Source organism: Scomber japonicus, chromosome 2, assembly GCF_027409825.1.
Source record: "Scomber japonicus isolate fScoJap1 chromosome 2, fScoJap1.pri, whole genome shotgun sequence".
Classification (NCBI taxonomy): Eukaryota; Metazoa; Chordata; class Actinopteri; order Scombriformes; family Scombridae; genus Scomber; species Scomber japonicus.
In genome coordinates, this window is record NC_070579.1 from 36,681,968 (window position 1) to 36,803,863 (window position 121,896).

General features: G+C 39.1%; 5 protein-coding genes, 1 long non-coding RNA gene, 5 other non-coding genes and 1 pseudogene across 12 annotated transcripts; 6 read left to right on the forward strand and 6 right to left on the reverse strand.

The window, feature by feature from the left end:
* Positions 1-3,653: 3,653 nt before the first annotated feature.
* Positions 3,654-5,193, reverse strand: LOC128371478 (uncharacterized). Its single transcript, XR_008322808.1, has 2 exons — positions 5,021-5,193; positions 3,654-4,983 (listed from the first exon to the last, which is right to left on the reverse strand). It is a non-coding gene; the product is annotated as an uncharacterized LOC128371478 (long non-coding RNA).
* A 1,310-nt stretch (positions 5,194-6,503) lies between these two features.
* LOC128371485 (ribosomal protein S6 kinase beta-2-like) lies at positions 6,504-19,580 on the reverse strand. The gene is made up of 16 exons (XM_053331818.1): positions 19,418-19,580; positions 18,160-18,213; positions 18,033-18,070; positions 17,797-17,911; positions 16,835-16,903; positions 16,541-16,688; positions 15,381-15,438; positions 15,065-15,165; positions 14,359-14,449; positions 14,092-14,182; positions 13,106-13,213; positions 11,973-12,035; positions 10,775-10,852; positions 9,388-9,495; positions 9,165-9,277; positions 6,504-8,123 (listed from the first exon to the last, which is right to left on the reverse strand). The coding sequence occupies exons 1-16, from the start codon at positions 19,499-19,501 to the stop codon at positions 7,946-7,948; spliced, it is 1,497 nt and encodes a 498-aa protein (XP_053187793.1). The 5' UTR covers positions 19,502-19,580; the 3' UTR covers positions 6,504-7,945.
* An 8,130-nt stretch (positions 19,581-27,710) lies between these two features.
* trnak-uuu (transfer RNA lysine (anticodon UUU)) lies at positions 27,711-27,783 on the reverse strand. Its single transcript has one exon. It is a non-coding gene; the product is annotated as a tRNA-Lys (tRNA).
* Positions 27,784-29,228: 1,445 nt separating this feature from the next.
* Positions 29,229-29,301, reverse strand: trnat-ugu (transfer RNA threonine (anticodon UGU)). Its single transcript has one exon. It is a non-coding gene; the product is annotated as a tRNA-Thr (tRNA).
* Positions 29,302-30,376: 1,075 nt separating this feature from the next.
* On the forward strand, positions 30,377-64,956 carry LOC128374053 (E3 ubiquitin-protein ligase DTX4-like). Of its 2 annotated transcripts, none has more exons than XM_053334297.1 (12): positions 30,377-30,425; positions 31,770-31,996; positions 47,264-47,478; positions 47,658-48,574; positions 59,805-59,866; positions 59,996-60,157; positions 60,281-60,342; positions 60,450-60,616; positions 60,713-60,866; positions 60,972-61,061; positions 61,148-61,246; positions 61,364-64,956. In XM_053334297.1, the coding sequence occupies exons 2-12, from the start codon at positions 31,786-31,788 to the stop codon at positions 61,493-61,495; spliced, it is 2,271 nt and encodes a 756-aa protein (XP_053190272.1). In that variant the 5' UTR covers positions 30,377-30,425; positions 31,770-31,785; the 3' UTR covers positions 61,496-64,956. The 2 variants fall into 2 exon arrangements, with proteins under 2 accessions (XP_053190272.1, XP_053190265.1); XM_053334290.1 differs by lacking the exon at positions 30,377-30,425 and adding an exon at positions 31,109-31,471.
* On the forward strand, positions 58,359-58,445 carry trnay-gua (transfer RNA tyrosine (anticodon GUA)). Its single transcript is given in 2 exon segments — positions 58,359-58,395; positions 58,410-58,445. It is a non-coding gene; the product is annotated as a tRNA-Tyr (tRNA).
* Positions 64,957-65,478: 522 nt separating the features above from the next.
* On the reverse strand, positions 65,479-65,550 carry trnae-cuc (transfer RNA glutamic acid (anticodon CUC)). The gene has a single exon. It is a non-coding gene; the product is annotated as a tRNA-Glu (tRNA).
* Positions 65,551-81,805: 16,255 nt separating this feature from the next.
* LOC128366770 (histone H3-like centromeric protein A) lies at positions 81,806-91,170 on the forward strand. The gene is made up of 5 exons (XM_053327538.1): positions 81,806-81,821; positions 88,440-88,616; positions 89,340-89,461; positions 89,722-89,796; positions 91,042-91,170. The coding sequence occupies exons 1-5, from the start codon at positions 81,806-81,808 to the stop codon at positions 91,168-91,170; spliced, it is 519 nt and encodes a 172-aa protein (XP_053183513.1).
* On the forward strand, positions 85,873-85,944 carry trnae-cuc (transfer RNA glutamic acid (anticodon CUC)). The gene has a single exon. It is a non-coding gene; the product is annotated as a tRNA-Glu (tRNA).
* Positions 91,171-91,757: 587 nt separating the features above from the next.
* Positions 91,758-98,118, reverse strand: LOC128366780 (von Willebrand factor A domain-containing protein 7-like; annotated as a pseudogene).
* Positions 98,119-103,099: 4,981 nt separating this feature from the next.
* Positions 103,100-110,400, forward strand: LOC128366791 (von Willebrand factor A domain-containing protein 7-like). Its single transcript, XM_053327557.1, has 17 exons — positions 103,100-103,297; positions 103,727-103,934; positions 104,326-104,411; positions 104,538-104,631; positions 105,005-105,133; positions 105,550-105,736; positions 105,840-106,009; positions 106,295-106,407; positions 106,703-106,819; positions 107,228-107,431; positions 107,532-107,667; positions 107,819-107,971; positions 108,097-108,189; positions 108,397-108,506; positions 108,970-109,134; positions 109,322-109,645; positions 109,951-110,400. Exons 1-17 carry the CDS (start codon positions 103,100-103,102, stop codon positions 110,398-110,400), a joined length of 2,937 nt encoding a protein of 978 aa, XP_053183532.1.
* Positions 110,401-110,405: 5 nt separating this feature from the next.
* Positions 110,406-118,512, forward strand: LOC128366801 (fibrinogen- and Ig-binding protein-like). The gene is made up of 14 exons (XM_053327569.1): positions 110,406-110,411; positions 112,703-112,904; positions 112,988-113,025; positions 113,192-113,237; positions 113,866-113,907; positions 114,635-114,697; positions 114,984-115,025; positions 115,753-115,815; positions 116,102-116,143; positions 116,228-116,290; positions 116,414-116,476; positions 116,662-116,790; positions 117,583-117,691; positions 118,503-118,512. The coding sequence occupies exons 1-14, from the start codon at positions 110,406-110,408 to the stop codon at positions 118,510-118,512; spliced, it is 918 nt and encodes a 305-aa protein (XP_053183544.1).
* The last annotated feature ends 3,384 nt before the right edge of the window (positions 118,513-121,896 follow it).

Sequence of the window (121,896 nt, forward strand, 5' to 3'; positions counted from 1 at the left end):
CTAGGCAGAATTCAGACCAGTGACTCAAGAGCTACACAGCTAACACTCTGAAAACACATCAGTGACACATGAATGGCTGAACATACTGTGGCAAAACCTGCTAGAAAACAACATTAGCATTTATTTGTAGTCATGTTTCTGTTTCATTTAAGTCCTATATTTGTTCTTGACTCGCTAGACGCTAACCTTTTCTTAGGTTCAGTGCGGTGAGTTTATCTGAGAATTTTCACTAGCAGCTCTCTGCTACTGGAAACAAGGTAAATGAGCAGAGTCCAAGGGCCCAAACAATAAACTAAAGATGTGTCCATAGAGATGAGAGATATACTGCACACCGGGTGATGAATCTGCGTGGGTTTATCTCTAAAAGAAACAACTTATTATCATATTACACATAAGTAATATCTGAGGTATTATGATAATGTGGTATGTACTACAATTTTCCATGGTAAAATGTCTTATGGGCGTTTTCTCCTTTGATAAGATTAAAAGATCTCCTTCAAATGTGCTTTCAATGTAAAGTGATGGAGGACTAAATCCACAGTGTGTCCACACAGCCATTTAAAAGTAGATGATCAGCTTCTATTGAGCTTCAGCAGTGTGAGTCGTATCTGATATCTGACACATTTACAGTGTTTTTACCATCAGATTCCCTCTTAGTGTTTCCTGTTGAGCTGTGGTGGAAGTATAGTAACAAAAAGACTTTGATACTAAAAACAGTGTAACGTTGAAACATAGAAGATGAAGATTTCACTCATTTGGACGCTGAAGCTTCATATTAGCTTCAGATCAACTTCTAAATACTTTTTTTTATTGCACAAGAGGGCTGTGAATTTAGTCTTCCATCACTTCCATTGTAATTGCATTATGAAGGAATCTTCCAATGATCAGTATGAACAGGAGGAATGATTACAGAAAGTTCATTTGGACTCTTGGCTGCTGTTTTAGGACAGATTTTGAAAAATTGTCAATTGTGAACCTGTTCTTTACAATAATTAATATTGATTGTAGTTTTAAAATTGCACTGAACTGTAATTGGAACTGAATGAGGAGCAGTGTATCTCTGCAGAGTAAAAGCACCGTAAATCTACTTTACCCATAATTGAATTTGCTTTATAGACAAACTGTGTCAAACAGAGCAGGTGAAATAAGTCCATGTCATACACTAATGCAGCTACATACCTGAAGCACTCCTAACAGACAGGACACCACCCAGGAGAACACAGAACACAAAGGATAACTTCATGGTGATGAATGACAAACGCCTGCCACTGAATAAAGAGTGCAGAATAAAGAGTTGAATTAGCACTTTAAAAGTCATTTTAATCCTTATTATTGCTCTGATGAGGTGAACAAGGTAGGAGAAAGGCTTACCTTGTTCCAGTGAATGACAGATGATCTTCTAAAAGGAGATCCTAAACTGTTGTAGGTTTTATAGTCCCACATCACATGCTATCACATTTCAATCTGCTTTGTACTTAACATGTTAGTGATAAACTAATCAGCATGTTCACACTTGGATATCAATTTATCAGTGTTTGTTCAAGCAGTTCCCATAAACTGTTTCAAAGAACATGCATTTGAGTGGCGTGTGACCTGAATACTGTATTTTTCCCGAGAGGTAAATCCAAACCAATACTCATACACTATGTCCCCTTATTTATGTTCAGTGTACAATATGTTAAATATGAGTAGAAATGGCAACAGTGAAAATGAGAGGTTTGAATGATTTTTTTTGGTTTTGAGGTAATAACGTGAATTGGTGACCTGAAGTGGTACCTGGTGCTGCTGGGAAATGAACTATATAAGCTGCTAATCAGTTAGTGAAGGTCAAAACTGAGGTAACGCTGCTTGTCCTTGAAGGAGCACTGGTAGGTAATTACTGTATTTGCTGCAGATGCATTAATCATTTATGTGGCATGGAAAAAATGTCAACAGATATTCCTTAACTTACATATACATGCCCATTTAAAGCCAACAGGTTTAATGATAAATTGAAAAATCAAGAATTTAATAGGTTAACAAAATAAAAACAATTTTCTTTGAAATAAAACAAATTGTATCGACTCCACTAGAGTAGCTTTGTATGATTCACAGTTCAAAAAAACTCCTTAATGATCTTATATTGGCCCTTTATGCAGCAGCCCCTCAGTTCAGCCTCTATCTTTTAATAGGCAGTTTTCCAGAAGCTGCTGAGGGTTAGCCAGATCAGAGCTGTGTTTAGTTACTGCTGATGAAAACCCAGCATTTCTTGTTTCACTGTGTCAAATTAAAAGCTTTTAAATAACTTAATAACAGGAGTCTTTTATTGTGAAGAATTAGAGGAGCTTCACCAGTTCGACTTGAATCATGGCTTGGTGTAAGTCGTCCTCCCCCCCGAGACAATTGAAAATGTCACAACATTGTGCGTAGATCAGATGACCATATAAAGAAATCCATCACCAGCTGACATCACCTTGAACTGAAAGTAGAAAAAACTGTTGGAAACTGAGCTTTCAGAGCTGTCTGAAACCTGTGCTTTTTCCTCATATACATTGCTTCTACATATATTTACCTCGTTATTTGACACTTTTGCCACATTAATTATGAACACCCTCCCGAGTAACATATGACCTTAAATGTGCTATCATTAATTATTATATAAACCTATGGGATTGGAGCAGTATGTTTTTATTCCTAGTAAACATGTTCTCTTTTGAAAAACACTTTGAAAAAATAATATTAAATGCTGTCAAGTTAAAGAGGCACCCAGCTAGGATGACTCATTTCCTCTACTTTCATCTACATCCTCCCTGCTCACCCTTTCAGCACTTCAATCTGTTTTTGTTATGTTTCCTGATTACATGCTGCTTTAATTAGCACTAACTTTCTTTTAAATTACTACCTGACTGGGTTAATGCTGATTCCTGATTACTGCCATGTCTGCCGACCGTTTCTCACACACACACACACACACACACACTACACTAAAGCTGCAGGTGCTCCAAACTATTCTTCCACATATGACACTCACAAGGCCTTGATAACAGAAGAACCCGACAGAACCAAGCCAGCCGTGCAACTCCCTCGCCATCTTCATATCAGTGTTGTGTCCTGAGAGCAAAAAAAAAAAGAAAACTGCAAGAACGACACCAAAAAGAGAATGAACGAAAGCAGATTAGAAGGAAACACTTGTGATTCCTACCATCCTGTAGAAAAGACCACAACCAAAATGTGATCTCTGTTTGATTATGATCAAAAGTGGAGGCAAAGAACTGATGAAGGCAGATGGTAATGCTAGAAAGGTTTTACATGTGGGTTTGAAGAATCCTTCTTGACAGCTTTGGAAACTAAGAAATATTGGACGTCTCTGATTTAAATTTTATAAATCAGAACATTTTGGAACCTATTGAAAAGTTATTTTATCTGGAGACTACATAATACTACATAACACTGCTTTTAATGAGCTTCTTGTAAAAAAATGTATATGTTCTACTGGTTGTTTTTCCATCCTTATTAAAAATGTAGGAAAGTGAGTTACATTATTTTTCTGCTTGACAAGAGAAAAAATATGACTATCATGATTTCTGATGAGTTGGGCTTTTTTTTGGACTTTACATCCAACCAGTTCCACCTTAAAACTTTCATGTTTTCAACACCAAAATCACAATACACAATTCAGCAATCAATGTTTTTATTCTCAACTATTCATCAGTTAAGCAGAAAGAAAATAAGACACAAAAGAAAAATGCAGCAATAATCACAAACATTAGCTGTAGTCCACTCAATCATTATCATTGAATACACATATGAAAAATGTCAATTATCCAAAGAGTTGTAGAATCCTTTCACAGCACTGAGTATACCACTCTTTAATTGTTTAAGTAAATAAATATACAAAACTAAACACAATCAACAGCTGTTCCTGCTGTCCAGCTGCATATTTTATTAGACCGCAGCGAATTTGATAGATTTGAGACAAAAACCCAGAGCTGTGTGCACTTATCTTACATTATACCGTGATTTCAAACAGTTTATACTTTGTCACTGTATAGTTACAGTGTCATTACAGACTGCTGTTTATCATGAGCCAGCATCAAACATGTACACACTCTACATCCAGTGCTAATGAAGGAAGGTAGGAAGACATTATGAGTCGGACCAGTTTTCCACTGCTGTGAGCAGGAGAGACCTGCAAACAAAAGCAGAAAAATGGAAGTCTTCCTTTTACAAAAAAAAGAAAAGAAAAAAAAAAGCAGCTCATACTGTGGAGACCCAAAGTGTTCAGTTTCTTCCAAAGTGTGCTTTGAAAACAGCCATTCCCTCAGTGATTGTTTCATTTCATTGTGCCACTTCTCATCACAAAGTATTCAACAGTCACTTAAGAAACTAGGTAAAGTCAGTCATGTGACTGCTGACTTGTTCTGAATGAGGCTGAGTGAGGTCGTTTTTATTCATCATTTGTTTAAACGTGGGAAAAAATGCAATATCCAAACTGTAATAACTTGTTTGAATTCAGAATTGATACTGTCTATACGTGCTTAAGACTTTCTGAAGTAGTTTGACTTGTGCTCCAGCAGAGGAGGCTCTAAAAACAAGGAACACAATTGAGGAGATGCAAGATTACATGAAGGAGATTCCTCTCTTTGCAGACAGTAATGAACTGCATTGGCGGAAGGATACAGGGTGTGATAGGTCACTTCATCTCTCAAAGCCAGTTTGTTACTGTATGTGTGTACTACAAGACCTCAAACACTCTGAACGGGTAAAAAGAGAGCAGCACTTCATCTGTATCACGCTGATAAACTTGTGTTAAGTAAATAAATCAGTGCTATGTTACCGCTTACCTTGCTTGCTGGAGTGATGCTAGGCTGCTAAAATGTAAAGTTAAAACAAACCAAAAAAAAGTACAGAAAAAACACTGTTAAAGGCGCAATATGTAAGAAATTGTCAAATTCATACTCAACACTCCAGGAGGTAGGATATCACCAGAAAATCGAGTGTCCTCTATATTACGCTACACTTCATTAGCGCCAACTCTAACTAGGTAAATAAGACATTAAATATCAATACAGTGTTAACGTTAAGCTAACATTAGCTTGAATAAATCTAACCTAGAGAAAGTGCTTTTAATGTTACTACAGTGACTCACTATCACTTCTTGAGGTACGTGTTAATTCCGAAACAGGACGGGCCAGGGTTAGCAGGTTAGCATGCTTACTGTTACTTCATAACAACAAAACTTCACATTCTGTTGATAACCTGAGTTAATTTGTGAATGCTATAAAGTACAATTTGTACAGGATTATTTCACAATGTATTATTATTTCGCATCAAGCTATTGCTTTGATAAAGCCACTGTACACTTCCTGTCCAGCACTAGACAGCAAACATTGAGTCCAACTTAGTGACTAGCTGGTCAACACAGTGGGCCATTTAGCAGATTAAGTACCAGATATTTCCCTCAGTGGTTAATGGAGACAAAAACAGGCCCAGCTTACATTTGTCAGGTGAACACAAACACAAATCCCAATAATTTCTAATGCTAATTCTAATTGCTCTGTGTCTGCTTGATGGCTAAATAGGCAACCGTGTGTTGTGTTTACAGCATGTTGCACTGTCTACATATCGCCAAAAAGTTACACTTTGAATAGTGAACACTTTGAGTCTCCATACAATGCAAAGGATAGTTTTCACCTGGTAAAATACATTCTTTATTCTCCAGTAAAGGTCCTGGTAGACATCACGAGGCATTGAAGAAAATTGACCATTTACCCAACAAATATAATGAGATGAGATGTTAAGGATCTTATTCATGAAACTTATGATTTTGTTAAATTGTCATTACATCACTAGATTGGAAAAAAATATTTATAGATTCGGCCAATACATTTTATTACCCTGAATTCATTTGTAACATTTGCACTGAAAATCACTGCACAAAATCATTTTGTCTTTGCTACCTTGAAGAGCTGCCTGTGTTTTAGTGCTTTAAGACACATGCAAGCGTCATTGTTTTACTAATTGCAGTAATACATGATATAGTGACATGTGCCCTTAAAATCCATTTACCTCTTAGCTTTATGACGCAAAAGAAAAATAAATAATTCAAAGAGCTTATAATAGTTTGGCATCAAAAGAATCTTAAATCATCTGAGATCCATCCAAGTGCTGAATTAAGTGTTTGACTGAGGTTGCTTGTGGTGGCTTAACCCAACATCACCCGTTATAGGTGTGTCAGACCATAACAGACACTTCAAAATATCTAGAATTTGATTTTTTTTATTTTTTTTATATACTATATGACCTAGGTTTCATATGTAAAAATAATTGTTTGGTAACCCAAAATACTCTTTTTATACAAGATTATACCTAAGATATGACGTTCTTAGAGCACCGCTTTTCACAGCCTTTTCTGACTAGACCTGTAACAATAACTACTGGTGTTGGACAATATATTGTCTCAGAAATAATCGCGATAAACATTATTATTGTCAATTGAAGATAATTTTATAACACCAATGTAATGATAATATAATAGTATAATAATGCAAGGAGGGTTGGGGGTGGGATTGGGGCCGGGACAGTTATTTACCTTTAATTCTATTACCTTTTATCCCATGTCACATTGCTTAGCCAATGAGAAGTGTGGCAAAACTGAGATCAAAGTCATGTCCACGATAAATCCATGTATAGATATGATGAAGTTGACAATTACGTTATTGTATGATAGGTTGATAATGTAATTATAGTGACAGGCCTAGTTCTGACTGTATATTGTACTGATTGTATAGATATCTACGTTTCTAAGAACACTGGGGTTTTCATTTCTATACAGGCGCTAATTTGAGGAAGGGTGATAAGAGGATGAAAAACTCCCTGTTACCCACATTAATACATGGCGTATACCCCTCCTGATAAGTGCACTCTACTCTAGTGTGATTGGTCCATTTGTACAATATGAGGATAGCGTTTGTGAGAAACTTTGGCAGTAGGCGTAATGATTCTGTAAAGAAAGCTCGGAGACATGAGAATCTGATGAAAGTCGGCATATTTTTCATAGAAACGTTCACTGCAGATCAAATCTGACATTCACGCATACATTATTAGATTTGTGCCGTTTGTAGCATTTCATTCAGTAGATTCCTATATGATACAGTTACAACCCGGCACACGACTTATCTCGCTACTTTTTAAGGTTGCGTAGCCAGAAGTTACTTGATAACCTGATGTCTTGAAGGTCAGTTTCAACACTTCACCCCATAATGGAAAAGACTTCCTTCAATCATGTGAACCTTTATCAGTTCTCTAATTAAAACGTCAGTCTGTGATAGCCGACCTCTTTTGCACAAACTCTGATGAACTCATTAAAAAGCTTCTGAACTAATTAAACCCTCCCAAAAAACTTTATATCACAGCTTCCCTTTTTCTGTAATTAGATTACCATGTACATGCAAAATTAAACACTGGTACCGATCAATCAGTCACTTACCTGACCTTGTACGCTCACAATAAATTTAGGGAATTTGGTGAAGAAAAAAATCAAGGGATTATCGCCCTTTTTTCTAGTGCTGTCTTTAGAATATATTTTCATTGTTTCCCATGCATTAGTGCCAAAGTGGGACAGATCTATAAGTGACATACTGAGCCTGTAAATTAAAGCTTTATACAGTCAGGTGACCATCTGTGATTCACAAGAAAACTGGAGTTCTTTGAAGTAGCTTGAAGAAAGTAAAAGCATGGAAGTTGCACACTGCTCCAGTGGATATTCTACCTGTAGATAGTTATTATTATAAACAGGAAGTAATAGAAGATTGCAATTTCAAAATAAAAAATATGTTGGTTTTTCAGTGAACGCCCATGTTAAACCACTTCAAATTAAATATGGTACCAGCAACAAACAAACAACACCAGCTCCCTGCCCTGACCCTTATAAAAATCTGACCGAGGTCTTACAAAGTCTTCCTCTTCATCTCCGGTGTGCCTTCTGCTTCTTGTTCCTGGCGGGGGTCCTGATTGGCTGACTGGCGGCTCCATTCTCCAGTGGCATGGAAACCGGAGCTGCCGGCGGAGAGATGGGGGAGAACAGGTCCGGCTCTCCGTCGATGCTGGACTTGAAGGGTCCGGCGGGGGAAAATTTCAGAGGACTAAAAAGGTAAAAAAAAAAAAAGAGAAAAACGAGGGAGAGAATAGAAGAAAACATTACAACAGTGTTTCCTCATTTGCTGGAAGCATAGACTGTATAAAAGAAATGGACGTAACATCTGTGACATCTGTGACATCTGTGATGTCACCCATTGGTTTGTGGAAGTTTCGGATCTGGGCAGCGCCATCTTGACAATTTCAGGTGCATGCCGGGAAAAATAAAAACACAGATTCTACTTATATGGGCATGAGGCGGAGCTGAATCTCAAGGACATTGGGCAATCTACCTGTCAATCAGGACGTAGCCACACCCTAATGCATACCCTGCTTTATCGTCAAATATAAAATCAGGGAGGCCAAAATTTCCCAAATGAACATCATACTGCATTGAAGAAGGCTTTAAACTAGCGATTGAGACCATAAACACATTTTGAAAACGTTTACTGAGGTTAGAAATCAAGTGAGAAGTTGGTGAATTCTCCATTGACTTGTATAGAGACGGAAGTCCTTTTGACACTAAAATGGTCGCCCCCCTGGTGGCCTTTTGATAGAATGCAGCTCTAAGTTACTTCCAAATTGGCCTCATTTCAGAGGACTGGAACTCCCCGCCTGGCTGGAAGCCCCGAAGTTAGCGACAACGGGTTAAGCTAACCTTGTGTGCATTAGCCTCAAATTTGTTGTTTTTTCTGTGCAATTTGTCCTTTGTTTATGTTGTTCTTGGTCTACACTTGTCTGTCAACTGTGAACTACATGAACCTGTATGAAAGCTGCCATATAAATACAGTTTGATTGATTGATTGATTGATTAATTGATAATGAGAGAACTGTCTGGCTGCTGAGTCTCCCCCAGAGTTTTGGTCAGCAGCACCTCAGCATGATTGTAAAACGGTGTCTGATGTTTCTGCTTTTTTTTTTTTTACTCTCAGAGCTGTCACTGTTCTCATTACTTCCTCTCAGCACACACAACCAGAAGCGAGACATAATTATGCTCACAGAATGTTGAGCTACACAAGTGTGTGTGTGTGTGTGTGTGTGTGTGTTACCTGATGGGCGTGCGCGGGCTGCTGTTGTGTCGGCGTACGGCTCGTGTTCGGGGTTCGAACGAGAAGCCTTCTTTCAGACTCTCTAGGACCGAAGGAGCCACGTAGGTGAAGCCCTGATGAGAATAATTCATCAGTATGCATGGAAACAGACAGGAAACTGGAAATGTAAACTGTGGTTTCTATAGCCTTTCAAAATAAACAGTGATAGGGAACAGAATCTCACAGCGAAGGCGAGCTCAGCGCTGTGACTGAGCCTGGTGTCATCTGGACTGTCCACCGGTGTCTGTCTGGTAAACCTGGTGTCAAACTGACTTACGTCCTCGTCTGAGTGCTACAGAGAGACACAGACGCAACCGCACAGTTAGAGAAAAAAGACAAGACAGAGAAAAGAATAACATTTATAAAAAGGTAATGAAGGTGGAAGCAAGGGTGGAGGTTTGATTTGGATTTCCTGCAATTCTATATAATAAACTATGACTATATAGTACTTACTTTACCACAATAAAATATAAAAAACAAACAAACCCAAAAACAGCATTTTAACTTTTAAACATCCTAATTCATAATATAACTGCAATATAATATAATATAACTTTTTCAATTGCATTAGCTTTATTGGCATGATGTTGTAGATCAAACATGTTGCCAAAGTAAAAAACAAAATTTAATAACAGAATATGAATAGTAAATAATAAAATGCAAAATAGAATAGAGAAAAGAGAAAAAGAAACAAAAGAAATTGAACTATGTCTTGTTTTGTGACACCATGCAGTAATAGTCTCATGCTTCTATCTCTCTCTGATGCCTCTATGGACAACTTCTATATAATAAACTGTTACTAACAGCCATATTTATCAAGGTTTGGTCTTGCACATTGTATAAATGACTTTTTAACTATTACATGAGAAGGATGGGCTCAGTGAGATAACATTAGAGCTCATAATTAGGCGATGGGAGAAATTGGTTTAAAATAAAATCTCATATCAGAAGTATGTTTTCTTTGAGGTCATATTACAGCTCATAGTGTAAATTCTTACCTGCCCACCCCTCTTTTTGTTCCCTGCCTGATCATCTGTTTCTCTCTCTCTCTCTCTGATGATTAACAACAGCACTAAATGAAAATGAACTGAATTCCTAATCAGTTATAAATATAAAGAGAGCTTCTAATTTGCAATGCAGAACCAAGCATGTGCTGACTGGCAGTATTATTTGCTTGCTTTGCTACTATTTAGATATGAAGCAAGTGAGCCAACTCAGCCTTATACTACATACATAAGCAGCTACTTATATTTACCAAGAAATAAAACCGTATGTAGCTCTGTTTCTGGACGTCTGTGATGATAATCCAGACTGCTGAATTAAGGGGACATATTACAGGAGGTTCAAAAATGATCAATCAATCAGTATCAATAAATGAGATTTTGGGACTATGATGTAATGATCACAAAGGGCAAAGACTTCTTGGATTGCCTTCTTTTATCCTTGACTAAGTGCACTGTTCTTAGTCTGATTCATCCAAAATTCACTCCACCAATAAGATCACTTTTTACACCAGAATACCAAACACATGATTTACTTAATGAGGTACTTAATGACAGCTGATGACTTACCAGCTGTGGTTTGTATGGTGGCTCCACTCTCTTGTTCAGCAGGTCATCCCAGCTGACGTGCCTGAAGAATGGATGTTTCTGCACAGGAACAAAACATTCATTCATACTAAATATTCTCTCTGGAGCTTTTCCAGCTGGTATGAACATGAGTGTTGGATATACAAAGACACTAATTAGATGGGTTACCTGCAAAGAAAATGAGATTTATAACACTCCTTACTGGATTATGTATAATGGCAAAGTTTTCTAACCATGTTTTGTTGAAAGAAAAAAGGGATATGTATTGGTGTAGCCGACTGTTCTATTGTTTGTTTACTTGTTTCAGGGTTGTGTAATAATAATACAAGGGAAAACTATGAAGACTGTTGGATTCACATTGCTCTATAACAAGAGTTCCTAACAATTTTCATTTCATTATTTTCTTTTTTTTAAACTATATTTTTAGTGCTATTGTTTTTATTGCTTTTGTACTTACTTATTACTAACTGTTCTTTATTCTTTCTATTGATACTCTTTCTATTTTTACTATCCACTTGCTGCTGCATTAATATAAATTTCCCCACCATGGGACTAGTAAAAGAATATGTAATCTACTCTTATTACAGGACCCCTCATTTACCATTCAATAGACTGACTACACCCTTTTTTTCCCCCACACATACTCAAAAAGGCTTCTTTATGACACGTTCAGTGTTTTTCCTCCCAGGCTATTTTATTATTTCTGTATTTTTTAAATCTACACACTCTTTAAAAAAATAATTCAATTGAGTTGTTTTCTTCATAGTAACATTTTAAAAAAAGAAAATAATTTGTTCTTTAACCAAAGCCTTGTGAATCCCACATCTTCACATGTGTTTAAACTTGTATTTAATGTATTTTGGTTCTGTCACTTATAATGCAGATAGCCAGGATGCCATATTAACACAAGGCGGAAAGAATATATTTAGTGTGAACAGTAAGTATAAAGTAAAGTGCTTTTATTTGGCCCAGTATAAACTTTAGTCTAGTGATGTATGCATACCAATTTTATACATTTTAATTCTAAGCTGACACCAGTAGTTATTGTTGTTGTGTGTGCTAACAACCAGCAGGTGGCAACTGTGAGCGATGAAGTGAATACCAAGCTTGAGGTGTGACATGCAACACAGGTCTGTGCTGAATGGGACCACCAACACTGCATCATGTGTGAGTGAGTTACCTGAATGTCAGCACAGTCTGTTTTACTAGAGCCAAGTCTCTGGGATGGATTCTTCTTCAACAGCTGGAAAATATAAAAAAAGAGAACAATGTATTAATTATTAAGTTTGATAATGGTGTATATAGTTTCCAGTAGTAAGGAAGGGGAAGGGTCTCATTTTATTTGCAAGGCTTAAACAATCAGCAGAATGTAATGTGCTCTATTATAACATCACAGATAATGCTTGGCTTTACTGTGCTTAATGAATGGGTGTTACATCTTAATTAGACAACAACATGCGCCCACTTTGCAGTATCAAAGGAGGATCGCATTCCTTGTAGTTCACATATTAAACACTGCCTGCATGGTATCATCGAGATCAGAAGCCTAACTGATCATTAGAAACAATACAGTTTGATTGTTCATTTTTAGAGCTGTCCCTTAATAGTCCACCAAATTGGTAGTAGATGAGAAGTTTTCATTGGTCGGTTAGACAGATACAGGAAGTGGCAACATGTGACAACCTTCAGCTGAGGCAAGAAATGAAGTTTTGACCATTGATAAGGCAAACTTCTTTACTCAGTCAGTCAGTGACAGTTATTTATGTAAATAGGGCTGCTCCCTGCACTGCTGCCAAAAAGCCATTAGACAATCATCCAAAGGTAAATGTTCAGTCTCCAGAATCACTACTGCTTTTATGCATGCACACAGTTTTATATTTCTCTGTAATGTAGCACACTGCTAACAATGTAACTTATAACAGTCTTTCACAATCCTGGAACTCAAACCATGAAATATATATATTTAAATAATTCAATGAATATGCTAAATGTGTGATGACTTGAACTAATGGCTACAAGTCAAATAGAAAGATCTTTGGTTGGGGGCAGCCCTATTCATTTTTAATGTGTGCACTGACTCAGGCTTTTTATTTGAGAAGAATTAAAAGGCCATATGAAAGGGTGTGTGCGTGTGTGTGTGGTCTGGCACAGGCTACTTTTGGGGACATCTTGTCAATTGGAACGGAAAAAGCTGATTTTTCGATCAGACCTGGTGTGTGTGTGTGTGTGTGTGTGCGTGTGTGTGTATGTGTGTGTGTGTGTGTGTGTGTTTGTGTGTTTGTGTGTTTGCGTGTTTGCGTGTGTGTGACAAACCTTCTTGATGAGGTCCCTGGCATCGATGGTCAGGTATGGCGGCAGGTTGAGTTTACATTTCAAGATCTTGTCGATGGTCTTCTTTCTGTTTTCAGCTGTGAATGGAGGCTGGTGGAGGATGACAGGAGGGAGCGAGCTGTTACTACAGGACCTCTCTATTCTGTACATCCAGATTAAAATCCACCACAGTAATGCATGTAGTAATACTCCCTACTTATAGTAAATTAAGTGTTAGAATGTATCCATAGACAGCATGACACTAATAACTGCTGTTGTTGTTATCTCAAAGAAGTCAGTAGTCAAAGAAATCTCTCTGAACTTTTAACTCTTTTCTTTCTGCTTTCTTACTGTTCGACTCTTCAACTTAATAATAGACTTGCTTTCTGAAGCATATGTTGTATCTTCAGTTCATTAGGTGTTGCATAATCCAGGCAGTAGCTGACATGAGACCACTTTGCACGGATGTGAGACATGTAAACAATGCGTTACCATGTGCAGTTGTTGAGGTGAAGTTGAAATGTGATGTTTCAGTAATTTTTTGGATAACTTCCAGGCACAGATACAAATACCTTGGCTTCAAACTGCCCATTCAGCAAATAAATCTGATCAAATATGTCTGGTTGGTCTATAAAAGCTGCTCCTCTGTACTGTTACATACTTTGGATACAGACCAGTCAAATAAGATCACTTATACAAGCTGCAGAGATGCTGTAACCAGGGGCAACACTCTGATTCTCACTGACAGGATGAGGAATGAAGACCTAATGCTCAGGCAGCTGCTCCTTCACTATAAGAGAATTGAACTGAGGTGAACCGAAGACCCGGTAAGACTGCTTTACTTTAGAGGTGCACTAAGCATGAGAGGAGTAACATCTGCCAGCTGGAGGAAGCAGTTAAGGGAACAACTGCTGCAGGGCATCGCCATCTTCCTACATGCTTTTCCTCATGCTGCAAAATTATTATTATTACAAAATTCTCTTGCATACCGATCCGGTCATCATGTCGTACATCAGGGCCCCCAGGCTCCACCAGTCTACTGCTCTATTGTGACCTGACCTGGTCAAGATCTCTGGAGCCCTGAAAGAGAGAAAGAGAGAGAGAGAAGAAACTGAAAAGTGAGGATGTGTGTAGGCAGGGACAACTGCTATTAATGTTTATGATGCTTCACAAAAATAGAATATACTGTCATTTGCACATTTATAAAGCTGACCAACAAGCAAACTCTAGATGTGTGTATGTGCAGCGTTACCCACATGTATTCTATGGTGCCACAGAAGGTGTGTGTGACACTCCCATCGTGAATTGACTCCTTGCAGAGGCCGAAGTCAGTCAGCTTGATGTGTCCTTTAAATAAAAACAAGCTTCTGCATTTACTGTATATTATAATAGAGATGAAATACTCAAGTTAAACACATTGATTGATTGAGCTCACAAAAGGTCTAATGTTGAACTTCTCATCATGTCATTTCAGTGAATCCTACAGAATATTTATAATTTAAAGCTTTACAATGTTAAATACAGGTTTATTCATTCATTCAAGAGCTACATTGAAATCAATAATCATAAAAACAGCCAAAGTGACATCTTTAAAGCAATATACACTAGAAAGTGGATTTTAAAAGGTCAAGCATGTCAACCTCTTAATCACACACACACACACACACACACACACACACACACACACACACACACACAATATTTTGATGCAAATTGTTGGAGCTATTTGCTGTTCTTGTAAGGGTAAATAATTAAATGTTTATTTGTTTTGAAGAACATAGCTGAATTAGTTTGATTATAATATTAGTATGATTTTTGTTCATTTGAGTACTGGTTAATGCTTTTATTTTGAAGGTACTGGGTAGTTTCTATAGGCCTGGACAATAGACTTTATTTCATTGTATTTCTAGTTAATGACACAAACATTTATACTCTACTATTATTTGCATATGTAGTGCTTACCTTGGTGACTGAGCATGATGTTTTCAGGTTTGAGGTCACGGTAGATGATACCGTTAGAGTGGAGGTGACCCAGAGCCAGTGTGATCTCTCCTAAATAGAAACTACACACACACACACACACACACACACACACACACACACACACACACACACACACACACACACACACACACACACACACACACACACACACACACACACACACACACACACACACACACACACAAGGCACACGACATCAGTTAAACATTTCTAATGAAACGATCTGTAACACTGCGTACGTGCAGAAGTTCAGCTGAGGAGGGGAAATGTTTACCAGGCAGTGTCCTCCATGAAGATACCCTCCTTCTCCAGCTGCATGAACAGCTCCCCACCTGGAGATAAACAGCACAGATTCTTCTTCATTTCTCCATTTTTGTTTTTCTACTTCAATGCATTCTGTCCCCTCGAACGCTAACAGTTAAAGGATGAATTCACTGATTTTCAGGTTCTTGTGGCTCTAATGTGTCTGGAATTACATACGAACAACATTCAACTTTCCTCTGTCTTCCCTTTCTGTAATAAAATGGCCTTCTTAATCTTAATCATTTATTTATTTTCAAACTCATACTTTTGTAATATTCTATTTTACTTATAGCACTCTAAGTTTCTAATATTGATATTAAAAGTGTTATGCAGTGAATTGTGTTTTTGTACGTTTAACTGAAAAAAAAAAACAATTAAAAAGCTTTAAAAAAAAAAGTCTTGAACTCTGAAGCTCTTCCTTGGCCTACAAAACTACTTTTCCTCATTTTTTGTAGTGGTGCCTTCAAGGGCTGCCAAACGGGGGCTCTCCCAAAACTCTCAATCTGCCCTATTCTCTGTTATTTTAAGACAAAACTAAAGCAGCAGCAGCATCAGAGAGAATAGAGACAGAGCTGAAAACTGTGCACTACAACTATGACAGAGTTTATTATAATAGTTTGAAACACTGATTACAGAACAGCAGTGTGTGTGTGTTACTTGTAGTTTATTCTTCTGCATTCAGCTTGAGCACACAATCAAGTCCACAGCAATGAAAAGAAACAGTCTTTCATCCCTTCATCTACAATTGTTTTCCAAACCCGAGCTGGAATGAAGACTGCAGACTCAGTGGTTTTTTGACTGCCCACCTGCCCTGGAGCAGAAAGGGGCCCTCAATGATGACAGAAAAAAATGCATGCCTTTTTCTTTTTCTTTTTTTTTTTGTCAGCCTCCACAGACTCCACCCATTCTCTTGATGTAGATAATATCAGTTGCTGTTGGAAATCCAGTAAATCCAAAACTAAATATGGAGTTACGAGGGTTTTTTTCTCTCTCTGTATTCTCTACCCATCAATTTAAAAAACAACTGCACATTTCTGCTGGATAGCTTTACAGTAAGGGAGTTCCTTTTTAAGGGATCTGATAAGGTGTGTATATATTCATCCACCCATCAGTCCACCCCTCATGTCTTACCGCTCAGACACTCCAGTATGAGGTAGAGTTTCCCCCCCGTCTGAAAGGCGTAGAGAAGGTCCACGATGAACGGGTGTCTCACCGTCTCCAGGATCTCACGCTCTGCTCTCGTATGGGCCGTGTCTTTAGCGTTACACACGATCTTAGCCTGGAGACAGAGAGAGGAGATGTGAGGAAGAAAATGAGATGAAGATAGAAGAATGAACAAAAGGAAGGGGTAATAACTTGAGAAAGATGAATAGAAAGAAAGAGACAACTTCAGTGTGTCTTAGAGGAAGCTGGAGACCAAAGTACCTTTTTTAGGACCTTCATGGCAAATATTTTCCCCAACTGGGCGCCTTGAACCTTCCTCACCTGGAAAACCTGGAAGGAAAAACCACAACATTTTGTTTTGATATCAATAACACAAAAAAGGAGTATGTTTTAGAATTGATTTTAAGATCTTGCTGATCTTTTAAGGCTCTTCGTGGCCTCTCTCCCAGCTACATCTCAGTGATCTCATTTGGGTCCCTTCTTATAACACACGTTTATTGGAGAGCCTTTCCTGATTTGATCTGAGTTTTGATTCTCCTTGAATTGCTTTTATCTCCTTTAAATATGGTTTGTCTCTACCTTCAAATGGTGTCTACTCATTAAATTGTCTTTATTTGTTCTCTTTTATATCACAATTATTTTATGATTGCTGTATTTTGCTGCCTACGTTGTAACTTGGATTTTGAGAACTGGTCTATGAATAAAGTTTATTATTATTATTTATTTATATTTATTATTATCATTATTATTATTATCATTATTGTTATCTGAATTTTGCATTAACATCCCTGGGAAATTGTTATGTCTTTTTGTTCATTATTTCCAGATATTTTACAGACTCATGAATAAAAAACAATCAACAGAATAAGTTATAGTTTTATTTTGTCCTGATTACCTGTCTGACTACTTATAATTAATAAAAAAAGATTCAAAAGTCTAAAACCAGGGGTTGAGCATAGCTCAGCGGGTAGAGCACCCGCCCCATGTGTTGAGGCTACAGTCCTCGCTGCAGGCGACCCCGGTTTGAATCCCACACTGAGCGGTCTTATCCTGCATGTCATTCCCCTTTCTCTGCCTCCTGTTTCCTGTCTATCTCTACTAACCTGTCCATTAAAGGCAAAAAGCCAAAAAAATATACTTAAAAAAAAAAAAAAAAAAGTCTAAAACCAGTGAGGAGACAGGTTTAAAGGGGCAGGTCATGGCGGTGGTTGTCATGTATTCACCTTGCCATACGCTCCTTTTCCCAGCACAGTGAGCAGCTCAAAGCAATCAGGTCCAACTCTCTCACTGTCTCTGTTGACACTCTCACTGGTCAGCTCCACTTCCTCTGTCTGTACACTTTTATAAAGAAGGAGAGGGACACAGAAAAGCAGCCGGTATTAGTATACATTTGCATTAAATTGCACTATATACATACATACATATATATATTTAAGATTTGCTGGTGAACTGGACTTACTTCTCTGGCTCTGTCACCGTGAAGTCACAGACATCATCCTACAGACGGGGGAACAACAAGCCGGAGAGGTTAAACTAAAATAATGATGATAATATGACTCTTAAAAATGACTGAGATATACACACACCTCTGTATCACTGATGTCCTCCGTCTCCAAGTCTATGTCAAATACTCCTGCCATCCTAAAAAAAAACACACAGTCAACACTTTCTGTTGCCTGTCATTTGACCAGAGGCTCATTAACACTTTCACCTCAGTGCAGAATGTAGTGTCGCTCTACAACTATGAAACACGCTCATCTCTTGAGCAATAGGAAGCACACAGAACTGTTTGAGACTCATAAATAACAGAAATGAGACATTACAATAACAGTATCAGTCATTTTAACTCCTATAACCAGATTTTTGGAGTAATAACTGATTTGTGTCATTGAATGCAGCGTGCAAAGACCGATATTACAGTAAAAGCAACTGCACAACAAGATAAAACACAATAAATAGATAACACAATAGAAGCACAATAAAAAAGTAAAGTATACAATAGAAAGATAAAAGCAATACAATAAAATAGATGCCTTAGAAGTTGATGTGAAGCTTATATGAGTCTCCAGCGGTCTAAGTTAGTCATATCAAGTGATATCTGACACATTTACAGTCTTTTTAGCATCAAATTCCCTCTTAGTGTTTCCTGTTGAGCTGTGGTGGAAGTATAGGAACAAAAACAGGGACTTTGCCACTAAAAACAGTGTAACGTTAAAACATAGAAGACTTGATTTCATTCATTTGGACGGCTGAAGCTTCATATTAGCTTCAGATCAACATAACACACCAAACCTAGCTACTACAGCTGACTGAGTGTTGATAAAAGCAGTGTTTAGTGAGAGACTCTCAATTCAATAATACTTTGGCCCACCAAAAATCCTAACGTTAGCCGAGCCTCCACCAAGCAGTTATCATGTTCAAACAAAGCAGTGCTACATATCTGATATCTGAGGTTAAAACAGACCGTGTCAACCGTGTCTGAGCTCTTATCCTAAATTATGCTGTTTCCCATTAGATATATTACTTACATGTCGTTTAGTGTTGTTACAAACGACTTGGAATCAAATACTAAGAAGGAGCTACAGCTACTAGCCCACGGCAACCAAAACAACACACGCACATGTGAACACGACAGTAAATATTGTGGTTTTACTGTGTTGAATTACGCTCACAGACTGGTTTTATTTAAAGCTTGTTGTTTTAAAGCGTTATATCTTTCTGGAGAATTTCCCAGTGGTGACAGCCGGCTAGCAGTGTTAGGTTATATGTTAGCTATCATTACGTTGACAGGCGGTTTGACAGGTAGCATGCTAACAAACAAGCTAACGCTAGATAGGGTTTCACCTGGTCACGCTCCTTCATTCGGTGCTTCCTCTTTTTCACAGTCGGCGATCTGATAGTTGAAAAAGCAAAGCGGGTTTTATACATATACAGCAGTGGTTGTCATATTGAATGACTGTTGTTAGACTTGAAGCAGCTAGCACACAGAACAGCGGAGCTTCATACTCTGAGCTGTTGTTGTCTCTGATTGGACCTTTAACCTTCTACGTCATCACTCAGGGGGTACACAGCTTCCTTTTACTCTGTTTACTTTTTTACTGTCCCCAATTCTCTTATTTCTATTAAGTTTTCATGGTGTTTTTTTTTTCATTTATGATATTATTTTTATCCTATACCCATTTATGTTGTTTGATGTCATTTAAACAGTTAGTATTATGTGATGGTTTTCCTGTAGTTCCCTGTGTACTTTGTTTTTATTATGGGGGGGTGGGGGTGGGGGTGGGGGGTTAATTGTATGTTTTAAGTTTCTCAAATTACATGTTTTTCTGTTTTATGTAAAGCACATTGAGTTGCCATTGTGTATGAAATGCGCTATACAAATAAAACTGCCTTGCCTTGCCTTGTAGGCCCATGCAGTGTATTTCAAAATTTGGCCAAACAAAGTATTTATAGCTTCATCCTTCATCCTTTCATCCTCTTACTGGCCCTATAAAGTTTGACAAATGTATTTATTTATTTAAATGGGGACATTTCACATGAATGGACACACAGGTATCAATAAATACACATGTAAATGCACCCGAGTTAGCACAACTGCTAATTTGCATCTGTTGTCCCCTGGCAGGTCACACACACACACACACACACACACACACACACACACACACACACACACATACAAAACAAGACAAAAATACATAACACAATAGTAAGACAAGTATAAAGTGCCAGATGATGTAAAGTGTATATCAGAAGTGACAAGTTCATATGAACCTAGAGATTTCATACATACATACATACCTATATTCATACAGTGCAATACATTAAAAAAAACCACTACACTCACTTACAAGATTCACAAGGAGCTATCGTAATAAATCTGTGCAGTGCATGCCCACATATACATATGTGCAAGTATGCAGTGCAGATCAACAGTGAATGCAGTATTCCTTGTTTTATTTTTGCTTAATTTTTTGTTGACTTGCTTCTTTTTAGTATTTCTGTGACGCTTCATTGGTTCATGTAATGTTGAACCCTTTGTCTACCTTCTCTGTTCCTCGTTTGTAAGATAAGATCACTGTACACGCACCAGGTTTCCTCTACTGTTCATGCTGAAAAGACAGAGAATGTAACCCCTTCCAATCCAGAGTTATAGGGTGCAGTCACTTTTCGACAGGAGAAGCCCTGCCAAAAAGTGACTGCACCCTATAACGGTGCATTACCTATAACGGTAATGGTTGTGTGGATCTCATTTCAAACTACTAACTGACGACTCTACTACACTCATCAATGATCATTTAGTCCACTGCATAAAAGCCACATCTGAAATATTTTTCAGCTGAGCACTGTGAGGACAGTCAACAGCAAATGAGACAGAAGAGATCATTGGAGACACCTGCAACTACAGATACTCATACTTTCCAATTAACCCTTTCAGACATTTGCATGAAACCAACATGTGGTTCCTGGTTATGCTCCTGATTCAACCGCATCACGTTTATATTAACATGAGCACTGTCAGATCACTGTGTGGGGGTTACATCTTGCCCCAAATGAAACCCCAGTCATTACCATAACACCACAGACCCCATATAACCCACTTCTACTTGAGATTGAGGAAGTCACAAAAACATTATTACAGTAGCTACAGCATGCTCTTTCTCTGTAAGACCTCTGTATCACCTACTGCTTAGTGGTTTTCATTTCCGTTGACATCTGCTCACACTGGCAGCACAGGAAGACATTAAACATTCAAGCTTCTATTGATCAGTCCAGTTGCACATTTCTTACATGTTAGCGGGAGATGCACAGGTGTCTGACAAACATAAGATGTAGTATAAGTATAAATAGAAGTACAAATATAAAACATTAAGGTAATGGCAGATTAATGCAATATGACAAGTGATTGCTATAAAATGTTTGAACCAAAAAATACGCATAAACATTGACTTTAGATATTAGTTTAATTACAGTTTTTTCAACTGCTAGAAAGGGGAATTTGAAGGATAGCAAAACTCCCATTAAGCCAAACGGAAAGAGGCTAGACTGTGTCTTGATATAGATTTAGACTTTTAATGGAAACGTCATAAAGGAAGTGGGCTGTTAGATCAGAACATCACAGATCTCAGAGACAAAGATTTGAGAAGATGAAGTCTTCCTGGTGCGCAACAATTCTTGTTGGTGAGTAATAATCATATACTTTACAATTTACAATAATTCTGGATAAACGAGTAAGCTTAATTCTCAGGTGATGAAATTTCACCTCTGCAGGCAGAGAGGCGTGAGATGAGTGATGATGCTTAAGTTGTTTGTACAGGCTGCAGGATGGTGAAGCTCTGTTTAGTTTTTTTCTGATAATTACCAAGGTTAGACAACAGAAAAATGACATTAATGTAATAATATGTGATAACACCTTACAAAGTGTTTTATAGCACAAAACAATGATTCAAACATAAGTACAGGAGAAAAACAAGCAATACAGAAAATACAAAATCTAGGCAAAGCATGAAGAAAAGTGTAAAGAAAAAAATGGAAAAATACAAAAAGAACTTCATATATGTCTGAGATACTTTCACATTTCATTCCAGAGCCTTGGGGAACAGAAACCTTGTTAGGGAAATGCGTTGATATGAACAACCAAGAAAATCCTATGTGAAAATCTCAGACTGCACTGTTGCTCAGAGTGTAAGGGAATAGCTGGTAACTCAGGACCATGACTCTATGAAGCTCAAAGGTAACCAGGGCAGAGTAGCAAGTACTATGTAATATGTTATCTTGCATTTTGACTGAAAGGACTTGAAATTCCTAAATTAAAAAAATAAATTGGCACAATCTTGTTCTCTTGGCTGTTTAAAGAGGAACGAATAAGGCAGTATTTATAATGTTTGCAAGAGAATTGGGTATCATTTGCATAATAGTGGTGTAAATGTGTAATTTGTCATTTTTATTGGATTTAAACAGGGACAGTGTGCAATATCACACAAAACAAGGAGAGATGCATTGCACATGGTTTTAACAAGTTGCTATTTCCTGCCTGTAGTCCCTGGGCAGGTAGATGGAACATGTAATAAATCAGTGGCAATTATAGACCCTTTTTAAGGGTGCTCAAGAACCCCCTTAAATTTGATTTCAGCACCCCTAAAAAAATATATATATATATATATATATATATATATATATATATATTTTTTTTTTTTTTTTTCCTAAAAATTGTTTTACACAACTTGAATCATTTTGCAAGCCTGTCTGTTAGAGATGGGACAAACACTTATGCTACAAGTTCAAATGGTTTTATTTTAACAGCTTTAATGTACTTTGGATAGTTCTGTGATTGATATCGTCTTTCTCTCAGGGTTCATTAACTATCTTAGGGTCCTCTCTGTAGAAATCTGTGATTGTTTATTCTGAACCATTATTATCATACATTATAGTAGACCACTCCACGATGTAGTAATATTTATTATTGTAATTCACGTTATCCACTGAAATGAGTAGTTTAGCAGGGGGTTTGAACACTTGCAGGGCATTGTATGTCAAATTGTCATTATGAGCTGAGCCTAGTCTGATCCTAGAATCGCCCTTGTAATAAATAAAATTAATAACATAATTCATTATTCATTCTTTCCATCTCAACAATGACATTTAAATTGGCATTGACATTTTTGGGGGAATTAAACCTACTGTAGCATGAATTGGTAAAGTTGGTGTGTTTTTGGTCTGTTCTAGGTTTCAGCACTACAGCTGGGTTTTGGATGCTGTTTGTGCCTGCTGCAGAGATTAAACATGTCCAGTTTGGTTCAACAGTCCTTTTGAGCTGTAACATCTCGTACATTTATCCTACAACGTGGTTTAAGCAGAACCCAGATCTCCCCCCAACTGTGGTCCTCCGTGACTCCCTCAGAGGGGGGGAACAGCACCACGGTAGTACATGATTTCAATCCTAGACTCAGCTGAAATGAGGCAGTGAATAAAAAAAATAACTTCAGAAGTAATCTTCACACTATGTTACACTTTTTCACTTCTAGTTGTAAATGTGTTATGAAACTGTGTAGGTTCTACTCACATACCACACAATATTACATGATATGCTTCAACTGATTACGACTGTATTTCAGAGTTCCAGCTCAACTCTCGTTTCTCAGTGGAGTTGATAAACCGAACTCTGGCACTTAAGATCAGTGATGTTCACAAGAAGGACCTGGGACTATACTACTGCATTGCAGTTGTAAACAAACATTTAACGATTGGGAGAGGAACCATGCTTCAAGGTAAGCGTATATTGAGTTGTTTTCTCACTGTCTTATTTTTGTGATATGCTATATCTCATGGTATACAGTGAACCCTTGTTTATCGCGGGGGTTACGTTCCAAAAAGAACCCGCGATAGGAGAAATCCGTGAAGTAGTCAGCTTTATTTTTTACAATTATTATACAATACAATACTGTACTATAGAATGAAACCAAAGATCAAAACCTGTTTTCAGGCCCAAGCATTTGTTTAAGAAATAAAAATATAAACGTTTTCTTACAAATAACTATGATCGTTTTTAGAAATACTGTAAAATAATAATTTTAATAATCAATACGAGGTTGGACACATTGTGACTGACGCGTATTTCACAGTTCCTCTGACTGTGCCTCTTCGTCCTGACTCCGCTCCGCTGTAGCGTCTTTTTCTACTGGAGGCTGTGGTGCAGGTGTCTTTTTTAGTTATGGGTAGTTGTCAGCGCTCTTTTTTTCTTCTGGGCAAGAAGATTCTTATAAACAGACATGCCACCCTCGTCGACATTGTGGGTTTTGTCATGGAGAAAATTTGCAAACGTATATTTGGCGAGCTGTACAGAGACGAGGCACGGAGACTGTTGACATTGGTCTACAGTCCCTTAGCCAATCAGGATGCAGAACACAATGCACTGTAAAAAAAAAAAAAAAAAAAAAAAAGCATAAAAAACTGCACAAAAAAAATCTGTGAAACAGCGAAGCCGCGAAAGGTGAACCGCGTTATAGCGAGGGTTCACTGTAATGGTAAAGTTGGTGTCCTTTTGGTCCATTGTAGGATTCCACACTACAGCTGGTTTTCCGATGCTATCTGTGCCTGCTAAAGAGTCCAAAAATGTCGAGTTCAGTTCAACAGTCACTTTGAGCTGTAACATCAAGTACATTTATGGTACAACGTGGTTTAAGCAGAACCCAGATCTCCCCCCAACTGAGGTCCTCCGTGTCACCTTTACAGGGGGAAAACCCCACCAAGGTAATACATCACTTCAAAGGCAGTGAAGTCTAAAGTACCTTAGAAGTAATCTTCACACTATGTAACTCTATTTTAGTTGTGAATGTGTTATAAAACTTTACACGTTCTACTCGCATACCACACAATATTACATGATATGGTTAAGCTGATTATCACTGTGTTTTAGAGTTCCAGCTGAGCTCTCGTTTCTCAACGGAGTTGATAAACCGTTCTCTGGCACTTAAGATCATTGATGTTGAGGAGAGCGACACAGGACTGTACTACTGCATTGCAAATACAAACCATAGACTGTAAATAAGAAATGGACGTAACATCCGTGACGTCACCCATTGGTTTGTGGACTGCTGCTCGGAAGCCAATAGTATCGAATCTAGGCAGCGCCATCTTGAAAATTTCAGGTGCATGCTGGGAAAAAAAGAACACGGATTCTACTTATATGGGCATGAGGCGGAGTCATGGACGGAAGTATGGCGGGACCAACGGCGGAGCGAGGAGGCTGCGATTGGTTGCGAGGGCTGGATCTCGTGGATATTGGTCAATCAACCTGTCAATCACAACGTAGCCACGTAGCCTGCTTTATAGTCAAATATAAAATCAGGGAGGCTAACATTTCACAAATGAACATCAGACTGCATTGAAGAAGGCTTTAAACTAGCGATTGAGACCATAAACACATTTTGAAAACGTTAACTGAGGTTAGAAATCAAGTGAGAAGTTGGTGAATTCTCCATTGACTTGTATAGAGCCGGAAGTCTTTTTGAACACAAAACGATCGCCCCCTGGTGGCCTTTTGATAGAATGCAGCTCTAAGTTACTTTCGCATTGGCTTCTTTTCAGAGGAGAGGAACTCCCCGCCTGATACAAACCAACGTTTAACGGCTGGGAGAGGAACCATGCTTCAAGGTAAGCGTATGGATTGTTTTCCCAGAGTCTTATTTCTGTGATATAATGTATCTCAACTTTGTCACTTCAAATATTGGTTAAGGATCAGACTTATTTAATCACTTAAATCCATTTTGCATAATGTTCATATACCCATTTTTACTAAATGTAAGCTGCTATATAAGTTATTCAACCAACTTTACCCAACAAAATCCTCACAGAAAAATACAGGATTTTCAGTCTTTTCTTACAACCCAAAAATAAAAAGCTTTTTAAGATCTGCAATAGAGAGTGAGCTGAGAGAGCTGAAGGAACAAACATGATATCAAAGGGCTGAGCTTCTGGTTACATAACTTTATATTCTTGGGGAAAGCAACAAGCTATAAAAAAACATGCATCATGGAAATTGTAATAAAGGACCAATGTGTAAGACTTAGTGACATCTAGTGGTTAGGGTGCAGATTCCACCCTACTGTCCACTGCCAAGTGTGTACGAGAACCTACAGTGGCCACAAAACTCACGAAAATTGCCAGTGTTTGGTTTGTCTATTCTGGGCTACTGTAGAAACATGTAGATATAAAGGGCTCATTCTAAGCTAGTAATGCAACAATAAACAGTTTAACAGGGAAACTAGAGGCAGAAAAGAGACAGAGGTATAAAGCAAGTGAAAAAAGTGACACTATGTTGAAGATAATTTGACTGATATTGTTTAATGCCTAATACACACTGACAACTTTTCCGATACACACAGCATGAAAATATGACGCGTAAAGAGCAGAATAAGAAGTTCAAATATGACAACTCAATTTCAAAAGTAGTTTTAGCCTCAACTTAATTCTCTCTACCTCCTCCATTTCATCTCCAGGTTTCTCTGGGTTTATCTTCAAGGGCTGGTACTGTGTGGTTATTGGTTTTGTGGTGCTGATTCTGTTGCTGGCTGTTTTCATCACCCATTGGAGAACCAAACAGAACAAAAGGACCATCAAGATACCACCACTGTTTATTGCATCTGAAAAGATGAATCCACTCCCAACCAGTGGCGATTTCAAACCCTTTTAATGGGGGCTCAAGCACCTCTAAATTTGATCTCAGCACCCCTAAAAATAAATTGCAAATATAATATTGCATTTTCATTCTTTTTTCTTTTGTTTCCACTTTCATGTATTTTATTTATTACATTCTTCTGCATGTTACTTTTGCTTAATGCATTTTAATATTAAGTGCCTGTTCTGTAACCTATAGCTTTCTCCTGAATATGTCACTGTATTTGATGGAGAGAATGTATTGTATTATGCTAAAGTGCTAAAGGTAAACTTGTGTACAAACTTAACAGTGTTGTCGAGTTTGGAATGTGTTTTGGATATATCAATGACCATATATCAATGTGCTGAAAAGGACAATAATATAAGCTTTGCATGACCATAGCATACCATAAATAGGCATTAAGCTCTCATTAAATTTGTATCACATCATACCAGAACATTCACAGTAGTTTCACTTGCCTTTATCCAAGAGCAGCAATTCAGTGCAAATTTTTGGCTTATTTTTATCATAATGCTAAAACAATTTTAAGAGGCATTTTGGTATTTCACACATTATTTGCCATTAACAGGTTTAGTTTCATGATGCCTAATTTTGATGTACACCACATTTGTGGAAATGTATTCAAACTAAATGTTTTCACACATTTAGATGGTGAGCATAGTACGCAAATACAATACTTGAACCTATTTTATTTCCATATACATTCTGCATTGCAGTATGAAGATGAATGTAGTTTAATTCAATTACAGAGATAAATAGGAAAATGAAAAAAAGAAATACAAAAGGTGTCAAAAAAAGTAAAGCAGGAATGCATACATGTACAAAATTTAAACGCATTTAGCTTTAAATGATTGTCTACATTAAGTCATTGGATTTTTCCCCGTGTAGCCTTCTTTGGTCCTCCATATACATTCCCCGTTTACCGGCTTCAGCTATGCTAGGAAAACGCAAAAACACTACCGCCCGAACAGGGACTTGAACCCTGGACCCTCAGATTAAAAGTCTGATGCTCTACCGACTGAGCTATCCGGGCTCTGACGGAAAACAAATTGCAACATTATATAAAGCAAACACAATAGCAGTATCGTATTAAACTACGATGTTAGTCGTGTCTTTAGACAGCTCTGGACAGTCCGTGCGTCCGTTTATGGTTGCACGGATGAATGTACTCGGAACCTGGGCTGGACCCAATCTAAACTGACAGACCATTCGGAAGGGTAACGTGTCAAACTCCATTTCTAGCATTTACATTTACTCAAAGAGATTGTCACCATAGCAGTTAGCCTAATGATAGGACTGATACGGAAATAATAAGCAGAGTGACATAGTTCAACTAAATGTTTTGGAGTGACGTTAACTAGGCAACGTTTTCACTGTTAGTTGTATGTCATTATTTTAAAAAGCACCATTTCAATTGAAACATATGACAAAAGTCAACTTTAAGACTAGTGTTAGCATTATCTGCGTGTCAAACTCCCGCTTCTTTATTTTGTTAGTATAAATAGTTTACAATAGATGGTCAGGAAGTGGGCAGAAAACAAATTCACTAAAGAGCCGGACTGGTTGTGTATAACTTGATAAGTAAAAATGTGTTTTACTTATCATTACTTTCTACATTTGGATCGTGACTAAAAAAGATGATTTTTTTCAGTATTAGGACAAAGAATTAACTGGTATATTAATAGATTCCTCATGTCACAAGACTAATTAGTCATGATCATCCACAAGGTTCAAAAGGTTAGGCTACATGTCAAATACTTTAAGTAATTATTCATAAAAACGTCACTGAAGAAATTATTAAGACTCTTTAGATAAACCAAACCAGCATAATATTTTAGTACTATTCATTCAAAAACTCAATTCATATAACTTAATTTACTAAAATAAACATGACTTTGTTAGGAGAGGAAGTAGAGGAAATGTAATCAGTACATAACATCAGCAACCACAAAAAAAATGTTTCCTCTTTCTGTTGAAGAAGAACTGTAATGACTACACAACTTACTAGGAAAGGTGGGGGCTGTGATGAAGTGTTCATGATGAATTCTTGAGAATTTTGAATGATAATAGTCAGTCTCAAGGACAAATTTTGAATATCTAATACAATATGCACCCAAGCTTTTAGTCCTTCAAACGTGTCTTCATGTAGCCTAAAACATATAAGGGAATTGAAATAAGATGAGATGGAAAAGATGAGATGAGGTGTAGCTTTATTGATCCCCTGTGTAGAGGAAATTCAATTTGTCACAGTAGCACAAAAACAAAGAAAGACATCCTATGAATAATGATACATGAATAAAGTATAATGTTATCATTTGGTTTTGCTAATAGATGGTTATAATTTTGAACTTCTTTACTAACTGCTGCCCTACATATTTGATGATTGTAAATTGTTAATAGATTTTTGTTTAAAAGCAGAAGTCTGAAACCGCAGTGTGTGTAGCATGAGCGGTAATAGAGAGGACGAAAAAGGTGATGAGGCCCCAGCGAGATTTGAACTCGCGACCCCTGGTTTACAAGACCAGTGCTCTAACCCCTGAGCTATGGAGCCCGTGATGATACAACGTGACGTCATATTAACCTAAATAGTTGCGTCGCTGCCGCTACACCGCAGTATTCGTGTGTTTTTCGATGTAATATAGGTAAAGACAAAATTGCGTGTCACTCAGTGCTGACTAGTATATGGTACAGCCCCAGCGTGTCGCTACTGGCTGAAACATGATTAATATACAAGACGCAGGCGCTAAATGACAGCAGATACGGTAATAAGCTACATTTACAGACACATTTGCAGTCAATTAGCGTCACTACAGACATAATATTGTATAATACTGTATAGAGGCACCCTCAACAAATACCTGGGTCGCACTAAACTTTAATGATTTCAGCTCACGGATCCATGTTCATCGGTCCTTAATGATCGTTGTGCGATTTCCAGTTTATCCACCAGGTGGCAACATGTGACCATCTTCCATTATAACTAACTGCATGGCTGTGGCTTCACCTCAGTAAACGAAGCTGCTTGTCACTACCTTAGTAAGGGGAACATAAGTTTAATTTCATTACAATGTAAGTAATTCGACTGTTATGATGGCAGCTTTTACCATGCAAAAATAGCCTATTCGACTAAAGTTGAACGAGAAGTATATAAAAAAGTACAAGTGGGTGTTTGGATCAACAGGGGGGCCCAGCATAATAGATGCTTGAGAGACACTCTCTCTATTGGTTGTGGACCCTCGGTCACCATGAGGGGCTTCTGGGAGTGGTGAGGGGCAGGAGCAGGGGGGGGGGGGGCTGTCTTTCCTTCCTCCCAATCCCCACCAGCTTCATACAAAGTTTGACCACAGCGAGGTAAAGATGGACCCCAAAGGATAGCACTCGGATAAACATGGAGGAGTTCATTTCATCGCAACATGAACATCCTATCATCCTATCTATAACCCATTAGAGGGTCTTTTTTTCTGCTCGTGGTTTGAATTTTATTTCATTAGACAAAGGAGGAGGATTCTGCTTTGTGCGACCACCTGGGGTTGAAGGGAGAGACAAGAAAGAGCCATGGTGGTGCAGAGAGAACGAAAAACTAGATCCACTTCATGTAGAGGTCTGTGACGGTCCTGGATTTTGTTTCCAACAGTCCTGGACTAGGGGAGTGGATCCAGAAGATCATATCAACAGGTGAAGATTTGATTAATGTCTCATTTTCTCTGTGCAAACTGTGAAAACGACACAATATGATAGAGTGAATAAACACTGATGCATATGTTGAAAGTCGGTATTTAAACAGTAGCATCTCTGATAACAAAATATGTTAATTCAACGTTGAATTACTGTATGATCAGTAAGGTTGACTTTTGGTTAAGATCAATACATTAATGGTGGCTCAACCGTTTGATTGTTTTACTGTTGGAAAAACTACTAATTGAATCAACATTGAATTAAGGTGGAATTTTATGTTTGAAACGCAAACATGAAATCAATGTAGATTCAATGTGCTGGTTATAAAGTAGAGAAGTTTGAAACTATGAGAATGCTGCAGTAAATCTTAGAATAAGCAACATTGTAATTACACCCATTTAAAGTTGAAGATTTGAAACTCCGGGGCCACAAAATCTTACTATACCGACTCATAAAGTTGTTGCCTTGAGGGGCCAACAACAAATAAGATACACTTGCCTGTAGTATAAACCACCAGTGTTTAATGTGAAGTGATCCACACCAGTTACTACTGAGGTTGCGCTGTTGGAAGCCACTTTCTCAACATTTCAGTATGCTACGCCCCAAACTACTGGAGAAAAACACACACACTAGCTGTTGCTATCTACACACTCCTCCCTACGCTGGGTTTGCTGGGTGTATATGAGGATATATGTAGCTGAAGCTCAGTTGGGTGTTTTCGCCTCACCGAAGAGATTCCTTTCACCGAGGCAAGGACTTCCATAAACACGCACACACACAGAGGCCGTCGACTGGTCGGAGAAGCTATCCGTGTGTCTGGACTCTGGAGCGATGACGAGCAGCAAATAGAAAGCACAACATTTAGGCCCCTTCCGTTGTGCGTGTACTCGTGCGGCTGTTTTTTTAAAAGCTCGTATTACGGTGTTATAAGAACGACTACCGAGCGAGGACCGTGATTTTCTTCCCCGGTCGGCTATGCGAGGGACTCGGATGTTCGTAGGAGAATGTGTCGCCTTCTCCCGGCGTTAGCTCAGCCGCGGCTTCATGTAAGCAACCTGGCTTTATTGTGCTAGCTTATTGGGGTGCGAGTCATTTATTACGACGGAGACAAGACACTCATACAACCAGAGAAAGCTAGAATAAGATGGATAAGGAACTAAGAAGAGTGTTGTGTTAAAATGCCACCTTGGTTGGCCTCTTGTTTCCAACAGACAGGCTTTATTTTGGCAAACAACCCCCCCCCCCCTCCTCCTCCCCTCCACTCACCTCCGAGGGGCTTTGCGGTACTTCTAGCTAACTAAATGAGTGTTTTCTTGGTATTTCATCATTCATTTTCCTCTCCAGGGCCAACAGTAACAACATGCTCCTGGCCTCCGCCGTGGTGGTTTGGGAATGGCTCAACGAACACGGCCGGTGGCGGCCCTACAGCCCCGCCGTCTCCCACCAGATAGAGGCGGCCATTCGGAGCGGCGACCCCCGCGGAGGGAGCGTGGTTCTCGGCCAGGTGGACAACCGCCTCTCGCCGTACATCATAGACCTCCAATCTATGCACCAGTTCAGACAGGACACAGGTAAGAAGAGGACAGGGAGAGAGTGCTGGAGGTGGCTTTGTAATGAGGGTTAAGGGGGAATGATTTAACTGGCTTTAAATGTATTATGGCAGCTTAAGGTGGACATTGCTTTACAATGTGCATCTTTGGCTGCCAATCATGGTTCAGATTTTTTATGTATACCATATACCTAAATGTCTTAAATGATTTCTGACCCAACATCACACCACTGTGGATCTATGCTGTGTGGTTCTATAATCTCTTCTGTCTATGCCTCATCATAATAAGCAATGCTGAATATTATCTGAGAATCAGTATCTACCATGTGATCCTGCTATTGTCTAACAAAAGTCCAGATGGTGGCACAAGATTTATTTGGCTCTCTGGCAATATGGTTGAAAACATGTAATCTGCTAATCTGTGTTTTTTATAGCATTGAGTGAGGGTGTATTTTAAATATACAGACATATACACTGAGTGATTCAGTGTAGCTGAACTGAAATTGATTCGTCTCACAAGCTCATAGATGATGCCCTGAGGTCCATCTGTGGACAACTGTGGTGAATGAAACAGTTTTCTAAGCTGATCCAATGATTTGTGACAGTGGTGCTTTCAGGTAAAGCAGTGGTAACGATTAGAAGAGAAATGCTTTTAACTAGAGAATCAGTAAAGTGGGTGGTTAGGATGGATTGATGTGTTAAAGACTTTCCATAATTGTTTGAACAGTTCAAATTGAGTTGGCGGCGTACCTGAAAAGCTTTTAAGTAATAATACATTGTTGTACTAGTTGTCATAATTGTAATAGTGACCAATTGTCCTGTAGTGCAAACAAACTCATAACCTCACCAGAAGAGATGAAAGACTTTTTTCAGTTTCAGTCTGTCAGTTTGTAAGTGATAGTGTTTCAGTTTATGGATCTGATTTACCGTAATTGTTAGTAAAGATGCTACTTTTTGACTAAGGACTGTTAGGATAAATAAGATGGAAACCTAACATGTACCAGCATCTGATGCATTTAGGATCAGGCTGACACAGTAAGATGAGTAAAACAGCATCCTAATATTCTGTGCTATTGTGGTTTTTGCTCACATGCACAGACGCTGCTTTTAAAATTTAAATATACCTCTGATGCAGTGAAAATGTTACCATGCGGTCACAGAGTGTGTTAATCTATTGATGTGCACCATTAACTCTTCTACTGATTCAGCCCTTTTTTTTCAAAGTTCAGAGTAATGTGGAAATTCTGTCAGTGAGAGCAAGAGAAAGGGAGAAAGTGTGTGTGTGTGTGTGTGTGTGTGTGTGTGTGTGTGTGTGTGTGTTGGGTTGTGATCCAACAGCATGATGGTTTGGAGCAGCTGTAAATGACCATCGCACCACTGAGTAAGCTGCATTCTATAGCCCTTACCCACACACACGCACACACACACACACACACACACACACACACAGAGGCACTCAGCAGCTGCACACTCCTGACATGAAGAGGAGAAACAGAGAGACCTTGATTCCGTGGAAAGAATGGGAATATTTCAAGGCCTAATGAGCAGAAAGTTCACTTTAGTTGTCCTCCCTCTCCCCCTCCTCCCTCTCTCTCTCTCTCTCTCTCTCTCTCTCTCTCTCTCTTCTCTCTCTCTCTCACCCTGAGGTCTTTCACCCTCTCCCCCCTTCCCCCTCTCTCTCTCTCTCTCTCTCTCTCTCTCTCTCTCTCTCTCTCTCTCTCTCTCTCTCTCTCACCCTGAGGTCTTTCACCCTCTCCCCCTTCCCCTCTCTCTCTCTCTCTCTCTCTCTCTCTCTCTCTCTCTCTCATAGTGTTTAGTTTCGTCAATAGGCAAATGTCCCAAGGGTCTTTCGGTTTTGGCATTAACATGGGAGCGATAGAAAGATATGTATGTGTGTGTGGTGTGCAATTATGTGTGTGTGTGTGGGGGGGGGCTGTAGAAGAAGTGGGAGTGGGTTTTTTTTTTGGAAAAGGAGTGAGATAATTGGGGGAGTCTGTATTCTCCTCTCTCTCACTCTCTCCGTCTTTCGCTCCCTCCACCATTGTTGGATTTGGTCGAACAGATGTGAGTTACTCCATTGTGGCCGCCACACACACACACACACACACACACACACACACACACGTACACTCATAGTGAAAGTCTGAGGTTTTTGAGAAGCAGAACAGACCTCAGAGGTATAGGGGAGGGAGTGTTGAGGTTTTGGAGGGTCACAGGTTCAGTAAGATGAAGGAGAATAATATGTTTAATATGGAAAATAATGAATTTCTTATTGTATGCTGCTCATCTTGTCAGATTGTAGCTACAGGCTGTAAACATTAATAATCAGGCGATGCCTAAAAGCAAATATCCATGTCTTCTCAGCCAAAGATCTCAACTTAATCTTTGAGTTTTAGTGATTTATTTATAATTTTAGTCACTATATGTTGTCCAAAATATGTCTGATAGGAACGAGGAAATGATACAGGTACAAGAAGTGGATTTAATATTGCAATTGACAGTTTATTTTCCAAAAAGTAGTAGCAACATAGCACCAGGCTGGATGTGAGCACACTGCATTGGAGTCTTATAAGAATGACACCTGACACATGACCCTGTGTTCCCTGCAAGCAGCGAGGCAGACGAGCCTGCCTTATAAGTCTCTGTTAGTCTCGAACAGTATGAAAGCAAGCTCTAGTGCCTTGCCATCAATCCCCATCCCAAAATCTGGTGTCCAACATTTAGGAAATTCACCCAATAAAGGGTTGAAAAAAGGGTCAAATATACATGAACCGCTCCCTGTATAACTTATCGGCACATTACGGACAACATATTCGCAGATACCGATATATCTGTGATAGGCCGATATTGGCAGATAATATCAGCTGACTGATATATCAGTCGAGCTCTACCTAAAATGATAAGAAAAACCCTTATAATAAGCCTAAAGTAATATCATTGTGTTGTTAAACATTGTAGGTTGCAGGTTTTCTTTACAAATGTTGAACTGATTGAACTCAAAGTGAACCAACAGGTGCAACTCATCACTGCAGTTGGATAAAAGCCTCTATTCTATTATATCACAAAGATGCCTATGAAGGACAAATCCCATTGAATTGGCTCTGAGGTTGGAAGGGAAGTTAGGAGAGGCCAACACTAACATAAATGTGTCAGTCAGGAAATGTCACACCCTCTTCAAAATGACTAGCGATTCTTAAAATGATGTTGGTAAAAGTGGGAAGACCTGTGTGTGACTTCTACACGCTGACTTGTCATCACTTTGTTTGAGGGCATCTCCTTTTTTTTTTTTTTTTTTATTCCTGCTCCTGCTGTTCTAAATATCATAGAGTTCCTCTGCACTCCAGCTGGTCCTGCTGAAGGAGACACATTCCCAGACCCCCACAATGCCCAGGGGCATTAGGGTCATGGTAGGAGGGTATGTGTGTGTGTGTGTGTGTAGAGATGGGGGGTGGGCTCCCTAGAGATGAAGAGGAGGGGTTACATTGTGGTGACATGGGAAGGAGAGAGAAGGACGGGGGGGGTCGAACCAAACATTTAACAGCGACTTTGTTTACGTGTACACAACAACCAACTGTAGAAGTTGAGATTGCGCAATGTGACACGCAGCTTCCTCTGCTGTCTTTGTTTAAACATGTGGACTGGAGAGCTTACTGTGTATATGTGTAGAGAAAAGGTTTTAGTCAGACTTTGGATTGATTTGCTTTGGATACAAGAAATTAGACCTGTCACGATAACTACTTTAGTTGGACGATATATTGTCTCAGAAATGATCGTGATAAACTATATTATTGTCATTTTGAAGATGATTTAATACCACCAATGTAATGATAATATAATGGCATAATTATGAAAGGGGGTGGGATTGGAGTTATTTACCTTTAATTCCATGTAGTTGTGCACTCCTGTAAAAACTAGAAAACAACAGAAATCTATCCTGTTTAATGGGTGTGTCTTCTGTCATACCTTAATTACAAAAAAACACGTTTACTACATGATGTTTTAGAATTATTGGACGACTACAAAAAGCTGACGACAACCTAATCATGTTGACTTACTGACTGTAGTAATGGACTGATGTTCCTAGGCCTGTCACAGTAAGTATCGACTAAAGGCCCATTTATGCTGAACGTACATATGAAAATGTATCCGTCATTTTCAAACGATGTTACCGTCACTTCTCACATACTTCCATGCGTCTTTTATGTTGGCATGGATGTTAACCAATACATCCACCAGGGGGCAGCCCATAGTCAAAAGTTTATGACAACAACAAACTCAAAAACAAACATGGTGACTGTGGAGGAGATATTGATAATGTACCTCTTGCATAAAAGACAAAAACGATGTTTAAAGTTTCTAACCAACACGCACAACCTTTCCTCAAAAAGTTCTGCCATTGTTATTTCTTCTTCGTGTCTCACTAAAGCTTTGTATCGGGCAGTGACAGCAACACTGCCCCCCCCCCATGGTTTCCGGTGGTACTGCTCCGTTTGGCCCGTATCCATAAGCTTTATGGAAACGTGCAGAAATACCATAGACTGTATAAAAGAAATGGACGTAACATCCGTGTCGTCACCTATTGGTTTGTGGACTGCTGCTCGGAAGCCAATAGTTTCGAATCTAGGCAGCGCCATCTTGAAAATTTCAGGTGCATGCTGGGAAAAATGAAGATACGAATTCTACTTATATGGGCGGAGCCATGGGCGGAGCGGGGAGGTTGCGATTGGTTGCGAGGGCTGGATCTCGAGGACATTGGGCAATCAACCTGTCAACCAGGACGTAGCCCCGCCCTAATGCATACCCTGCTTTATCGTCACATATAAAATCAGGGAGGCCAAAATGTCCCAAATGAACATCATACTGCATTGAAGAAGGCTTTAAACTAGCGATTGAGACCATAAACACATTTTGAAAACGTTTACTGAGGTTAGAAATCAAGTGAGAAGTTGGTGAATTCTCCATTGACTTGTATAGAGACGGAAGTCACTTTGACACCAAAACAGTCGCCCCCTGGTGGCCTTTTGCTAGAATGCAGTTCTAAGTTACTTCCGCGTTGGCCTCATTTCAGAGGACCGGAACTCCCCGTCTGAGAAATACGGACGAGTAGTGTCCTCCATTCCTCACTGTGTACGTCCTGAGTGGAGACTGCAGGAGAATTAAAGGTAAATAACTCTGTACCCAATCATAATGACAGTCTGCACCCACTCTCCAATCCCGCCCCTCTTGCATTATTATGTTGTAATATTATCATTATATCAGTGGTATAAAATGATCTTTAAATGACAATAATATTGTTTATTGCAATTATTTCTGAGACAATATATCATCTATTAGCTTTAATGACAAGCAAAAGAAGCTTAAAATCTTAAAAACCTAGAAAATAAAAGCATGAATATGTTTCTCAGTGTCTTTATGGGATAGGAATGGCTGTGTTTTTTGTCCCCTTCTTTAAATGACAATTAAAATTCAACTCTGAATAAAGAATGATGCCTATAGACAAAAATGTTGACTATTTATTTATAAGAGTCACAATACAAGAAAACAGAAAGAAGCAGGAAAGATAAAATTGTCTGTTACTTGCAGTTTGATGACCTGGTTTTTAAGTGTCGGGAATTATGATATTTTTCACCATTTCCTGACATTTTGTAAACTGAAAGACTCATTTTCGGCGTGTATTCTCTGTCTTTGGTCTCCTCTCCTTTTGTCTCAAAGCCTCCTCTTTATATCATACTTCCTCTGCTCCACCTGATCTTTCTCTCACTATCTCTTTCTCCGCTTTTCTCTCTCTCTCTCTCTCTCTCTCCCTCTTTCTTTTACACTCTCTCTGAAGCTGAAAATTGACTCCGAAGCCAAAACTCAGGGGACGAGGGACTCTTTTTCAAGGTGGAGACAAAGTAGAGACAAAGACGGAGGGAGTAAAGGCGGTGCGACAAAGTTCGACAGGGAGAGGGGTGGAGAGAGGGAGAAGAAGAAAAAAAAGTGCAGAAAGTTAAACGGCAAGGACGAATGTGACCGCAGGGAGGTTTAATAAGAAAAGATGGATCATTTTGGCTCAGAATAGCGAGAAGATTTTAAGATGTTTGGAAAGCAGTAACCTGTTTTTCATCCAAATGTCAGAGTCAAGCTAAAATCTGAATTATTCTAATTGTCCTTAAACATCACTTCTTCTACAAATGTAATCTATCTTTACATTAGCGCATCAGACACAGCCTCCTCTGTCTGTTTTCTGTGCGGTCACGTCATAAATCACACAAGAAAAGAGTGAAAAAGAAAAGGCAGAGGAAGGAAGATGAAAGAGGTGGAGAGGTCAGAGCCGAGCTTTTTTTTTTCATCCGAGTTGTTGTTGTGAAACTCTGCGTGTCGGGTTACTGTTACTGCGAGGCCTCTGGAGGGACATTATTCACTGCCACACACACACACACACACACACACACACACAAGCAGCGGACGTATATGCAAGCACGTGAAGATCCAATAAATATTGATGTCACTGGTGATTCACTTATCATGAATCACAGTGCAGTTAAAGGGAAAAACAGATTGTCTTAGCTGGAGTTTCCTCACGCAAAACAAATCTGTAACTAACACTCATACCAAGAGCTGTAACCCTCCCAACCTAAACTACACCTCTAACAGCTTTTCAGAGCAGATCCATAGCTGTGAAGCACTGACCGGGCATAACACACACACACACACACACACACACACACACACACACACACACACATACACACACGTACGTTTCTGTGGCTGATGACTTTCATGTGATGGGGTTTAGAGGGGCTCACAGGGAGGCAGAGAGATGAAATGCAACAAAAATAAATTGAAACAGAAAAGCAGCAGCAGCGCCAGAGAGTGTGTGTGTGTCTGTGTGTGTGTGTGTGTGTGTGTGTGTGTGTGGTTTTGATTGTTTGTAACAATTTGCATATTTGAAGGGATTTTTTTTTTTTTTTACATATGATTCAGTTTACACAGTGAAAAACAACATTTGAAAAGTGACCCAGATGACATCATCAGGGTTATCTCAGCTTGGGTGTGGGACTAAAATGTTATGAACCAAACCTTTGCATCTTATTTATCTTCTACTGGTCCTTTATGCAGCCCCTCAGTTAAGGCCCACTCTGCTCTGATTGGCTAGCTCTCAGAAGCAGCGTAGGTTATGTCTACAAATCTTAAAACAATCTGTAGTAGGATTTCACTACTTTGTCTCTGTTTATTCAAAATATCAACCTGTCATAAACATCCAACCAAGTTGAACAACGCAAACAGCACACAAAAAAACCTTAGCAACCATGTTAGCAACCAAGGCTACAGAGCAGATAAAGACGAAGCGTTCAGGACAGGTTGAGGTTCAGGCTTTTAATTTGAAGGGAGTATTTCTATATACGTTAACCTGGTCATGTATAGCATGAATATTTGACATTGTAACAATACATAAATAACAGAAACATAAATGTCAGCTCGAACACAAAACCTGTTTTACAAACTGGAGGTGTGGTCTTTAACCCTTTACATACTGTTCATATTCTGACTCATAATTAGTCTCTACCCTATATATTTGATATTTGATTAATCCTTCTGTTTGATTAAAAGACATTTAAACTCAACATTTGATTGCTGATTTTTAAAAATGTTTTAATAATCACAAGTCAAACTTGTACATTTCATATATAAAAAAGTGTATCAGCTGCACAAAAATTAAAAAAGTATATAAAAACTGTGTATACCATGGGTCATATTAGGTAGAGTCCAATTAAAAGAAATGTGTATGGTCCGACCAATATATACCAACTGATATTATTAGCCGATATTGGCCGTATCACAGATGTATCAGTATTGGTTTCAGTGCACTGATGTCATTTTATGAAAATGCTTTAATTCTTTAAAATTCTTTACTGCCTCCAGTACATGTTTTTGTCACAAGTGTATGTTAACCACATCTGGAAAAAAAGTGTGTTTATGTATGTATTAGATTATGGGCCGATATATTTTCCTCCCTAATATCGATATGGGCATCGCCCCCAGTAGTCCAGTCGTGCTCTACTCAAATGTAAAAATGGGCCAAATTTGACCCTGAACAGTATGTAAAGGTTAAGGAGGCAGGGAAGATCTAATCAAATACACTATTTGTTTGCATATAGTTGCATTATGGGTAATGCAGGATTCAGTGTTTTTGTATTTTGACTAGAAACTAAAATATATCTCAGCCTGTGTTGCTTTGATTTGATCAACACTGTTTTGAGTTAACCAACTTTATTTTGAAGTGGAGTTCCCCTTTACTTCTTTAACATTTGTTTTCCATTTACTACAACCTGTACAGGCCATATATGATGGATGTAGGAGGATGATGTACCTACAAAGCTCTGATTTGTCATCTGTTTCTCCAACCGCAGATATGGTTGTCAAAGTACTCAACAGTATTTGGGTGAAAATTTAGATTTTCATTTTCTTCAAAAATGTTCAGAAGTCAGAGTAAAATCATCCTGACAGTCGGATCGAAACGAAGACGTAAACAAACTGACAGAAAATCTAGATTTGAGGGTTTCCGTCGACGGAGAGGAGAAAAACCAACAGGAACAGACACGTTTAAATATATCGATGTAGTGTTAGTAAAAAAAAAAAAAAAGACAAAGTGAAAAGAAGAGAAGAGAGCGTGGCGGTGAATGAACAGATGGCATCAGGCAGGAGGGAGAAAATCTGAGATAAACAAATAAAAACGAAGGAGACAAACAAGAAGAAGTGTGTGTGTGTGTGTGTGTGTGTGTGTGTGTGTGTGTGTGTGTGTGTGTGTGTGTGTGTGTGTGTGTGTGTGTGTGTGTGTGTGTGTGTGTGTGTGTGTGTGTGTGTGTGAAAGACGCTGATAACAGGAAATAAGCACTGAAAGGTTTTGTCTGTGATTCGAGGTCAGCCTGACCGTCTACATCATTTCTGATCTCTTCCTCTATCTTTCTCTCTCTCTCTCTTGTTCTCTCTCTCTGTTCTCTAAACTCTTATCACACATTTCCACTTCTTCTTTTAACTCCTGCTCCCACTCATTTTCTCTTCACATTTTGAGAAAACAATTCCACTGCTACTCAATTCAGCTTTCTGTTCTCCGTTTCACTCCTTCAATCTCAGTATCAGTTCTCCCCCTTTTAGAACCATTCACTTGAATTGACTCGTAAGTAACCGCAGATTTGTCTCTGTGACCTTTTCACAGCTGCCAGTTTCAGCTCAGATTGAGTATTTTAACAGAGATAGTAGATTTATCATTTCTTCAACCACCCATGTTACCTCATCCTTCTGCTGCCAGAGGCTACGGCTGCGCACGAGGGAGCCGGAGCCGCGGGATCTAGGAATATTTCAGAGAAGCGCTTCAAGTTATCGTTCGGAAAATCGCAGTAATTTTAGCTCGGCTCACCTCGGGCCCGGTTCAGGTTAGGACAGAAATGCTGGGGGTTGTGGGTTCAAACTGGGACGAGTCTCAGGAGCAAAGAAACGTGACTGTGAGACGGCGAGGAGAATCTGGTCACTCCTCCTGTGGATCCAAAATCACAAAGGCATGAGGTCATAGCAAGTTGTGTTTTGCATGTGTGGATGATTGAAGAGAGTCAGATGGACAGGGAAGACTCTAGATAATTGTGTGTGCGTGTGGAGTAGAAGCCTGTAAAGTGCCTCTATCTACACCGCTATAACTCACAACAGTCCTTTATTACACTTGACATTATGCTGGTTGTCACTTTGTTCTTTAACACCAGCAGCCTCACAAATACTGTCAGGGTCTTGTATTTGAAGGAGGACCCTACCAATGTTGGATTTTTTCGGGACTAATACTGGCATTATGGTGTAACCTTATATATAAAGAATATGTGCATAAACACACATTTTTTACAATGATCCCTTAAATATGATTACTAAATACTTTCCATGAAGGTATGCAATGTATATATTAAAATTGAAATTAGGGCTGGTATGGGCAGAATCAAATATCACAATATTTTGGACAAATACCTCGATATCGATATTTTGACAATATTGACTAGCAGTGCTTACACAGAATATTTTAAGATTTGTGATTAATAATCATGAGTAATGTGGATATAATGACTAAGTGGATAAAGCCAGATAATAGAACTGTCTGTTCTAGTCTGTTAAGCTCAGAAATGACATTTTTACTGTAATGCAGCCTTTAAAAGCAGGAAAAGACACTTCAATCTAAGATGATATCTATAAAATATCACAATATCCATATAATATTGATTTTATTGCCCAGCCCTACCTGAATTCATCATCAAATGCATAAAATACAGCCAATATATCTTTAAAAAATATCCGCACATATCGGACATCATGAGCACCGATACCAATAAATCTGTGATTGGCCAATATCGGCTGATAATATCGGTTATCCGATATATCGGTCAGGATCTTATTTGACGCTTACAAAGCTCCATTCACTAGACTTTTTTAGATATAGTACTTGAATAATGTGTTCATTTTTTAAAGATAGCTCTAATTTTGATAGTATTACATGTCCCTCTTTTGGTACCACATGATAAAGATCTAGTGGAAGAGGTTCATGTCTACCTACATAAGACCAGTTTATGCTTAAAAACATGTCATCATTTAAAATGAAACCGTAGTGGTCAAACACCTGTGTGAATGTGGTTCATTCTGCACAAGTATGGTGGCATCATTAGAAGTGAACGAAGAGGAAGAGAAAGTGCTGTCTCATCCTTAATGCTCAGCATTCCCACAGAGTCACAGTTAGAAGAGAAGTGAGAGATCCTTCTATCTGTGTGTGTGTCCCGACCCTAACATGTGCTCGCCTGCTGGTCAGTCTACAGCCCTGTGTGTGTGTGTGTGTGTGTATATGTGTGTGGGGGGGTATGTATATGTACGTGTGTGTGTGTGTGTGTGTGCACAGGGAGGGGTCAGTCAGGGGTAGTGAGAACAATAAAGACCAGATGGCTGCTCTCTTTCTCCACCTGCCTCAGTCCTCTTTGTCCTCTCTCCCTCTCTCACACACTTCACTCTCCATCCCTCATGATCCTCAGGACATACTATGATTAAATATGTTCCTCAACCACCTAAGACGGCAACTACATCATTAAACTGATTAAACTGTACTATATCAACATTTAATATTGTTGACGAAAGGAGACTAAAATTGAGTTTCAAAAATAAAATCCTCCCTAAAATCTATTTCATTTTGTATATCTGACAGTTTACTTCTCTTTTTCACAAAACAGATAAGAATGCGTCGTTTACCTGAGACTGTTAACACACGCGTTCACTGAGTGTAACCGTGCATCACCTGTTCTCGCTCTGTTGAATCTGTTCTGGGAGTTGAAAAAATGGGGGTTGTTCTTTTTTGTGGGGGTAGTATGTTCAGGGACCTGTGGAACACTGCTGTGAAAAACAAAGTGAGAAAGTGTGTTGATGAACTTTCTGTTTGGGCTAACACAAGGAGGAATAAAGTGAAGGATTGTGTTGCAGCTGAGCCGGTGTTACTGTTGTAGGGGGCTGTAATATGCTTATTGCAGTGTGGTGGAGAATGGGAAGGGGTTTTAAGAAGGTCTGGTGTATAGAGGGGGGCTGTTTGGACTGTGGGGGAGGAGGGTTTTTGTATGGTTTATGTATCTGAATGCTATTACTTGATATTATGTTTTTGTTGAAAATTGATTAAGCCGGTCCTCCTATGTAAGGAATGCTGCAGTGGGAGTGTATGAGGTGTGTTTTTGGTCTGTTTTCCTTTTTTTTTCTTTATTTTACCACCCTCACACATACTGGAGTGTGTGTGTGTATGTGTGTGTGTGTGTGTCCATGTCACATGTATTTGGAAAGTTTTCATTGACTAAAACTACACTAAAATAGTTTGGTTTATAAAAACTTGAAAAACTAGAGGTTAAAGTGCCCAGACTTTCAGGTCCAGTTTCTCAGACAGAGATTAAGAATAGTCCTAAACTAAAGATAAGATTCTGTGGAAATATCCATTGAGGAACAACTCCAGTCTTGGACTAGAGTTAATCCCTGTCCAGGAAATCGGCCCTTACAAAACTAAAACTTGAGTAAGAAAAACAGATTGAGGTTGACTCGCTTGGATAAAAGGAAACAAGGACATTTGACACACCAGACAGATGATAAATGACCTCCAATGAAGTCCTTCACACTATATTAAAACCGTCCCTCATGCACACTAACACACACACACACACACACACACACACACGCACACACACACACGCACACATACACAGTCTGACTCTTACATGTACAAATCCAGCAGACACACCCAGACACGCTGCACTTGATTCCAACTGTGACTGACATGTGAAAGAAGCAGCGGGCCACGTGCTGATCCGTCTCTTGACACAAGAGAAAATTTAGAAGGGGTGTGGTGCTCAGAGAGAGAGAGTAAAGCACGACTCAGCCTTTTTCTCCCTCTCTGTTTTTATTTCTGTCACACAACACAGCAAGCGCACACTCCTACAGCTACAACCGTCACACCTCCTTTATCTGATAAGAGCTGGTTCATTTGTGGACACGGGACATGCCTTAGCATACCTATATTACCCACATGAACACAGTTACACACACACACACACACACACACACACCTTGTCCTCTGCGCTCACTGCACTGAGGACAGTAAAGTAAAGTAACTAACTGGGGCTAATGGAGGATAGCTTAGGTATGCTTGCTGCTAGCTAGCTACATTAGTGAACATGTTGGATGCCCTCACTAGCCAGCCTGTCCCAATTCACCTACTTTTCCACAAGTTACCATATATTTTTTGTAATATTCTTGTTTTGTGAAAGAAATCTGAAATGATGACTAACAGGCTAACTGTTAGGCTTGCTTCTAGCTAGCTACATTAGCTAACATGTTGTGTGTCTTGTTTTGTGAAGGAATGACTAATTAATTCTGAAATGATGACTAAATAATAGGCTAACTGTGGGACTGGGACTAGGTTTGCTTCTAGCTAGCTCCATTAGCTAGCATGTTAGAAGTCCTCACAAGCCTGCTCCTCTCCCAAATTATACATTGCGTCAGGTTACCAGATGTGTTTGTAATATATTGTTTTATTAAAGAAATATGAAATAATGGTTAAATAACTAACTAACTGTGGACTTTACAAGTCTCTAACCACAGCTAATAGTTTAGCTTAATAAGCTAACAAGCTTGCAAATTAGCTTGAGGTAGCCTTTTATCTTCTATGTGCTAAAATAAAAAAGCACTAGCTAGGTATAATTCATAAATACATTTTTGAATTTGAATCATGCTTTCCTGACTGACTGTTACTTGTTTGTTTACTAACTGCAAAATCAACCAACAAGTCTTGATAATACACACACACACACACACACACACACACACACACACAAACAACTGAGGCAGAGTATGAAAGCATCAAAAGCTGACCCCAGGTATTGACACTGTGTTCAGACACAAAGGCAGGTTGTCTTCATTGTGGTAAGACCTTGAACTGACTGAGGGAGTCCAGCACACAGCACTGATAAAACTGCTACACATAATACACAGATGCTGTTTGACACAACTCCCTTTCCCACAATGACTCTTCCTGTATTCAAACATGCACAAAGAGAATATCCCCGCAGGGATCAATAAAGCTGCAGATTATTTCCTTTTATTATTAGCACAGTGGAGAGGTTATGAAAGAAGGAGCCCATGTGGTTTTGTCCTCGTGGAGTGGACATCTTTATTATACCTCTCCACAGATTAAAATCAGTATATATTTACATGTGAACATCAGCTTCTGATTGATAATAACTGCCAAAAATGTACTTTATTAACAAAAATGGTTTAGCAGAGTTTGTGTACCAGCAGACACACTGTGCATGAAATCTACTTAGTATTGCAATCAGTGAATTTTTGAACAATCATCCCCTCTACTAAAACCTTTCAAACTATTAAATCAATTATTCTATCAATTATTTAATCGATTAATCGAATACTCTAATAAATGATAATGCCTTATTAAATAACTGTCTCCGAAAATGAACAATCAATAGGGGCTTTATTCTTGGACATTCCTTTTTAAAATCAAAACTAAACCCATTTATTGCATTTAGTGCATTAAACTTCAGTGCCTTCTCAAACAAATACATGAACTTACTTTTAGTGTGAAAAATTGCCTCGATTTTTTTTTGTAATCGAAATTATTCGAATAATTCGAGTAATCGTTTCAGCCCTAATTCTTAGTGTGTGTACATGTGATAAAAGTGGAATTTATTAATTTTGAAACAAGTTTTGATGTCATTGTGAAAAGATTAGACACGATCGAGACGCTGTTTCAAACCTCGAAGAAGTGAAACGATCACGTCACGTAACCTTGCTGCTTTTCCACTAATTGTCAATCATCATGTGGAGCTTCATCAGTCCCAGCAGCAGCAGCCTCTCCTACAAACACCGGCAGCCTGCTGTTCATCTGACACTGATAGAAACAAGACAGAGATGACATTTCACATTTCACATGGTAATCAGAGGGTCAGATGCTCATGCCAAGCTGGATTCACTCAAGATGATTAAACACAGAGTGAAGGGTCTTTTTGTCTCGTCTTACACATCCTCCATCCCTCGAAGACATCTGCTGGCATGTGAGGAACTTTTTAGGAGTTTTTAGATATTTCTGTAAAACTACAGACACAACAAACACTGGGGTGGGGGGGGGGGGGTCATATCTCACTCGCTCTCCATCCAGTCCAAACAAATACAGCCTTGTGTATTGAACCTCTTTCTTTTGATGTCTGTGTGCCCATACCACTTTGCCAATAACCCCCCCCCCCCTCTTTCTCTCTCTCTTTCTCTCTCTCACACACACACACACACACACACACGCCTTCCCCTCCTTGTCCTGGCATTGCCTGAATAGCTCATTTCCCCCAGACACAGAGGTAGTTTCTGGTTGGTCGGTTTAGGGACCCTCATTCCATCCCTCCATCCCACTAGGAGACAGAGAGATATTGTTGTGTCCTGGCTGTTGATTTGTATTTATAATGATTTATTCAGTTGTGTTTTTTTGTTGTTGTAGTTTTTTTTAGCAGCGCTTTAATCAGTGAAATAATGAATTGAAACTGAAAACACAGTTATGAGAATATCGGTCTGACTTAAATGGCAAAGTATCACTTTTAATAGATATGTTTATCTTCTTATGCAAGTCTTGCATCTAGTTATTGGCTTTGTGTCTTTAATTCAGTGCTGATGCTCTTCATGTCTTTTATTGTGAAAAAATGAATCAACTAACGCACGTTTTTTAAAATTTAATTCCTCCTCCTTTCTCTTTCAGGAACCATCCGTCCGGTGCGGAGGAGCTTCTATGACCCCACCTCGGCTCCTGGGCAGGGTTGGCAGTGGGAGTGGGAGAACGACGCCGGCTCGTGGACGCCCTACGACATGGAGGTGGCCATCGCCATCGAGAGCGCCCACAGCCGCCAGCAGCCCTGCCTCGACCTCACACCACTCGGCTTCTGCTACCTCATTGACTATCAGAACATGACACAGGTGTGTTGGAATACTTGAGTTCTTTTAGATTCATGCTGGAAACTTCTTACATTAACTTTAACTCTTTCACCAAACAGGTGATATTTAGCTTTGAATCATGTAAAATAGGCGTTGGAAGTTTTTGTAAATGTCTTCAGTGGTCAGGAGAGTGATGGGCTGCTCTCTTTGTCTTCCTGCAGGTGAACAAACAGAGCCAGAGGTGTAGAAGGATTCAGAGGCGTGCTGACATGGCGCACCCTCTAGTGTCCGGGCCTCTCCCTTTTCAGAAAGGAGGAGGAGGTGTAGGAGGCGGAGGGCTAACAGGAGCCCTGCTGGGTGTCGGGGTATCAGGGGCCAGCATGGGAATCAGCAGCTCTGTTTATCCTAACGGTGGCCCGACAGCTACCGGACTGGGCCAGCCTTGCTCCTGCCAGCAATGCATGCTGGTCCTCAGCGTGAAAACAAACACAGGCGGAGCAGGGGGCGGGATTCAGACTCTAAGCAGGCGTTCGTTAACCATGCAGCGACCCAGGAACTCAGGGCCCGTCCCTTCCAAACCCCTGAGCCCATCGAAATCAGCCACCCTAGGACGGGGACAGCAGCAGAACTCCAACTCCAACTCCAACTACTACCAGACGCTGCCGCACGGCCTCGCCATCTCAAGAAACATCGCCTCCCCGAGGAGGAACGCCCAGCTGTTCGCCCAATCACTGGCCGCCCTCACCGCTGGAACCTCCACCCTGGGCATCTCCTTGTCTTCCAACAGGCCGCCTCCCCCGTCCCTGCCACCCCCACAGCCGCCGTCGTCATCCAACAACCCCAACCTGAACCTCCATCTCCCCCCGTCCCTCCCGGCCAAGCTCTCCTCCTCATCCTCCGCGTCAGCCAACGAATCGGTGCCGACCGCCACCTTAGTCACGCCGGCCAGCAACGTGACCACGCCCCCATCTCCCGTGCCGTCGCCATCGGCGCTGGTGATGAAGCCGCAGCGCACGCCGTCGTCCGCAGCGACCATGTGCCACGCCCCATTGCCGCAGAGATCGAGCTTAGCCGGGCTGAGCAGACCGGCGTTACAGAGGATCGCCATGGCCCAATCCAGAGCACTCATAGCCTCAGGGTGAGACACACACACACTTTTTCACACAGCTATTATCCGTTACATACCGTTACGCATCTCATATTATCATTACAGTATCCAAATTGTATCAGTTCCTGCATATTTTCCCACAGCATGAAGCAAGCATTTTTCTGTTCAGGCACGCACCGACAAACACACAACAACAAACTGACATTTACACACGTAGCCCACCTGCACACACACACACACAAAAAAAACACTCTGGCAAACACACACACGCCCGGACACGCAGCGCTAATAACGTAGACTTACTCCCACGCTCACACACATACCCGACACGCGACCCTCAGTCTCACCGGCAGGCTCGTTGCTGTAGAGTGTGTGGTGAGAAGTGTGACTCTCACTCTCAGTTTCTGTTAGTTGGTTGTTCTGATTGTGTTTAGGGGTTTCCTGTTTAGTATCAATGTGATTTAATTAGATTGGAATGAATCGTGTCGACCTTAAAATGTGAAACACTCATTCATATTCATGATAAGTAACAAAGATACAGAGAATCTTCATGATAAATGAAAGCAAGGCCAAAGTCGCTATGTAAAAATGTTAAACCAACCTTGTATTCCTATGGAGGAATTGTCTTTGTGTGTGTATGCGTGCCTTCAGTGTTGTGTGTCAGAAGTCAGCAGAGCCTTCTGTGTTCGGAACATCTGTGAAGTGGCATGTGTGGAGCGGAGGAGGGGGAAGAGGGGAGAAGGGGGAGGAGGAGGAGAGAGGGACTGTGTGAAGGCCACGGGTCAGCAGCACCTCCCTCTCTAAAGCTGTTTGATACATACAGCAGTGTGTAAGCTGCTACTCTGCTTTCCACAGAACACACACAACACATGATCACACACACACTATTAAAATGTACTTTAAAATACATCACAAACACTGCAGGTGCATCTATAAAAACATGAAGTGACTGCTTTAAAGCTGCAGATTCATTGATTTATTGCTTTGAGTCTGACATGATCTCAATCCAGCTTTTATAAAACATATTACATATTTTTGCTGTCTTTTGTCCTCTATAGAAAACACAATATTTGAAGCTTTAGGAAACAATGATTGATATTTTTCACTTTTTTCTTACATTTTATACACCAGTCAATATTATAGACTAATGCATTAATCAAGATAATAAGTGATAGATTATGCTCAACATTCCTGTGGTGTTGAGATTCAAGTATACTTGAACATTAGCTTTAAACCCCCACCTATACATGTTTGTGACATTGGATTGGGGGGGGGGGGGGGGTGCTCTCTGTTCACATCACTGACACACATATTTCTATAACTTCCCATGTGAACAACAATTACATCATATCTCCTCTCTCTCCATAGCAACCGACTCCTCACTCCACCTTTGTATCAACAGAAATAAATAGTAGTATCAAAACCACTCCAGTCAAACGATACCTGCGATCCATCCTTATTATACCCAGAGCTAGAAAACATGACTATTTGTACAGACTTGCTCACAACCAATCAATACAAATGTCGATTTAACGCGGCATGTGATTGGCCCACTGCCACAGCAGCTACAACCCATCTGTTGTTTTGAAGCGGTGGCGAAGATGTCACGATACCACCTAAACGCCTGTTACACCGGATGAAAGCAAGTACACTAAATGTGGAATGGGTATCAAATGAAGGAAGCAGTTGGTATCAGTATCACTTTAAGGATACTTGGATTGGTGCTGGTATCATCATTTTTTAAAACGATACCCAGACCTAGTAGAGATGAAGCAGGCACATAGAAAAATTAATTGAATTAGATGTATCAGAGCCTTATGAGAGTGATTCAGTTCAATCAGCCACAGTGTCTTTCCCCTCTCCTTCCCCTCCCCATCACTTTCTTCTGTTTCTTACAAGACTCTCCATCTATCTTCCCCCTATGAGAAAACATTGTTGATATTAACAAGCTGACATGTTGCCGTTATCCCTTTTGTTCTTATGTCAGTAGATTTGTGTGTTAGTGGGTCAGTTTGTATTCAGTTGGAGTTTGAATGATTTGCACTTTGTTGTTTGCAGCTTCACAGTTCTTCACAGTAACACCACGCGTTGACTCACACACACACACACACATACACACACACACACACACACACACACACACACACACTGATGATTTGAATCAGAACCGGATAAGAAAAGATTTCAAACTTTCCACGTTGTCGCGAAAGCTTTCCCAGGTGTGTGTGTGCGCGTGTGTTTGTGTGTAACATGCGAAAAAGCAACAGGAAGTGACGCCTATTTCACTTTCAGTCGAGCACCCGAAAACCAAAAAAAAAAAATTGGATTTTTGCAGATAATCACTTTCCAACTGAAAGCGAGGTCAGATGGTTTTGAGATGTAGATTTTTTTTTTTTTTGTAACACCACACACACAAACAACCCCCCTACACACACACACACTCCCTCAGTTCCCTACCCCTCCTCCCCTACCCCTCCTTCCCTGCCTCCTCCTCTACTCCTCCTCTCCTGTCGCGTCTCAGCAGTCTGGGCCCCTCAGACCTCATTGTTGGTCTCCACAGTAACCTTTGTTGGATTTACCCAAGCCTGGGCCACATTAGCAGCACAATGCTGCGAGCCTCGGCTAGTTTCTCTCCTCTTTCTCTACTCTCTCCTCTCCATCCCCCTCTCTCTCTCTCTCTTCCTGTTTCTCTGCTCTCATCCTCTCTATTTCTCTCTTTCTTCTCTTTACTCTTGTTTTGACTTCTTTCAGCAGTCTCTGCCACTTTATAAAGATGCTTCCCCTCACTGCAGTGCTGGAGGTGGGGTTCTTTTTTTAGGGGGTGGGGGTCATGTAGTGGAATGCTCTCTCAGATAGATGGCTGTGCTGAGCTATGAGTATATTCATTATGGGCGAGTTAGACAATGGTACTGGTCCAGTCGGCATTGTTGCTTCCCCCTAGACAATGTTAATTATGAGGAGGGGAGGGGTGTGAAGTGAAGATATATATGTATACACACACACACACACACACACACACACACACACACACACACACACACACACACATATATATATATATATATACATATATACACATATATATACATATATATATATATATATACACATAAAATATACATGTTTTTGTTAGCACTTGAGGGCTTTTCCTGCTTTACACAGACCTTTTTTGGAGCAGTGGTCGTCATGGAGACCACAGTCTGGTCCCAGTGAGGCGAAACATCATTACTGAGGTCCTGGTTAAGGTTTGGGGTAAGGTGTGATTTGAGGTTAAAGTTAATGTTTGGATGTGGCTCTCCACAACGCATGAATGAATGGAAGTCAGTGCAATGTCCTAATAAGGGTAGCTGTGCAAACTTTGTGTGTGTGTGTGTGTGTGTGTGTGTGTGTAGACAGTCTGAGACTCAGACAGTGCCTGAGACAAGGGGCTGATGGGAATGGTGGGGGTTACAAGACAAAGAAACGAGTCAGCAAACTGTCAAAGATCGATCACACAGTGGTGCAAGAAATCAGGCCAGAGAGAGATGACACACACACACACACACACACACACACACACACACACACACACCAATACATAGTGGTGGCTGGCTGTGAAGGTATTTGACAAATGCACACATACACACACACATACACACACATTGTCCTCCTCTCTCACACACAGTAAAAGTAAATATTGACGATCCTAACAGGAGATGCAGTGAAGAGTGTGTGTGCTCTCTCTTCTCTCTCTCTCTCTCTCTCTCTCTCTCTCTCTCTCTCTCTCTCTCTCTCACTAGTCAGGGATTATGGGAACAAGACTAAACCAATGAAGGAGTTGAGTAGAGGAGGTGGGGGCATACTGAGGGAAAGCAAATGAAGCAGGAAGAGGAGAGGAAGGTGGGTGGGGGGGGGCTGAAAAGAGTAAAATCCATAAAGTCAGAGCAGAGCAGAAAAAGACAGTGAGAACTATCTCTGATGTGTGTTGACACCTGTTTATTTCAACAACAGGTTGCACTACACAGCTCACTGGAGTCTCATTTGAATTGCATGCAGCCTGTAGGGGGGGCTGTGAACACACTGGGAGGAAAGTCTTATCTGTTGTTATTTCACACATTGAGAGACTGAAACCTTGGATTAAAGTGATCTCCTTGAGTGTTTGAAGAAGAATGAAGAAAGCACACACACATATCAGCTGTGACACATGCCTGACAAATCACATCAGACATGTATAATGTAACTGTCTCTCTCTCTCTCTGAACAACACAACACCGTTAAATTAGCTTCACTTCAGTAGGTCAGATACCCAATGTTAGCACAGCAAGTCATGACCTGAGCTAAACAGACAATAAGCCTGGCTCTATGATTCTCAGTGTTGCTGTAATCACAGTACTGTTACTATCAGAATGCTTCACTGCAGTGTATCAGTCAAACCAGTATACAAGGACATCTCCAGTCAACAGCTTGACTCAATATGTGCCATAATATGTGACTAATACATACCAACCCATGGTAGTCACTTCTGTTTTTCACATGTTGAAAAAATGTCATGTTATAATTATCCAGTGATGAACAATATTATCCCAGTAATCATTAAAATATGCTGAAATCACTTCACCTTATATTTAGTTAAGAAACATCACTGTGGACATTGTTTTGTATTAGAAAAAAAAAACCTTTAACAACAAACAAATGAATAAAATAAAAAAACTGACAGAAATTATATTTAAGAAATAATAAAATGAATCTACTATCAAGCATTATAAATAAATAAGATAATCTTATACATTAAAAAAACCTGATTAACCTGATATCCATCCACATTACCAGCCTGCAGCTATGGTGACAAATCACAGTGAAAGATGCAGGCGCCCCCTGGTGGTGAATAGCAATTCAAAATCAATCAGGAAATCAATCTGACTGTATGTTAGTGAGGTAGGAGGATAATCATAATTATCCTGATAATAGAAATTCACCACAGTTGAATCATCTGTTTTTATCTCAATGTAAGATCAAATTTTATATTGTTACATCTCTACATGCCACACACAGAATAGTATGTGTAAATAAAGGTTGTAGGTTGATTTTAAACAATTCAAAAAAAAAAAGTACAAGTTGCTGTAGTGCTGTTTTTAAATTCCTTCAGGTTTTATATTATAATAGACAATGAATGTTTGGGGAAGACATGCTAATGAACCTCAAGGAGCAACGACAGTTAGACCCAAACAATAGTCTGTGCTCGTCTGCTGTCTGATTCCCTTCAGACAGTCTGTTGCACCCATGACTATGAGCTACTGTCTCTTTATGTTTCCCTCAACTCTTAAAATGGTTCAATCTGCTTTCCAAGATACGGAAATATACATTTAGATAATTCCATAATAATAATAATTCTGAACATCCACTAACACTCCTGAAGCTTTTATTCATCCAGTTCAACCAAGCCAATCATTTATTCAACATTTATTCAACAAATGTATTTCTCTCTTTATTCTTAATAGACCGTATAAAATACCAGCTCAGCTTACACTTAAAATATAGTTTGATTTATGTCACATTCAATTATATTCACTTCATCAGAGGAGGAATTCTTCTCCTTCAACATCATAAGAATGCATGTTGGAAACATTTTCTGTGCGTATTAGACTGTGGGTGCAGCTTTGTGTGTGTGTGTGTGTGTGTGTGTGTGTGTGTGAGTGTGACAATATGTGTGTGAGAATGTGTGGGATTGTGTTATTGTCTGGTGTCTAAATCAGTCCAGCTGATGTCCGTCTGGACTCAGGGGAATAGGAGGAGCCGAGGAGACGGAGGGAGACAAAGTGGAGGGAGTGTGTGATCTGGTGGGAAGAAGGCGGAGGGGAGGGTGGGGTTTGGGGTCGCGGGGGGTCAAGAGACTTGAGTCCCATAAAGCCCCCCCCCCCCCACGAGCCCGAGGCAGGGACGGGATCTTCCTTCTTTTAAAGATCTCAGGCTCTCTCTCATTTCCATCAGCGCTCACTTACTTCCTGCTTCTCTCTTCACACTTCATCCAGTTGTTGGTCATTTTGTATGGAAGACCAAGTGTGACCTAATTAAAAAATAATTAGTGAAGTAAAATAATGCAAAATAATATCTCATAGTGAAGAAGTAAGATATTGTCTCTATTATAGAGTTCTGACGGAGAAGAGCTGCTGCTTCAGCTCACTCTTTTTATTATTTGATTTTATTGATATTCTAAATATTCTTCAACATAAAAGCAGTGGATAATTTAACAATACTGTAGGCTCATCTTCTGGCCAGCAGATGCTATTATTACAACTTCATTTCAGATCAATCATGTTTGTCATTTTTATAGTATAGCTATTGTCATGGAGAAGAAGCTAACCAGAGTCATAAATCAGACCCTTAGTCTTTAAACTCATAACAAAGCACAAGGCCATGATTGTCACATTCACTCAACATATTGAGCCGGAATAAAAAAGTAATTTAGTTTAATCCGACTGGATGTATTACTCGGTTTATATTATGTATTCTTTAGCTTCTGCTTGCTTGTTAGCGGCACACATAACATGGTTTTAGCTTGGCGATCAATATGTTTCTTGTCAAGATTATCTTCTCTGCTTATACTGAAGTTGTACCTTTGAATTTTTTTGAAATCAAAGAAGTAGGAATTTTTAAAAACCAATCGCTTGTCTTTAACAGAGTTTCATAGTGCTGGATATCATTTGACACGTTTCAATACTAATGCAATACACTTGAGATATTAAATAATTAACATTATAAACCAACGTTCTCAAAGTGAAATGTTATTCAAACATGAGCAACAATACAAGAACGTTGTCTCTTTAAAATACCAAAAAAAAGAAAAGTAAAGAACATTCTGAGTGTGACCAGACAGTCAGAGCCAACTTGACAGTTTGACTCTGTGCTGTGGACAACAAAAGATATAACAAAGCTCTATAGGTTTATAATATATGTATTCATCTGTATGAAGTGATATTTTCTATTGTGTTAACAGTGTGTCTGTGTTGACTAGAAACCCCACATTGAACACATCAGTCTCATGTTATTCTAATGAGTCTTTTGCATTGTTCCTGACAAATCAACTAATTCAAATTATACACATTTATTTGTTTTTAAAGTTCCTGTGAGGCGAGGGCTGGGTCAGTGTTGACAGTATGAGTGTCATCAGCACATCAGTGGGGCAGCTGGAAAGTGTGTTAAGAAGCTACATGAAGCTTATCCAGGATCAGACTTGACTCAACACTCCTCTCTCTCTTTCTCTCTCTCTTCCATTCCTCACACTGTAAAGCCTCCTCTGCTAATGCGGCAGCCTATTAAATATTAATAGATCCAGTGACTGGCAACAAGTGATTAGTGTGTGTATGTGTGTGTATGTGTGTAATATCGTCACTCATTGATTTGATCCTGTGCAGATCTAACTTAGGTGTTTCCTCTCCGTCATCAACAGAGGAGGGTGTGTGTGTGTGTGTGTGTGTGTGTGTGTGTGTGTGTGTGTGTGTGTGTAAATTTCCATGACAAGTTTAAGATCTTAAACTTCTTTGACTGCATACGACAGCAGGCCGCTCACATGATGACTTACACATGCATGTGATGCAGTTAAGACGTGATAGTAGCCACATTCAGATGTAGGTGACTGACTGGGCGGGCTCACAGCTGGTCTAGTTCAACTAGAAAAACTGTTGCTCATCAGGAGTACACTTGTTTATTGACGAGGTGTGACTTGTATTATTTGTGACATGATCCAATCTGACAAAACTGTAACATGAGAGGTGATTTTTTTTTTGCTCCGTAGTGGATGAGAGACTCTAGTCAGAGGAGAGGATGAATGACCTGTGGCTTCACACACAGCAGTGTTTACAGCACCATGTTTACAGTGTAATCATGTAGCATGAAGAGGTGCATAGACTTGCTTTTAGAAATCAGAGCAAGAACAAGAGATACACAGCAGAGACATTATCATATAAACATGAAAGAGTTCTATTATCATCATTATAGACATCCTCAGGTAGAAACCTTGATGGGACAGAATTAAATAACCACTATCTAGTAGATTTAATTCATTATTGACTATTTTGATAATTGATTCATCATCTTCAGTCATTTCTTAAAGGAAAATGATACAAATTTTCTAATTCCAGCTTTTCAAAAGTGAATATGTTCTGCCTTCTTTAGTCCTCTATGACAGTAAACTAAATATCTTTGACTTAACAACACAAAACATGAAATCTATAAGAGAAAAAATCATGTTGTGTTGAAGATTGTTACTTTTCTGTTAGAGCAGAGATCTACACAGGTTCTCTGTTAACATCTGAAGGTCTACACCTCATCAGTCAGTCAGAGAGAGTTTATTCTTTAGTTTTACACTTTTTATTTATGGAGAAAAAACATTTACAATTACTCTCTCTACATACTGGTCTTATGTAACATAAAGCAGGAGAACAAAATGAATTCAATTAATTATATTAAATGTGAAAAATGCGACTATAGAGTATTTCTAAATGGTGATTTTTTCATTTTTAAATAAATATGAATCAAACACAATAAAAATGTGTATCACCGTAAAAGTTGAAATATTGCCATATTTGTTTATTCTGTCACATTAGAAATGGGTTTGTCACAATAATAATCGGCTAATTGTACAATAATGTAATTGTCAGCATCATCATGTCTACATATGGACTTATCGTATGATACATGGACATGACCTTTGACCTCAATATTACCACACTTCACATTAGCAGCTAAGAGTCTATTCATATCACACCGGTTAAGCTAGTAGTGTCCTCCATTCCTCACTGTGATGTCCTGAGTGGAGACTGTAGAAGAATTAAAGGTAAATGACTTTCAGTGGTAAAAATAAAATTATCTTCAAATGACAATAATATTGTTTATCGCGATTATATATCACAATATATGGTGATAAGACAATATATTGTCCAATAAAAGTAGTTACCATGACAGGTCAATGTGGATTTAAAAGAACAGCAGTAGAAGATCTGAGAGCTTGTGAAAGTTTGTAAAACGATGTAGAGTCTGTGATGTAGGCTGATCCCCAAGAAGCATTTAGAGCTTTCAAATAAAGTAAAAGAATCTTTAAATCCTTAAAAGCTTTAAAACTGCGTTGCAGTAGTCTAATCTATTAGAAAATAAAAGCTTCAGTTTACAATAATATCATGTATCGCGATTATTTCTTAGACAATATATCGTCTAACAGAAGTAGTTATCGTGACAGGTCTAATTATGTCACAAAATTGTTTGAAAAAAGGGTCAAATTTGATCATTTTGCAAGTTTTATCATTATAATTAATTACTATTATATTGTAACTAAGGGCGGGGGAGGAAATCCTGTGTGACAGATACTCAGTCTCTATATGAGTTAATCACATCTATTCTGTGTGTCTTCACCCTGTGATTGTGTGAATTATACATGTGTTTTGGTATCATCACACATTTATATTAATGGCAGATTACATCAGTGATTTCTGCTGTTTACTGTTCCTCTAATCACACTTTCTCTTTAGCTGTTTCTCCCTGAGGCGAATAAAATAACACCTCATTTCACACACATACTCTCTCCCTTAACCACACTATTGCAAACTTACACACACACACACACACACACACAGCCCAGTGAGTCATTGACTCGTGCGGTCGCCATGTGTGGCTGAGTGGAGTTAAGTGAAATCGGCTTAGTACGCAGACAGAAAGCCTGTTAAAGCTAAACCAACAACAGGAAACAACAGATCATCAGCGCCTGCCACACTGCCCACATTAGTCTGGAGAATGAATGTTTGTGTTTCCATGTGTTTGATAAGAGACAGAGATTTCATCAGCCCCTTCGATAGCTCAGTTGGTAGAGCGGAGGACTGTAGTGGTTCATGTAGGCATCCTTAGGTCGCTGGTTCAAATCCGGCTCGAAGGAGGTGAATTTTTTGTTAAGTAAAGACCAAATTGTGTGAGCAGTGACTCTGAGCTGCTCTGTATATGTGTGTGTGTGTGTGTGTGTGTGTGTGTTCCTCTAGCAGCCAACCCTTAAGCACTCAATTTTACAACCACGACATAAAAGACAGTCCTCAGCCTCAAAGACTATAATGCTACACAAACTCATCCCACCACTCGTGTGTGTGTGTGTGTGTGTGTGTGTGTGTGTGTGTGTGTGTGTGTGTGTGTGTAGCCTCCAGGTCTATAAGTGTAGTTTATAGTGGAGTAACCTGCCGCTGACCCCAGCTGAACGGCTGTGTCGGCACATACAGCTGTCAGATGAAGCACTTTATTATCACCTGACCTCAGAGGTTCACTGACACAAACTCAATGTACAGATATATAAATGAATACATACAGGACTCATATTCATCTCTGAGAATAAAGCTCAATGTGATTATTATTGATTCCCTTATCAATTCTTTGTGAAAAAAGTTGCATTGTCACAGGTTTTCAGTGACAATGCAACTGTTCTATTATCTCCACTGTTAATCAGTGACCTTACAGGCTGATGAAGATAAGATATGCCTTTATTATTCACACAGTGGGGAATTTACGTTATTGCAGCAGCAAATGGACAGTAAGAAAAAAAATAGAAGGGCATCAATAGACAGAATAAAAAACAATAAATAATAAGTACACAAACAATAAAACAAGCAACAATAGTAGTAAAAACATAGTAAAAATATAGCAACATTATGTACAAAGTAATATTGATGTCAAATGATAATATACCTGAGTTAGGGATGATGATGATGATGATGATGGGCTTTGTGACGTAGCAGGTAAATCCCCAGCAAGCAGCTGTGTGACGTCCGTCTCTCTGAGCTCACTAAGCAGATGGAAACTCCTTGGGATTAGCTCTCATAAACACACACACACACGCAGCCCGACACAGTCATTCATAGGTTCTCCAGGCAGCTGAGGCAGGAGTAAACTGTCAGACGAGGAGATACAGGCAGGACTAGGAGTGATAAAAGCTAACAGAAAGAAAGAAAAGGCAGAGAGAGAACTGAGTTGATTTTTGTGTCTTTTGGAGTTCCGTTAATTTTGTTCCTTTTGGAAGTTTACCAGATAAACATTTGTTAGGATAGTCATTTATTCAGCCGATATCATTCGCATCTCTTTCAATCTTTGCGTGAAATTTGGTGAATAAGAATGACGGTCATCAGTTTTTCAAAGTGAGTCCTCGGAGTTATTTGCAAACCTCTCACATCTTGATGGGATTTGACAGCCACTTTACACTTGTTAGGAAGTGTGTAACTACACTCAGCTAAACAGTTTACGTCTTCTGTTGCAGTGTGCCCACCGTCCCAGTGAAGAACCTCAACGGATCCAGTCCTGTTCACCCTGCACTGGCTGGTAAGATCACACATAAACACAATAGTCAAGTGTTTCTTTTGAGTATTTGGGGAATTTTACAAGAAACAAAGAACGAAGATCTGTTTAATTTCTAACCAGACTGTTTTTTTTTTTTCTTGTGTATTTCAGGGATCACAGGCATCCTGATGAGTGCTGCTGCTCTGCCCGTCTGTCTCACCAGACCTCCTAAACTTGTACTTCACCCTCCGCCTGTCAGCAAGAGCGACATCAAACCCGTGCCAGGCTTTGGCCACTGCTGCAGAAAAACTACCAAGAAGCAGGCTCGCAAGGGTAAGGACTGACGCCAAAATACGGTAGCAAAAGAGACGGAATACAATGCTGTGATTTCTGCTTTTAAAAAAAATCTTTTACCATCAATCAGAGCTTGATCAAAATGAAACTCTCCATCTGCAGGTAAAACTCCAGAGGAGGTGGTAAAGAAGTACCTGCAGAAAGTAAAAAGTCCACCAGAGGAGGTATGTCCAATATTTGTCTCCTTTCATGCTACAGACTTATAAAAACATGTAGAAGGATGAGTGTTTGATAAATTCTTTTCTTCTTTTCTTTATTGCCCTGCCTCCAGGACTGCACCATCTGTATGGAGCCACTGGGGGGTCCGTCCGGATATAAAGGCCCAGGGGTGGGACCAGTTTCGAGAGCCGAGTCAGTGGGGCGACTAGCACAGTGTGGACACCAGTACCATTTCCAGTGTCTGGTGGCCATGTATAATAATGGCAACAAGGACGGCAGGTGAGTTAGGAACAAAGACCATTCCTGTTCATTGTCTTGCAACACCTTTTTTTAACAAATAAGATCTTAAATGAATGTTTTCTCCTTTTAACTCAGTCTTCAGTGTCCCACCTGTAAAACTATCTATGGCGTAAAGACGGGCAACCAACCGGCAGGGAAGATGGAGTACCACGTCATCCCTCACTCTCTACCAGGGCATCCCGACTACAAAACCATACGCATCATCTACAACATACCACCAGGCATTCAGGTACCTGAAAAGAACCAAGCTGCTACTGGTTTGATTTTCATCCAATTCCTGTCGGTCAACACAAGCGTTCACCAGTATTTAACAATGTCTTTTCCCTCCTATCAGGGACCAGAGCATCCGAACCCAGGAAAGCCCTTCACTGCCAGAGGCTTTCCACGACACTGCTACCTCCCAGACAGCGACAAAGGACGCAAGGTAAACATCATGACTTACCTACATCCATTCTTAATATACAAACTTTTTTTAAATACACATGAAACCTTTATGGTAATCTGCCCCAGGTACTAAGACTGCTCCTGGTAGCGTGGGACCGCAGGTTGATCTTCTCAGTTGGTACTTCGAGCACTACAGGAGAGTCTGACACCGTCATCTGGAACGAGGTACATTCTCAGTAACACTTGACAACTAGTCCAAGACTGACCAGGCCTGTAATTTGTGACATTCGCACATCAGATTTGTTGTAACTGAAACAAAAGGCATATTTTTCTCTCTTCAAGGTCCACCACAAGACAGAGTTTGGCTCCAACTTGACAGGCCATGGCTTCCCCGATCCCGGACACCTCGACAACGTCCTGGAAGAGCTCCGAGCTCAGGGCATCACAGAGGACGACGGACTGACAGACAAGTGAAAGGACGAGCGACCGGGGCAGCAGAGGAAGACGGAGGAGACGTCGGTGTTAGACAGCGATTGCGAGGGCGGAAGAGAGAAAGACGAGTAGAAGAAGAGAAAATGGGCCTCACCATGAGAATAACAGAAGCAGCAGCAGGAGGAGGAGGAGGACTGAGCCAGTCTCTCTCTGCCAGCACTTAAAAAGGGGTGCAGGGCGACGTTTCGGGTTATAGAAGACATTGATTTTTTGTTTTGCAGAAGTAACCACTCCTCAAAATGTTGACCAAGTCACTGCCGGGTTCGTCCTTCAGTGCAAGTCTATGACAAGACAGTTTTGATGCAAGCACATCAGCAGACATGGGAGAGAGTTTGAGGAAGCAGCAGCAGCTCAGAAGTATAAGCCAGACAGAGGAAGACAAAGCTAAGAAACAGCAGCAAGAGCAATGGTACTCATGGTTTTAGCCACTAAAAAAGAGCTAGGTACTAAAGGTCAACACGGGAGAACGAATCAGTACTAATATCTAGAACAAGTTTACTTTACTAAGAGGAAGAGTAACCAGGAGAAGATGGTAAAACGTTAGAGCAGATCAGTAAAAACTGGGAGAGAACGGACAAAGAAAGGCAGAAGTTGAAGAGGTGGGGGAGGGGACGAGAAAAAGAAAGGACAGAATGAATAATGTAGCAGAAAGAGAGAAAGATGGTACGAACGTAGTGTAGGATAGGAGTAGAGTCAAACTAACTTATATGGTACTTAACAGGTGCTTTAGCTATCACCACAAATACAATGAAATGAAGTGATGAAGAGGAAAGCAGACAGTGGTGTGCTGGCTTTGTTTAAAAACCACCTGCTTCTTCTCAGTCGAAGTTTAGCGCTGTTGCTCCCTCCGGTGGTTTAAGTGATGAACTACACCTCAGCCTGCAAGCTACTGGAACAAAATCAAAAAGTTACTTTTGAGTTATCCACCTGTGTTACTTTTTTATCATTGTTACTATAATCCTCATTTAACGTCATTCCATACTTTACCTCTTACTTTTTAAAATGTTTTGTTATTATCTAGGCTCTGTGCGTTTAATGATTGTATGTGAAATGAGAAAAAGACCAAACTGAGGCCTAGTCATGTGGAGTCTTATTTTTGAGCCACCGCGGTACAAGTTAGTCTTAGTTACACAGGTACCAGCATTTACTTACATATCTTTATTTGACTCTTTTGTCCCTTTTGACAGTTTATGGGGTTTCATTTGGACATAGACGCTGCTGTCAAACGTGGAGCACTGGTTAGAAAAAAAAGTGTGGTTGTGAATTTGAAAACCTGCTTTTCGGTGGTTCGGCAGGAAGTGCAGAGGTTTTATTTTTCAAGAATTTGTTTTATTTTTAAGATTCTTGTGGAATGAGCCTGAGCTGCCGGTGTTTAAAGTAGAGAGAAATTGAACCAAGAATCGAGGGGGGCTCGTCCCCCACAAAGCCCCACAGATTGGACAGAGCGTCGGAGGGATGGGGAGGATGCAGAGGAAAAGAGACAGAGCTGGTCTTCAGGAACATGAAATACTACCAAGCAGGAAATAAAAAGACAAATATATTTGCTTTGAGCCATCTGTTAGGTAGATAACACAATGATTTTCAAAATAAAATCCATCCTGGAAACTATATTAACATGATGATAAAGGTGTGTGACTGAAAGTGATCAAATCTGATGAAACCCATGAATGGACACCTACATGTACACTATCTTCTGAAGTAGGAGCTGAGCTCAGGAAAGATGATAAATAATGACTCAGCTTTTTCTACTCGAGGTAATGAAGCTGGTGTCGTTTTATTAGCCAGTGTCAGACCATCACAAATTCAGTTTCTCCTCATTTGCCACCATCTCTGAAGAGTTTCCTGTAGTCCGTCCAGTCGGGCCAGTTTTCAGCATCGGAATAGAAAGTTTACCTCATTTAAATAAGATGCTGTACAGTTGTTACAGGCTCTGAATGTGCTCATCTGTGAGGATTGTCAGTTTCAGTAGATCAACACCAACATTCAGATCTCAACAACAGTAAAACCAGCTCTCCTCTTCTTCTCTCTATCTCCACCAACTGAAGACGCGCTACCCCAGTCTCTGAGTTGGGTCTGTAAATGACCCCTTATCACAATGTTACAAGGTGTGTGTGTGTGTGTGTGTGTGAGAGAGAGAGAATCTGTGTACTGTGTATACTACCAACATGCTCCCAGTTTAGGGTATTATTTCGGTACTCCATGGGAAATCATCATTCTTAAACTCATGATGATGATGATGGTACTCCCTGTACGGTAACTCCTTTATTATGTTCTTTTTAATATCCAATGTAGTCACACCTTTGCTTTTTAATAGCATTTTATTGACACTATCATAGAGTACGGTAAATCGCCTTTTGTTTGTTTCATGTGTACATTTATGTTGTATTGATCATGCCCTTTTTCTTCTTTGTTACAATTGGTTTACAGTTGTCAAATACTATGTTTTTTTTGTTTTTTTCATTGTGTAAAGAAGTTGAAACTGATTTGCAACATCTTTTCTTTGGAAAAGGATTTTGACGGTAGACTTTTATCTGAGTGTGAAATGTAATGAATTTTTTTATAGTGAGTCGAACCCTCGTACACTTGCTCTTCTGTGAGTCAGAGCAACTTTCATTTTCCCAAACACCATCTGTTCCGTCGCTGTCCTGCACTGAGCCGACATTTGTGACCCTGGAAGGTTTTCGTAGCAGATTTGTTGATGGACATTTCGCTTTGGGTCTCATGTCCATCCCTCGTTTCGCAGCAGGATGGTTCAAGTGTGAGCGGCGTGATGAAAGTGATTCTTTTAGACATTGTTAAATGTTATAAAATGACGATTTCTCCTCTTGGTGTAGCAGGTTTCCTGATCTGATGGCCCAAACACTGCACAATGACTTGAGAACACCTGATTTTGTGTTTTCACGTATGCAGATTCTTATTTGTCATTTTATGATTAAACATGGTTCTCACTTTTTAACAGTGAAGAAGAAATTGAGATTTTTTGAATTGGATGAATAATGTCTGAACATGATGTTGTTATTGTGGGGTTAAAGAGCTGCAAACCCTCTTCAACAGGCTTTTATTCTGGTGGATTCACATGAACTGAAATTGTCTAAATTGTTGATTTATACACTTTCATAAATGGTAAGCAGTGTTTGAAGCCATGGGAGCAATGTAGCAACCAGCTACGACCAGTAACTCACCATTTCAGTTTTGTCCCTTCCTTAAATGTGGATTTCTTTCCCATCACCTCTTCCCATCCCTACTGAAGGCAACACCTCCTCCCTGTGCCCTCTGTGGACAGGGCCCTCTCTCCTATGAGGGCAGGGTGGGAATAGAGTTGCTCACAGGTGCTGGCATGGGAGAGAGAGCATCAAAAACATGTGATAAGAAAAGCAAAGTGTAAATATTACAAAATAATTGCTGGAGTATGAATGATTAATACAAGAAAAAATAAAGAATGATTGAAAGTTACTTGTTGTGTTGTTCTAATTCAGTAGCCTGAGATAAGGTTATAGGTGAAACTGCCTTGCACACTACATTTGCATGTACATATTTTTGTTTATTAAACCAAATTAGCATTTTGCAGGTAATTATTTGCCCTTAAACAATAATTAGTATTTAATAAAACCATTAGTATTAGTTCTACCAATATGTGTACTGGTATTTATAAGAATACTGTAAATATCAAGATGCTTTGCATGAAAATATTTATCAGTCCCTGCTCCCGTTTGTTGATGACTTCTGCATAATGGCCACACGGTGGCACTGTGGGAGTATTTTTGGAGTAGCTGGCATAGAAAACGTGTGTGTGTGTGTAGCGCACAGATTTTGAAAATTTAAACTGTGTCAAGTCGTTGTAGCTGTGGGACATTTAGGGAAGAATGCATTTCTGTAACTTTTGAACTTTTTGTTCTGAGATAGCCCGTATGGGAGTGTGTGAAGCTTATATGTCCAAAAAAGCAAAGTTGAAAAAAAAGTGCATGTTCCCTGACCGGGAATCGAACCCGGGCCGCGGCGGTGAGAGCGCCGAATCCTAACCACTAGACCACCAGGGAAGCTGCACAGGTTAGTAAAAAGTTTCAAATTATTGTAATAACGTTGTTTTGATTACCGGTAGTATTTTCTATGAATAAAAGTCAAATAAATAAAAGTCTCAGTCGAAGTTTAGCGCTGTTGCTCCCTCCGGTGGTTTAAGTGATGAACTACATCTCAGCCTGCAAGCTACTGGAACAAAATCAAAAAGTTACTTTTGAGTTATCCACCTGTGTTACTTTTTTATCATTGTTACTATAATCCTCATTTAACGTCATTCCATACTTTACCTCTTACTTTTTAAAATGTTTTGTTATTATCTAGGCTCTGTGCGTTTAATGATTGTATGTGAACAGGTACTAGCATTTATTTATTTATCTTTATTTGACTCTTTTGTCCCTTTTGACAGTTTATGTGGTTTCATTTGGACATAGACGCTGCTGTCAAACATGGAGCGCTCTATCACCCTACATGATTTCAGAGTTGTTTTATCCACAAGCCGATGAAGACTTTTAATTATTGATTTTTGATGAGTATTTTCTATGAATAACAGTTGTGATAAAAAAGTGATTAAAACATATATTTATTTTAGTGTTTTTGTTCAACCGATGTTTGACTTGCAATGATACTTTCATTTGTGATGTCTCTGTGCTAGTGCCTGATATTAGATGATCTCATGCTCTCTCCATCTTATTTTCAATGATGCTGTTTTAATTATGTGTCCAGTAGTTTCTGACATGCAGTCACATATTGTGTACCTAAGTATGCAGCATGTTCCTCTACTAGTAGAGTCTGTTGCTTTGTGAAGTTTGGGTTTGACAAAGCTAATTTCTAAAATGTGTCTCACAAGCAAATTGTCAGCCTACATTATTCTAAAGACTGCTATCCTGTACTGTAGGTAAACTAAAGCTCTGTGTCTAAACTGTAGTATTTGTGTATTATCTCTGACTTTGCAAAGTAAAAGGCAAGAAAGAAGAATGTCTAATGGTACCAGAATTATTCTGTGTGTACATTTAGTAGTATCTGTTGTGACTGGGTGATAATGAAGCATATACATACTGTGGATGAGTTTATTTGATAAGCTATTTGCTTAACGTGTTTTGCATCACTGTGGTGTGATGGTGCTATAGGCCGATAGGACATGTGTGGGAGTTCATTTGTCAAGTGTATTATATGTTGGCGTTTGCAATGTGAGAAGTTAGTCACTTAGTGACCCTTATTTTGAAATCTGCAATCAGCTGTGCTGTATGTGCTCCAGGATGGCATTGTTGTATATTCAGTCACATGTATCAATGCGCTGTGACCCCTTTCACTTATGTTAAGTGACATATCCTTCAACTCATGATGCTCACTTCCTCCTTCAGTTGGGAGTAGGGATTGTTTATTATTATGGGGGGACAGGGCTGCTGAGACTGTTGGTCATGACTCATGTTTGGAACCTGATTGTATTTTATGAAGCTGTTGAGACATTATGCTCATGCTGCACTTCCTCTCACTCACAACTCACCTAGCAAGTGTTGCACCTGGTTTGGAGACAGGACTGAACCATTTCATGTAAACGAGGGGGGTCTTTGGGCAATACAGGGGGTTTGGATGGTTAATTTTGGATGGTTAATTAGTTTAATGAGAACATTGTAAATAAAATATTCTATTTATGTCCATAAATGATGATAAGTTGATAATAATTAAAAAACACAACTGTTCTAATATTTTTTTAGGGCCTCCGTCAGTCACGAGCCTCTATAATCACTATAACCTTTCACCCCCTTATGGAGCCCCTGAATCTAGTGTACATACAGGGATTTATTGCATACACAAAATCCACTTAGTATGCATTTGGAATGCAGTATACACTAAATTTGATGTCACACTTAAGTAAGTATGGTATGTTAGTTTGCAATTCCAAACACAACCTATGATACAGACATTTGTGTGGAATGTTATTAAGCAGTGAATACTTGACTATTGAAAAAAAACAGAATATCAAAATAAATATCTTTCAAAAAAATAAATGTTATGTATAATATGTACAATGTGTTTTCAATACATAATGCATATCTGTCTTTCTCCTTTATTTTCAGTGCAATCTAGGATCAAACTTTGGCCTCCCGCCTCTCCAAAACCCCATTTACAGCCGAGAGAAAGGAGTTTGTTCTTGACTTCTTGAGGCAGATATTCCCCTGGAAAAATCTTCCTATCTGGCTCCTTTTTTGCAGAAATACTGCAAGCAAGGGGCTCTCTTCCAGCTCCATCTCACCTCCGCTCTGATTACTTGCCAGAGCGTTTCCCTCAGTATGTGGAGGACATTCAGAGTGCAGTGAAGGGAACATCTGTGTACTGGATGAGACAACATATGCTTGTGGTTGTTGTGTCCTTGCCATTCTTCTGCAGTCTGTGGGCAGACCTTCTCTAGCTGCAGATCTTGTTTTCCTGGAAAGAGTTAACATCACCACTAGGCAGTCATTGCTTGCCTTATCACTTACAGTATCAACTTCAGTGATGTTTGGGCTTTTGTCACAGATTCAGCAAGCTACATAAAGAAAGCCTTCAACACAGTTCTTCAAGGCCTCTTTCCTAATGTCAAACACATCACACGCCTGGCACATATGCTCAATTTGGTGCTAGAGGTCCTTCCTGATACCTTTGAGGACCTTAAGCAGGTGTGTAGCCTTGTAAAGAGGCTGTTTTGAAAGGCCCCCTGCGTCGTTTGGAGTTGCAGGCCTACATGCAGGCTCCTGGCTTGGTTCCTGTCATGCCAGTGTTTGCTGTCCTGACCAGATGGGGCTCCTGCATTGATGCTGTGCAATAACTGAAGAAGAACCTTGACATTTTATATGACTTTATACCAACATTACTACTGTCATGCAAGGTAGTTCGGGACTTCAGAGCACTCCTTGACTAGAAAATAAAGGTGTTAAAAGCTCAGGCCATATTTATTGTTGAGCACACACCAGCCTCTTGGCCAGCCTCAACAAACTGCAGGACACATCCAAACTGTCCTCTGCCACCATCCATGGACAGTTGGATGACCTGTGCATGCTGTTTGAGTACGGGAGCACTGCAGGTGCTGAAGACTGGCGGCTTGAGACGAGGGTTGCCTGCTCTCAGCTTTTCCAGCAGACCATGGGTAAATATTCTTCATGGAAAGACATCCCTCCATGGAACTCCTCAAATCCCTTTCAGTATTTGACCCGGCACAGGTGGCAGGGCTTAGAAAAAACAGGCCATACCAGGCCTTAGCCACGTTTTAGCTGAGGAATGGCACCGGTACATTCACACAGACAAGAGTGACACTGTGGAGTCACTCCTGTTGAATGGTGAGCCTCCAGTGAGGAAAGACATCCACACATTTTTATGATGGTTGACTTGTTTAACATATGTTTGTTTTTAATTGTTGGGGATTACTTAAAATATCAAATTCAAAAGGTAATTTTAGGTTGTTTTAATTTACTGTGTGTGTTTATTTTTGATTAAAAACAATCTGTTATATTAAATGAATATTATCTATCACATATAATAAAAAAAACTTCTACTGCCACACATCGCCATGACCAATGCAGATGTTCAGACAGGTCCAAATTTTTCCTCACACCTCCTTTTTCTTTTCTTACCTTATTGTCAAGCAACATCTTGCTACTGGTCTGTAGAACATGTAACATGTGGCAGAGTATAGCCTTCTATAACTATAACCTCCACAGATGTAAAGAAAATGAAACCCTTACTTATTACACTTCTCACACAAATATACAAGAGAAAATAAATAGATATCAATCAATCAATCTTTATTTATTTATATAGCACCAAATCATGACAAAAACGATCTCAAGGCACTTTTCACCTAGAGTGGATCTAGACTGTACTCTTCATGATGATGTCTGGATGGTGTGAGAGGGTGGGACTGCAGCCAGCTGTATTTAAGTATTTAGTACAGAGTCCTCTTCCTTTTCAGTGACTAGGTGAGCCGGCATCATGTGAGCTCCTGAAGATAGATGTGAAGATAAATAACAGAGGTTAAATGACTTAAATGTGCATTTCTTAGTAAGCTTTTGGTTTTGTTTTCAATTTCAATATTTTGTCACCTGATGGAATAAACTCAGTTTACCTTCAATTAAATGCTATATTTCAGATATGGATCTGTTTATGTGTGTAGGATTGTTTTAAAGTTAGGGTTAGGGTTACCCAAGAAATACTCTGTCACATATCTCCTCTGTAAAACAGCAAGCTGACATTTTATTTTATAACTTGTAGCACACATTCATGTTTTAGAGATTAAAAAATCATAATGAAGCATTGAGAGAAGAAGTACATACCGTCTGTTTTTGTACAAGATGAAGCCGATGACGCTGATGAGGCCGAAGATGATGGTGACAATGCTGGGTGTTATACCTGCTCAACAAAACAAAAATATCAACAAGAACCTCAACCTTGTTTGTTTTATGCTTTGCATCCTTGGGTTTGTGAAAGGCGCTATATAAATCTCACCTATTATTATCATTATTATTATTAATGATGAAACATATTTGGAAATCAAAGAGTATCATTTAAAATATGTGTGTAATGAGTCTTACTTGTGCTGTTGTTGCTAGGAGAAGACTCTGGAGAGAAAAAAGAAGGATATAAAAAGATAGATGGACAGAGTAGATCACTTTTCACAGAACACTGGTGTTGTGATTCATCTTTCCATAGGTAGATCACTCTACATCACAATCATGCAATATTATGAATATTTATGCAGACATTAAGATTGAAGGTGCGTTGCTGTCTGATATAAAACTTTCACATCTGTGGTCTCTAACTCAAAGAAAGAGACTTAAAGAATTTAATTAATTTAATTTTTGATTAAAAAATTATTTCTGGGTCTGTTCAACACAAGGAAACATAAGTTTTAGCATATAGTGTTTAGGGGGCTTTACCTATGCTAATAGATGAATTTACTCCCCTATTTTTGGCATCCAATGTCATGATGAATCTTTTTTATTATTATTATTTCTGTGACAGTGCATCAACAGTCGAGACAGTGTTCACAGCACGGGTCATTTTTTCTCATTCTTTGACTTTATCAGGACCTTTAATTCCACTTACACACTAAATAATAATATATGTTCTGTTGATCTGTTTCTGAACACAACACACACACCTAACCCTGACTTACCATAGACTGTGAGATTATAAAATGTGTGACAAGCAGGTTCTTTAGACTCAACATGATACACCCCACTGTGGTTCAACTGGAGATGAGTCAATGTGAAGCATCCAGTGCTGTTCCATTGAATGTTTTCTTGGTGTCCTGGTTTCATTTCTGCTTCTTCGACCCTGGCAACAGTCATCCTATTAAATTTGAGATAACCGGACTGCATTCTACAGTCAGCAAGTAGATTGATGGATCCTCCTACAGTACGTGTCAGGTTCTTCATTTCACTACTTGAACAGCCTTCCACTGTAAAAAAAAAAAAAAAAAAAAAAAGGAAAAAAAGTGACAGAACAGTGAGTGCAGATGAAAACCACCGACAAAGATGTGTGCAGTGTTTATAACCACTAGTGCAGTGCCCGTGCAAATCGGTTTTTGCGTGTGCACACATCCTAACCTGCAAAAACTCGATTCAGGGAGGTCCGTTCCTGGGGGTGCTAGAACTATACAGTTATAACACTACTCGACTCGACTCGCTACTTGTTTGTTTTTTTTTTGGGCGGGGGGGGGGGGGGGGTGCGTTTCCATTAATGATAGCACCTGGTAACACAGAGGAGTATGTATTTAAAAAGGATTAAACTACTAAAGGTTTTTAAGAGAACACCTACAAAGTGATTGCCTCTGTAGTCACTTACTGGAGGGACAACTCTGTCCTCCCGTTCAGTGTCCGGACCTTTAACACAGAACTGTGAGGAGGAATAAAGTAACAACTGGAGAGCAGCGATGAGAAATGACTATAAAACTATAACAGAGGTTAACGTTAGTCTCTCATCCTCAGCTCTGTATCAGCGGGAGCAGAGCTGAACCCTCCATGTGCATCAGAGACAGACACACAGGTAGCCTACTGATAATTCTCTGGATAAGTTTTCATTTATGGCTGTTCTGACCACATTTAGCATATTTATTTTAATAATCATACTACATACTATTAGGGGACTACAGCGATGATGTATATAGGCTTGCATATGACCGTACCTCTATCACCTCTATCACAAAACTCACGAGCGCGTTCATCAAACATTTCTTGGGCCCTATCGCAAGGCATGACGCGCGTGGTGCCTTTAGGACGTGTCCATATCACCTATAACTTATTTCAGTTAATTTTGCTGAAAAGAAAGTTGGCTGATGAACTGCAAACCCGACATTTAATTCATACAAACTACTTATAACCAACCAGTGTGATGAGTGTAAATGTGTCGCTCTGTGCAGCATCTCAGAGGCAGCAGACTTATCAATATATCAGTCCTACATTATAACCATTATGATTATAACCAGCTGTGGATAACAGACAGTGTAAGAATCACCCACATTCATTAACAAATCAGTACGTTGTTCAGAGACCCATTCTTCACAAAAACACCAACAACTGGCTTTGTGCTGCATATTTTCACGTCTCCTCCCGTCAGACCACCATGCATGCAGCTGCACCACACAGACACTTTGTTTTCATTTATTTATCTGTTTATTACAGAATTAAAATGGTTTTGTTCAGCCATGGAGTAACAGGCAACCCTAACCCTAACCCTAACCCAAAATAACAGTGAAATATGCGCCAGTGACTTCAGACCAGGTTTTTGTTGGTCAGTATCGCCTGATCACACCTCATTTTGGGACCAACACGTATATGGGCGCACATGTGCATTCTCAGATAATGTGGGTGCAAAGCGAGAAAATAATAACTGCGTCGGTCTGAAACTAACAAAAACACATGTGCAAGATATAGGGTCCATTGTGCTTTACGCTTACCTGATTTGTGGCTGACCGAGATGAGAAAGATGATCAGACATCTGCTCATCCATGTGTGGAGCGCCATGTAGGAGCAGAATGCAAAAGTTTGTCTGGAAAAGATCACAAGTCTGATCACCAGAAAAAAGTACACTCTATAGACATATAACACAAGGTATAACACAAGATAGCTGGGCTGTGTTGTGGTTAGTTTGTATCAATGAGTGCGTAAAATTAGAATGAGCATGAGTTTTGGTGCCCATGCAGGGCCCCTGGGGGTCCTGTCTCAACCTGCTGGTCAACTGGAACCCTGAATCAAAGAGAACAGCATATAATGGAGGAAAGTTCAGTAAAGTATTAAATACTCACCAACTGACTGCAGGGAAAAGAGGATGATTCTGAGTATGCCAGTCAAAGACCAAGAAAAAGAGAGAACTGATGTGACTGTCACTGTTCTTTATACTTCTGGTTGGAGAGGAGGGAGGAGAGAGAGAGAGAGAGAGAGAGTGGAGGAGGAGGGGGCATAGGAAATGAAATCTTTGACTGTGGCTGACTTGTACTCTTGTGTTGCTTGAAGTACAACCTGACAAGTATGACAGAATGTGAACGTTCCAATATCATATGACCTCCAGGATGCCCTGCAGTTACAAAGATAACTTTGGACATATTACAGAACTTTTTCTATTAACATTAAGAAGGATTACTGATGGATGGATTTATAAACATTTTTATGGCCCAGTAAATATCAATAGTTCACAATATTATGTAATACCTGTCTCAAACTACCACAGTGGTGCTGCTAATGTCGAATCTCTTACAAAATTATCCTGTTAACAGTGTTAGGAAGTCACTGTTAGCTAAATAAACATAATTGTTCACATTAAATGTGCTTTGTACCCCACAGGATGTCCATCTCTTCTGTCTACACTATGTGATGCTGGAAAGGCTGAAAAAACATCTTATGAGGTCTACAAATCCCCCCAGCAGCTGTGGGTGGCAGGCCAGCTTCTGAATATGGAGCAGATACCCAAAGACATTTCATTACACCTGCTGATTACATACAGTATATTAACTGAAAATATCCATCCATCAATTTTCTGCCACTTATCTGAAGCCGGGTCACGGTGGCATTAGGCTGAGCAATGGAACCCAGACTTCCCTCTCTCCAGCCATGCTCATCAGCTCCTCCTGGAGATATATGTAATCCCTGAAGCATATTCTAGGTATGCCCCGACGTTTCCTTCCAGTTTCATGTGACTTGAACACCTCCAAAGGGAGGCATCCAGGAGGATCCTGATCAGGTGCCCAAACCATCTTAGCTGGCTCCTTTTGATGTGTATGAGCAGCAGCTCTACTCCTAGCCTCCCTCAGGTGTCTGAGCTAAGGCTTAGGCCAGATACTCTCCTGAGGAAACTCAATTCTTCCATTTGTATCAACAAACTCATTCTTTCTGTCTCTACCCAAAGCTGGTGACCATAGATGAGGGTTTGGATGTAGATTAAGTGGTAAACTGAGAGCTTCACCTTCAGGCTCAGCTCTGTCTTCACCAGGACGGTCCAGTACAACATCAGCATCACTGCTGATGCTGCACTGAAACACCTGTCAATCTCACACTCCATCTTACCCTCACTGTGAATAAGACCCTGAGATACTTACACTCATCCACTTGGAGCAGTAACTCTCTCCCAACCCTGAGGGGGCAATCCACCTTAGCCTCCAATTTGTAGGTGCTGACTCTTATCCCGATCGCTTCACATTCAGCTGCAAACAGCCCCAGTGCTTGTTGGAAGTCATGATGTGTTGAAGCCAACAGAACAATTCTGAGGTCCCCAAACTGGACACTCTACTCCCCCCAGCTGTGCCCTGAGACTATGTCCATGAAAATCACAAACAGCATCATCCTGATGGAGCCCAACATCCAATGAGAACAGGTCTGACTTACTGCAGAGAACGTGAACACAGCTTGCACAGTGGTTGTGGTCTCATCTGTGTTTACTATCTAAGTTAAGTTAAAGTTAAAGTGTGTTCAGAAGACTCATTCACCTCTCCTAATGTGCTAGAGACTGAATGAAGAGAGGGAGCGCTGACAGTAAGAAAGCCGGTGAATCAGATCAATAAAACGTTATTTTCTGATTGTTTTACATCGGTTACGTTCAACAGTACAGTACCTCCACTCAACCCTAGTGACTATTATGCTGGTTTGATTGGTTCTGTTAAAGAAACAATGGCTTAATGAGAAATATTCTTTATTTCCATCTGTACAATAAATCAACTCTGATCCTGATCCACTTCTAAGTTATCTGGAAGTCAAGTCTTTTATTGATAAGCAAAGATAGCTAGTTTAGTTATTTGAAGAAACCAATAAAAAGTCCACTAAGTGCTTAAAGGACAACATTATTTTAATAGTTATAACCTCTTAATTTTGCTCTGAGAGTGCACCAGAACCATGCATTTGACTTGAAAATGTATAAAAACTTCCGGGGGAGGCCCCCAGACCCTCCTACAGGGTTGGATTGAGGTCCACCCACCATAGTCTCTCAAAATTCTATGGGCATTGAATGTCAAATTCTCATTGGGAGCTGAGCCCCCTAAAGTTGTGATCCTAGAATTGCCCCTGGTTTAATGAACCAAAAACAATCCATTACTTAAATGGGTTTTAAAGGATGATTTTAGTGGACTCACCTCAAGAGTTATGAGGCAGGGCAGCAACAGATGTTCACCTGAATGTTATCTTGTAGTGAACAGGAGGGGGGGGGGGGCAGTGTAAGAATGCAAGGATAGAGGTGATGTGGTCTTGTTTCTTGGACATTAATAACCAGGCAGCAGCACTTTGAATAAGCTGTAGATGGGAAATGGGAGCTTGAGAGATGCTATGGTAGAGTGACTTACAGTAATCCAGTCTGAATGATATTGATGCATGAATGACTCTATGTCAGGGGGTGAGAGGAAATGCCTGACTTTGAGATGGTTCTCAGTTGAAAGAAGCTGGACCTGACAACAGAAGTGACCTGTTTGTTGAAATTCAGATCACTGTCAAATATAACTCAAAAATGTTGTTTCAATTTGGCCTTTTTGACAACATGCATGGGGCCATGTTGAATGGTTCCCTTAATATTTTTTACTTCTGCCCCCCAGACAGCCTGAGTCCACCTCTGCTGCCTTCTATACCTAAATACCTGATCAACACAAGTTGCATTCTGCCACAGGCAGGTATTGATTTAGGCTTTAGAGGAAACCACGCCCACCTCCACATACACATTATGGTTTAACAAACAGGTGTTATTGGTGTTCCTGCTTTGTGTCCTAACACTGTCACACTGAAACTCTTCAAACGGCTAATACTGCATCTACAAGTGAAGCAGTAAAGTGTGAGAATGTGTGTAAGGCCCATATAAACTGGTCTTTGACAGGACAAAATGTTTTGATAGATAATCAGAGGAGGGAACATAAGAACCAGTTTAATGTAACATGAATACATTCAGTGTACTGTAGATACTGAATAGCTCCTGAATATACTATTATAATATATTCATAATATAGTTTATGTTCTTCTTGTTTTATCTTTTTTTAAGAAACCATGTACAATATTAAACGTAAATGTTGTCATGTGATGTATTACCAGATTTACCTTAAAGCTAATTTACATCTTCAGGCCCTTGGCATCACACACTCTCTCTCTCTCTCTCTCTCTCTCTCTCTCTCTCTCTCTCACACACACACACACACACACACACACACACACACACACACACACACACACACACACACACACACACACACACACACACAACACACATGAGCAGTGTTTTAAAATCAGTGAAAGCAGAGCAATTCAAAAGACTATTTTATTGCATATATTACTCTCGCCCATTATTTATTATTGCCATTTATTTATTACACTTATTTATAATACAGCCTTGCCTAATGTGTGTAGGGACCCCAAGAGAGAAACACTGTCTCAAATTCATTTTAAAGCTGAAAATGGAACTGCTGTTCTTACTGGCATCAGGGTGTTCCACTGAGTGGAGCTGACTGCCCAAAAGTAGTACAACGAAAGGGTATAAAACAATCTTTCACCTCAGTCTATTACTCACTTCTCTTTTCCGTTTCCTGTTTCTCTTATCTTTGCATGATCTTACTTAATTCAAATAAACACACACACACACACACACACACACACACAAACACAGGTGGTCAGGCACACAGTCTACTAAACAGGAAACAAATCCATACTTTTGAGGAAAAAAGGAAGTCAAACAAAGTGTGTGATATAAAACTTTTTTTCACTACTTCCTCTGAGTCAGTTTACTGAGGGCAGAAAACATCAGATTACCTCAATCTAAAACTTTATTAAAAGATATTGATGTGTTTTACTTTAGTGGTCTTTTCTACTTGTTCTACAGAGATAATATGTTAGAACTCAGTGATACATGATAGGACAGCTGGTGACAGCAGTGAGCTGTTGGCAGAGAGCCAGAAAACAGGATGTGAAGTGTGTTAGTAGACCACAAGAGAATTCAAGTAATTGTTTTGTATTCATTAGCAGACCCGAGTACAATAAGGCACAATTAACACGTTGTGGTTGTGCTCCACAAAGAAACTAAAGTTCCACTTATTTAAGTAACAAAGCTTATTGAATATCATCAATATGCTGTTTAAAATGAGTGTTAGTCTGTGTAGGTTATAAATCATACTGGTGTATTGATGCTTTAAAGCTGACTCATACACACTGTTCCCACCACAAATAACATCTTATATTAACATACGGGCAGACCACAGAGTGCAGATACTTGCCACCTGACAAGAAAATATTACTTCTCTCTAATGAACTGAATTGATTCTTTTCTAAAACTGGCATCAAAAAACAGATTACACACACTTCCTCCTTAGGCAGCTAAAGGGTGGTAAAGCAGACAGGAGTCCAAACTGTTGCACATGTGTATCAGTGAGTATCAAACAGCTAATTTGGTAGAGAAACCGACAAAACAGGGCTTGTTAGATTAGGTCACTAAAAGTGTCTGGTTTGCCATACTTCTCTGCCATCATGTAGTGTTGAAGTGAAGATGCACAAAACATCCTCAGGAAGAAGTACTGTATTGTGTGTCGGTATTTTTGTCTCGTTTTGTGTGTGTGTGTGTGTGTGTGTGTGTGTGTGTGTGTGTGTGTGTGGGTGTGGGTGCGGTATCACACTTTTTTTCATTATATCACCATGCAACACAACACATTCACTCATCCTCTCCCCTACAACATGAGTCATAGCACAACATGACAATAGAGAAGAATCCAAACTGATGAGGTGGAAATCTGTGTACATCACCTGCTGTATTTCACAGGATGTTTTCTTTATGCAGAGGTGAACACCTGTTCCTGTCCTGCCTCAGTACTGTTGAGACACTGGTCAGTGTGGATGTTTTTCAGTGCTGACTGATGTTTTATTTCTGAGCTGATGTTAAGAAGGGTTTTTTCTTTCTTGTTAGTTGTGTGACATCTTTCTGTGCCATAAGCCAGAAGTTAAGCCAGGAAGGTGTTTGCAGGGTTTGCACTTCACACCTTTTTTTTGTATATATACGTGTGTGTGTGATGCCACCAACTTCCTCTCTAAATCTTCCCTAGCTAGCAGACATTCACCCTTACCCTAATTACCTTTCTTGTCTCTGACAGTAAAACCAAAGCCTGTATTTATCAAACAGCTAAAAGTTATATTTTGAACTATTTTTATGATAAAAGTAAGAAAAAAAACATTTAAATAACCAAATAAGATAAATAACTCCTTAAGTGCCTGAAAATGGCACTATTCACCAGTAACAGCCACAAAATGACCTGAGTTACTCAGTTATTTCAAACCCAGATGAAACATCCACTGATGTAGAGAGTCGGTGTAAAGGTGACACCAGCCATAACCTCTGGCTTCAACATGTTCAGCTGGACGTTTCCAGGAAGAGAGAGATAATTTGTTGGGTAGTACCTTACCACAAAGTACTTCATGAGAGGTTTTTGCTGCAGAGGTGATAGTGAAAATAAAGCTATCAGTAGACCCTTCAGCAGAAGTAAATGTAATACCGAACTCCATTGAAAAAAATGACAATTCAAGATAATGCTTGGCAATGAGTCACTTGTTAACTAGTTAATTGAGATAGATTTTTAAGAGATAAATTCAGATTTATCTACAAAATTGGTGCTGAATTAAACAAAGGCTCCTATTGTTACTTTATTTTTAAATCCTTGTTGCTTGCAAGTTGCATCTACAAACAAGGCCTATATCAAATTGTCTATTTTTATATGGGAGTTTGGCATAAGTATTGTTAGGTCTAGAAGAGAGTTGGGAGCAGATAAGCAGAAGGGCTGAAAACACAAAATGAAATATAATCCCATGGAATTAGAATTTATAATTTAAGTGGTTACCAAATTGAGTTGCAGCCAAAAAAACAACCTAAAAACAAAAAACGTTATATGGGGGAGTTTTTGTGACAAAGTCAATGCTGTTAGTGAAACCAAAAACAATCTGCATATTCCATCATTGTGCCCCTGTCTCCCCCTCACCACAGAAACAGCATCTGGGTGAAGCATGTACCTGGTTAACACCTTCCCACGTATTATTTATAGACACAGTTACCGTCACCATGCTCAATTAACATAAACATAGCACAGAAAGCAGAGGTGGGAAGAGTACTGAAATATTCTACTCAAGTAAAAGTACCACTACTTTGATGAAATTTTACTTAAGTACAAGTAAAAGTACTGGTCTAAAAATATAACTACTCAAGTAAAATTAAAAAGTAGCTTGTTAAAAATGTACTCAGAGTAAAAGTTACTTAGTTACTTTTTTCCTGAGGGGGGAAGAGTTTTTTTTTTGTTGCAGGGCATTGAATGTCAAATTCTCATTAGGAGCTGAGCCCCTCTAAAGGTCTGATCCTTGTCTTACAATCGGCCCTGCTGTAAACCAACAGTCATACTGCAAATCTATAACTCAATATGGGTCAAGGTCACATATACCTATAAAACCACTCAACAGGCCACTTATTTTATTTTTATTTTTTGCACTATTAACTCAAAATGTATCTTTCCATTACACATTAGAGGTGCTTGTACCTGCTGAAGTAAAGGGTAGTGATACAGTGTAAACCTGCTGCCATCTAGAGGCCACAATTTGTCATGTTTTTCAAATGGCTTCTAAACTGAAATGACATGCTGTCAATGAAAACATCATTAGCTACAGGTACAGACAGGATATATCAACCAGAACTTGCTCAGCACAAAATCACTTGAACACATGTTTCCTGTCTGTCTATCCTGACTAGTTTCCTAATTCCCTTAAATCACATCCATGTTTTCTTCACTTGTGTCCTCTTTTCCATCTTAGTCTGTCACATCAAATATGCAAGAAAAAATGTGTGGAGAGAGGAAATGTATGTGTGTGTGTGTGTGTGTGTGTGTGTGTGTGTGTGTGTGTGTGTGTGTGTGTTTTAGAGAAATCAGACATCCTTTCCTCTTTTTGTTATTTTATTTGTGTACAAACATCAACTTATCACACATAAACAGTTTCCATGTGTACCCATCAGACTTTACAACCAAAAAAATAAAGAATAAAACCAAAAAGCATCACAGTGCAAGCAAAGATACAGTACATAAATGTAAGCAATTATTTAAAGAAATATCAGGATATTAAAAATGAATGAAAATTTAAATAATGATAATGATAATGATCATGAATAACAGTAATAATAACACACACACACACACACACACACACACACACACACACACACACACACACACACACATTTTTAAGATTGCACGCCTGTCCAAGTACTCAAAAAGCACTGCTATCTTTTTTATCTATAAAGTTCTTACAGGAAAATGATCTCACTACCTTTCAGAACTGTTCTGTCACCCAGAAGGACTTTACCAAACCCTCTACCGACTTTATTTCTTCTATTACTTTATTTCATATTCCATGATTTCGATCTGAACTTGGAAAAACTGCTTTTAGCGACATCTAGTGGCTGAATATTGTGTACTACAACTTAAAGACGTCTTTTGGTGCATCCCACATAAAAACAATGACATGTGCATGTGAGACACTATGTACAACAAAACTAATGTTGTAATGTTGTTAATAAAATCTGCTAATATTGTAGCTACTTTCTCACTGTTTACAAATCAGTTAATGTCTTTGCTTGAATCGCATTTGAACACTGCTTTCATGTGTTAATTGATGGTTATTGTGAACTCCAAAATTGGGTCCATATTTTAATGGAGTGGGTAACGCGCAGAATTTTGCTGATATTAGTGACAGCCAGAGGGAACTGGGAACATGATAGAGCACAAAGTAGACATCTGCTACCTCGTATATGACTCAATAGAGCAATTCCTCAGTATTAAAAACCCTGCTGCAGAAATGTCAAAATGATAAAAACAACAACAGCACTCTCAAACACAAGCAGAGGAATCAGGAACAGCCAGGACTGTGTGTTACTGTCACCTGTCAGAAACATTTAACATGAGCATCAGTAACATGATTTGTTCCACAGAATATATACAATTGGAAACATACAGTAGCATCTTTTACAGTATAATTGTCTTACTTGTGTCGTCTCTGTTGTCTGTGCTGTTTCTGTTGCTGTTGGTTTTGTTTTGTTCACTGCAGGATGTTGTGATGTTGACATGAAGAGTCTTATTTTCAGCAGGGTTGGCAGCCACACATCTATAAGAGGAGCTGAAATCCTGCTTGTGTACAGTGAGAGGCAGAGAGAGAGCAGAGCTGCTCTGGTTCAGTATCTCCTCGTCTTTGTACCACAACAGTGTGGTTTCAGCTTTGTCCACAGAACACAGCAAGATGCAGCTCTCAGTGCTCACATTCACTGTGTTCACTGCTGGACTTGGTACACACTCTGCAGAAGAATCATTAAAAGAATTAAGAATTACTCACAAGGTCAGACTTTAAGAGACAAATACTACAGTTTAGACACAGAGCTTTAGTTTACCTACAGTACAGGATAGCAGTCTTTAGAATAATGTAGGCTGATGTACTATAAACTTACAAGACTGAAAATTTGCTTGAGAGAGAAATTTTAGAAATATGATTATTTAACCGAAACTTCACACAGCAACAGATACTACTAGTAGAAGGATATTGAGAGTAGATGTTTCTGTGATGATCTTGAAGATGCAAATATCAGGCAAATCAGGGTTCTTCTCTCTCAATGCTGTTTCATACAGGCCCAGATCAGATTCAAGAGTACTTTTTTGATGATCCAGAGCGACCGAGTGAATAGCTTATAGAGTAGTGCTGACCTGACATGTCAGGTATTTTCCAAGAGGTTACCAAACAGAATGATCTAGGCATCTGGGTATTTTTACCCGATATGTCGGCATTCCCTAGTAAGCTCAGAAAGTCAGGCACCGGAGCATGTCTGACACCAAAACATGATCCACTGACTATATCAAGGGCCTGTTTCAGAAAGCAGGTTTAGTGAAAACTCTGAGTTAGTTAACCCTGAGGTGAGGGAAACTCTGGTTTTTCAGTTTCACAAAGCCAGTTAGGCTTAACTCTGAGTCAGTTACCCTGGCAACATACTCCGTGAACCTAACCTGCTCACTGGCAGGTTTTCTTCAACTAACCCTGAGTTTCTCCTCCTTTTTACTTGAAGCCCGCAGACTGAAGGAGGTGTCAGACATGGTGTGTCCTTTTCTTAAAGAGTCAGGTTATACTGAAGCACAAATAAGAAGCACAAATCTCCGCCATTGGACCCCGCTGGGATGTTTTATCATTCTCTGATGAAGTGTTTCCATTTTTCTGTACAATCAATACTTTATCTGAAAAATATTCTCAGCCCTCGTATCGTCTGTACGACACCACATGGACGTGCTCTCAGTTTAGAACAAGTTCTCTGTTCAAGTTCATGTTTCCAAGGCAATCGTCTGTCGGGCTGTTACAAATGCAGTATTAGAAGGTGATTGATAGTCAAGTGGTTACTGTGCATGCTTCATAGAGACAGTGTCTCTGGTTCAATACCAGTAAAGAACTCTCTCTGTATATATATATATATATATATATATATATATATATATATATATATATATATATATATATATACCAGCTACTGTTAAAGTAAGGTGAAAGTGCCCAAACATAGATCTTTAAATAAAACTAAATTTGACTATTGCACTGAAACGTTTACACTTTTGTTGTATGTATAAAGGCATAGGTGTTGCTTTCAAATAGCTGGCAGTGTTGGGATGGCTGAAAAATTGACTTTTTTTTTTATCTTAGAAGATTTCATCAACTACTGAAATATATATATAACATGTTGAATGTAGCATTTAAATGCTGTTTAATGAGGTTAAACAATTATTGTTATCAATACCTTACTTGTTTGAATCATGAGTCATGGTGAATCATGTTATCTGTGCTCCATTGATGAGGGCTTGGTATCTCCTCATGCACGAGCTTCACTCAGAGTTACTTTGACTCAGAGTTGATTGAACTAACTGTTAACACTTGTTCTGAAACTGAAAACTCTGAGTTTGACAGCTCAGAGTTGGTCAACCTAGAGTTAAGGTTTTAAGTGTTAAGAGTTAGTTAAACCTGCTTTTAATCTAACACTGTGTCTATGCTTTGGCAACATTGTGACTTTACATAGCCCTGTCAATGCAAGCACCGTGCAGTAAATGTTACTATATAGTAATAGTAGTTACACACACACACACACACACACACACACACACACACAGCAGTTTGAATAGGAGGAGGAAAATTTGTTCACTGAACAGTCGTGGGAGTTATGTACAGTACATCGTTTTATGTCACAATAATCAGAGTATGTGAGGTGGCATGTAAACGGGAATATCAGATATTTTTTTGATAAGTCATGTAAACAGCTTATTAGGAATTTTGTCTTTTCCAAATAAGAGAACAAGCTTGAATATTTACTGCATATAAATGTAGTTGCAGTAGAAAAAGTAATCAAAGTAAATATTACTTCATGGTAGAGAGAGAGAGAGAGAGAGAGAGAGAGAGAGAGAGAGACAGAGAGAGAGAGAGAGAGAGAATCTAACACCAGGCAATATGAAGATCTAGCACGTACAAATAAAAGTATCATATCAAGTCAAACATTTTGTGGAACTTTGTTCACAATTTTTGATCTGCATATAGTTGCCTTTATAGTCAGGCTGTCATTTGGCTGAAAACAACCCAATTAAATATTATACTTTTTAATTACAGCTTTTATTCATAGAAAATAGTGCAGTAACTAGAACAAGGCAGATAAACAAGTATATACTTCATTACTACTTACCATTCACAGTGAGTTCATAAGATATGAAAAAAACTTTTCCTTTCTTAGAATCAATGTAATATGTTCCTGAGTCTTTTCTCTTAAGTCCTCTGATTTCAAATAGCTGAGTTTTGTCGTTCCAGAAAAGTCTGTCATTGAACTGTTTCTCCACTATCTTAAATTTCATGTCTACCACCTCGGCAATAGTATGTAATCCATATGAAAGAAATCCCAACTGTCCCACAGGATCAGGTAGAGTGATGGATCCTCCCTCACAGCCCACTAGGTCCTTCATCACTGTCTGAGCAGCAGATGAGCTCATAACTGTAAAATATAGTGTGAGACAGTCAGTGCAGTCAGGAAGCAGTTTTTCACATGTTCATATAATACCCATATGACTAAATGAATGAATGAAAATCCAAATTGGATTTCTATGTATCTATTTCAATTTATATTGAAATTGCCCCAGTTGAGCATAGTTTTAAAATTAATCTCATAGACCAAATTATTAGATAGAAATTTAACAATAAGTGCTATATGGTTATTATCAAACAGTGCAAATATCTACACATTCATTTGAACAGCCATATAAAACATGCTATGACCAGATAAAGACTCATTTACCAATGAAAAAGATGGTAATCCTCTTGTGTCCATCCATGGTTCATTAGGCTTTGGGATGTGCCAGAGATCTAATATTAATACTCTAATAATACGTTTGATACTAAACTGATGTGAAACCTGACACCTCTGTCTGTCAAGTCTGAGTACAAGTTACATGAAGGAGACAAATCGTCTCTGTGAAGTTCACATACTTCTAGCTCACATCATCGGCACAGGACATCACACATCCAACCACTGAAACCAGGTGCTGGTCACTTGTGTCACTTTCAAGTGAATTGGAAAGTTTGTGCAAACATTGTCACTGGTTCTGCAAGTATGTTTTACATATGTTTTATATACCTATAATTAAATGTTTCAAACTGTTCAACCTTTATAAAATGATCTGGTCTGTTAGTGAGTGCTCTGTTCCCCTGTCATTAGTGACAGTTAAGAATAGATAGGTTGTTAGGGAATTTTCCACATTTAGGGTAAAGCATGGGCCTTGAGGTCACAGTGCATTGAGTATGGCCCTTTATGGGCATAAAGTATTCATGGTACTATCAGTGAAAGCTTAAAGACTATCCATAGAGGACATACTTGTTCATACTCTGATTCTCCTTGGCTGAGCTTCAATAAACATTTTTAGTGTAAGACATCCTGGACTCTTGAGTACCTTCAGACTGATTAAGTCAACCACCAACAAACAAATTCTCCATAATACGTGGCTTGACAACGCTGTCCTTCGCAAAACGTGTCTTCTCGAGTCCTTTGTTCAAGTTTTAAAACTGCATCTATTAGTCAGTTTTGTTTTATAGCTTCTCTATGTAGTTCTTTGTGTCTGGACATTTAGATCCATACCAAAGAAAGATGATTTTTGAGCCCATAGGCCTATTGGAATCATCTTGTTTCTGGTGTATTCTGTTAGAGTATGTATGCTATGCATCTAACCACTGACAACACTTTTTGCTCACTTGTTTTTCTTCAGCAACAGCTAGTTTGACCACTGAAAAATACTTTCGATTAGGTTTAAAAACTGCATTCTTTACATTCACATCCACCAAGTCCTGTTTAACTTCAGTGTCACATCAGAGAATCAGAGGCAAATGTTTTGGAGTGAAAGTAAAAGTATCCCCCAAAAATAATACTCAAGTAAAGTACAGATACTCAAAAATTGTACTTAAGTACAGTACTCAAGTAAATTTACTTTGTTACTATCCACCACTGATGCACACTAACTTTTGTTTGACTGTTGTCAAAAGAAAGAACAAAAGAAAATACACTTGAGGCAATTCTGTGGAAGTTTCCAAAAACATAAGAGTTTGATAAATGATGCTGTCTGCAGTGTCTCCCTGAACTCTTGAACTAAAGGTTTGAAGGCCATAGTTTGGGTTGAAATAACTAGGTCAGAGAATGATGATCAAGGAACTTCATTGTAGGTAGGAAACAGTTTTCATGTTATGAATGTTTGACAATGTTTGACTGTTGTCATACATTGAACTAAAATAATTAAGTGTCATATAGTTTACCATAGTACTTTTAAGGTCGTAGCACCATCCCTGGTGGTCTAGTGGTTAGGATTCGGCGCTCTCACCGCCGCGGCCCGGGTTCGATTCCCGGTCAGGGAACGAATATTTTTTTACTTTCACTTGTCTGGACATTTGAGTTTCCGTCTTAACACGCGCTCCGTTTCACATTGCATAACGGTTCAAACTTTACAGAATTAAATGCATATTTTTCTAAGCACAATGGGAAGTGGGCACAATATACATTTATGCATACGTATAAAGAAAAAAGGGGTGAAATATATAGGCTCTCATTTTCCCAGTATGCATGTTGTAAGCTCATACATACAAGTCTTATACATTACAAGACTGTCCACTTTAATATATTTGATAATATCTGCCTCATTACTTTCAAACACTTGGAGGCCATGGAAATGCTGATATTATAGACTGTTGTCTGCAGGAAAGTGTAGAGCTGGATCAGGGACTCATTGTAAACCAGATTGAATATGGGTTACAACAATATTAATAGAAGAAATGTAGAAATGTAGAAATACGTGGCAACCACTAGAACCCTCACACTTTTAAAACTGCTGCTCCACCTCTGCCCACAGCTGCCTGGTACTGAAGTCTTTCAGATATGCACACTAAGAAAGCTACAGGGCCAAAAGTTATGAAATCACTGGAAAGGATCATAACAGAGGAACTAAGTAGAGAGGTGGACCCCTCCTTTGACCAATAACAATTTGCATAGAAACTGCAGCACAAATTATGCTATCATCACAATATTACACTTATATTGTAGGAAGTCCTGCTACAAGATATTTTATAAAATATAGGTAATTAGCGCGTGTGATCAGTGTCAATTCACTGCGGGTCATTTAGGAAAAAATATGAATGTAGGGGGAAAAAAATGTGGATTTAATTCTGTAACGTTTGAAACGTTATGCAATGCGTAGCGGAGCGCTTGTTAAGACGGAAACTCAAATGTCCAGAAAAAAGTCCGGGTCGCGGCGGTGAGAGCGCCAAATCCTAACCACTAGACCACCAGGGACGCTGTTGAGCCGCTTTAACAGATGAATCCTAAACTTCAGTACGATGTAATATGCATAATTTTTTTCTTAAATGTAAGAGAACAGTCACACAGACCGACCTGGTTCTTAAATCATTATTCTCTAATCTCAACCATCTAGTTGCATGATGTCATCACTGTTCTGAGGAAACTGTCCTCTGTGGATAGTCTTTAAACCTTCACTGATAGTAACATATGGTTACATATTTCCAAACAGCCTCCGTCTGTTTACGTTCAGTCTCAAGGTGCGTTTCATTGTCTGATCAGAGCAGGTGGAGTAGCCGCACTGAAACGTTCGCTGTATACGTTGTGAAGCTCAGTTCCCGCCCGAGCGGCGATATCAGAACATTTTTTATCAAGCGCTCCTCGAACACTTCGCTCATTGGCTGGTTGGAGAGGCATTCTTTGAATCTCGTGTCAGGGTCAGAGTGTGGTATGTTCTTGGTTTCCACACTGGACTGGGCTCAACTACACCTGGACGTATTATTCTTATATTTACAGGTGCGTTAACTGATCTTTTATTGTGTTCCTTATCATTTGTGTTGTAGGAATGAAATAGCTCCTAAAACACTGTTAAGGTTAAACCGAGTGGGGAGCTAGCATGCTAACAGACATATCCATTCACTTTTTATAGCTTTAAATTGAGTTTAGTGTTTATACTTTTTCCACTTTTGCAAGATTTTGCATGCATGAATTTTATTGAGTGTTTTTATACTGTAGTACTTGTAGTAAAATGACTGTGTATTACTTCTTTCACCACAACTTGTTATCAAAGTTACAACAACTACTATTACTACTACAAAAAGTACTACTACTGCTACTACAAAAAGTACTACTTTTACTACTACTACTACTACTACTGTAACAACTACCACTGCTTCTACTACAAAAATACTACTACTACTACAACTAGCACTAATACTACAAAAAGTACTACTTTTACTACTACAACAACAAAAAGCACTATTACTACTACTACTGTAACAACTACCACTACTACTACAAAAAGTACTACTACTACTACAAAAAGTACTACTTCTACTACTACAAAGTTACTGCTACTACAAAAAGTACTACTTTTACTACTACTACTACAACTACTGTAACAACTACCATTGCTTCTACTACAAAAAGTACTACTTCTACTACTACAAAAAGTACTACTACTACTACAAAAAGTACTACTTCTACTACTACTATCACTACGGTTACTGCTACTACATGAAGTACTACTCTGTGTAGTTTCCACTCAGTAAATGTGTCAGATATCTCTTGATATAAGACTAACTCACACTGCTGAAGTTCAGTAGAAGCTGATCATCTACTTTAAATGTATTGCTTTACATTGAAAGCACATTTGAAGGAGATGTGTTAATAGTCAGTATGAACAGGAGGACTGTTCACTGCAGCTCTATGTCTCATGTAGTTTAGGGCTGCAACTACTCTTCTTTTTTAATTATGGAATGATGGTGAGCCAAATTAAAGGAGTAAAATCTAAAGTTTTGAGTTTTTTTGAGTTATAATCACAATGTTCTTCGTCTCTCAGTCAGATCTCAGCTGGAGTCTTTTCCCTCTCGTGTTGCTGATCCATTGAAGAGAATGCGCTACTGTGATTCATCTGCCAGCAGGAGGAAGGGCACCGTCCCGAAACGTCGGCCCCCGCAGCCAGGCCCGAGCACCGCCCCAAAAAGTCGGCCCCCGCAGCCGAGCCCGAGCACCTCTGGTTCAACGCCGCAGCCGCCGAGGAGGGGCAGCGTTTCAAGTGAGAGTCCATATCACATACATATCAAAATCTGAGTTAAAGTGTGACAAACAAGCAACAAAAAGCCCTGTCAGACATGAAATATGTCACATCTGAAGCTTCATTCATCTGTTACTGCTTTTGTCATATTTGGCAGCTGATGAGAGAAGTAAAGCAGCAGTGAGTTAAACATGTAAAAAGCAGCATTATTCTCTCTCAGGCTGCATCACTGATGGATTTTAAAACATTTTTCTTTTGTTGAAGTCTTCATGACTCTCCGGTGCTCCTCATAGTGATGCCCTTTTAGCATTTAACATTTTCAGAGAGTTAATGAAATCAAATCAGAGCTCTACTCAGATTATTCTTGTATTTTCAGGGTATTTTTAACCTCTTTTTTTTCTGGTTGCAGTGCAGGATTAAAAAAAGTTTTAGAAGACAAAGAAAAAGTTGAATTTGTCTCTTTGGTAGCGTCTCATAGTTTTTGATTTAGATATCACCTTGGTCTTGATGTAGATGTAACCAGGCTCATTGATTCTCTCTCTGCATGTTTCACTGATTATATAAACATACACCCACATTCACCTAAGCAGATTGAATTTTCACTTCTATTCATCACTTGAATTCATCCGTTATCTAGTTTTCTGTCCATTAGCTAAACCTTGCAGTTCCTAACTAATGTCATTTTTTATTTTTTATTTTTTGCAGAGGTACCTGCTGCGTCTCCCAAGAAGAGGAGGTTTCGTCCAGGAACCAAAGCTTTAAAGGAGATCCGTAAATACCAGAAAAGCACAGAACTTCTACTCAGGAAGGGACCTTTCGCCCGCCTGGTGAGTCAAACTGAAAGGCATTTGGGCCTTTTTTAGTTAGTGTAAACTTACATTTATCGTTATCTTTATTCTTTATTTGAGCAGGAACAACACACAATAAATATATTGCACCAGAAATAGCTGATGGTTGTGTGGAGAGTCCTGCAGATTGAATAAATGTCTGTAGTTCTGTCATTTGTGTATCATGAAGGAACAGAACTTGTTTTCTTGCTGCTGTGTGACTGAGACACAAATCTTTTTTATTTCTCGTCCGGCTTCAGGTTCGTGAGGTGTGTCAGAGTATTACCCATGAAACTCTCAGGTGGCACATGTATGCTCTGATGGCCCTGCAGGAGGTAAGCAGCATTAACATACAGTCACAGTAACATAAAAACACACACAAGTAAACACATTCAAGTGTGTAGAAATAAAACAATACAACAGAGTGAGTGCATTTACTGAGTATGACACTTCATCAGACTTTTAAAAAAGCTCCATAAACTCCTTAAAAGCACATCTGATTGTAGAGAAATCTTTAGGTGATCTGAAACTGTAAAACTCACTGAACATAAAACTAAAAGATCATTTAGTAAGTAAGTTGTTTTATTGATTAGTCATTATTGTTTAAATCTGATGTGTAAAGCATGGGTGTTTATTCTGAACATAAACTATCAATACAAATAAGAGGGGGAAAGTTTATTATATTCTCTCAAAATGTTCAGACACTCCTCAAACAATAAACTCAAACATTGAGAGTAAATAAAAAGAGTGTAAATGTGGTCTTCTTTGTGGGTGTGACTATAATACTCCATCCACCTCGCAGCATAGTGCTCAAACTCTGATTTGTAAGTAAACTTTTATCTTCAATTGTTTTCACATGTATCGATATGGAAAGGGAAAAATAGTGCAGCGATATAGAGACTGATGATTATAAACTCAGTCTAAGCAGAGAACGTGCATTCAGTATGACTTCAAGTGTTAATGCTTTGAAAAATAGAGCTTCAACAACCTCTGTTAGTGTTGAAATGTTCAGACCAGTAAAACCCTCCTGTTGTCCTCCTGAGTACAAGCATTAACTCACAAATGAGATACAATTGAATTTAAATGAGGACTATATTATTATATTATTTCCAAAAGATCTATGTGAAATCTGTGGTAAGAAGTTGGCTGAATAGGTCTAACACAGACTTTTTTTAGTCAAGCTTTTTATTTCTCTTTCTCTCTTTCTATTTTGATTATAATTTGGTTTTAATTGGATGTTTGAATGTATCCAATTATCACTATTATTGTTTTAGTTTTTTTTTTATTATAAGTTTGAATGCTTCCAATTCTTATTGTTATATGTTTGTTTGTTCTGTAAAGCACACTGAGTTGCCCCTGTGTATGAAATGTGCTATATCAATAAAGCTGCCTTGCCTTTATTTTTTATAAACAAACTAAAACAAGTCAGTTTTCACTCAGGAGGACAAAAGTCGTATGCTCAAAATCCTGAACATATCCTTTTGAAATGGTTTGATTTCTGTCATTTAAACAATATCTGACTCTGATGTCTTGTTTCTGTGATCTACCTTCACCCACGTCTCTTCCTCTTCCTCTTCCAGGCATCAGAGGCCTTCCTCATCAGGTTGTTCGCTGACGCCAACCTGTGCGCCATCCACGCCAAGCGGGTCACCATCTTCCCCCGCGACATCCAGCTGGCCAGGAGGATCCGAGGAATCGACAGCTTATAAAAAACACTTTTTTCTATTTTCTTGCAGCTTCAGTTACCACATCTTTCACTAAACTCCCTTTCATGTTTTAGTTTGTGAGACAGAGAAACATTTGTCTTTGCAGGCTGTAAAAAGGACCCAAATATTCACTAAAGCTCATCTCCTTTTTAACAATAATAACAGAAGCATGTTTAATGAACAGAATTAATTCAATGTGTAATGTATGTAGTGATCACTGCTCCGTATTTAAGTGCCAAAGTGTGTATTTTGTGAATAAACATTGAGATTGTTTTCTATAATGTGTATGTGGATGTCTTATTTTGGATGTAAGCAAACATTTTAACATTATGTCTTTGTGTGATGTTACCTGTTTTTTTCGGTTTAACAGGAAAAAAGAGTCATGGAAGAAGCTAGTGAAGTTTATCTGTCTTTTCAGTCCTTGAGCTCTGATTCTGCATGTCCTTTTAAACAAAATTTGTTTGATTTGAATTGGTCCTACGGGCATCTGCCTGCCAATAAGTTGGGTTGATGGTAATAAATTATAAACACACCACATGAAAATGTGAAATCATATGCTAGAACTGTAGTGAACATTACATTCATCCCTGTCACTTCCAAAGGAGAGAAACCATAACACTGATGCAGAGACAACGTGACATGCTCAAAGTGTGCCCTCCAGTGGATGTCGTGTTAACTGCGTGGCCTCTAGTGGATGTCGGGTTAACTGTAGTCACAGGTGCAGTTGTGGTAATTGTTCTTGCTTGCCCCACACATGTGCCCACATTTCCTACATTGTCCACAGCAGCCAGCTCTACAGTCTGTGAACAGCAGGAGGCGGTGTAGGTAACCATTGTAACATTCTCACCCCCTGCTCCAACAGCTGTATTGGTATTGAGGGTACCATTTCCTTTTTGGATGGTGATTCTTTCAATGCCAGTCCCATTGATGCCATCAGTAAGGTTAGCAATGAAGTCACAGTGGGAGGAGGCACAAAGTGATGAAGAGAATGGACATTTGGCTGATGTACTGACTACCTGGCACACTGGACGGTTAACATCTGTCACCTGGAGAAACAGAAATAAGAGTGGGAGAGGAATAAAGAAAAATAATAGGACCATGGCAATTCATTTAACAAAACTATGAATGGTATTTTAACATGAATAGCTGTTATACCAAACTTTGACACATTAGTTCACTTAACTGTAACCTCAAAATATCACTAACAGTGATATCAAATCAAATAAAAACATGAGAATCTGTTGTTCGACTTCATTTGTTTGCAGTCAACATACATTATATAGTATCTAATTTAACCATTATTTATTATAGCTGATTTGCCAATAATATATTTCTAGTAATGTTTGGCACAAAACTCTTATCAGGCTCTTAATTGTCACTAAACCACCTCTATCATTTTCTCTTACCTTGGCAGCAACAGAAAACCTGAGGACAGCATAATTGATGTCAGTGGCAGCTGCATTTTCCACTTCAGTCGTTAGGGTCACGTCTGTTCCTGACTCAGCACTGGCTGGTACCGTCAAGGTTACAGTACCATTAGCTTTGCCTCCACTGCCTGCTGCTACAGTGACAGTGCTGAGTGAAGCAAGAGCATAGCGACGGTCGTTGTTGGCTCACATGGTGAATGTCTAAGTTGCATTGTCATTAACAACTCCATTGACCGTTGTGGCGACTGTGAAAGGGATGGAGATGGTGGAGCCTGGTTCTATGTTTGTGTCATTGGCTTGGGTCTGGAAAAGTGGAAGCAAAGGATGGGGTAAGAAAAGCAGATAGTATGTAAAAAAAAATGTAAAAAAAACTATTTGTAAGGCACTGGGAGTCTAATAATGATGTTTTAAATATTATGTTAAGGGAAATGACTATTAAAAGTCTGACCCGAAAGAGGACATCCCTCCTACAGACTGAAGTCCCCATGGGCTCCCTCATGTGCTTCCACAAGGTTATAGATGAAGTCCACTGAACTTTGACCTGAAGTACACAAAACAAATTAGTTGGGCACCATTCACAATGGCAGACACAACTATAGATAAAGACCTTCAAAATATATGATCTTCTTCTTCTTCTGTTTGAACAATTAAATTATCACCCTCAATTCTACTGACCTATGACCTTAATAGAGTAGGAGTCATTTGAGTTAACACTGATTTTCCATGACCCTGTTTGATTGTCAGTGTTGAGGCATAAATAGCGTAGGTTTCCTGCTATGGTCTAGACCGTACTCTTTAATTTAAAATTAAAAAGACCCAACATTTCCACATGAGCAAGCACTTGCCGACAGTGGTAAGGAAAGGATGTTGTTTTCTGTCATAAGACCTCTAAAAATCCAATAAACCCAACATCAGAAGAAGTGTATTTGGATCCCATATTCATGATATTTTGAATACCAAGCCTCAAATGTAGGGTTTTGCTGTTTTAGAGAACAAAATGTGGAATAAGCTCAAACCACAGATGGCTAGTATAACTTCAGAGGCCAAACAGTTTTAGGTATGGAGGAAGAGAATAACAAAATCTGTGGTAAATAAATGGGAAAGGTCTGCAAGACAATCAAGCAAGTTAATGGTCCCAAACAGTAACAAAAAAAGAAAAGAAGATATAATCTGCTTAGTGTCAGGTGGAGGTGGAGAACACAGAAGGAAAAAATGTCTATAAATGGGATTTTACACTAACACTTGAATATTTTCCCCTGATAATGGGAGCATTTCCCAACAATGACCAAACCAGAACAGAATAACAATTAAGGAGAATCTGAGACATCTCAATAAAATGTAATGGGACATTAGTATATTTCCACATCTTGCCAAGTGCAGCTTTTGTTTGCAACTCCCTCCGTTCTATTCTCCCTTTAGGTGTGCCTTATGTGAAGGCCAGTGTAAAAAAGGAAAACTTTGTAGCAGCCAGGTGGACTCTTGGACAAATTTTGCACCCCCTACAGGTGAGGTTGATGGTTATGTTGATGCCATTTCTGGAGATAAGAAGCATGATCAGAACAAGTGGTGTTGGTCATGTTAATAATATGTAATTTTCTGTATATGAAGGACTTCTACAGCCACAGTAACTGGGTGGAGATGGGGAACACAGCCCCTTACAGCACCCTGATCAGACTTGACCAACCTTTTGAAAACCTGGCAGGTAGGATGCCACTGATTGGCTTCCAAAGTAACTCTTGTCCACAACAACTCTTGCGTGAACAGAATAGTTGAACAGATAGCACTTTCATTGACAAATATCCATCCACACACATTGTTTCACTCAACTTGCATACCTGCACTACATGTTCACATTTACCTACCTGTGTCAAACACATTACACATGACAAGAAGTCCATTAGTCATACATTTGAAATGTACTCGATCACGTATGTCTTTGTAAAACTAATGTTTCCCTACAAACCACATGTGTATTACAGTAAGTTTACTTTTATCTTAATTTGCTGAATGTGCAGCAGGCCCAAATACTCCAACCTGTAGAAGCTGTGTCGGAGGGAATTGTGATGACAATCTTCTCTCAGAACTGCAGCAAAAAGAATTACAGAATTCCAGACTGACTGGAATTCTGAGATATTCCTGGTCGGAAAGAGAACATATGAAATGCTATATTTAAGATGTCAGTAAGCCTTATATAAGCCACTGCTAATGAGATTTGCAGGAAATTAAAACAGGTCTTAATGTGAGAGACAATAACAACACCTGTGGAGCTGGTGAGATCAAAGGTGAGAGATGATGCTCCTGTGATGTAGGCTGTCATGTTCCTTAGTCAACAAGTCAACAGTAAACGTGAAGGTGTCATGCTTTCCAGGATTCATCACCACCTGAAAAACTGTCACCTGAAAGAGGAAGGGACAGGAACAGCACATTTATACACAGTATAAGGGTATAAGAGTACCGTCTTCAGTCAGGCATGAGTTTACAGTGCCACTTTCATTGATGGCTTTTTATAGAAAGACTTACCACAGTGCTAGCTGATGAATCCTCAATAACAGTGGTAGCCACAGAGAGATCTGACTTGGTGACTTCAATAGCCTGACGTCCAGAGGCTTGGGCTAGGTCATCGTATAACTGAGCATCTGACTGGCTAAGTGAACGTGGAGACAGACCTTGAATTCTTCTGCGGTGCCTTCGACTGGAGGTGGAATCCGTTAACATGAAATTCACCTAAATGTGTGAGGTCAGAGTTATAAATGTGACATAAAACATTTCTAAATAAATAAGACTACTTACCATCAAAGGAAAACCAATTTTGTGACTTACAGCATGTCTACATATTGTTTTATCATATTAAGGATATGATATTCCTATTGGATGCATTGACAGTTGAAGAGTAATTTGAGGGGTTATTGAATAATTAAAGACTATCTTTGGTATTTCATTTGGTTAATTTAGAGACTGATTTATTGTGAATTTAGTTCATTCATCTGTTAAGCTCTGTATAACTTCCGCCACCAGGTGGTGGTATAGAGTCAATAAGAGACAAGTTGTAAAAGCACAACCTACTTAACAGTAGGAATGGTGATGAAATCATCTCTCACTTACCATAGACCTGGTGCTCTCTATAAGGGCTGTGATGGTGCTTTTTAAATAAGTATCTTTGGCTGGAGCGTCAGTGAAGACAAAGATCTCGGAGGAGGGTGGAGCTCCAGTCAAGGCAAGCTGTCAGCCACATATAGAACAGGAAAAGCAGGGTTTTTGTATTAGACTAGCACCAGTGAGAGGCCCTTTTTGCTGCAGTTCTGAGAGAAGATTGTCATCACAATTCCCTCCGACACAGCTTCTACAGGTTGGAGTATTTGGGCCTGCTGCACATTCAGCAAATTAAGATAAAAGTAAACATACTGTAATACACATGTGGTTTGTAGGGAAACATTAGTTTTACAAAGACATACGTGATCGAGTACATTTCAAATGTATGACTAATGGACTTCTTGTCATGTGTAATGTGTTTGACACAGGTAGGTAAATGTGAACATGTAGTGCAGGTATGCAAGTTGAGTGAAACAATGTGTGTGGATGGATATTTGTCAATGAAAGTGCTATCTGTTCAACTATTCTGTTCACGCAAGAGTTGTTGTGGACAAGAGTTACTTTGGAAGCCAATCAGTGGCATCCTACCTGCCAGGTTTTCAAAAGGTTGGTCAAGTCTGATCAGGGTGCTGTAAGGGGCTGTGTTCCCCATCTCCACCCAGTTACTGTGGCTGTAGAAGTCCTTCATATACAGAAAATTACATATTATTAACATGACCAACACCACTTGTTCTGATCATGCTTCTTATCTCCAGAAATGGCATCAACATAACCATCAACCTCACCTGTAGGGGGTGCAAAATTTGTCCAAGAGTCCACCTGGCTGCTACAAAGTTTTCCTTTTTTACACTGGCCTTCACATAAGGCACACCTAAAGGGAGAATAGAACGGAGGGAGTTGCAAACAAAAGCTGCACTTGGCAAGATGTGGAAATATACTAATGTCCCATTACATTTTATTGAGATGTCTCAGATTCTCCTTAATTGTTATTCTGTTCTGGTTTGGTCATTGTTGGGAAATGCTCCCATTATCAGGGGAAAATATTCAAGTGTTAGTGTAAAATCCCATTTATAGACATTTTTTCCTTCTGTGTTCTCCACCTCCACCTGACACTAAGCAGATTATATCTTCTTTTCTTTTTTTGTTACTGTTTGGGACCATTAACTTGCTTGATTGTCTTGCAGACCTTTCCCATTTATTTACCACAGATTTTGTTATTCTCTTCCTCCATACCTAAAACTGTTTGGCCTCTGAAGTTATACTAGCCATCTGTGGTTTGAGCTTATTCCACATTTTGTTCTCTAAAACAGCAAAACCCTACATTTGAGGCTTGGTATTCAAAATATCATGAATATGGGATCCAAATACACTTCTTCTGATGTTGGGTTTATTGGATTTTAGAGGTCTTATGACAGAAAACAACATCCTTTCCTTACCACTGTCGGCAAGTGCTTGCTCATGTGGAAATGTTGGGTCTTTTTAATTTTAAATTAAAGAGTACGGTCTAGACCTGCTCTATGTGTAAAGTGCCTTGAGATGACTTTTGTTGTGATTTGGCACTATATAGATAAAGATTGATTGAACATATGAAGTGTACCTGTGATGAGATCTCGTCCTCCCTCGAAGGCCTCATCATCAAAATGGTGCTTGTCACTGAATATAAACTCTACATCCACCTTTGTGTTGCCAAGGTAAATTAGGATAATGGCACTTTTGAATTTGAAGCTGGAGGGGAGAGAAGTGGAAGTCCCTATAGAGGAGCAGGCCCTTTGCACCTTGCTAGTTGACAGGCTGTTATCAATCTGAAATCAAAGAAGTGACAAATAACAGACTTATTAAAACATAAACACTCTACTCTTGTGTCTCTGTGGTCTTTGTTCTAAAACTTCTACAAAAAGGTCAACCTTAAGAAGAGGGCAGATTGCCAAAAAAGCAAAAAGGTCTACCACTAATGCAGTACCTCCAGGAATGTTTATTATCAAATGTCATCAGAAATTCATAATTATCAGTAATTATACAATCTATTTATATCGATTGTAAAATTTGCCAGCATCAAGAAACTGACCCTAATTTACTCCTGTTGCATGTTTGATGCCATCACCCTGTGATGGGAAAATTAGTGTTAGTATAATAAAACAGAATTATCATGAGGAAAAACATCTGATTGAACTCTTGAAACGTGCAAGATATAATCTATGTATTTCTTTCTGTTGGTGTATTTTCAGCTCCAACTAACAACCAAACTGAAGTCCTGTCCCTTGGAGACAGCAAGGTCTCGGCAGACCTCAGCTGCCTTTTGAAGGATCGCCCTTTGTGTGATGTGACGGTGAGTGATGGAGTTCCGAGAAGCCAAGAGTGGTTGGAAGCTGTGAGCAAGGTCTGGAAGGGAGAGGACCACTGCCACCAGGAGCATGACTGTCTGTCTGGCAGTCATGATGGTGCAAGAGCAGGAGGACAAAGTACAAATCTGTGTGGATACTGTTTTAAATTCTCCTCCTTATCTTCACAAGTTCTTACTTTCTCTAAAGCTATTGCCCACACCACAAATCAGTTGAAGACAAGTAGGTGAATTAGTCAGTTTGGTCACACAGGGAGATTACTGGCAGTGGACCAGGTGTAACATGGCAACATGAGGCCTATGGAAACACCTGAGGAAGAAAGGGAAAGGGAAAATCAGCACAAAAAGCAGCTCGGGGCAAAATGAAAAGGAAGTTTAAAATGTTTACAAGAAAATACACCATTAAACTAATGAATAGCTTATAAATTAAATATTTAAGATGTTTTAAATTTTAGGATTTGCATACACAGTGAAATATATGACCATCTTTATTCTGAAATGTTTAACTTCCCATGAAAATGAAAGGCCAACATCTAATGTATTCAGATGCTTAAAGTAAATGTTAATTTAATATTGTTTGAAAAACATTTAAAAATTGATGACACTAATATTTTTTGGACAAGATTTTATTACAGTCTGCAAGGTAACTGAACAGGTATAGGCAGAATGTGTAGGGCAACAAGCAGGGCTCAGGGTCACTGAAGACAGAGTTGACAGCAGGTAAGACAATGCCAATAGTCAAAGCAGTCAAAAGCAAGCAGGGTTGAAACCAGAAAATCAGTCTGTGAATTAGTGCTGGAAGGTCTGGCATGAAGCAATTGAGAGTGAGACTGTGTGTGTGTGTTTGTGTGTGTGTGTGTGTGTGTGTGTGTGTGTGTGTGTGTGTGTGTGTGTGTGTGTGTGTGTGTGTGTGTGTGTGTGTGTGTGTGGGTGTGGTGTGGTTGGGTGTGGCTGATTAGCAGGAGTAGAGCAGGGCTGTGGTGAATGGAAATTTACCAGCAGCAGGAGAAGAGCAGAACAGACTATGACAGATTTACAAAGTGTTAAGATTACAGCTGCACTGCAATGCATATATTACATATATATACAAGATGCAAATTCATTTTACTCAGTCTTACCTTAATGTATTCTGTACTCTGCCAGCAATATCATTCAGATGTTGGCACAACTTCAGTATTTCAATGTTTACAACCAGGTAGATTGTATTATATGTAGTCTTAAATGTGAGGCTGGATTACTACCCCCAGGGGCCCCTGGGCACTGATGGTCATGGACACCATCTTGCTGCACAAACCACATCCACCCGATGTTACCCACCCTGGCCATTAAAATCCACCTTAATTATTTTGAGCTTCCAGTCAAGCTGAAGTGTCAAGTCACACACCTGTTGGTTAAAAGCTGAATAAATTGAGCTGAGCTAGGAGCAGGTCTGCCTACACTTCAATAAACCAAGTGCTGAAATACTGCTGCACTCACAAATCAATGTATGGTTCAAGACGATGGTAATATTAGTGTTCTGTTCTCTGAAAACCACCCAAGCAGACAGCACAACACCACAGATAGTAAACTAAATGTACAGAATAATGGCTTTTACCATTTGAGGTTCTTCTTTCTTGCCTTTACAGTCAGAGATCAGGTGCTCAAAGTCCAGCTCCTTCACAAACTCAAGGCATCAAAGAGAGCACAGAAAGCCTCTTTACTGCGAATACAACGTTATTCACTGTTTTTTAATTTTTTTAAATTGCAGCTGCTTGTTTCTCTTCCTTTTTCTCTTCCTTTTGGATTCTCCACTGGGCTTTTGGTTACAGTTGGCACTGTCATTTTCCGCTCAGTGATCAATTTTTCCCACACGCCAGTTGACACAAACTAACCACGTTGCATTGTGACATGCTGACCAATCTTAATAAATAGGTATGATTTATATAGCGCCTTTCACAAACCCAGCTGTCAAAATGGGAAATGAAACTGTCAATCATGAGACTTGACTTTCGACAATAATTACCAACATCAAGAGAGAAAAATATCATCATGTTTATGAAGGCCATTTACGACTGTTTCCTGGTGATACGAGTGTCTGATGAATTCGACGTGGCGCACTCGTACATTCCACCTCACAAAAAAAGTACGACAGATTTTAAAAAACAAAACAAAAGAACATGTTCTTGCATCTGGTCCATTGTCATTTATATGCACCAATTTTCACAAGGATGATCTAATTTTTCTATAAACACTTATACCGTAGTGGAAAAAACTTGCCATCATTTAATACATTATCTGCTGCTACATAAATATCAGCCATTTTTGTAATCTTAAAGTTAAACAGAAGATATACTATTTATATATAATTGTGTGTGTGCACATGTCTATCATATACTCATGTAAACCTATATACCAGTTATATGCATGTGAGGTAATCTCACTAATTGGAAGTCAGCATAAGGTCTGTCTACCTAACGCAGGCCTCTTAGATCAAAACATGACATTTGCAGTTGAATCTGCCACATGACCTTGACTAAGAGCTGATATCAGAAAAACTTGGAACAGGGGGTTCCAGTGTATCCAAATGATTTACCACCACTGATGTGCAGTTATAAAGGGACATGAAGTGAGTATGAAGGGATAGGGATACTATCATTGTATGGTCAAGACAAGAAAACACCTTAGAGCATAAAAGGAGGAGCAAAAGAAAGCTTCCTCTGTCTGTAATATTAGTCACGTTAAGGCATTTAGGGGGAGTCTAAGAAATTCAGCAGCTCATAATAAACAGGTTTTACGTTTCTGTGAAGCCCAGGGAATCACCTGCTGAAACTGTAGAGCTGATAACATCAAGTCGAGGATATGTGTACAATGCAAGTCAAGCACACCAAATATGGACATGCTTTTGTTGTGGGCTGAAAAAACAGATGCTATGATAAGAATGAGGTGCAAGGTCAGTATTACTGCCATTTGTTGTACAGCAACAAAAGATATGTTAATAAACATGAATTAATCATTCTAAAGCCTTGATCTATATTTATTCATGATAAGATATTAATATATTTGTCCCTCTGAATTATTGTAAAGGTATTTTACAGGGGCAACACTTCAACTACACTTTACAGTCTATACAGGCCACTGCGTCTAGTTGAGCTAGTTGAGCTATCATTATCATTTTTACGCCAGTCTGCTAAAAATTAACATGTTCTTTTCGATCTTGTTTTCCTACTCTTCTTAAAAGAATACACCGTTGGCACAGCAACAACAATTTGGGCTTAAGTATCTTGCCCAAGGACACATCAACATGTGGACTGGAGGAGCTGGGAATTGAACATCCAATCTTCTACCTCCTGAGCCACAGCTGGGTATATCCTTTTTAACTTTGGTGAGAACAAGGCTAGCTCGTTCCTTCTGCATGTTGATGGTTGTATGAAACCTCTAATGAATCTTCGGTTGCTAAAACAAACAGCGAATTCATAATAGAGTTCATGAAACTTATGATGAGCACACTGACACCCATGTTCTCACACAAACATGCAAAAATCAGGGTGTTTGGTGTTGGAACCCAGGTAGGACTGAAACCTCTAATGAATCTTCGGCTGCTAAAACAAACATTGAATTCAGAACCTTGGATGCCTATGCACTCTTAAGAATGTGATAACATAATCATGGCATCACACTAGCTTTCAAGAGTTCCCTGAATCAACAGTTAAGAGAAGACCATCAAAAATTCTTAAAATAACTGTTTCAGTACAGAAGCATGGATTAAAACCACACTGAAACTTTTTGTCATTACCAAGGTTGTCTAAAACTGTTCGCAATTACATAAAAACTACTCTCCCCAAAACAATACACACAAATGGACGTTTAGAGATTGGCCTGAAGTAAAAGAGAACAGAAGAGTAAAGATAGTTCAGATTTTTCTTTTTGATAAGAGGTTGCACTACAGCATGTTTAAAAGCAACTGGGACAAACCCTTCAGAGAGGTATTTATCAAAACAAGAATACTGGACACAAGAGTGTTAAAAACTTATTTTAGTAGACAAGAGGGAATATTGTCTAATATCTAATTTGTAGGTATTAAATTCAACTGGACATGCTGTACACAAGGGCTTAGTGACCTGAACTGTTCTTAGTCATAAAATAAGTTTACACAGAAAACTTGATTAGAAAGTTTTAAAAGGTGATGCATGAATTTCACAATAACCACACTCACACCAATTTTCTTACGCAAAAATATGCAGTGTGTGTGGGAGTTCTTCATTGGAACTCTGATCACTTGAAAGATCTTTCATGTCAGACGGAAGAGGAGGGAATAAGGGCCTACACCCACTGTCTCTTAAATACACACAGTCATACTCAGATACACTCAGATAGGTTTCAGAGAAACACATAGGACTACATATAATACAATCTACCTGTGCCAACATCTGAATAATATTGCAGGCAGAGTAGAGAATGCATTAAGGTAAGAGTGTGTACAATTAATTTGCATCTTTTATATATTTGTAATATTTGCATTGCACTGCAGCAATGATCTTACACGTATCACTTTGTAAATCTTGTCTCAAAATTATTATTGTCATCAATTTTTAAATATGTTCTTCAAATTAGATTAAATTAACATTTACTTTAAGCATATGAATACATTAGATGTTGACTTTATTTTCATGGGAATCATGTTAAACATTTCAGAAGATGGTCATATTTGACTTATCAATATTTCACTGTCAAACCCTAAAATTTAAAAATCTAATATTTAATGTATAAGCTACTCGTTAGTTTAATGGTGTAATTTCTTGTAAACATTTTAAGCTGCTTTTTGTGCTGATTTTCCCTTTCCCTTTCTTTCTCAGGTGTTTCCACAGGCCTCATGTTGCCATGTTACACCTGGTCCACTGCCAGTAATCTCCCTGTGTGACCAAACTGACTGATACATTACTTAATGCACCTACTTGTCTTCAACTGATTTGTGGTGTGGGCAATAGCTTTAGAGAAAGTAAGAACTGGTGAAGATAAGAGTTGAGAGCAGGCAGAAAGAGGAGAATTTAAAACAGTATCCACCCAGATTTGTACTTTGTCCTCCTGCTCTTGCACCATCATGACTGCCAGACAGACAGTCATGCTCCTGGTGGCAGTGGTCCTCTCCATTCCAGACCTTGCTCACAGCTTCCAACCACTCTTGGCTTCTCGGAACTCCATCACTCACCGTCACATCACACAAAGAGCGATCCTTCGAAAGACAGCTGAGGTCTGCCGAGACCTTGCTGTCTCCAAGGGACAGGACTTCAGCTTGGTTGTAAGTTGGAGCTGAAATCACACCAACAGAAAGAAATACATAGATGATATATCTTGCACGTTTCAAGAGTTCAATCAGATATTGTTCCTCATTATAATTTTGTTCTGTTATACTAACATCAATTTGCCCATCACGCGGTGATGGCATCAAACACGCAGGAGTTACAGGAGTAAATTAGACTCAGTTTCTTGATGCTGGCAAATTTTACAATCAATATAAATAGATTGTATAATTACTGATAATTGTGAATTTTAAACAAGGAACATTACCGCAGGTACTGAATTTCTGATGACATTTGATAATAAACATTCCTGGAGGTACTCCATTAGTGGTAGACCTTTTTGCTTGTTAGCAATCTGCCCTCCTCGAGAGTAGAGTAGAGTGTTTATGTTTTAATAAGTCTGTTATTTGTCACTTCTTTGACTTCAGATTGATAACAGCCTGTCAGCTAGTAAGGTGCAAAGGGCCTGCTCCTCTATAGGGACTTCCACTTCTCTCCTCTCCAGCTTCAAATTCGAAAGTTCCATTATCCTAATGTACCTTGGCAACGCAAAGGTGGACGTGCAGTTTATATTCAGTGACATACACCATTTTGTTGATGAGGCCTTCGAGGGAGGACGGGATCTCATCACAGCAGGTACACTTCATATGTTGTCTTCTGTCATAAGACCTCTAAAATCCAATAAACCCGACATCAGAACAGTTAGATCCCATATTTATGATATTTTGAATACAAAGCTTCAAATGTAGTGTTTTGTTGTTTTAGAGAACAATGCCTGGTCAGTTTCTCTGTTACAAATAACAAAATGTGGAATATGCTCAAACCACAGATGGCTAGTATAACTTCAGAGGCCAAACAGTTTTAGGTATGGAGGAAGAGAATAACAAATCCACACAAACCAGAACAGAATAACAATTAAGGAGAATCTGATACATCTCGATAAAATGTAATGGGACATTAGTATATTTTCACATCTTGCCTAGTGCAGCTTTTGTTTGCAACTCCCTCCGTTCTATTCTCCCTTTAGGTGTGTCTTATGTGAAGGCCAGTGTAAAAAAGGAAAACTTTGTAGCAGCCAGGTGGACTCTTGGACAAATTTTGCACCCCCTACAGGTGAGGTTGATGATTATTTTTGTCCTCAATCTATTTGAAGGATGATGCCATTTCTGGAGATAAGAAGCATGATCAGAACAAGTGATGTTGGTCATGTTAATAATATGTAATTTTCTGTATATGAAGGACTTCTACAGCCACAGTAACTGGGTGGAGATGGGGAACACAGCCCCTTACAGCACCCTGATCAGACCTGACCAACCTTTTGAAAACTTGGCAGGTAGGATGCCACTGATTGGCTTCTAAAGTAACTCTTGTCCACAACAACTCTTGCGTGAACAGAATAGCTGAACAGAATAGCTGAACAGAATATTGAGTGGTAAGTCACACAAGACAAACGGTCACCTTGTCTGTCACCTGTCACTTGACAAATACCATCCCACACACATTGTTTCACTCAGCTTCCATAGCTTAGTACCTGCACTACATGTTCACATTTACCAAACTGTGTCAAACATATTTCACATTACAAAAAGTCCATTAGTCATAAATTTGAAATGTAATCTATCATACATGCGTTTGTAAAACTAATGTTTTACTTTCAAACCACATGTATATTACAGTATGTTTACTTTTATCTTAATTTGCTGCAGGCCCAAATACTCCAACCTGTAGAAGCTGTGTCGGAGGGAATTGTGATGACAATCTTCTACCAGAGCTGCAGCAGCAAGGGCTTCTCACTACAGGCTACTTCAGTTTTTTCTCCTCAGCAAAACCTGCAGGTAACTTTAAGTGTATGTACATTTGTTTGCACAAATTGTAAGGGTTCCACAATTAGTCCTCAGCTAGCATATCTATGTTAGCAATATTTATCTTTACCTTCCACTCAAAAGGGAATCAAGTGGTACAATTGTCTTCATCAGATATATTAAAAATGTAATCAGAAGAGAGAAGGTGTTGGCCTATAGAATGGGACCTGCAATATTAAACCATCATTAAAATGTATATTGTCTCAGTCGAAATCTCTCCACACCTGGGTTAAGTTTAAATAAAGCATCTCAGTGTTGATATTGGTAAAATATTCCTACATGATCAGTTAATCCTGCTCTCCACTGATCAATGGTGACTTCTCTGTGATGATCATGAATATGCTTCAGGGTGGTGCAGAATCTGAGCTTGTTTATCTCTCTGCTCAAAGGTAAATGCAGCCATGGAGGTTTTTTTGACCGGACAAGCAGACAGGATCCAGTGGGTGGCATTAACAAGGATGATCTTTCATCTGATCATGCCTCTCTCCACCTCAAAGCAACTGATGTAGCTTTGGAGGCCTCTATGGAGCTACTGGAGGACATCAGAGTTGCTGTCGGAGAAAATAACTTCCTGCAGTATGGCTCAAATTTTACTTACTGGCAGTGGGACTCCGGATAAGAAAGGCCCGCTAATAGTACGCAGAAATACTAATGTTTTGTCTTGCTTTTGCTCCTGTAGACTGATGGGCCTCTCCCAGTCATCTGTGCTAGCTTTTGTCATTGATACCACGGGCAGTATGAGTGATGACATAACCGAGGCTAAGAGAGTTTCCTTCGACATCATTGACAGAAAAAGGGGAACCCCGCAAGAGCCGTCTGCCTACATATTGGTAGCTTTCAATGACCCAGGTGGGTAACTCACACAGAGATACAGTATTTGTAGTTCTTTACAGAGAAATGTGGACTGTTATTGTTCAAGTTTAATTTCCTCAAGCATATACCGCCTCTGTTTTTATTTATGTATCAGTTTCTGCTTTCAGATAAAGCATACTTAGTTCTGCTGCAGATATGAAAAAACACTGTTAAATGGCACATTTCTCATTGTTGACTTTGTGTGTATAATAAATGTCACAGTAGCCAAACGAAACATAATAATACATGTTTGGAATCAGTCATATTTCATTCTATATCCAGGTTTTGGACCTCTAATTAGGACAACCAATGCAGACGTCTTCAAAGACAGCATCAACAAGCTGTCTGCTAGTGGAGGAGGAGACATCCCAGAGCTGAGCCTGTCGGGACTGCAGGTGTTGATATAATGATACAATTATGATGAACTGCTTTGCAATACTCAAATGTTCAATTTGAACAAGCAACAACACAATATCATAATTTTGTCATGAAAGGATACCTCTTTAAGTTACTAACCAATAAAATTTAATGTTGCCCAGACATACTTACCACAACAAATGAATACACAATAAACCACAACCACTTCTCATTCATATTTAAAGTTAGTCAAGTACTGTATATCTTTATTTCATTTCATTTTTAGTCTAATAAAAAAAACCCTGCTTTTCCTGTTCTATATGCGGCTGACAGCTTGCCTTGACTGGAGCTCCACCCTCCTCCGAGATCTTTGTCTTCACTGACGCTCCAGCCAAAGATGCTTATTTAAAAAGCACCATCACAGCTCTTATAGAGAGCACCAGGTCTGTGGTAAGTGAGAGGTGATTTCATCATCATTCCTACTGTTAAGTAGGTTGGGCTTTTACAACTTGTCTCTTATTGACTGTACAACACCACCTGGTGGCGGAATTTATACAGAGCTTAACTGATGAATGAACTAAATGCACTGAAAAATTAAACCATTAAATGAACAATTATACATTAAATAAATCAGTCTCTAAATTAACAGTATGAAATACCAATGATAGTCTTTAATTATCCACTCACCCCCTACATTACTCTTGAACTGTCAATGTATCCCATATAAAGAAGGATATCATAAAATAGTATGCAGACATGCTGTAAGTCACAAAATTGCTTTTTCCTTTAATGGTAAAGAGTGTTATTCATTTATATATTTCTTATGTCACATTTGTAACTCTGACCTCACACATTTAGGTAAATTTCCTGTTGACAGACTCCACCTCAAGCCGAAGGCGCCGCAGAGGAATTCAAGGTCTGTCTCCACGTTCACTTAGCCAATCAGATGCTCAGTTATACCATGACCTAGCCCAAGCCTCAGGAGGTCAGGCCATTGAAGTCACCAAGTCAGATCTCTCTGTGGCTACCACTGTTATCGCGGATTCATTAGCTAGCGCTGTGGTAAGTCTTTGTCAATGAAAGTGGCACTGTAAACTCATGCCTGACTGAAGACGGTACTCAGTGTGTATAAATGTGCTGTTCCTGTCCCTTCCTCTTTCAGGTGACAGTTTTTCAGGTAGTGATGAATCCTGGAAAGCCTGACACTTTCACGTTTACTGTTGATGGTTCACTAAGGAACATAACAGCTTACATCACAGGAGCATCATCTCTCACCTTTGATCTCACCAGCTCCACAGGTGTTGTTATTGTCTCTCACATTAAGACCACCTGTTTTAATTTCCTACAAATCTCATTAGCAGCATCTGTTTTTGATAGTGATAATAATGTCTTAAATAAGGCTTACTGACATCTTAAATATAGCATTTCATATGTTCTCTTTCCCACCAGGAATATCTCAGAATTCCAGTCAGTCTGGTGGTCCTCTGGCATCTTTCACCACAGCAGGAAACCTACGCTCTTTACGCCTCAACACTGACAATCAAACAGGGTCATGGAAAATCAGTGTTAACTCAAATGACTCCTACTCTATTAAGGTCATAGGTCAGTAGAATTGAGGGTGATAATTTAATTGTTCAAACAGAAGATCATATATTTTGAAGGTCTTTATCTATAGTCGTGTCTGCCATTGTGAATGGTGCCCAACTAATTTGTTTTGTGTACTTCAGGTCAAAGTTCAGTGGACTTCATCTATAACCTTGTGGAAGCACATGAGGGAGCCCATGGGGACTTTAGTCTGAAGGAGGGACGTCCTCTTTCGGGTCAGACTTTTAAGCTCATAGTCATTTCCCTTAACATAATATTTAAAACATCATTATTAGACTCCCAGTGCCTTACAAATCTTTTTTTTTTTTTTTACATTTTGTGAAACCATCAACCTTTCTATTGTCAGAGCCCCTCAATCTTTGTGTGTACATGTCTAAATGATAGTCACTAACTTTATCCTCATCTCTCTTCAAAACTTTCAGGAGGAAATGTCAGCCTCCTGGTGTCTGTAACAGAAAGTGACACCTTAAAGGTCTCAGAAGTGACTCTGTTTGACAGCTCAGGGCCAACACAGGTCAATGGATCATTGCAGGCATGTCTCATGTTTGATAAACTAAGAGAACTTCACTGAATACTTACAACTACATTATATACTTCTTACCATTTTCCAAACAAAAACTGAAAAATGTTTTAATGTTTTATCTTGGAGGAAGTCATTGGTTGCAGTTGATCTCACTACATTTCCCAACAGCCAATTGACTTTAAATCATTTTGGCTGTCTCAAGCAGGTTTTTTGTATTCGAAGTAAATTTTTGTACTGTGTTGAAATTAACTATTTATGACATGTTATGGGCAAAGTTTAATTCACATAGCAAGTATGCAACATAAGCATGTTCCTCATCACTAATAATTGGCTTGTTGTAGACTTTTACAATATTGACAAAGCAATGAGATTGCAGGCCTAGAAATGTAGCAAGTAGTTAAAATTCTTTCTATTGTGATCATCTCATGTTACTGTCTGTGACATTTGTCTTTCTCTCTCTGTTCATCCACAGGAGTTAGGAGATGGTAACTTTCTTATACATTTCAATGGCGTCCCAGCAGGTGAGTTTGTTGTTCGCCTAAAAGGTGAGGACAATAGCTCCACCCCCAGGTCAATACCAACCAGCTTCCAGAGGCAGGCTTCCACACAGATCAAGACCTCAAGCATCTCTGTTACTGTGAGCTCAATATCCTTCAGTTTTTTTGTCTCAAATAAACTCCTCATATTGTACCAATATGGTCATTATTTGAAAAACCACATTTGCTCTACTTCTTTCTACTGCTCAAAACAACATCTATCAACATAACACCATGTAAAATACAAAAAGCTTTTCTTACCCTCATCCTTTGCTTCCACTTTTCCAGACCCAAGCCAACGATACAAACATAGAACCAGGCTCCACCATCTCCATCCCTTTCACAGTCGCCACAACGGTCAATGGAGTTGTTAATGACAATGCTACTGAGACATTCACCATGCGAGCCAACAACGACCGTCGCTATGCTCTTGCTTCACCCAGCACTGTCACTGTAGCAGCAGGCAGTGGAGGCAAAGCTAATGGTACTGTAACCTTGACGGTACCAGCCAGTGCTGAGTCAGGAACAGACGTGACCCTAACGATTGAAGTGGAAAATGCAGCTGCCACTGACATCAATTACGCTGTCCTCAGGTTTTCTGTTGCTGCCAAGGTAAGAGAAAATGATAGAGGTGGTTTAGTGAGGTTTAGTCAATTAAGAGCCTGATAAGAGTTTTTGTGCCAAACATCACTAGAAATATTATTATTATATTATTGGCAAATCAGCTATAATAAATAATGGTTAAATTAGATACAATATAATGTATCACTGCAAACAAATGAGGCCAAACAACAGATTCTCATGTTTTTATTTGATTTGATATCACTGTTAGTGATATGTCATAGTTTGTTAAATAAATTACCATGGTCTTATTATTGTTCTTTATCCCTCTCCCAATCCTGTTTCTGTTTCTCCAGGTGACAGATGTTAACCGTCCAGGATGCCAGGTAGTCAGTACATCAGCCAACTGTCCATTCTCTTCATCACTTTGTGCTTCCTCCCACTGGGACTTCATTGCTAACCTTACTGATGGCATCAATGGGACTGGCATTGAAAGAATCACCATCCAAAAAGGAAATGGTACTCTCAATACCAGCACAGCTGTTGGAGCTGGGGGTGAGAATGTTACAATGGTTACCTACACCGCCTCCTGCTGTTCACAGACTGTAGAGCTGGCTGCTGTGGACAATGTAGGAAATGTGGGCACATGTGTGGGGCAAGCAAGAACACTTACCATAACTGCACCTGTGACTAACCCGGCATCCACTGGAGGCCACGCAGTTAACCCGACATCCACTGGAGGGCACACTTTGAGCATATCACGTTGTCTCTGCATCAGTGTTGTAGTTTCTCTCCTTTGGAAGTGACAGGGATGAATGTACGTAATGTTCACTACAATTCTAGCATATGATTTCACATTTTCATGTGGTGTGTTTATAATTTATTACCATTATTTGAAGGAAATAGACCATCTACTACGTCTCTGTCATTAGTTAATATTAATCTCTTGGTGTAACTTTTGTATTTTATTTTGCTGCCTTGCTTTTCAATGTATAAAAAGACTGTATGCTTCAGGGTCAGTAGTACTTTTACATACTTTTTAATATTTCTGGCAATAAGTAGATTTGTACCACATTGTAGCTATCATAGCTAAGGGCTAAAGCCAGTGTAGCTGAAATTTGTCAAATTACTGCAACATCCTCATGAAATTTCAGACTATATTCACTGGAAGTCAGTGGGTAAATCTAAAATCTAAATACTCCAACCTCTCTATCACTTATAATAATGTTAGTTTGAGGGTTTCTTCTGATGTATATCTTTGTGAAAAATCAAAGTCCTGTGCTTTTTGTGTCTTTCCTTGATTGACAACTTTTGTGGTTGTTATTTGACTGTAGTGATGGTAGTGTGCAATAAATTAAACTAAATTATTGAAAACTTCCCTACAGAAAAATCTTAACATTAGTCTTATGGGGAGGACACTTTCGGAGACTCTTTTACACTATTTAATAAGGATGTCAGAAATATATTGTGTTCATGTGTTCATTGTAGGGGATTGAGTTGAGTGTGTGTGAGTTCCTGAGGAACAGGGGGAAAAAATCACTTTGTAGATATATATCGAAAGTTGTGATTATTACATTCCATTTTCAGTATCTTCATGTGTTTTTAACGCACTTATTGCTGTAGTCTGTTAGGCATACACGCTGGTTTATGTGACTCCTGTTGCCATGCAGGCATCTAATGTGCTAGTCAAAAATGCTTTTGTCTGTAAAAAACTTTAATTTGATAGCCTAGTTGTTTTTAAACAAACAAAAATGGAGTTTCAATGTTAATGCATTCAGGTCATTCAGTTGTGTGATTTATCCTGGTTTTGCTTATTGTTAGGCATAACCTAGGATTACTGGTTGTTTTAAAATAAACATACATTGTCATCTAGAAAACCGATCCTGGTGCGTCGAGCTCTTGTTTTTTAACAGACATTTTGATTATGGATATATTGCTAATAATATACAATTTAAATTGGTTGCACTATGTAAATAACATTTTAGTTTGTATGCACGCATTCACACAGATATTGAGATAAGCTATGAGCAGGATTTGTGACATCACAACAAGTTTAGAAGCCAATCCTGGTCCAGTATTGTGGAAACTTTAAGCCTGCAGTGCACGAACACTGAATAGACTTTAAAATTTAGTAGAAGACATCTTCTGTCCAGCAGTTAAACCTCTGAAATTAAATATATTACCAATTTATACCTCCTTAAAACTTAAGAAGATAGAGGGATTTGTCTCCATTTTAAAACCAGTTCTGAAGCAAACAGGTAGCCAGTGTAGAGACTTTAAAATTGGTGTAATGTGAGCTCTCTTTCTGGTCTTCTTCAGCACACGGGTGGCTGAGTTCTGAATGAACTGTAACTGAGCTGGATAGTTTTTTGGGAGAGCAGAAAGCAGAGCATAACAGTAGTCCATTCTGCAGGTAATAAAAGGGTGCATTAGATGACTCCTAAGTTTTTCACCTGTTGACGTGGGTTCAGTATCAGTGTCTGCTGTTTCATTTCATTGAGATTCTTTCTCTGGACTTCAGTGCCAATGACCTAAATTTCAGATTTGTCCTGTTGGGCTGTAGAACATTCTCAGCCATCCATCATTTTATATCTAAGATACTCTAAGATTCTCCTAGACTATAAAATAGTGATGGTGAATGTTTTGACCAAGCATTTATTAATTCCATGAATTTATGAATGTGAATCAGAAAATGAACAGTATGTAAGAGTTAAACACAAACTCCTACAGTAACACAGCAGCAGAGTCTCTCTTGAAAAACAAACACATGCATACTTATGAAAAATAAAAGACTGACTTTGTTTTTATCACCTCTTTACTCAACAAACTTTCACAACCAATGGTTTTGAAAGAACATCATTTTAACTTGTTGTTTACTTTTAGTTCAGTGTTGAAGGATCTTTGGTGTTATTTTTGCATTCGTTATCAAAGACAGCTGTTTAATTCTCATACAGCAGTTCAGTGACCTGTTTTACGTGGATATAAAGACGGGAACTGAACGAGTGGTGTCAGACTGCATCTTGCTGTCTAAAGAGGTGATATTTCACAATGAGGCGTGCTGCAGCTTTTCTGGTGTTCCTGCTCTGTCTGTACTGGACGAGGGCTCAGGGTGAGAGTGGAGGGGTGACAGGGAATGACATCACTCAGATTCAGTCTAAGATCCTGGGTGTCAAATCAACCAATGATCAGACCAACATCACCCCTGACATCTGGGCTGAGCTGAAGGAGCTGAGAGACATGGCCATCGAACACAGTGTGGAGCTGAGGAACAGCAAGAGCAAGATGGAGAAGCTGGAGCAGGAGAATACAGGTTCATTCACACAGTGATCAACACATTCATGCAATGTTCACATAGACATTACTTTTAGGAGTAATTTACTGCTTTTATTCCAGCCATACAGGCCAGACTGACAGCCAGTGAATACAAGAATGCAGATAGATATTTATATTTTATACAACAATATAAAATTAATTTATGTTTTTGGATATTTTTCTTGTCAAACTCAAGAATTAAATGACAACTTATTTAAGATGTTTATTGATATTCATATCTAAGATTCAAAATAAAGCTTTAACTGAAAAACTTTAAATATATTCGCAGTTTTGGAAAATGTGGTCAAAGAGCTCCAGAGAGAGAACACAGGTAAGCTACGACAATCAATAACATGTAAAAACGTTTCTTTTTTATTAATCTGATAATGAATTGTACCTTCTAAAGATAAGAGAAGATCAGAACAAAGGTCAGCCTCCATAGTGATCATGTTGACAACTTGAAACCTGCATAAACATACTTCACAATAATATGTTGACAGGTAAACTGATTATATCATTATTAAGAACAGCAGTAAACTGTTCTTTTAAGATTTCACCCAAGTTCTAGTTATGTAGATTATCTCTTTTAAAAATAAAAATGTTGACTGTGTTGGAGGCCAGAATGAACGCCAGTGAAAATGAGATGGTGAAGCTCAAGATAGAGAGTGCAGGTATTATATAACTGATTATATCATTATTAAGAACAGCAGTAAGCTGCAGAGTACACAGCTGCTAGTTTATTAGCTACACAGTTATGTATTATCTCCTTTAAAATAAAAATGTTGAATGTGTTCACAGATATGATGGCCAGATTGAAAATCAGTGAACATGTGATGGAGGAGCTCAAGAGGGAGAACACAGGTAAACTGCAACAATTAATAAAATGTAAAAAAAAAAAAAAAAAACACTGCCTGCTGAACAATTATTCATCTGATTATGAATTTTGCCTTCTATTGCAGATCTTCTAGACAGAGTAACATCATTTGAAGATAAGAACAAATGTCAGTCTCCATAGTGATCATGTTGAACTTGAAACCTGCTGATCATAAACATACTTCACAATAATATGAATGTTAAATGTGTTGACAGTGTTGGAGGCCAGAATGAACTGTTTAAAATCCTGTTATTTTACATTTGAAGGCAGTTTTAAGCCCATGATGTAAAGCATTTCTTACCAGAGTGTCTTAACTGGGAATCAATCACGGCTCTGCTGTGACTCCCACACTCCAAAATGGTCCTTTGGTGGAGCTGAGGCTCGCTTGGCTGCACCTGGGTGTTTAGCGTGGAGGTGCTAACTCAAACTCGACGTACTCCGGTGGTAGTTAAACTCCGTTTGACACAGGTTGCATTTTACTTTTGACTTGTCAACTGAACCTTCTCAAAAGTCCAGTAGCTCTCTTACTTTCCATCACCGCGGTAGGTTTACTGCAGGAGGCCACTTCAAAGCATAGCGCTACAGCTAGAGGAGCCATCTATGGGTGAGTAGAAGGGACAAAAAGGCTTACAAAATTAAAATGCGATTAAAAAAAAACACGTTATGGATTGCATTAATCTAATCGCGATTAACATGTTAACGCTGACATCCCTATTAATTATATATTTGATTATTAATTTTGCCTTCTAAAGAGAAAAACAAAGGTCAGTCTCCATAGTGATCATGTTAACAACTTGAAACCTGCTAACCATAAACATACTTCACAATAATATGAATGTTAAATGTGTTGACAGTGTTGGAGGCCAGAATGAACGCCAGTGAAAACGAGGTGGAGGAGCTCAAGATAGAGAGTGCAGGTAAACTGATTATATCATTATTATGAACAACGGTAAACTGCAGAGTACACAGCTGCTAGTTTATTAACTACACAGTTATGTAGATTATCTCCTTTAAAATAAAAATGTTGAATGTGTTCACAGATATGATGGCCAGATTGAAAATCACTGAACATGTGATGGAGGAGCTCAAGATGGAGAACACAGGTAAACTGCAACAATCAATAAAATGTAAAAAAAAAAAAAAAAAAAACACTGCCTGCTGAACAATTATTCATCTGATTATGAATTTTGCCTTCTATTGCAGATCTTCTAGACAGAGTAACATCATTTGAAGATAAGAACAAATGTCAGTCTCCATAGTGATCATGTTGAACTTGAAACCTGCTGATCATAAACATACTTCACAATAATATGAATGTTAAATGTGTTGACAGTGTTGGAGGCCAGAATGAACTGTTTAAAATCCTGTTATTTTACATTTGAAGGCAGTTTTAAGCCCATGATGTAAAGCATTTCTTACCAGAGTGTCTTAACTGGGAATCAATCACGGCTCTGCTGTGACTCCCACACTCCAAAATGGTCCTTTGGTGGAGCTGAGGCTCGCTTGGCTGCACCTGGGTGTTTAGCGTGGAGGTGCTAACTCAAACTCGACGTACTCCGGTGGTAGTTAAACTCCGTTTGACACAGGTTGCATTTTACTTTTGACTTGTCAACTGAACCTTCTCAAAAGTCCAGTAGCTCTCTTACTTTCCATCACCGCGGTAGGTTTACTGCAGGAGGCCACTTCAAAGCATAGCGCTACAGCTAGAGGAGCCATCTATGGGTGAGTAGAAGGGACAAAAAGGCTTACAAAATTAAAATGCGATTAAAAAAAAACACGTTATGGATTGCATTAATCTAATCGCGATTAACATGTTAACGCTGACATCCCTATTAATTATATATTTGATTATTAATTTTGCCTTCTAAAGAGAAAAACAAAGGTCAGTCTCCATAGTGATCATGTTAACAACTTGAAACCTGCTAACCATAAACATACTTCACAATAATATGAATGTTAAATGTGTTGACAGTGTTGGAGGCCAGAATGAACGCCAGTGAAAACGAGGTGGAGGAGCTCAAGATAGAGAGTGCAGGTAAACTGATTATATCATTATTATGAACAACGGTAAACTGCAGAGTACACAGCTGCTAGTTTATTAACTACACAGTTATGTAGATTATCTCCTTTAAAATAAAAATGTTGAATGTGTTCACAGATATGATGGCCAGATTGAAAATCACTGAACATGTGATGGAGGAGCTCAAGATGGAGAACACAGGTAAACTGCAACAATCAATAAAATGTAAAAAAAAAAAAAAAAAAAACACTGCCTGCTGAACAATTATTCATCTGATTATGAATTTTGCCTTCTATTGCAGATCTTCTAGACAGAGTAACATCATTTGAAGATAAGAACAAAGGTCAGTCTCCATAGTGATCATGTTGAACTTGAAACCTGCTGACCATAAACTTCACAATAATATTAATGTTAAATGTGTTGACAGTGTTGGAAGCCAGAATGACTGCCAGTGAAAACGAGGCGCAGGAGCTCAAGATACAGAGTGCAGGTAAACTGATTATATCATTATCAAGAACAACAGTAAGCTGCAAAGTACACAGCTGCTAGTTTATTAACTACACAGTTATGTAGATTATCTCCTATGAAATAAAAATGTTGAATGTGTTCACAGATATGATGGCCAGATTGAAAATCAGTGAAAACGAGGTGGAGGAGCTCAAGAGATACAATGCAGGTAAACTGATTATATCATTATTAAAGAGTAACTTCATCCAGTAATCAGCCTGCTTGTACTGCCGTCTCACACAAGCTCCATGCTCCGTTCAAACAGTCATAATGCAACAGGATCAGAGTAACATCAGTTTCTATGAAGCCACAATACATACAATACTCTATGTGAATCTTCTCACATCCACACAGACCAACCAAAGGTGGCGTTCTCACTTGGTCTCAGTGACAGCGGACTAATTGGACCCTTCAATACTGACATCACACTTAAGTTCAGTAAAGTCTTCACCAACCTTGGTCAGGCCTACAGTCCAACTACAGGTACTCACCTCTTTCTGCTACACACACAAATGAACTATTATAATGTAATGAACTCATTTTAATTTGTTTGTTAGATGGTTTAATATGTATTCATTGTTACAGCTTTCACTCCATCTTTTCTAATGACTTTTTTTCTCCACTATGGCTCCAGCTATACACTTTTTGAGGAGGAGACATTTCTCTTTGAATTGGCCCTTTTATGATTTCACCCATTTGACCTTTTACAGTACATCATAACACTTTTAATGGAGTTTCTCTGTGTCCTCTCAGAGGGTTTGAGCCAGGCCGTTGGTTCTTTGCCAGCATTGAGTCATGTGTGTGATTTTGTGTTATGTAATTACATTTCATTTGGTGACTGATCAGTTTCTCATGATGAAGTGAGTTTGTCGTTTATGCAGTTTTGTGAAACCTTTTCAAAACCTTTGCACAGACATTTACAGAGTTTACAAAAGACAAGATAATGATTTTTTCTGCAAAGGCTTTGAGAGGCTTTTGCTCTGTTTTAAGGTGCTCACTTATATCTCTCTGTTATATCACTTTCTATAAACCTTATGGGATGCAAACTGACTCACTGAATGTGTCACTGAGAGCTCTCAAACTTGTACAGACTATACAGTCTCTGAGTAATGTGATGTTAACAAAGCAAGAGCACTGAACAACTATTCCTTCAGATTAGACAAACCCACTTAGAGCAGCCTGACCAAAGTATTGAGAAGCAACAGCGTACTGAACTTAGAGAAGAGGAAGTTCAACAGCAGGAAAAAGCTTCACTGATTTTCTCCTCTGTTGCAGGTCTCTTCACAGCCCCAGTCAGAGGAGCCTACTACTTCTCATTCACTACACTGGATATCCGGAGTAACGTATGGAGGGATGTTCTTCTCTATCACAATGACAAGAGAGTGTTGGACAGTCATAATTACAGTACAAATATCTCAGAAAGTGTTTCTAATTCACTGGTTCTTCAGCTGGAAAAGGGGGATGTGGTCTACTTGGTTTTACCTACTGGCAAAAGTGTATACGATGATAGTAGTGATTATACTACCTTTAATGGATTTCTGCTTTTTCCACTGTGAGACTCAAACATGAGAATTGATTTACCCCCAAATGTTTGTCATAGTGTATGAACAAGTCATACAGTATTCATGTGTATATGAAAGGATGCACATTGTAGCTGTGTTGACTTTGCTCTGCAACAAACTACATATGAAATAAAAGAATGAATGAGGTTAAAGTGCTTGTCTCTGACTTTAATTTGGGGATATTTAAACCTGAGTCTGGGAAAACCAACACATACACACAAAAAGATCACACACTGAAATCCCATTTATCAACTCATTAGTTCAAATGATGATCTGATGATGATTCAGCATTAAAGGACGGGTTCACAATGTTTCATGTCTGTTTTAAAACAGCAGTCAGGTGCTTATATGAAGACTGAAAGAGGTTTCCTTCACTGAAATCATTCCTCCTTTTCATGCTGGCTAATAAAATATCTTCTTCAAATGTGCTTTTGATGAAAGTGATGAAGGACCAAAATCAAGTGATATCTGACACATTTACAGTCTTTTCTCGGACAGTGTTTAGCTGTTGAGCTCATTGGAAATATAACAACATGAGGAGTGACTTTGTCAGTAAAAAGATATCTACTTCACTTGAATACTTTGGATGGCTGAATGTTATGTTATGTTATGTTATGTTCATGTTTATTTCAGATGTAAATGAACAATTTCAATTCCAAAAGGAAAAAAGAAAATCAACCAAGAATGAAACAAATAAAAGAAGCAAACAATGACATTCTTCTGGCAGTAACTGTGCCTGAAAAAAGAAGCACTTATACTTACACTTATTTAATTCCTACCTCTAATTCAGTACCTGTGTTCCTGTGAAGTATATCGAAATATATTATCATTAATATTATCATCACTATCATTACCGTCTATATCACCATTATTATTTTGACTATTATTATCTAGTCTTAGTATTATATCTTTATCATCATTATTACCACTATTATCATCATTATTATTTTTACCATCATCATCATCATCATCATCATCACCACATTGCCACCATTGTCACTATCATAAATATTATCACCATCACATTAACTCATAGTAATACAAATAGTAGTACACAAAGGTCCTGATTTACTAAAGGTTTGCATGTACAAAAGTAGCATATTTTTGGTTTTACTATCAACATTGACGTTGTCACTAATAATCTCCCATATGTGGGTTTTTCTGGTAATATTAGTTTTTATTATAACTCAATATATTAGTTAACCTCTTCCACTAGAACCTGAACACATTTCATTTTGCTCTAGCAGCTTTCTGCTCGTCTAAACTCTCCATTAAGACACAAAACCCATTTAAATACTGCTGTCTGTACCTATTGCACCTGTTTTCATTTACACAGTTATTCTTAGTAGATCACCTGCAAAACGCACACAAACTAGACACACAATCTATTGCACTGTGTACGTGATTTAATATTCTTTATTTGGGATCTTAGTGAATCAGGCCGAAAAAACACCAAAAAGAGAAATACACAAGTTCCTCCTCATCGTACACACAGTAACAGTTTTGAAATAAGTATGACCTGAGCTATTTGAAAATCAACTCCGCATCCACGACACTCTTAAAGTGTTCAAAGTTGTCATACACCACATTGTCGAAGCCAGAGGTGGTAGACTTCCTAGTGGATGGACAGTAGGAACATATTTTCTGCATGCTTCCAGCCACTTTGTCCTTGGAAGGGGGGTACCTCTTCCGCTGTCCACCACAGTTTGGCACGTGGCAAACCCCACATGGCCGTGAGGACTTGTTAGGCATGAATGCCTTCACTGTTGGTGCAGGAGGGACAAAGTTCTGGCTGCAGAATGGCCCACGAAACAGGACGGAGGGGACCTGTGGCTGTGCGGGGAGGACCAGCAGTATGGGTGCTGGCGACAAAGGGGGTGGGCCATAGGTGGACGCAGCAGGACGGCTGGAGGTGGGTGGGCGCAGCAGGAGGCCTCGGCTGGAGGTGGGTGGGCGCAGCAGGCTTCGGCCGGGTGGAGAACGACAACGCAGTGGGCTGAACGGGCCGGTTCGCGGGAGTCACAGGCTCTGGCTCATCAACAAATAATCTGGAAATATAAAATACATATGTGATCAGTATTGATATGACGTGTGTGCTATTTGCTTTCCACAGCCAACAGGCGAAAGTGCTTATGACAACTTACCTCCGCTTCTCACCACGTCTCTTTCCAGCCTCGTGATGGATGTGCTGGTACTGGACCTGAGGCCGGTCTGGCGGAGGCAGGGCTGTTGGCAACACAGGAGCCTCCGGGAACGGTGCGTCCCACAGCACTTTCCAGTTGCTGTAAGCTTTTTCTTCTCTGCTGTCACCAACAGAGGGTGCTGCTGCTCCATTAGCGCACACAGGGCTGTAAGACACAGTGCTGCAATCATTCAACCTGTGTGTGTGTGTGTGTGTGTGTGTGTGTGTGTGTGTGTGTGTGTGTTTGTGTGTTTGTGTGTTTGTGTGTGTGTGCGCGCGCAGGGCAGAGAAAGAGAGAGAGGTGCCACTGAGACACATCACTTACTGAGTAGTTTTTGGGCTTACATTTCTCTCTGTTACAGCGTGTAAACAGCCTGCCATTATCCTATATGCACATGTACAAATAAATAATAAGAGCCACCTTTCCATCCTACTGTCAGACTATTATCACTGCTATTTTTTGCAAAGTGAATGGCAGTGGATAAAGTTTGGATTTTAGGAAGTGACAGAGAGCAACAGAAACAAAACTGGACAGATAGATGAACATACTTCTCTGTCCAGTTAATGTGATGTGCAGGGGGTGGCGGTCATTGTCCATTATTGAATGTGAAAGTCCTCCACCAGGCTCCTATACTCACCCTCCTGTCCATCTCTAATACACCCCACTATGCAGTGTCATCAGAAAACTTGTGCATGTGGCATGACTCAGAGTTGTATTTGAAGTCAGCAGTGTAGAGGGTGTGAGGGGAGAGCACAGTTCCCTGTGGAAGCGGGTACATTTTGATGGAGAGTCTTTCAGTGGGCAGGTGGCAGGTGCGAAATAGGCTCAATGTAACTGGACAGGGCCTCATTAATTTACTCCACTGAAAGTGCTTGTTTTTCTACTGACAGGCTCAGATTGTTATTAAAACTGATTAAAACTGTCTGACAACATTATGGAAAACACCATACTGAGAAGTAAAAGCTTTTTCTTTACCTTTCTCTTCATTGGGTCTGTTTGTTATTGTGTGTAACTCTGTCATGGCTGCCAGACTTCTCCTTGAACAAGACTTGATGCAAAAAACAAACAGATCTGATTTAGAGAAAGAGAAAGAAAAGGGTCTTATTTTTCTCTATGGTCCTCTCCATAATGTTATCAGACACTTTTTCTAACAACCTTCGCATCTCAATGGCTGATTTTAAAAATAATGGTAGCCCCCATTAGTCAGTTGGACACAAACGTTCCCTGTGCTAAATATTTGGAAAGGTTTTCCAAACCATCACAGCTCTACATACACCAACAGTGATGAAACACTTATCTTGTTTTTCTTCAGTTTGACTAGTTTAAGGTCATGACTCACTAGGCTTTCAAACCCTAAAAACATACACAGGAAGGATCCTGAAGTAAATGTTCTAATGTACACATCTCTCTAATGTAATGTGATAAATGGACAGGCATAGTTTAGACTGTACACAAATGTGAAACAATTTTATTTTCTCATTACAGCAGAAACACATCAACTCTGTCTCCTTTAGGAGCAGAAAAACAAGAAAGGAGGAAAAACAAGTGACAGACCTGAGTATTACAGACAGATTTGGATTTGTTTAAAAGCTCTTACTTAATCAAACATTCAGTGTGCTCCAAATCCTGGAGTGTGTTAGAAGAGCCTGCAGAGAGGAGCAGTTTGAGTTCCACACTGGCAGCTTCTGTCTGCAAAGCACTGATTTAACTGTGTCATTCAGTGCTGAACACATTTCATGTTTCTCACCTCCAACTGAGTCATAACAGATGACACATTACTGTAACATCACAACACAACTGATGTGTAAAATATGTAAGTATGTTGTTACATGAGAAATATTTGA

Excerpts from the sequence above, each read along its gene's own strand:
- LOC128366801 (XM_053327569.1), top strand. Across the intron at positions 115,816-116,101 it reads GCTCAAGATAGAGAGTGCAG|ATCTTCTAGACAGAGTAACA; the intron begins GTAAACTGATTA and ends CTTCTATTGCAG. Across the intron at positions 116,791-117,582 it reads GGCCTACAGTCCAACTACAG|GTCTCTTCACAGCCCCAGTC; the intron begins GTACTCACCTCT and ends CCTCTGTTGCAG.
- LOC128371485 (XM_053331818.1), bottom strand. The coding sequence starts at position 19,501 with ATGTATAAAACCCGCTTTGCTTTTTCAACTATCAGATCGCCGACTGTG. Across the intron at positions 15,439-16,540 it reads CATACTGGAGTGTCTGAGCG|GTGGGGAGCTGTTCATGCAG; the intron begins GTAAGACATGAG and ends GTTTATCTCCAG. Across the intron at positions 13,214-14,091 it reads ACGACATGATGACCGGATCG|CCTCCATTCACAGCTGAAAA; the intron begins GTATGCAAGAGA and ends ATCCTCCACCAG.
- LOC128374053 (XM_053334290.1), top strand. Across the intron at positions 60,617-60,712 it reads AATGGCAACAAGGACGGCAG|TCTTCAGTGTCCCACCTGTA; the intron begins GTGAGTTAGGAA and ends CTTTTAACTCAG. Across the intron at positions 61,062-61,147 it reads ACAGCGACAAAGGACGCAAG|GTACTAAGACTGCTCCTGGT; the intron begins GTAAACATCATG and ends AATCTGCCCCAG.
- LOC128366791 (XM_053327557.1), top strand. The coding sequence starts at position 103,100 with ATGACTGCCAGACAGACAGTCATGCTCCTGGTGGCAGTGGTCCTCTCC. Across the intron at positions 103,298-103,726 it reads GACAGGACTTCAGCTTGGTT|ATTGATAACAGCCTGTCAGC; the intron begins GTAAGTTGGAGC and ends CTTTGACTTCAG. Across the intron at positions 106,820-107,227 it reads TAGAGAGCACCAGGTCTGTG|GTAAATTTCCTGTTGACAGA; the intron begins GTAAGTGAGAGG and ends TCACACATTTAG.
- LOC128366770 (XM_053327538.1), top strand. Across the intron at positions 88,617-89,339 it reads GCCGAGCCCGAGCACCTCTG|AGGTACCTGCTGCGTCTCCC; the intron begins GTTCAACGCCGC and ends TATTTTTTGCAG. Across the intron at positions 89,797-91,041 it reads CTCTGATGGCCCTGCAGGAG|GCATCAGAGGCCTTCCTCAT; the intron begins GTAAGCAGCATT and ends TTCCTCTTCCAG.